The sequence below is a fragment of the Adiantum capillus-veneris genome, chromosome 5 (assembly GCF_014529385.1).
Source record: "Adiantum capillus-veneris isolate H3 chromosome 5, ASM1452938v2, whole genome shotgun sequence".
Taxonomy (NCBI): domain Eukaryota; kingdom Viridiplantae; phylum Streptophyta; class Polypodiopsida; order Polypodiales; family Pteridaceae; genus Adiantum; species Adiantum capillus-veneris.
Window position 1 is genome coordinate 122,305,150 of NC_140935.1, and position 144,179 is coordinate 122,449,328.

General features: G+C 44.1%; 2 protein-coding genes across 2 annotated transcripts; both read left to right on the forward strand.

Annotated features, from left to right (window-relative positions):
- Positions 1 to 18,366: 18,366 nt before the first annotated feature.
- Positions 18,367 to 111,813, forward strand: LOC147458016 (uncharacterized). The gene is made up of 5 exons (XM_086512768.1): positions 18,367 to 18,561; positions 18,640 to 18,958; positions 110,781 to 110,852; positions 110,935 to 110,985; positions 111,410 to 111,813. Exons 1-5 carry the CDS (start codon positions 18,431 to 18,433, stop codon positions 111,473 to 111,475), a joined length of 639 nt encoding a protein of 212 aa, XP_086368894.1. The 5' UTR covers positions 18,367 to 18,430; the 3' UTR covers positions 111,476 to 111,813.
- A 17,289-nt stretch (positions 111,814 to 129,102) lies between these two features.
- Positions 129,103 to 130,206, forward strand: LOC147458017 (uncharacterized). The gene has a single exon (XM_086513388.1). The coding sequence runs from the start codon at positions 129,103 to 129,105 to the stop codon at positions 130,204 to 130,206; it is 1,104 nt and encodes a 367-aa protein (XP_086369514.1).
- The last annotated feature ends 13,973 nt before the right edge of the window (positions 130,207 to 144,179 follow it).

Genomic DNA, 144,179 nt, shown 5'->3' on the forward strand with positions numbered 1-144,179 from the left:
GCCTTCCCTTTAGTCTCCAAGCTAATAACACTCACCGCTTGGTTCACAGCAGGTGGTGGGGGTAGTGGTGGAATGAGAGGTTGGGGTGGTGGTTGCTGTTGTACAGGTGGTCGAAGGATTTGGACCCGTGGGATCGGCCCTGGTTACCTAGGTGGTGGTGGTCTTGCTCTTGGCGGAGAGATCTGATTCTGTCTCCCCCCTCTATTGAAATTCTGTCTCCTTGGGTGTGGCCAGTAGTACATTCCATGGCCGTCTTCCCCGCGTTGTAACAGTGGTACTCTTGGTTCTGCCTTCATTGTCCTCTTCCTTGTTATGGATTCTTGACAGGTGCATGCCCTTGCTACACCAGATGCATAGATAAACTCTCTAGTTGGGTGGTGATGCAACTCAGCAGGTCTTGCTTCTCTTCTGATGCCTCTTGCTGTTGGGTTCTATGATTGGTTGTTGCAGTCACTGGGGTTGGTCGGGCTGAGCTTGTTTCCTCTGACTCGTTTACTCTTGCTTGCATGCGCAGCTTCTTGTCTTTAAGGCAGTCTACTTCGACTGCCAACTCATATGTTGCAGGAAACCTTCCCTTCACCTTCTCTCTAAGCGGCGACCATAGACCAGCAATGAAACGGTCCTTCTTTAGGAAATTAGGCGCTCCTTCGCCTTCCTCCAGTGAGGCAACCCATCTCTCCCATAAGTCCACAAATTTGGACTCGTAGGTGGCATACTCTAACAGACCTCCCTGCTTCAATTCCATCATTAGCTGCCATAGCTTCTCCGAGGTTGTGCCTCCACCAAACCTCTTTACAAAAACAGCTCTTAACACATCCCATGCATTCTTGGTAGCCTGGGGCAATGCATTATACCAGGACTTGGCCTCTACTTTCATCAGTAGAGGAAAAATTCAAAGTCGTGAAGCGTCGTCATCTTTGTTGGAAACGACACAAGCAATGTCGAAATCATCCAAAAAGTCGGTGGTGAGATCCTCTCCCTTCTTTCCACTGAATGTGGGGAAAAAAACACTTGCATGGTAGTGACTCAGGAAATTACAAACCTTTTTCTTTTTTAATATATATATATATTTGCATTAACAACAGTAGCGGCTCATAGCGGCTTTTTACAGGGCTGGGTGGATAGGTTAAAACAGGATAAAGATAGAAACATTAAAGGAATGATGGTAATCCAATATGGGAAGAATAATAGGGTTTGGAAAATTGAGGATTTCTCCTAGTACCGCCGCACCGAATAGGTATACGATCTTCTGTTGGTAGAAGACTTTCCTATCTACATAGATATTCACATGCATATGCTGCAGGAATCTGAACGGGAATGCTGTCGGCCCATTTTCCATCATGCACAGAGGGTGGAATACTTACTTATACTCTTACCGTGCCAGTGTTGATGAGTCGGCACATCCACAGGAGGTCGTCGCCTGTCATGGGCTCTACCTTTCCTTCGTTGCTTAGTACATACGGGGTGATGGCGACGCGTCTGACCACTCCCAGCCTCTTGGCTAGTAGCAATTGCAGGTAATTTCCGTAGTCGGCGTGTTGCATGAATTCTACTCCATTCAGTTGCAATTCGTCCCCAGCCCATTGGGTTTCACCCGTGGTGGAAAGCTTCTTCAGGATAAGTTGTACAGGGAGAGGAGGAAGATCCTCTACCCGTCTTCCAAAACAGCGCGAGCAATAGCCGAACCACTCTTCCTTAGGACATGGGAATCTCCTTACCACTTCTTCTTCAGGATTGTCAAAGTGGATTGGTATCACTCGTATGCATCGTGCAAATCGGTAGGCGACCTTCCGCCGCTTAGCTTCGAATTTCTTCCTCTTTGGCACGCTGGGTACCACCCGGCTTTCTGAGCTTGAAGCACTTGCTTGGCCAAATGCTTCTCCCTTCGGGGTCATGTGTTTTCCAACTGGCTTAGCTTCTCCTTACCTTTGGCTCGAGCAGCCCCTTTAGGCCACTTTGGAGTAAAGGTTATAACTTTGACTGCAGTTTCTTTAGGGAAAAGAGGCCTCATCGTTTTCTTTCCTTCTTTGATGTGAATGACTTCTTCGCGATGAATGTCGATGTAAACGATTTTAGCCCTTTCGCTGCCTTCGTTGCTGGCACTCATTGACAGTGTGTCTTGGTTGACGACAGTAATGGCACTTCACCGACCTCCCACCTGATGCTCTCAATGTGTGGTTAGAACAAGCAACACGAGATGGAGAATTTACCTCTTGAATATTGACGACACTGCAGTCTGGCAGTAGTACTTCAATGAAGGCGGCTAGTGCCTCCTTCCTCTCCTCTTCTTCCGTCCTCCAGTTAGAAAATTCCTTCAGTCATTCGTCCATGATTTATGGCGTGCATTGTTGAGATGTCGAGCTCTACATCTTGAGCTGGCATCCACTACGGGTCTTGGCCGCTTACGGCATTTACTCACTGGCGCGTTAGGTGACCGACATGGAGGATCTCTACCAGTGATTCTACAGCTGGACTACACTTATAGTGCCAGCCTAGTACGCTTCTAGCGAGTTCACACTTAGTGACCGCATGTACATATGTGCTACTTTTCAGCTTTAGCACTTAGTCATTTTGTACTCTCTTTTCTTAGCGAAGAAGAAGAAGAAGCTTTCCATCTCTGTGTGCTTTGTGCTTGTCTTGTGTAGCTCTCTTGCATCCTTATTCTTTACATGCATCACTTTCAGCATTGTAAATTGAAGGGTCTTAGAAAGCCCTCCTCCGTGGGGGCACCAAATGACGGGAGCAAAGCGAACCCCGAGCCCCGACGACCTCTAAAACGCCGGGGACCGAATGGCGCACCTCGAACCTGTCTCACGGTAAAGCGAACAGTGGGCATCACCAAGCTTTGAGCGGCTAGGACGCAAACCACGATGATATGAACACCGCAAACTTACACACAGTGAGAGAGAGAGAGAGAGAGAGAGAGAGAGAGAGAGAGAGACAAAGAATGACAAATGATGAAAACCCTCGGGGGTGTGAGGGAGAATTATTTCTGCCGTATTTACAATGACCTTCCTTCCAGCGAGGCGGCACACCGTGGTGATAGAGAGGTAGGGAGAAAAGATGGTGCAAACTATTTGGTGCGTTCTCTGAGATGACTCAATGATTGTGAAGCTTTCTACCAAGAGCGTGTATACGTGCGTGCATCGACCATTGGAGTCGAGAGGTGGACGTGGCTCCCTTTACATGGTGCAAATCCCAAGGCAAACCATCACACAAGCCCCCTCCCCGTGATGCCAATAGTGCCAACTCCTCCCACTACACTCTACCAAGTGCTAACCTCTCATGAACTGTCCCCCCCGATAGTGACCTCTCAGTGCCAATTTATAGGTGTTGGCTGCTTGGATTATGGTAATCCCGGTGTGATTAGGATAAGCTAATCAGGGAGACAAAGCAAGCGGTGGGCCCGGTGTGGTTGACCCTTGCTTTGTTTTGGGAGGTTATTAAAAGATGAGAATCTCTAGGTGGGCCTTTGTGACCATCACCTAGAGAGAGGGAATTTACAAAAGTGGGAATTTTACAATGGCTTGGGTGAAAACTGAAGAAATGATGAACATAACCTATAAATTACTGAAAATGGCATCATGGTTGCGTGATGCCGATGAATGGTGTGTTGCCGGTGCATCGGTGTAATGTGTACTTCGTTCCGGGGTTCCGGGATCGGCCGGGGCATGCCTTCGACGCATTTCTCCTTTTTGTTGTCGGCGGTGCGTGCTTTGGGTACTCCTTTTTCGTTGTCGTCGTAGTCGTGGAATCCTTTGGTTTTTTTTGTATTTGTGGTGCGTATATGCGTGTGTGTGTGTGTGTGTGTGTGTGTATGTAAGCTAATGTGTGTGCGCGAGCGTGCGTGGAAACGGGGGAATGTATGCAATATATATATTTATTTATTTATTTATTTCTATATTTTTCCCCGATTTCTGGCAGTGCAGACGACGCATAGATGGAGGGGTGAGGATGGTGAAAAAAGGGGGGGGGTGTATGCGCGTGTGGATGAGTGTGTGTGTGTGTGTGTGTGTGTGTGTGGATAGCGTGCGGGTGCGGCAGTGTACAGGGAGCGCGAGCTTGCGGTGGTGTGGAGTCGGGCAGTGAGCGGGCGAGACAGAGCGCGAGAGAGAGTGAGAGTTGGGGGGGGGGGATGGTGAGGGAGGGGAGAGGGGATAGGGGATTGGGAGGGTGTGGTCTATGGCAAGAAACGTGCGCGGCAGGGAGGGGATGAGCGCAAGGCCCGGGGGACGAGGGTAGTGGAAAACGGGTGCAACAAGGAGGGGGGGGGGGAGTTTTAGTCAACCAGAGAGGGAGAGGGAGTAAGTAAGGGGGGGTGGTTCCCACCAAGGGAGGAGAGGGAGAGATAGTGAGAGGGGTTGGGAGGAGATAGGGTAGAGGGAGGATATGGTGGGGGGTGTTAGAGGAGAGAGAGAAGAGAGGGTGAGAAGATGGAGGGAGGGTGAGGTGATACTTGCCCTAAGGCCCGCCGTGGCTACTCCAAGAGAGAGGGGGGGAGAGAGCTAGGTGTAGATGGGGGGGGGGGGGGGGGGGGGGGGGGGGGTGCTTAAGGCCCAAGGGGGGTGTGGATGAGAGGAGGTGGGGGTGCGGCCCACCGTGGCTGGAGTGTGGACAAGTAGAGAGAGAGAGAGAGAGAGAGAGAGAGAGAGAGAGAGAGAGAGAGAGAGAGAGAGAGAGAGAGAGAGAGAGAATATTTGGAAGAGAGAGAGGATATTATCTATGGCGGCCCACCGGGGCTGAAGTGTGGCAGAGATACCAAAGGTGCCTACCGGGCCGGATGATGCAGCGGGTGTGTAGGAGAGAGAGAATATGGGCGGGGCTGGGCAGTAAGAGAGAGAGAGAGAGAGAGAGAGAGAGAGAGAGAGAGAGAGAGAGAGAGAGAGAGATCGTCTTGTGGTGATATTGGAGGGGTGTGGCCAATTTGGCGGCGCCCCACTGGTGGTTAACCTTTGGGGGGGGGGGGGGGGGGGTGTATGGTGAATGGTAAAGGCCTTTTTTTTTTTTTCTTGGTAACAAATCCTCCCCTCTTTAGGGTGTGGTTCTCACGGGCATGGCTTGGAAAGCTGGCTATCACTGTGTGCGAGCCACAAATGGCTCCAAGCACACAACCAAACTAATCTAGCAAGCTCAAGAGAGCAAGGGTGTGTCACTCACCGCTCTACGCTCGCCTTCGTGGAGGATTCCTCCCCGCGAAGAAAAAGGAGCCGCCGTCGCAATGCTCGATTACTCTCTTTCTCTCTCTCTCTCTCTCTCTCTCTCTCTCTCTCTCACACACACACACACACACACACACACACACACACACACACACACACACACACACACACATATAAACACACACACACAAGGAGGTGAAGAAGAAGAAGATGGAGATGGAGATAGAGCAAGAGCACTCTTCTATTGCACAAATGAAAGAATGAATGAATTTTCGATTTAGTTGACTTTTATATGATCTCGCCCCATTCACACTTGGGCGCCCATGCTTAGCCAACTAACCCTTGAATGTTTTAGTTAGAGTGTGCCTCTCATCGGCGATCACTCTACTCTTTTCCTATTGGACCGACAATCCTAATACCTGACTCTACCAAATAAATAATACGGCATCCGTCGTAGGCGATAGAGTGTCCTTGAGCCGTGAGGGTTAACATCGCTTGAATCCCGCTCATAGCCATATGTATTGTGTGAGTGAGCTAGCGTATGTATCATATACACCCTCTTGTGATGAAAAAAAAAACTGCAAACATCTTAGCAAGTTTTCCTAAGTTTGTATGCTCCTAGCATATTCCAAACATGGGAAGTCTCGTCTTTGCATGATACATTTCAGTAGCCTCACTTTGGAAGCTACATCTCCTTTTGCTCACAGACAGATGCCATAGCAAAAGCAAGTTAGCCTGCTCAATATTGTACCATATATACTTGTTGCCAAGTAGATGCGAAAGCTTATCGGATCATGCTTGCCGACAATGGGTGGATCATATCGTTGTCTGAGTGCATCACGGGAAAACAACTTGCTTAACAGCTTCTTGGAACTATAGTTAATGATCGGCCTTGCCGAGTATTTTGATCATACAGTCACGGGTTTACCGTTCAAGCCATATGCCTTGCTTGTACTTGCATGTAACTACTAGACAACCTTGTTTGCACTTATTGTTGGTCATACTTACACCTTGACATTTGTCCGTGACAAACATCCCTTGGAACAAGCTCCCCTTCCACCATAAGCAATGGTCTCGAAGCTTGTGTTCACTAATGCAAAAACTTCTGCAAAATTGAAATGAATAAGAAACATCAATATCAAGTTTATTGTACTTACCAACCATTAGAAACGTCTATATCACCATCTCCATCAGATATGAAGCGATTGTCAGGTCATGGCTCCACAGTGTTGGAGATGGCCGATAACCGAAAGCCTTGCTTCCCTTGAATCCATTATCGGGTTGAAGCTGATAGATCGACAACCTTTTGCATGTCGATGGTTCTCAATGACCCCTTCCTTGTCTTGCATGAATCTTCTGGAAGTGGTTCTCAACGACCCCTTCCATGCCTTGCATGAATCTCGCGGGAGTTCGGTACTCGCCCCAACTTGCCTTGGCTTCACCTAAAGATGCCGATGATCCATGCAGGGATTATTTATAATTATTTGAGTGCATAGTTTGCGTATGTTGTACCATGGTGCCACTTCTTCCATTCAAGAAACCCTTGGCATTGCCTCATCGAAGCGACTCTGCCCTCTAACCCATCGTGGGTTGCTTCCCTTATTAGGGGGTTCCCAAAAGGGTGGGCACCCATTTGAATGAACTTGACCCTGAAAAAAATAAAAATAAAAAGAAACAAAAACATAGGCAGCCATGGCGAAATCGTGCAGGCGACGCAGAGAGAGAGAGAGAGAGAGAGAGAGAGAGAGAGAGATGCTCGCAGCTCTCTCTGCACAACTTGGCTTGCTTCGCCTGTGAAGCGTAAATTGCTCAAGAGAGCAGGGCGACGCGCTTCGGACCCACTTTCGCTACGTTCCCCACATGCATACCTATGGAGCCTTCACTGTCAACTCCATGCCGACATGCATCCATTGAAGACAGGGGCGGCTTCCCGCGTGTTTTGCAGCGCACAACTTTGGGGAGAGAGAGAGAGAGAGAGAGAGAGAGAGAGAGAGAGAGAGAGAGAGAGAGAGAGAGAGAGAGAGAGAGAGAGAGAGAGAGAGAGAGAGAGAGAGAGAGAGAGATACCATGAGACCATGTTGGGATCTGAGGAGCGAGAGAGAGAGAGAGAGAGAGAGAGAGAGAGAGAGAGAGAGAGAGAGAGAGAGAGAGAGAGAGAGAGAGAGAGAGAGAGAGAGAGCATGAGAGCATGCATCCATGCAAAAACTCACACCCTTCTCCTTCCCCCTTCCATAGCTTCCCCTTCCCTGAGCTCTTGTACCAATGTGAGACAGAGGAACTAGAGCATGCTCATCACCACCCAGCCATGCCCTATATAGGCCCTTGGCCTACTAAACATAGCGACCCCCTTGATTGCATGTCCATCCTGGCCCTTGGCCCTACCCGGTCCTACCCTTGGCATGACAAATTGGGTATGTACAAAGCATAATTCGAGATAAATTGCTAAAGCTGACGGATTTGTGAAGACATGCGGGCAAGCAACTAAGCACGAAGTGTTTCTGAAGAGCTTTGAGAGATTTGGTGAATTGGATTAGACATTGGAAAGTTTTGAAGAAGGTTTAGAAGGGCCGTATTCAACATCGTTAAAGTTAAAGAAGGAAAAGAGGAAGCCAACAAGAAGCAATCAAAGCCGACTCAAGATTATAGAGGTTTCACATGCAAAGGAAATCGACCCAAAAGCCAACCAAATTGAGCTTTTTCCATCTCACAACTGCCGTGAGAAGGCCCACCTACACACACACACACACACACAAAACCCTCAAGAAGTGTTTATGTTCGAGTAGCCGTGGGAATCGGACTCTGTTGAAGAAAAAGACCTTTGTCGACCACGGCAAAAACGAGCAAGGGCTGCATCAAACGGGACGCCCTAGGCCCTAGAGTGCTTTTGTTTTCCTGCTCGCAGATCAAAACCATTTGTAGAGGTCACCATCCCCCCTCTCTCTCTCTCTCTCTCTCTCTCTCTCTCTCTCTCTCTCTCTCTCTCTCTCTCTCTCTCTCTCTCTCCCTCGCTCGTCATTTCCGGCATGTGCAGGCTACGCCAGTCAATGCTCCATGCATTCACACTCACTTAAAAGAAGGAGTTTAAAGTACAAAAAAAAGGTATGGCTTAAGTTGCCTTATGTTAGCCGGCCGCCCATGGATTCAAAAAAAAAAACCATCCCCCTCTTAAGAGGGTATTCATCCTACTCAAGCTTTTGGATGGCCTACGACACAATTGGCAGTAGCTAATCCCGAGCCCCTTTTGGCTGCCCAACATCAATTTATTTATTTTTTGGTTCCAAGAGAAAGTCGGTTGCCTATAACTCGCGACCTCCAAATAGATTTACAGTCGTTCGTATTTCAAAGACTTCAAGAATTTATATCAGAAGCTTGAAGCAAGTAGTAATGAATCGGAAACCATCAAAGGGCGAGCACCATTAACGACTACCATCTATGGCGGAAGGGAGCTCGAAAGTAAAATTTTAAAAAAAATAAACAAATTCCCAATTTCTTGCACACGGGCTTGTTCAACTGGAAACCAACTTTCGAATTTGCCATCGTGCTCCACAACTTGGATTGGACGGCGTCAGCAAATCTACAAGCTTATTTTTGTTTATTTCGTTATTTTTAATTCTTAAGTGTTACTCTACATATCATCATATACATATAAATTATATATATATATATATATATATATATATATATATATAAAGCACGCAATCATGGCACACCTTCCACAGGCACCCACAATTCTTGAGCAGCTTGCCAATCTGCAACAATCTCTTACATATGAACGTATGCAAAGGCAAGAGCTTGAAGATAAATTATTGCATTCTGCACGCATAGAATCTGCACCGACATCCAAGAAAAACAAAATTAGCAGAAAAGCCTTCACTTTCAAGGATTTTGATGGCACTAAAGATGCTAGCAAGGTTCTAGCATGGGCGGTTCTAGCATGGGTTAGTCAATTAGATGACTATTTTCATGATGAAGACTTTCCCATTGTGAAATGGTAAAGTGTGCATCATATCATCTCACCAGTAGCGCTGCATTGTGGTGGAACGCCACCAAACAACATGGTAAAAGACCACGTACCTGGCATGCATTCAAAAAGCTCTTTTTACCTCACTTTTTGCCCACACAGTATAAAGCTAAAGCACGATGCCAGTGGGATTTAATTCAATAGGGTTGAAATGAAGATGTACAAAGGCTATACTGATCGTTTTTGGAAATGTTCAATTCAATTGCAAGCTATTGAACATGTCAATCGTAGGAAATTAAAGCGTAAATATATATCTGGCTTAGCACTACAAATTGGTGTTGAGGTAGATATTTTTGAAACGGATTCACTATCTAAGGCTATTAATCTGGCCCTTAATGTGGAGAAGACGAAAGGTGGACAACCCTCTCACACCAAACAAACTGCTAAAACTAACCGTAACAAGAGAGCTTCTTTCTCTCCTAACTTTGACAGGAACAAACATCAAAGTCGTACCTTTTTCAAGAGACGTAGACTTGACAATTCTGCCATGACTTCTCAATCTTATGGTAACAACAACAACAACACGTAGAAGAACAAGGCAACCAAAATTCTTCCAACCAACGTCCTGCTCAAAATTCTAATGGTAATAAAAAGGTGAAGTGTTTCAAATGTTTTCAGTATGGTCACTATGCAGATAAATGCCCAAAAGGTCTTGCTAAGAGCAATGACCAACCCAATGGCCAATCTAATGGAGTCACCCAAAATCCAAGCCAAAAACCCTTCGACAACAACGGCCCCAACGGTGCTATTATTAACTTCATCGGAGATGCTAATCTCGATGACAATGAAGTGGAAGCTAATTACGATGAGGGATATGATCCTGAGTATGATCGTGATGACAAACCATCTTCAGGTACTCCTATATCTCCTCACACTTTGTTTAAAGTGCAAGGCACAATTAAGGGTGAAAGTGCCACCATTCTTTTAGACGATGGCAGTAGCCATGATTTTATTTCGGCACGGTTGGCACAACAACTCTCTCTCTCTCTCAAATTTCTTCACCTCATAAAGTCAAAATTGTTTTTAATAATCAACGTTTTAATTGCAAAACCTAAGTCACTGTTGAAGTTTGCATTGGTGAATTTACACAAGCACGTACATTTATGGTAGCACCATTGCATGGTCTTGATATGATTTTGGGAATGCCATTTCGTCATGAATTTGATCCATTCAGTATTTATAAAACATGTACCATGTCTCTCACTCATAATAATCAAAATTTTCCATCCAAGCAACACTAGCACATCAAACATTTCCACTTCTCTCTCACACTCAAGCCAAAAGAGGAATTCGAAAACAAGGAAAAACATATTTGGTGTTGGTAAATCAAATTTCCGTTGAAATTGAAACCTCACATAACTCTTCACATGATGATTTTCTCTCACAATTTAAGAATTGTTTCATGCACGATCTACCACCTGGAATTCCATCTTCACGCCCAGAAGACCACAAAATAGATATTATATCACGTAATGAACCTCCTTGTAGAGCACCTTATCGTGTTAATCCAATTGCACCACGGGGAGATACAACCTCAAATCACTGACTTGCTTGATCGAGGACTTATAAGACCTAGTAGTTCACCATACAGAGCTCCAATACTTCTTGTTAAGAAGAAACATGGGACTTTTCGTATGTGTATTGATTACATGGCTTTAGACAAGATCACCATCAAGAATAGGTTTTCTATTCCTAGAGTGGATGATATATTAGACAAACTAAAAGGGACAAACATTTTTAGTGAAATTGACCTCAAATCAGGGTATCACCAAGTCAAAATGTTTGATCAAGATGTCTACAAAATTGCTTTCAGAACACAAATGGGACATTATGAATTTCTTGTCATGCCATTTGGTCTAACGAATGCACCAGCCACTTTCACACGCACAATGAACATAATTTTCATTGACCATCAAGATTTTGTGATTGTATTCTTTGATGGCATTCTTGTATTTAGTAAATCAGAACAAGAACATAAAGAGCATTTAACACGTGTATTTGAACTGCTTGCACACAACCACTTGTATCTGAATCCTAAAAAGAGTTAATTTTTCCAATCTGAAATTGAATATTTGGGACACATTGTATCAGGAAAGGGGATACATGTAGACCCTAAGAAAATTGAAGCCATTTAATCATGGCCTAGACCCAAAAATTTGCATGAACTTCGTTCTTTTATCGGTATATGCAATTATTACAGGAAGTTTGTATGTAGCTTTGCTTACAAATCTCATTACCTCACTCTCCTGTTAAAGAAAAATTCTCCTTATGTATGGTTTGATTTGCAAGAAATTTCCTTTAATGCACTCATGAATGCTTTGATAAATGCATCAGTATGGCAATTGCCTGATTTTGATAAACCATTCTTTGTCGTAGTCACTGATGCTAGTGGAAAAGGTATCGGTGCAGTCCTTATGCAAGATAACCATCCACTTGCATTTGAAAGTCGTAAGTTTAAACCATCTAAAGCAAAATTTAGTACATACAACAAAGAGTTGATTGCTGTTGTACATGCTTTGAAATTTTGGAAACACTATTAAATGCTGGTTTAATCATCAAAACTGATCAACAAAGTATCAAGTATTTACTGTTTCAACCCTTAATAGATGATAGACATATTAAGTGGGTTTCCTTCATTCAAAGTTTTCAACCCAACATTCAATACCAACCTAGTAAGGAGAATGTTGTAGCTAACACTTTGAGTCAAAGACCCTCCCTTAATAATCCATCAACCATTACGGGTACTTCATTTGATTCAATGCCTGACACTTATGCACAAGATGATGATTTCAAAACACATGGTTGCATATGATTGAAAATTCTACGCACACATTTTTGGAATACACTATTCAAGAAAACTTTCTTTATTTCAAACAAAAATTGTGTGTAACTAAACCTTTTCGTACATTGATCATCGAAGAGATGCACAAACCACCCTATGTTGGACATAGGATTTGTTGCTACTTTTCAAAACTTATGTCGTGATTTCTATTGGCCTACGATGAAAACTGATGTTAAACAGCATGTTTCAACTTGTTTGATTTGTCAAAAGGTCAAAGCAGCAAACAGGTAAGAAATTGGGACTTTTACATCCTCTCCCAATGGGAACATATTTCAATGGATTTTGTCACTGGATTTCCACTCACTTTTCACAAGCATGATATGATTTGGACTATCATTGACCATTTTTCTAAACAAGCATACTTCATTCCTTGTAAGAAAACACTCACATCACATCAAGCTGCACTTCTATTTCTTAAAGATGTCTTTCCACATCATGGTTTGCCTAAAGTTATAATATTTGATCGAGATTCCAAATTTTATAGTGCTTTTTGGACTATTGTTTTTGAAAATCTTGGAACAACACTTGATTTTACTTTTGCATTCCATCTTGAGTCTAATGGTCAAACCTAAGCCACTAATCGTACTATCATTGACTTGTTAAAAGCTTATGTTTCTTCTCAACACAAGAAATGGGATGATTACCTGCATATTCTACAGTTTTCATATAACAACACCACTCACATTGCCACAGGTAAATCTCCATTTGAAATTGTGTATGGTCATTCTCTGCTTACTCCTGCTTCACGTCTTTCCGATTGTGCTTGTCGCTGACGATTTTACTGCTAATTTTCATGATATTTATGCAAGTGTGCATTCTACCATTAAACACTCACAAGAACTTTACACTAAGCATGCTAACAAGCACCGCAAGGCACGCCAATCCAAAGAAGGTGATTATGTTATGCTTCGCATTGAAAAACGAAGGATCAAAAGTGTTGATACTAATGTTTTTGTTAAACTTGCTCCTCGTTTTTATGGTCCTTTCAAAATTTCTACTGTGATCAATGATGTTTCATTTCGTTTAGACCTACCTTCAATTGGCACATTCACAATGCTTTCCACATTAGTCTTTTAAGACCTTTTAGAGGACCGCTACCTACACATCACATTGGATCCGCCTTCACTTGTGGACCAAGAAGAACAACTCATCCTTGCACAAATAGTTGATCACGAGACCACCACCACACGCACTGGCATGGTTTATAACCTCTACAATTTGACCCTTAAAGGCCACCCTCGAGAGGATGCCAAATGGATGCCCGAATTTTTTTCCTCAACTTCCTAGACCTTCTCCACACTTTCCATCATTCACGGTCCAATTAATTCTTTAGTAAGCAACTGAGGAAAGTTATTATCCCCGGTGGGAGGGATGTTATGAGACTGGGCACCCTCCTGTTGCATGTGGTTAACTGCAATTGGGATAGTTGTCTTAATGGTTAATTATGTGATGTCTATTTGAATTTTACTAACAAGGAGTTCATGATGGTTTGTAGATTGGAATTCTGGGATTTGATGATGAGAGGAGGCGCCAACAAATAATAATTATCTCAGTCATTTTATTCTAGCACAGTATTTTAGATCTTTTATCAATAAAACACTATGGTTGCTTTGTAAATAGGACAATGAGAACTCACCCTAAGACGGTCATGCAATAAGTAGTGTGTACCACTCATAACTAAAGTGGGACTAAAGTGTAAAAGACTGGCCTCCAATTTTGGCACCAATAATAAATCAAATATCAAATATCAAACTCCACAAGAGATGCCATGGAGTTGGAGCTGCAATAGGTCTTTCTTGTGTAGATGCTCAGATTTTCCCCTTTCCTCTCTCTATGCTATGTTATGTTTCTCTGTGTACTCCATGATTATGGCTACATCTCTTACACCCCTCTTACTCTCTCTTACACTCTTCCCTTGTCAATTTGTTCTCTTGTGTGTGTGTGTGTGTGTGTGTGCGTGCGTGCGCGCACACTGTCATAGTCTAGGTGTGTGTGAGTACTTGGTAATTGGAAGGGATGGTGAAAGGGTGACAGGCAGAGGTGCAAGCAAAATTGGGAATTGGAAGCAAGCAATCTTTCTAGCCATTTTCCCTTCCAACATGTGCTCGGAAGAATGATTTGTTCCATGTCAATGTTTTTTTGCACTACGAAGGAAAGTGCAATTGCCTACACTCGCACTTTGAAGGTATGTGGCTTCGCACAAAATGTTGACATGGATAAGAGAATTCACGATAAAAATTATAGTCACGAGCTATTCGAGGAATATGTCGTGCTTGGTGTTGCTTTATATCGATATGTATGCCAAATGTGATGCCCTCACAAAGCACAAAAAGTGGTTGATGGGCATCCTCTCCAAAATGTCATCGCTTGGAATTTGTTGATTGTAGTATATGCTGAGAATTCTTGTGGCAAGGAAGCTTTTGGATGTTTTAACTAGATGAAGTGAAGGATTCTCTCTAAATGTATTTACCTATGCCTGCACCTTGAAGGCATGTGACCTTAGGCAATACCTTCACATGGGTCAGAGGATTCTCGATGACATTGCTAGTCAGTAGAGCTGTTGGCTAATGATGTTGTGTTTGGCAGCGCTTTGATTGATATGTATGCCCGAATGGGTTGGCCTCACGAAAGCACAAAAAGTTTTTTGATGGGCATTCTCTCCGCAGTGTCATCTCTTGGAGTGCATTGATTGCAGGATATGCCCAAGGTGGCCGTGGCAAGGAAGCTTTGAGCTGTTTTTACTAGCTGCAAATGGAAGGCCTTTCTCTAGCTACAATCACGCTGTTGGCGAAACATGGCAATGCTTTGGTCAATATGCATGCCAAATGTGGTGCCCTTATGAAAGCACAAAAAGTTTTGGATGAGCTTTCTATGCAAAATGTCACGTTCTAGAACGCGTTGATTGTAGGATATGAGCGGCATGGCTGTGGAAGGGAAGTCCTTTCTCCAATTGCAATTGCCCATGTTTGCACCTTGAAGGTGTGTGAAAGAGAGATCTTTTGAAATGAAATTGATCATAGGGATACCCTAATGGGAGGAGGCTAGGAAGCATGTCATCAAGCTCAGTGAGAAGGATTGAACTGATAACATTGCATTGGTTACGACCATCTACAAATGAGCGTCAAAATAAAAAGGTACGTAACAGTCTTTCAATTATGCACTTAGTACAAACAATGCATACACACAATGCGGTGAAATGAACACACTGAAATTTTCACATTGTCGTGGGAATGGCATGTTCCCTCGTATTATAAAATTTGGGGAGGACTATGCAAACTCCCCAGTGCAAGGAAACTTGCATGTTTTTTGAAAAAAACATAAAAGGAAACAATATTTATAAAAAATATAAGAGTTGATCCAGAGTGTTAATTTATGTAAACTCTAACCTTTATCACGATTCTTCTTATGCGAGGTATACAAATCAAAATTGGGACATAATATCAAAATTTATGTTAAAATATTATAGTTGATCCAGAGTGTTAATTTATGTAAGCTCTAACCTTTGTCATGATTCTTCTTCTGCAAGGTATACAAATCAAATTTGGGACATCATGATTGCAACGCACAACACCTGGTACCATGTCAAAAACAAGGTAACATACTTTTAATGAAAACAAAGCTATCTCTCTCTCTCTCTCTCTCTCTCTCTTCTTCATCACGAATGTATACTTTTGTTGAACATTGAAATGACAACCATAAATTGCTCTTTTTTATTGCATTTGACTTGACTTGAATTCAACCACATTCTTATACAAATGACAACATAAAAGATTGAGATTGATTAGAGAAATAATAGTATTATCAAGAAGCAATTTTAGACGTGCTCTTTACTTGGACTAATGTGGCTTCACTACAATTCAATACAAATACAAATAAAAAAGCACTCTAGGAAGTGGATGCTAAAAGCAAAACATTCTACTTAATGATTTTTTGGTCACATTTGCTTTTATTATTAAAGAATTTGACACTAGGAAACAAATTTATGCGCTTATTCATCGAAGGTTGTTGAAAAAAAGGTTATGTTGAGTAATATTTTGTTCAATATATATATGAAAATTGTGGGGCCTTTTTATTTTAATGAGTGAAAGATATGCCTTGGGCTTTTCCACGGTGCAATCTGTTGGATTGTATTGATTTCAGAATTTATTCTTGCTAAGAGCAGGATTAACAAGATGCGAGTTCTTCTCTGTGAATCCAAAGAGAGGATTGCCTCCAAATGTAAACACATGCACTAACAATTTCAAGCAAGGTGTAAATAGGCAAGACGCTACTCTAATTAAACTCAAACGCAACTAATGAAGCACTTTAGAAAGGATTTTCTACATTATAAAACTCATATTATATGATTACGATGTGTTGTGCTATTTTCTTTCGTCTCTTACTTCTACAGTGTTTTCTCTTACTTCTTCTCCCTCTAGGGTAAAACCCTAAGGTTAAGGACACTGAGATTAAGTCAGATCGCGTTCACATTGTACTCATCATTTGAGGCGGAACCATGCGGAATAGGGAGTGTATGATCTGCACTATCAAGTGATATTGGCATGGCGGTGCACGATTCTTGACATAGAGAACACGACATGCAATAGTGTTTCACCGTGTAAGAAAATCACACCCCTGTATAAGGACATAACCCCAGGGTTAGAAAAGGACATTGGCAAGCCAATTTCGAACCTCCGACCCTGACAATGGATGAATGGTAGTTCAAACTAACCATCCCAACACTAGCTAGTCGGTACACCAGTAGCGAGAGCTTATTGTACTAAATATTTGTCCTTGTGTGACCGCGTAGTCCCAACACTAGCTAGTCGGTACACCAGTAGCGAGAGCTTATTGTACTAAATATTTGTCCTTGTGTGACCGCGTAGTCCCAACACTAGCTAGTCGATACACCAGCAACGAGAGCTTATTGCACTTAATATTTGTCCTTGTGTGATATATATCTAATGCTACGTTTTGTGTGGCCTACTCACAGGATGACTACCTTTTAAAAAGATTATTTCACCACACAAAAGGTAGCATTAGATATATATCACACAAAATGCCACTGACGTGTCATTTTGAACTGGTCAAAGAGGGGAGACACGTAGGCTCAGTCACTTGGCTCACATGCTACGACGACTGCTGACATCTTATAGCAGCACTCAAAGGGGGTGACACCTCAACCCTGTGCGCGCGCGAGAGAGAGAGAGAGAGAGAGAGAGAGAGAGAGAGAGAGAGAGAGAGAGAGAGAGAGAGAGAGAGAGAGAGAGAGAGAGAGAGAGAGAGAGAGCTTGGCGTTTGCAGAGACACACACACACACACACACACACACACACACACACACACAGAGAGAGAGAGAGAGAGAGAGAGAGAGAGAGAGAGAGAGAGAGAGAGAGAGAGAGAGAGAGCATCCATGCTTGGGCGACTTGGAGGTGTGCCGTGCAGACTGAACACCTTGTGTGTGTGCATGTGTGTGTGTGTGTGTGTGTGTGTGTGAGAGAGAGAGAGAGAGAGAGAGAGAGAGAGAGAGAGAGAGAGAGAGCCTTCGGCACTCAACGATAGAGAGAAGAGTGGGGGAGGGAGGTAGGAGGAGAGAGCGCCTTCGGCACTCAACGCGACAAAGAGAAGAGTGGGGGAGGGAGGTAGGAGGCAGAGGTCGGTTAAATTGTCCACATTGGAAACTTTTTTTTTTTGTTGAAATAGAAAGTTACTCTCCTCTTAATTTGTAAAATCAAATGGAAGGTACGCTTGCTCAACATTTTCTTTGATTTTTTCAAAGAACTTACCTCATGATGTGGTTGCCCTTTACCACTACTACTGGGAGCTTCAATATTATATTCATATATTGCGAAGATTCCTCCCCTATGCCAGGGCTGCAACCATCATGTCCCCTTAACCTTTTAATAGGAACTAGGACGTTTGCTGTAGCCAACCCAGCCGTTGGGAGGTGTTGCCAACACAATGAAACCTCAAAAGAAAAAAAAAACATGGACGACATCCCTTCCGTGCGCACAACACTTCCGTCTTGCACGAGCGCCCTTAGCTCCCTTGCATGAGCTCGCCTTGTTGGTGCTCTTCGTCTGCAGACGTGGACGAGAGAGAGAGAGAGAGAGAGAGAGAGAGAGAGGGAGAGAGAGGTTTTGAGAGTCAAGAAGGTTGTAGAGGGTGGCATGCCGCCCACAGGTCGCGCGGAACGAGTGGGAGACACAGCCACGTGTCAATGCTGCTTTTACGTGCCCCATTGCCTACGGCGCCACCCGTCTCCGACTCCGAGCAGAGCTAGAAAAAAATCGGTGTCGAGTGGCTTGTGCTCCAAATCTGACGCCCCCAAGCACATTCTCCCTTGCCCCCCATTTTCTTAAAACCGTCCAGACATATTGTGGGGGTTTTACCCTACACGTTTAAAGGATTAAACCCCGCGCGCACACCATGGAAGAGCAGGGCGGGATCCTGAGACGCAGCTCCGATCATAGCGCAGCCTTGGCGGAGAAGCTGTTGCAAGGGTGGGCTCTCCTGCAAGAGCACTGCCCACAATGCTTGACGCCGCTTGTTCGCAACAGGTAAATCTATCATCGGCATCCTCTCTTCCTCACAGTTATGCCTTCTTTATTCTTCTTCTTCATGCGATCATCGCACAGGCAGCGGAAAATGTACTGCGTGGCCTGCACCCAATGGGTTGTCTCACAATCCGAAGCAGCTGAACAGCTTGCACGGGAAAGAGTAGAGAGGGATGGCACAGAAAGCAGTGGTGAGCCTACTCCGCCCCCTTTACCTTTGCCAGAACGGACGTCTGTTCCTGTTTCAAGCTCTCACACTGTCAGTGCAAGCGGACAGCAAGAGCAGATTGTTGACCCTGTCGAACCAAGCAGGACATGTACGCATCCTTTGGCTTGCTCGCATGACCACCAGCAGTCCTCTAACGGAGGAAATGCATCCCTCACCCTTGTCATTCCTAAGGTGAGTTTTCAGTCTCCGGCTTACATGCACGTGAAACACCATTATCTAGACTTTATGATGCAATGACGATCCCATGAGAGTGCTCCCAAAGCTTACGAGAGGACCTATGTATCATGTTGTAAAGTGTAAATTATTCTTGCATATTTCACAATTATCAGAGCTAGTTTATTGTTACAACATTTAGTCCAGGTGATGGCAGATGGAGCCAATTTGTAATCTTTTATTTGACGATTCTATGAGTTGCACTTGTAGAGGTGCCGAGAGTCTGATCCCGAATTCCCAATGGATCCTGACTCACCTCTGATAAATAAGACCAGAAGCAACCCATCCACAGTTCAGTGGCTACACTTGAGGCATGTTGTTTGGTTTGCAAAGTGGTTAGAGAGAGACTGCCAATGAGCCAATATCTAGACTTCCTCAGAGAGCCGCCTTACTCATGCCACCTATCTCTCCATTGTGGAGAGGATGTTACAAAGTACAGTTTGAGACATCGGACAAGGCTAGATTAACATTGGCGTAGAGTCCTGTAAGATTCAGTAGAGCTTGTTGTTATTTCTCTACTGATTGTTATTTGGACAGATGGAGGCAGGAGGTGGATCTAGTTAGCCCTCGTATAGGGTCTTGCAGCTACGGGGGGATTTCTAAGTTTGTTGCCAGAGTTCCATCTACTTCCTGCAGAGACTGGCATGAGCCTTGGTGTCGTGTTAGGTGAAGGTGATGCACCGTCCAATGGTGCATGCACCCCCACTCTTATATTGATTTTTCACCCCTCGCGAAAAATCTCCCTTGATTTATTTCTCTTCCTGCTATTGATGGAGGTGACATATAAGAGAGTATTTTTCATTGGTTTACTTGGGTGTTGTTATGTATGTGGTACAGTAGGATGGCAATTGGATGCGTCAGGAGGATAGTGTCCAAACCAGAGACACCAGACATTGTTGTAGGACGGACGAGTATCATGAGGATCTTGGACTTTGGAGATCAAATGCCAAGAGAGACGAGAGGAGAGAAGCAAAGAAAAGGAGAAGACGGAGGCAGAGGCAAACTGAGGTGGCTCTAGTTAGACAACTTTACAAAGGCAGGATCCACCTTAGGATCTATAGGCTCCATCTTCTTTGGCAGAGATACCACCCACACCTCTTGAACCCATTAGGGTTTCGGGGGATTCTACTATGCCTTCATGTAGTGATAGCAGAGGTGATGTTTCTCTTGTTGTGCATGTGACAATACGAGAAGAAATTTTCCTGACTTGGATCACAAAAACATATATACGTTAGGTGTAACTAACTTGGACACCCCAAGTCGGGAATCTGGCACTACACATGAGAAAATACTTAAAACCACTTAATAGAATCTAATCACAATTAAAGAGAGACGACACGGCCCGTCGTAGTTCTGTGCCTAGAGGTATTGGCCCCAAAGTCTGGTGCCCCTTTCGGTATTTATTTTTATGTTAATGCTTGAGCAAAGTACAAATTCAGAGTGTCCTCTCTACTCTGTGCTTCAAGTCAAATTTGAGAGGGAGAGACCCTAGTTACAACTTTATAGGCCCATGGCCTTCTAAAAGTAGTTCATGAAAAGCTTCAAGCTCTGAAAGCATCCTAGGCCCAAAAGCTGGCGCTCTAGGCATCCAATGCAATTATTGGCTCATAAAACAGGCATTCGTAAAGCCTGCAACGTCAACGCGATTTATGAAATTTTGGCCTGCCTGCCACGTCAGTAAGCTGCTCGTTTTTCTTTTAAAAATTCTTGTGTCCCCTTGGGCCCCATCGAACGGGACCCCTTATAAGTTGGGACAATTTATGAAAGGTCATTTTATCCATTAATTGGACGTGCCACATCATCATTTTGTGAGATACCTCTCTCTTGAAAAAATTATAATCGTCCTTGATTACGCTTGCAATATCAACAGAAGACGGAAACTAGTTCAGTAGACATTGACTCTAAGTAGTGACGTACTAGACAACACAAATCCTTGCACAGACGATAGTCACTGAACATTCAAATCACATCCACAACATATCGTACATCGAGATTTCGGATCATGATCTATCGACAACGTGTTTAGCAATCACATCTAGATCTATCTCAGATCTCACAAATGTCTCGATTGACTTATTCTTATTTTTATCATGTCTATCACATCTTGAATCACAAGATTGAAATGCTACAATTATTTCGTCTTTCAAACATGCACTTGGACACTACTCACATGAGAGAGTACACGTAAATCAGATTCATTTTGGGAATTCATTTTGAAGTACTTCTATCATAAAGTCATATAGCAGAATACAATCAGCCCATCAGGAAGCGACGAATTCATGCACCTCTCCTTTAGTTGGGTTGATTTCCAAGACAAGCTCAAGGCGTGGTTTATGCCACCTCAGTATCTCGCACGATTGAAGGACAACTGGCGCGCTCTCAAGCAAAATGGTATGCTGGTTATGTCTTTCTCTAATCGTGTTTTGCAGCTCGGCACTCAATTACGCAAGTCGGATGATGAGCGCAAAGAGGCATTGCTTTACGGATTGGACGAGTATATCAAGTACGATGTCGAGGTACTCGATCCAATCGATCTCAACAAGGCGGTAGCGAATTGCTCTCGCACAGGAGATGAAGCATAACAAGAGAAAGCCTAAGGAGAACAAGACTTCGACAAGTACCTCTCAGACTTCTCAGAACCCTCAGAACGGTAAGAATGGTAAGAACGGTAACTCTTCTAACCAATCTTCCAAAAGTCTCTCAGAAAAGAACTCCTAAGGGTAAGTCTAACACCTCTGCTAAACCTAAGCTCACTCCCGATGAAAAGGTAGCACAAGGAATTATAGGATTGCACAATCTGGTACAAATGGTATTCATGAGACTGATGCAAGTCTAGGCTATGTCAGCGATGACGACGGTGATGACGTCGACGACAATAAGGCTGAAATCTGCAATCTTTCTACTGCTGTCCAAAAACGCTATGGGCTGAAATCTGCGGCTAGTCATAAAACGTTGATTCTGGGACTGTTTCCGTGGGTCTTTGACGCTGAAAATCAGCAGGTTTAGGGCTGAAAACAGAGGTTCTTAAAGGCTGAGTCTGATGGTCTATCCGGGCTGAATGTGCTACCTTCTTTAGGGCTGATCTTGCAGGTTCTTTAATGATGAAAAACGTTGCATGTTGAAAAACGCCAGCCAGAAAGGGAGGTGATCGGTGGTTCTGGAAAACGCTAGGGATGAGGAGGTCTGTCGATGGAGTCTAGATGAAAACGATAGGCTGAGAGGGGCTTGCTGTGAAGGAAAACGCCAGGGCTAAGAAGGGTTGAGATCTCTTGCGGTGAAGCTTGGAGATGGAAACGCTAGCACGGGGATCTTCTTGCTTGGAGGGGAGACCACCAAGTTCTTGTTGAGAAGTTGCCTGTTGAGCTTGGCTCTAGTGCTAACTTGGGTTTGCTTATATATTAACTTACCCAATTTGCCCTACTCAGTTTCCAACAAAAGTCACTTAATAAATAAGTGAAAAATGTTAAAAATAGGGAAAATATGCTAAAATCAATGGAAAATTTTCCTAACTGGTTCTGATGGATTCTGATGGGAATGCTTATGATCATGCTGTGTGCAACTAGAGGATATGCATCTACACTAAGTGAACGGGCATGCACGGTCTACGAATGGACTCACAAAAGTGCCAGATCACTTCTAAATCTAGAATGACGGAACCCTTGTTATGCTGTAGCTTGTCCACGGACACATAGGGTTGGATGTGTCACGTGACATGAACTCAGAAACAAGACTCAGAAGATTGTGTGTTTGATTGATCCAAAGTGTGGTACAAGGGCTCCTTATATAGGAGACGAAGAGACACGAATGAAAAGACACGCCTCGTGGTGAAGAGACATGACTAAAGATACATCCTTTTGGCGAAGAGCTGCAACCGTTGGGCGAAGAGTCGTACCCGTAGGGCGAAGGGGTGTGACCAATCGTCGAAGGAGTGTGGCTTTTGGCGAAGAGGCACGTCTCTTGGGCGAAGGGTCGTGACCATCCAAGTGTACGGGTTTTGCTTGGCATGGCACTTCGCATATCTGCATCAATGAGTAAGTATGTAATGTAACTAAGTCACAAACGTGACAGCTAATAAGTCTAGGGTCGGGACCGAAGATACTTCAAGTAAAATTCCAGTAGCTCTGTCTTCTGTTTGTAGGATCGGTATGCTTTAAATAAAATTACAGTAGCTCTATCTGCTCTTTTGTAGGATCGGTATGCTTTCAGAAAAGCACACGCTTGATGCTCTGATATCACTGTCACAAGACGGACACTACATGCCTATAGAAAAGAATAGTCTGAACAGACTTTTAGCACTTCAATAACAACTGAACTGAAAGAGAGAGAGCACACGCGACACGGAATGGCAGAATTCCACCCCATAGAGTATTGGCCCCAAACCTTGGCAGCTCTTTCGGTATTTCTTTATATTGCTTCAACACAGTACAAGGCAGTACTCCACACTCTGCACCTTCGTTCAGAAGCATGCCAAAGAATGAGCCTATGGCGTCATATTTAAAGGCCTTAGGCCCAAAAGCAGTTTACATGAAAAGCCTTAAACTCAAAAGCAACTGGTAAAAAAGCATCTTGTCCAAAAGCTGCCAGAGCAAATTACGGAAATCCGTAAAGTGCCACGTCAGCACCTGTCAGCGCAAATCACAAAAATCCGTACAATGCCATGTCAGCGATCAACGTGAAACACGAGATTCCGTATAGTCTGCCACGTCAGCAAGCCAACGCGAAATCTGGAGTTCCGTACATTTTGCCACGTCATCTTCTTCTACCGCTTTTGCTTCTTAGGGTTTAGGGCCCCTCGGTTGGTGATTTGCATAGTGGCTCCGTTCTTCAGTGGCTTGACACGTAAGTACCTGCTACTACTTCTGCTTCTTAGGGTTTAGGCCTCTTGACTGGTGATCTGCACAGTGGCTTCGTTCTTCACTGCCTTGACACGTCAACAGTTTGTGACATCCCCCCTTCTTGAAAGAGAGTTATCTCCGCGATTACAACATATCTGCAAAACAACTCAAGTTAGCTAAATTTTTTTTGAGGGTTATTCTGAGGGACAATCCGAGAGGCAATCATTTTGCTCTTTTTGTTTAAGGAGTTGGCTTCTCTTTTTGGCTCTTTTGATCAAGGAATTGGCTTCTCCTTTCGTCCAGATCGGAACTCTTGATATTTCGGTGTAGTAAAATTAACCATCACACCTAGACCGCACTAATCTTCCACGGGTGTTTTGATGCACTAAAATTATATACCCAGGCAATCTTATCCAATTAGGAATATTCAATGGTTGACACATCACAATGCAACACAAATGCTCACATATGCATGTTACAAGACATAGAAACATAGAGTTGCCGATGAACACTCCTCCCGCATAACCTAACAAGGTCCGGGCTGGGAGATATTCAATGACTCCCTCATCACTCCTCCCGCATAACCTAAAAAGGCCTGGGCAGCGAGATATAGAGGCCTTTTACAACCAAACGTCCCCCCCCCCCCCCCTGCCCCGACCGCAACTTGCGTCGTTTGGAGGTGCTGAGAGTAACCATTGCTCAGACTCTTAATACTCCTTTCGCATAACCATCCAGGTTCGGGCCAGGAGTAACAACAACAATTCAAGCATACAACCAAACGCTTCGCAGACTGGATATCCCGTTTGCGTTGTTCGGAGGTTTTCTACAATACAACAAAACGCTCTCCAGACGTCCCGTTTGTGTCGTTCCGAGGTTCAAACAACATTTCTCACTTCTCTACCGAGGAGTAAAATCACCAATCATTGAAACCAGTATTAGAACCAGAGTCGAACATTTCAAATCGGCACCAAGACAAGTTCAAAAGAGACACCATTCATTTCAAACAAGTTTCAAATTTTTTTGAAACAATACTTTCTCCAATAGTGTTTAGAAGTCATGACAGAAACTCAGTACGTTGAACTTTGTGTTGATGTATGCTCATGTGTGTGTGCGTGTGGTGTGTGTTGTGTTGGGGAGCATATGTTAGTACCTAGTTCTACACCCACTATTGGGCTCTGACGATGTTAGTGGGGATGTCATGGTATTTAGTCAATACTATGCATGATGGAGTTGATGGTTATATTGTCTTGTGGGTGACTACCATGGGTCTATACCTTGCACATTCCTTCAAGGGTGAATCTGGGCTTATTCTGGATTCATCTAGGTATATATATATTTAGAAGTATCTAGCTATAAAAAAAAACAACTAGAGAGTTCATTCAAGGTTTTGTTTGGACAACCGAATTTTGAGGACGAATTGCTTGTCCTTCTGCATCACGGTGATGGTTCGGTTCCGAACCTGGAGAGTCCTATCATTCTTGTCGTGTCAGGGCATGCCCAAGAGAACGTCGCAATTGCCCAACTTCATAATGTGGAAATCAGCTTTTCCATGATAATCTTGGATAGTCATTGAAAGAACACCAATGAGCGGTACCACTTTTTGAGTTTGCCCTGTGGCTAGCTCAACTTCAATTTCTGCACTCTTTGCATCATAATCAAAGTGCATCTGCTTTAAGAATTCTGGGTGGATGAAGTTTTTTAGAGCTCCGGGGTCAAAAAAAATATTGGCTTTGAAGTCATTGACTTTGCTATATTCTCGACACAATTCATTTGTACTCTCAAGGCGTATGTCATAGATATCAGGGACTAGGCCAATAGCGAGTCTAGCTCTCTTAGTTGGCGGTGGCGTTAAGGTTCTGTGGATCGTTGGTGTGGGCGTCGGCTTCGCTGGTCTATCAGTGCGATGGGAACAACTAGAATGGTTATGCCCTGTTTGAAAGTATCCAAAGCATCCGCCTTCTTGTAGTGAGGTGTCTCGTTGTTGAGGCATCAAACGAGGCCTTTGCGGTTGATTTTCACGAGACTCTCGAGAATTTGTTCGTTGTTGCCGAGAGTTGTGGTTAGTGGCCGAGGTTCTTCTCTGGTAAACTCTAGCTTTCCCTTCATCAGTTTGTAGCCGACTGCGGCATGGTCCATAAGTTCTTGCATGGTGGAGACTTGCTTGGATAGACAATATTCTTGCAATGGTGATGGTAGTCCAATGGTGTATCGCTCGCATTGGGCCTCCAAGGGAAAGATCCTAAAGAAGGACACCAAAAGGTACATGTCGACAAACCTTTGGGTATAGTCGTCCATGGTTTCGGTGGCAAGCATTTTCAAGTTGCCCCACTCTTGCCAAAATCCGGACTTCAAACATAGAAGTCATGTAACTACGTGCAAAACCTATTTTGAAAGCGCGGTTGTGTCGCGATTGAACTCCACCATTGCATAGCATTAGCTTATGCCCTGTAAGACAGAGCGATAAAGACGGGAGCGCGCCCGATGTGCGATGAAGTAAGGGTGGGAGTCGCTAATAAGTCTCCCATTGATGAGTCTCTCATTAAATGTTATGGTCACACGACGGGGCAGCGTTTTGTCATATTGTTTGACCCAAGTAGTATGCATGATGTGATCAGTGCCTCTCTTGTTGAGAGAGCCCGCCTAGAGGTTAGTCGGAAATCTCCTCTCGAGGTTTCGCTCCCGGTATGGACTCTCTCAAAAGAGTGCCTTGATGTGCTGTTTACAGTTCAACAAGCTGCTTTTTGTAGAAATTTTTTTCTCTCTCCTCTCTGAGGATATGGTATGATTTTGGGCATTCGATGGTTTCGTGAGCATAACCCTCTCATTGATTGGGCGGAAAATACGTTCACTTTCAATGCCAAAAGTGACTCTCCCATTGTCATTCGTGGAGAGCAAGTTGTTCATTCTCCCTCTCTCATTGCTAATGTGCAGGCGAAGATTGAACGGATTTAGGAGGAGGAAACTCTTTCAGTCCCTCCTTCTCCAAAGCATGACACATGATTTGCATGACGATAAGCATGATGATTTGAATGATAATGATGAGCATGATGATTTGAATCACAATGACAAGCATGATGATTTGCATGAAGAAGATGTGATTGTTCACAAGAAGGGTGAGTTAGTGGATGTTTTTTTTAGCGAAGCTAACCTCGTTGCAGATTCGATCAATCACGAAGAATCGATCCTGGCTCTCGAGCCTAGGTCCAAAGAACCCTCACAGGAAGTATTATGTGTTGGCATGATTAGTATGCACGCATTGTTCGAGTGTTTCATTCGTGATTGTTTCCTGTATTTTAGTCAGCGTCTTTATGTGATCCCTTTTCCTAGGCATGACATGGTACGTTGAGCACGTTTCACTCATGAATGAGCACGAATGTATGCGGATTGTTAATGAAAGCTGAAAAGTATGCATTCAAGGAAGTCACATTCCATGTCTCTTCCTTGGCACGACACAGTTGTAGAAAGAGCACATGAAAGTAAGAGCACCAAGCATAGGCATTTCCGTTGTGAATTGCCACAGTTGATTGCTTTAGATCAGAAGAGAAAGATTTGATCTCATTGTTTGTGTGTGTGTAGTGAACGGTTTGGCACTCCGTCTCCTTGTTCATCTACATTGCATGCACAGTCTTTTAGGAAGACACGATTTTTTCCAGTCACTTTACATGGAATAATGTTCATGGTTTTGTGTTGGAAATGCTTTCAGGAATTTTCAGCCATGGAGATTCTTGAAGGAGAAAGAAGCATGACTCTAGACGAAGTTGAAGCATCGAAGGAGCTACAGAAGACTTTGTGTCGCTTTCGGCGTGGCCCAAAGAAGCAAGCGTTGCAGAGATTTATGAAGTTCAAGTACCGCACGACCCACGCATCACAGTGGGCCGGCGAAGAGTCCCTTCCAGGATTCCGGATGCTATTGGCGATCTCCCTCGACGCCATATAGTTTGGTACGAGTACCTCACTTTGAAAAGGAGGGGATGTCACGTGACACATCCAACCCTATGTGTCCGTGGACAAGCTACTTCATAACAAGGGTTTTGTCAGTCCAATGAGTTTAGATTAGCAAGTGTTCTGACACTTTTGTGAGTTTGTTTGCAGATTGTGCATGCCCCGGCACTTAGTGTAGATGCATATCCTCTGGTTGCACACAGCATGATCATAAGCATTCCCATTAGAATCCATCAGAATCCTTCAGGGGAATTTTCCAGTGTATTTGACCTATTTTTTCTATTTTTGACATTTTTCACTTATTATTTTAAGTGACTTTTGTTGGGAACTGAGTAGGGCAAATGGGATAAGATAATATATAAACAAACCAAGGCTAGCACTATTTGGCAGAAGAGGAAGGAGAACACAGGCCACAGGCAGCAGGTTTCCCCCCCCTCTCTCTCAGCAAGATCCTCCCCTTGGTGGCGTTTTCCCTCCAAGCAAGACACCTCAGTTCCTAGCGTTTTTCATCCCAATCTGCTAGCGTTTTCAGTCATAGACTCATCGCCAAGACAACCTCAGCCCTTGCGTTTTTCAGCAACCCAACATCGCCTCCCTTTCCCTAGCGTTTTCAGCATCGCCATAGCATCAGATTCTCAGCCCTTTTGTCAGCCTAAAACAGCGTTTTCAGCTAGCAAGATTTAGCCTAAACCAACGTTTTTGGTTTCGGTAGATTTCAACTCATTGGCGTTTTTGGACAGCAGATAAAAGTGCATCAGTTTCAGCCATAGAGTTGGTCTTGTCATCCCCGTCGTCGACATCGACATAGCCTAGACTTACATCAATCCTTAGTCATCCACTTGCACAAGTTTGTGCAATCAATAGTAGACCACTCTCGCCAACGAGAGTGGGGTCTTCGGAGGAGGGTTTTACAACGTCTCTCGTGTCGTATTTCTCTTCTCTCTCTATATCTCAGTCTCACACTCTCTTATGCACAGTGTCCATTCACTTTGTTAGTGATCATCGCACTCTCATTAAGAACGGAAGGCTCTCCCTTCCCTAAGAACAAAAGGAACCTTGAGCACATTACGGAGTACTCGTCTTAAATAAATCAACTTTATCCAAAAGCTGCCATAAAATTCAGCCAGTGTAAAGCACTTTTCCGTACGCTTTGCCACGTCATCAGCTGCGCAAAAGCAGGGGATCCGTACACTGTGCCACGTCTGCCTGTCTCCGCGTTTTGCGTTGAAAAATCTGGGACTGTCTCGGTAGCACTGTTCCGCGTTTCACGGGCCTGTTGTCAGCCAGTTGGGTGTAATCGGGCATGCCACATCACTGGTTTGTGACATGTACAGTTCCAGGGGTTTTATGCGCGTTTACCAAGGCAAGAGCCTTCTGTACAAGAATCGGATTAGCTAATTGCTAATCCCCTTCAGGTAGGCACAATTCCATCGCGAAGGAATGCAAAAACGGAGAGTTATCTCGCGTGAAAACGAATCCGATTTACAGGGGAATTGTCCCATTGCGTGCGGGAGCTTTTGAGACACGCGTAGGCATGTTTGCTCTGCATTAAAATGATGCGAAACAAGGAATTACAGCGTGTTGTGTTTTTCTGCAGGTTTAGGGGTTCACACCTAAACTGCAAGGTAATGCGAGGGGAGTTTCGAGAAAGCCTTGGGTGCTTGTAAATGACAATTTAGAGAGATTTTATGCAAGGAATCACGTCTAATTCAAAAGGCAAGTGACCCTACAAGTGTGGGAGCTTGAGGGCTACCAACAAGAATGATTGGTATGCGAATCGAGCGCAAAACAGAGAATTATAGCTTGCTGTAAATTTTTGTGGGTTTAGGGTTTTTGCAAGTTTTGATGCTTACAGGTCCCAGGAGCTTCTGGGAAGCTAGGGAATCACCGAACAATTGTTCTGGCGCAAACAAGAAGCCAAAAACAGAGATTTTAGCATGCTGTAATTTCTCACCAAGTTTTGTAAAGTGCTCTAAACTGCATGGGAAGTCATTGTTTACTTGGGATTTTGTATGTGGAGACTTTTATTGTGGTTATGCTACCGAAATTGGGGTAGAGTAGGGGAATTTCAGCTCGATAAAAGTGGAACAGCTTGTAGAAGTTTACAGGTTTTCCTCAAGTGTAATAAGAAAAAAGAAATACGGAAAGGGACGCCAATCTTTGGGGTCAACACGGTGTCACTGTTTGCTTGGAAGCGCTCTAGCTACCAAACCGTGTTTTGTTTTGAAGTGTAGTTTCTAGTCACAGGGTTATTTGTGAAGTTCCTTTGTGTCGTAAAGTTCAAAGTAAATTTGGGCTGAAAGCTAAAGTCTATCGCTCTCTGGGCCGGTTTCATGGTTCCGTCGTCGGGACAAAATCACTATTTTCTCAAAAAGTGAGCCTTGGTTGGTGTCGGCGAAGACACAAAGCACAGGGACTTGGAATTACACTATGGTTGACAGGACAAATGACCATAGTCACAAGGGACGCATTCCGGGACAGGGAACGAGGGATGGGGCTCAAATGGATTTTTAGTGTAAAGAAGAGGGCGGGACGGCAAGTGGGGACGGGAAGCTCGAAAAAGGGCATCCCCTGTTACTATGCAAATGACGCCAGGGAAGAGGGTTTGTTCCTCTTCGAAGTACAGACAGGTTGTACTCCTGTCACAAGACGGGCACCACGTGCCAATAGAAAAGAAGAGACTGAATAGACTTTTAGCACTTCAATAACAACTGAACTGAAAGAGAGAGAGAGCACACGCGACACGGAGTGGGGGAATTCCACCCCAGAGAGTATTGGCCCCAAACCTTGGTGCCCCTATCGGTATTTCTTTATATTGCATCAACACAATACAAGCCAATATTCCACACTCTGCACCTTCTTCTAGAAGCATGCCAAAGAATGAACCCATGGCCTCATATTTAAAGACCCTAGGTCCAAAAGCAGTTTACATGAAAAGCCTTAAACTCAAAAGCATCTGGTAGAAAAGCATCTTGTCCAAAAGCTATCAGCGCAAATTACGAAAATCTGTACAGTGCCACGTCAGCACTTTTCAATGCAAATCATGGAAATCTGTATAGTCTGCCACGTCAGCAGTCAGCGTGAAACGCGAGATTCCGTACAGTCTGCCACGTCAGAGAGCCAGCATGAAATCCAGAGTTTTGTACATTTTGCCACGTCATATTCTTCTATAGCTTTTGCTTCTTAGGGTTTAGGCCCCTCGATTGGTGATTTGCATAGTGGCTCCGTCCTTTAGTGGCTTGACACGTCAGCACCTTCTGCTGCTTCTGCTTCTTAGGGTTTAGGCCTCTTTGTTGGTGAGATGCACAGTGGCTCTGTTCTTCAGTGCCTTGACACGTCAGCAGTTTGTGACATCCCCCCTTCTTGAAAGAGAGTAATCGTGCGCGATTACAACATATCTGCAAAACAACTCAAGTTAGCTAAAAAACTTTCGAGGGTCATTCCGAGGAACAATCTGAGGGGCAACCCGTTTGCTCTTTTTGTTAAGGAGTTGGCTTCTCCTTTCTGCTCTGTTGATCAAGGAGTAGGCTTCTCCTTTCGTCCAGATCGAAACTCTTGATATTTCAGCGTAGTAAAATTAGCCATCACACCCAGACCGCACTGATCTTCCACAAATGTCTTGATGCACTAAAATTACATACCCAGGCAATCTCATCCAATTAGGAATATTCAATGGTTGACACATCACAATACAACACAAATGCTCACATATGCATGTTACTCATAGCTACGTGGAACGAGGAACGGCAACATGCATGAAATGCCATTCCTTGTTTCAGATACTCACGTTTGAAACACGGAACGGAGATCTGGAACGGGAAATTGGGATGGGAACGGGGAACGGGGACTTGAAAATGGCCATTCCTTGTTACTATGATGTTACAAGACAGAAACATAAAGTCGCCAATGAACACTCCTCCCGCATAACCTAACAAGGTCCGGGTTGGGAGATATTCAACGACTGCCTCATCAATCCTCGCGCATAACCTAAAAAGGTCCGTGCCGGGAGATATATATTATAGAGGCCTTTTACAACCAAACGCCCCCCACTCCGCAGTCTGCGTCGTTTGGAGGTGCTGAGAGTAACCATTGCTCAGACTTTCTCAATACTCCTCCCGCATAACCATCCAGGTCCGGGTCAAGAGTAACAACAACAATATTTTTTTCAAGCATACAACCAAACGCTCCGTAGACGAGATATCCCGTCTGTGTTGTTTGGAGGTTTTCTAGCATACAACAAAACACTCCCCAGACATCCCGTTTGCCTCGTTCCGAGGTTCAAACAATACCAAAACGACATTTCTTACTACTCCACCCGCGAGTAAACTCACCAATCATTGAAACGAGTATTAAAATCAAAGTCACAACATTTCAAATTGGCACCAAGACAAGTTCAAAACAGATACCATCCATTTTAAACAAATTTAAAATAAATTTTCAAACAATACTTTCTCAAAGAGTGTTAAAAAGTATCTAGCTATAAAAAAAAACAACTAGAGAGAGTTCATTCAAGGTTTTGTTCGGACAACCGAATTTTGAGGACGATTGTGTTAGGTGCAGTGGAATGATTGTTTGCGCTTTGCTCAAGATGAGTGATCCGTAGTGTGCTCAAGGTTCCTTTTAGTTCTTATGGAAGGGAGAACCTTCCGTTCTTAATGGAGAGTGCTATGATCACAACACAAAGTGAGTGGACACTGTGCGTGCAAGTGTTGAGATTGAGAGAAAGAGAGAAGAGAGATACGACACCCGAGAGTTTGTAAAACCCTCCTCCGAAGGCCCCACTCTCGTCGGCGAGATTGGTCTACTATTGATTGCACAAAGTGGTACAATGACGATGCAATGGACCGATGCAACTCTGGACTATGTCGATGACGACGACGACGACTTGATGGCTGAAATCTGTGGTCTTCTATCTGCTGAAATTTGGGACTGTTTCGGTGGCTGAAAATGACTGTTTTGGCTGCGTTTTTATTGCTGAAAATGGGGGATCTTCTACAACCAATGGGGATGTATCTGCTACCTTGCTATAGGCTGAAAACCTGCGTTTTTAACTGCTGATATGGAGGGCTGAAAACGCTAGGTGTCTGCAGGCTTAGGCTGCGTTTTTATGCACGAAAAACACTACCATCTTGAAGGTACTCCTAGCGTTAGTAAAACGCTGAGGTGGCTGATGTGGTGCTGGCGATGATCTGCAAAATGCTACACAACTGAAGGTGATGGCGATGATGCAAGGTGGAATTGCTGAGGATCTACTGTTGCCGACGGTGACTGCAAGGGGAACGCTGGCTGATGTGTGTATCCAAAAACGCTAGGGGGGTTTGAGGGTATGGCGAGGTTGGGAGCTCCAAAAACGCCAAGTGCTGGGGGTACTGCTGAGAAGTTGCCCGTTGAGCGGGAAGCTCCTGCTGCCTCGTCTGCTGTGGAGTGCTAGCTTTGGGTTGCTTATATATTAACTTACCCAATTTGCCCTACTCAGTTCCCAACAAAAGTCACTTAATAAAATAAGTGAAAATTGTCAAAAATAGGGAAAATGGCCTAAAGTCACTTGAAAAATTCCCAAACTGTCTCTGATGGAATCTGATGTAAATGCTCATGCTTATGCTTGTGTGTAACCAGAGGATATGCATCTACACTAAGTGACTGGGCATGCACGGTCTAGGAATAGACTCACAAAAAGTGCCAGTTCACCTCTAATCTAGACTGACGGAAACCCTGCTATGTTGTAGCTTGTCCACTGACACATAGGGTTGGATGTGTCACGTGACAGATTGGCTTGTCCTTCTGCATCACGGTGATGGTGCGGTTCCGAACCTGGAGATTCCTATCATTCTTGTCGTGCCAGGGCATGCCCAGGTGGCGGTGGTGGTGGTGGCAACGGCGGTTGCACTGGATCACGGTCAGATGGCTGCACCATATTCTTGAAGACTCCCTCGATCGGAACAGATGACTGGGAAGGTTGCCGGTTGGAAGCCCTCGTACTTTTTGGTGTTGGAGGAGGCGGTACCACTTGAGGCATCAGAGGGGGCAACATGTAATTCAAAAATTGTTGAAAACTTTGCAGCATCGGAAGATTCTGCTGAGGATGCCGCAAAAGAATGTCGTGAAGCTTGTCAAGAAGAAACTGCACTTATTGTGCTGAATCCATGAACGCCACGTCTTGGGTTCTTTATGGCTTATGCCTTGTAAGACAGAGCAGTGAGGACGGGAGCGCGCCCGATGCGCGATGAGGTAAGGGTGGGAGTAGTGGGTGCAGGTGATCACAACTTTAATGGAAAGCTTGCCTTCTCCCTTGCTCTATGTAGCGCAATGATTTGCTCTCGCGCATCTCTCCCCCCTTTGCACATATGGTAATGCCCCACTAGTTGGGCTTCTCAGATGACCATGTACAACTCTAGGGGTTTTATGCTCATTTGCCAACGCAAGAGCCTTTTGTACATGAATCGAATTAGCCAATTGCTAGTCCCCTTCAGGTACGCACAGTTCCATCGCGAAGAATGCCAAAACGGAGAGTTTTCTCGTGTCAAAACTTATCCGACTTATAGGGGAACTATTCCATTGCGTGTGGGAGCTTTTGAGACACACGTAGACGTGTTTGCTCTGCTGTGTTTTTCTGTAGGTTTAGGGTTTCACACCTAAACTGCAAGGTAATGCCAGGGGAGCTTTGGGAAAGCCTTGGGTGCTTGTACATGACAATTTAGAGAGATTTCCTGCTAATTCAAAAGGCAAGTGACCCTACATGTGCGGGAGCTCGAGGGCTACCTACAATTGGCACGCAAATCGGAGCGCAAAACAAAGAATTATAGCTTGCTGTAAATTTTTACAGGTTTAGGGTTTTGGCCAGTTTTGATGCCTACAGGTCCCAGGAGCTTCAGAGAAGCTATGGAATCACCGAACAGGTGTTTTGGCACAAATTGGAAGCCAAAAACAGAGATTTCAGCGTGTTCTTGCCAGGTTTTGTAAAGTGCTCTAAAATGCATGGAAAGTCATTGTTTACTTGGGATTTTGTCTCTGGAGACTTCTACTGTGGTTATGCTACTGAAATTGGGGTAGAGTAGTGGAATTTCAGCTTGATAAAAGTGGAACAGCTTGTAGAAGTTTACAAGTTTTCCTCAAGTGTAATCTATATAACTATATTATGGAAGAGGACATTCAGGGCTGCCACGTTGCTCAAGGAGAGGAAAGTGAAGCGAGGTGTTGAGCCGCCAGCCGCCAGGACGAGGACTAGATGCCGGAGTGGGGGAATGCCGCAACGCCTGGAGGAAGCCCAACCGTTAGCCGAGTGGGGAGTGCGCTCTGGATGGAGAGAGAGAGAGAGAGAGAGAGAGAGAGAGAGAGAGAGAGAGAGAGAGAGAGAGAGAGAGAGAGAGAGAGAGAGAGAGAGAGAGAGAGAGAGAGAGAGAGAGAGAGAGAGAGAGAGAAAGAGAGACCATTCCATTTGGCGAGCTCCTGTTGACGAGCCATGAGAGAGAGAGAGAGAGAGAGAGAGAGAGAGAGAGAGAGAGAGAGAGAGAGAGAGAGAGAGAGAGAGAGAGAGAGAGAGAGAGAGAGATCCGTTCCTGCTATTGGCGATTGGGGAGCTGGTGTTCATCAAAGAGAGCGCACCTGCACAGCAGGCTGGGAAGGAGCAGAGCATCGCTAGGTATTTAGTCTCTCTCTCTCTCTCTCTCTCTCTCTCGTAAAGGTACTCAGCTTATCCACTGTTTGCTCAGCCCTCGTTACCGACCCTTCCCGAGGTGTTTATGCGCCATTGGCCACCTGCACTCTTTGTTCAACAGGGAGCTCGATGGTAGAGAGAGAGAGAGAGAGAGAGAGAGAGAGAGAGAGAGAGAGAGAGAGAGAGAGAGAGAGAGAGAGAGAGAGAGAGAGAGAGAGAGAGAGAGAGAGAGAGAGAGAGAGAGAGAGAGAGAGAGAGAGGCCCTGCATGCGAGTGCTTATGTTTGTCTGAGGGTTGAAATTAAAGGCGAAACAGAGAGTGGGAGAGGAGCCGTGGGTTGAGAGAGAGGTCGCTTTGGCGCAACGAGGGTAGCTCCCCATGAAGATATTCAACACGAGCTAATTAGCACGACATCCAGCTTGACATCAAGATGGCAAAGTTCTGCATCATCTGATCAGAGTTGGAGTATTAGGCAGGCGAGAGTGCATTTGTGTGTGTGTGTGTGTGTGTGTGTGTGAGAGAGAGAGAGAGAGAGAGAGAGAGAGAGAGAGAGAGAGAGAGAGAGAGCTAGCAAACGAGAAGATGGCAAAGTTTTGCATCATCTGATCGGAGTTAGTGTATCAGGCAAGCGACGGTGCATTTGTGTGTGTGTGTGAGAGAGAGAGAGAGAGAGAGAGAGAGAGAGAGAGAGAGAGAGAGAGAGAGAGAGAGAGAGAGAGAGAGAGAGAGAGAGAGAGAGAAGCCCTGCATGCAGCGAGGACCTACGTAATTGGTGTATCAGGCAGGCGACGGTTTTTCATTCAGCATAAAATATTAAAGAGAATTAAAGAGACAGAATAAAACCGCTAAGGGAGTAAACCTTGGGTGAATGCAAATTACACATTGGGCAGCGTCAAATAGGCTTTTATACAGTAGGCAGAACCAAGAAGATAAGAGGAAGAACCTGGCAATGTATTGTTGAACGAGATGGGGCTGACAATGCTTGTGGTGTGAAAGGCGGAGGCAGTGAGTGTGGAGCTGGCATTGAATGGCCAACAAAGTATCGACGGATACTTGAGGAAACCTAGACCTAGCACCCTCCATATTGGAAGCTTTCTCGCCATCGCTACTTTCTAGAAACGCATAAACTTCTTCGTACTCGCTAACTTTCATTTGCTTTGCTCTCTCCTGCCCTTCCGATTTCAAATATTTGACCCAGGCTCCCGGCCTCTAAACCTTGCAAGGGACCCCATAGTGATGACACGACAAAAGAGTGATAGTGCTAGCGAAAATGGCAGCAACTAGGGCGGATAGGGGTTGGTCCTTGAGTTTACCAGCTGGAAATTTTCCTTTTCCCCTTGTTCTCAACCGACATTTCTTAAATTGAAACGGTACGATATAAAGCTGAGACACAGTTTTCCCGAACACTGCTGCAAGAGATAGGGACTCGATACATGCATAGGTTGATTAAAAATGCCGAAATGTAGGAAGAGAAGAAGATATTGAATCTTCCTCTCAAACATGTAGAGAGAGAGACCCTGTGTGACTCAATGCATAGGGGTTGATCCTTGAGTTTACCAGTTGGAAATTTTCCTTTTCCCCTTGCCCTCAACCGGCATTTTTTAAATTGAAAACGACACGATATAAAGCTAAGACACATTTTCCCCGAATACTGGTGCAAGAGATAAGGACTCGATACATGCATAGACTGATTAAAAATGCAGAAATGTAGGGAGAGAAGAAGAGTAGAGGGAGATATATTTCTCTCAAAAATGTAGAGAGAGAGACCCTGTGTGACTCAATGCATAGTGCGTTCAGGAAAAACCAATTTTCCAAACATACAAAATTCCTTTCCTTGAGTTTGCCAGTAGGAAATTTCAATAAGTAGGTTTAAAAAAAAGTTTTTGACGCTATTTTTTTCTATTATGGGACAAAATTTATCCTTTTCCCCTTGTCCTTAACCGGCATTTTTAAAATTGAAAACGGCACGTGTATTGGCAACTACATTTTAGGTTCAACCAATGGGGTGAGGGGTGGGGCACTAGATTCATCATTCCCACATCCACAACGTGTGGTATAATGTCACGTGACACATCCAACCCTATGTGTCCGTGGACAAGCTACAACATAGCAAGGGTTCAGTTAGTCCAGTAAGTCTAGATTAGAAGTTATCTGGCACTTTTGTGAGTCTATTCGTAGACCGTGCATGCCCAGTCACTTAGAAGTTAGTGTAGATGCATATCCTCTGGTTGCACACAACATGATCATAAGCATTCCCATCAGAATCCATCAGAACCAGTTAGGGGAATTTTCTAGCGATTTTAGCCTATTTTCCCTTTTTTTTGACATTTTTCACTTAATATTAAGTGACTTTTGTTGGGAACTGAGTAGGGCAAATTGGATAAGTTAATATATAAGCAAACCCAAGTTAGCACTAAATGGCAGAAGAGGCAACAGGAGCCAAGCTTAGCAGGCAACTTCTCAACAAGACCTTGGCGGTTTCCCGCACCAAGCAAGAAGAACTTCAACCCCTAGCGTTTTTCTTCCACAAGCCAAGCCTAGCGTTTGAAGGACCATCATCGCCATACCTCTCAGCCTGGCATTTTTGCATCAGCACATCATCGCTAGCAAGTCCCAAGCATAGCGTTTTTGCATCAGCATCCTCGCCACCGGAACACAACAGATAGTGTTTTTGAAGACCATAGCGTTTTTGCAAAGACATATCAGCCTAGCGTTTTTGAAGATTTCAGCCACAACATGCAGCGATTTCAGCAGTAGGAAAACCAACAAGATTCAGCCTAAAGAGTAGCAGATTCAGCCCGGTAAGAACCTCAGTTTTCAGCCTTAATGAACCTCAGTTTTCAGTCCTAAACCTGCAGATTTTCAGCGACAAAGACCCACAGAAACAGTCCCCAAAATCAGCGTTTTTGGACTAGTCTCAGATTTCAGCCCATAGTGTTTTTGGACAGCAGTAGAAAGATTGCAGATTTCAGCCCTAGTGTCGTCGTCGTCATCACCGTCGTCATCGCCGACATAGCCTAGAAATGCATCAGTCTCATGCATTCAGTTTGTACTAGTTTGTGCAATCATAAGTAGACCACTTAAACACCGACGAGAGTGGGGCCTTCGGAGGAGGGTTTTACAACAATCTCTGGTGTCGTATCTCTCTTCTCTCTCTATCTCTGAGTTTCATTCACTTGCACACACAGTGTCCATTCACTTTGTTTGTATCCATTGCACTCTCTCATTAAGAACGGAAGGCTCTACCTTCCATAAGAAAAGGAACCCTTGAGCACAGTTCGGAGCACTCATCTTGAGCAAAGTTCAACATTCATTCCGTTGCACCTTACATTTAACTTATAGCATGGATTGATACATGCTAGCTAGATGCTACTCATGCTTAGGCTAGGTTAATAAAAAGTGTGATACTTTATGAAGAATTGCATTTGTTCAAACTTAGCATGTATATGTATATTTTTCAGCATTGTGTACCTTGAAAGCTAGAAATGTAGGCTCTTGCAGGTGGAAAGCCAAGAGTTTTGGTTAAGGATGATTTTTTTAGAGCAGATCGTATGGAGATGGAGAGAGAGAGAGAGAGAGAGAGAGAGAGAGAGAGAGAGAGAGAGAGAGAGAGAGAGAGAGAGAGAGAGAGAGAGAGAGAGGACTTGGTGTAGATATAATGGTTTCGAGACCTCATCACTGTGCTCCTTCCTTGCAGTTGTAGCTTTATTTGCTTGGTGGAGCTGTTTAGCAGTTTAACTCAAGTGTTCGTCAGTACGGCAAAGGCCTCCTTTCGTACTTGTAGATTTCAAGTTATGTAGTAGCTCTTGGTATATCTCTAATGAAATTAACAATTATTGTAGGTAAAGTAAATAATTGATAGTTCTTTTGTAACTCTCTCTCTCTCTCCCCCCCCCCCCCCCCCCCCCCCCCTTCCCCTTCCTCAACAAGGACGAAGAAACCTTTAGGTACTTCAAATGAAAAGGAAAAACTGTGTAATTGGAATAATAACCCATTTTGTTTGACATCTCCTCTTGGCAAATTCAAGGAAAGGAATATTGTATGTCTGAGAAAATGATTTTTTGCGAACACTGCTCCATTAGCTTCTATGTAGATATGTAGATGTAGATCCCTCAACGCATGCACGCATTGCACACAATGCGATGTATAGTCGAAGCAAGTACTCCCTTGCACATAGCAACTTTCAAAGGATCATTATTCAAACCTGTGCACATGAGAGAGAGGGAACGAGAGGTCCTGTATGCGAAATGCAATGTGAGTACGTATGTTTCGAGGGTTGGAAACAAGGGCCCAATGAATTGAAGTGGGGGATCTGGGAACCTCGGGTCATGCGCGAGACTCTCTCTCTCTCTCTCTCTCTCTCTCTCTCTCTCTCTCTCTCTCTCTCTCTCTTAACAAGGACCAAGAAACCTTTAGGTACTTCAAAATTGAATAGGTTTTAGAGAGCCCTTTGTCGCAAAATTGTCTCTTTAGAATAGCTCGTGACACATGTATCATGCATGACTTTTTTTTATGAGTCAATGACCTCTTGGTACTTAGGAAGTACGTGAAATACCCTTAAAATTCCAGTTCCTCTCATTGTGGTGAGAAGGAAATAGTGAATAGTAATTATAAACATGAGCATGAATCAAGAAGTGGTGAACAACTTTGAGCATAGAGATGATAGAGACAATGTTTTCTCAATAAATATATGTATTTATTTTCCCCTCTCTTCCATGTGTATCTATGTGCAGTAAAATGGACCTAACTTGCACTACACATATACCTCTTGCATGTGCAACCAATGATGCAAGCTCCTTTCCCATAGAAGTATATACTTCAGTCACTGATGATGAAGCCATTGTGACATCTCTTCCTCTTCGTAATGTGTGTGGTGCAAAGGGGCTAGTCCGGGCATTGGGGTGGGTTGACCAAGAGACAAGTTCTTGAATCTCTTGAAGCAATCAAGTCTTCCTGTGAAGCGGGTAGAGACAACTCAGTTGAGCACTGTGGATATGCTTCGAACACTTAGCTCCAACAATCAGGTTGAGGGTGGAATTGCGAGGAAGTTGCATGATGAAATGAAAGAGACCCAATCAAAGATCTTGGAAAATCAAGTGCACTTATAGGAAGCCATCGCTCAGATTGAGGCGAGTCAACGAACAGGTCTTGGAGTTTCTTGGGAATTTTCGCACAGAGGTCTTGGGAATTCTTGGGGGCCAACACAATGACCAAGGTCGTGTCCCGGGTGAAATTGTCCCCACTTTAAGGAGCATTGTGAACAAACTGGGTGCCTTAACAAAGCTACAGGGTTTTGGGGTTTCAGAGATTCGAGCTGCTTCAAATAAATTAGGCGCTTTAACAAAGCTACAAGGTTTTGGAGTTTCAGAGATTCGAGTCACTTCAAATAAACTAAATGCAATGATCAAACACAATTTGCCAAAGCCAAATAATCGTGTTGGCTGCAATGCACGTGAACGAAGTGCAAACCGCATATGATATATGCACTTAAAAATTTCTTTTCTATGCAGCCAAAAAATGAGAACTTTGTTTTATGTAAGTTTTTAGACTTTTGCAATTTATACACGTCAAAGCACCAAAGCTACGTTATGGTGTATCTTTCTCTACACATGTGATTGCACATGCCATTTAAAGAAATAGCAAGAATAAAGCGAAATGCAAATGGGTTGTGTGTGTGTGTGTGTGTGTGAGAGAGAGAGAGAGAGAGAGAGAGAGAGAGAGAGAGAGAGAGAGAGAGAGAGAGAGAGAGAGAGAGAGAGAGAGAGAGAGAGAGAGAGAGAGATGGACAATTGTGTAGATATATACGGTAGGATAGAACTCATAGCACACGTATATAAACTAGGATTATGATGTATATTCCACTCCCAGGTTAAGAGCTATGGAGTGCTTCCTTTCCCTCTTATGTACAGTGTGGTACTAGGAGTGATGCCCTGCACGCTAGACATTGCTCTCTCTCCCATACGTGCAATTATGTGATGCCCCATAAGAGGGCTCTTCATTTGACTGATGTACAGCTGTGTGGGTTCATGCTTTTGTGCTAAGGCAAGAGCCTCCTTGAGCAGGAACAGGGGTAGCTAGCTGCTACTCCAAAGCAGGCACCGGTGAGGGTCATAACCTCACCGTACAGGTGCAAATTCAGCGCTGTGTATGCGCAGGAAATTGACTGTTTTTCAGTCATACAGACGCCAGAACCCTTGGGAATCGTGCCCCACTGGCAGAGAACAGTTCGGGGACTGTTTAGGGCTGGAAACAGGGCAAAAACCAGTAAATACAGCGATTTGAATTTACTGTTTTTGGGCTGGATTCAGAGGGTTTACGCCAGTGCAAGTGAGATCCAGCAGGGGAATTGATTTCGTGCAAGTTTTGGGGTTGTTATGTTGCCGAAATTTGGCCAAATCAGGTACTATCTAGTGTGATACACGGAAAGGATTCCCAGGTGCAACCGGCCCGTAGGGCGGTAGGTGTTGGCTTTCACCCGAAATTCTTTACTTTAGACACACATACACAGAGCACTTGCAAAGAAGACCTGTAACGGGAATTAACACTTAATGACACACACGGCTCGGAAGCTAGAATGCTCCGAGCAGACGCCGACAACCTGTAGGCCCCAAAATTGGCACCCCTTTCTGTATTTCTTTATTCTTTAGGAGGGTAAATTATAAGGTAAGGTCCTGGGAATCCTTCACGTGTATCCACCTAGATACCATTTGATTTGGCCAAATTTCGGCAGCATAATAGCCCCAAAACTTGCGCGGAACCAATTCCCGTGCTAGAACTCACTTGCACTGGCGTATACCCTCTGATTCCTGTCCAAAAACAGTAAATTCAGCATGCTGTATTTACTGGTTTTTGCCCTGTTTTCAGCCCCAAACAGTCCCCTAACTGTCCTCTGCTTGTGGGGCACGATTCCCAATGGTCCTGGCGTCCGTATGGCTGAAAAACAGCAAAATTACAGCGCATACACAGCGCTGATTTTGCACCGGTATGGTGAGGTTATGACCCTCACCAGTGCCTGCTTTGGAGTAGCAGCTAGCTACCCCTGTTCCTGCTCAAGGAGGCTCTTGCCTCAGCACAAAAGCATGAACCCACACAACTGTACATCAGTCAAATGAATAGCCCTCTTGTGGGGCATCACATAACTGCACGTAGGGGAGAGAGAGCAGTGTGTAGTGTGCAGGGCATCACTCCTAGCACCACACTGTACATGAGAAGGAAAGGAAGCACTCCATAGCTCTAAACCTCTGACAAAAACTGAAATGAGGCCTCTCCCAGCATAAAATTCAGCGCCACTTCTTCTGCAAGAGGAAAGTGCATGAAAATTCGACACTTGGCGCATTTACAAGCATTTGCCCGTTTCGGGTTCGCCGCTTAAAAATCCCAACCGACGCGTCAGTTGACTTCGCGGCAGAGTTATAAAATGTTCCCCTAGTCATACCGGAGGTAATGACGCGAACACATTTCACGGCCCAAAATAGCAGTTCCCTAAATTTTAGGAGATGCTTCCGTTGGGCTCCCACTGGTCTTCTGACCACCTATCCTCATTGGGACCGCATCCAAAAGTGCAATGTGGCCCAACTGTCGGATACTTTTTGTTGGTAGTCCCACCTTGACTTTACGCCTTAATTGAGTTCACTTCCTAGTATCCACCAACTTGCTAAGTGCGACGGGGGGGGGGGGGGGGGGGGGGGGGAGGGACCTATATGATCTTGCTCTGAGCCTAGACATCCTCTTACCATACGAATTCCAATGCCGACCACTTCCCGTCTGCGGGTGAATGTACCGTTCACATTGGCCATACAATGTCCGATCGTTTGCTACTTCAAAAAGAGGGTCTCAAAACAAATAAAATAAACCCCATTAGAAAGAAACCAACAACCAAGGTTAGCAGTTGCCACATCTCTCTGACATGGTTAATAACTGCCACGTCCTTGTGACACCAGGAGCTTACTTTGTACTTTATCCTCTTAAAGAATAAAGAAATACCGAAACGGGCGCCAATTTTGGGGCCTACAGGTTGTCGGCGTCTGCTCGGGGCATTCTAGCTTCGGAGCCGTGTGTATTCAAGTGTTAATTCCCGTTGCAGGTTCTCTTTGCAAAGTGCTCTCTGTGTGTATAAAGTAAAGAATTTCGGGTGAAAGCCAATGCCTACCGCCCTACGGGCCGGTTTCATGGTTCATTGCTGGGATATCAATCACTTTTTCCTCAAAGAGTGAGCCTTGATTGTTTTGGGTAAAGACACAGAGTACAGGAACGCGGGATTACACTATGGGGGACAAAGGGAAGGGCATTCTGGAAGAGGGTTCCTCCTCAAAGGACAGATTGGAAATCCCTATTGTTTTTGAGATCGGAAAGAGCTCACGGCCACGTACCTCCTGTCAATGTGAATGTCTCTCCAGTTGTACAGGGCTTTATGACTGGGCAACTTAAGGATCATGCGTTCAAGACTCAGTTAGTTGCCGCGGTGAATATCTTTTCGTAGCTGGTGCAGAATCCAAGGTTTATGGAGTTCTTGTAAGCGTCACCAGTGCAACAACAAAATGGACAACCTACGCCGCGTACGGAGCTTGTTGAGGCTCAAGCCCAGGTACTTCATGTGGCGCAGGAGGAAAGGGAACACTCGCATGTTGCGGAGTCGGGGGCTCCAAAGCAGGCTCTTCTCGTGCTTCAACAGGTGGCTAGAACGCCTATTCCACAGCTTATGCCAGTTCAACTTGCCACCTTTCAGAGCCAGCATGCTGTCTTGAATGGACATGGAACTGGATACCAAGCTATGCACCCAGTTTTTCCACCACCCACGATACATCCTCGGTATTTCAGGGGTGGATCAGTGTTCCAAAGTATGGCTGGTTATGTGCCTGGAAGTCATCCGTACATGCCAGGAATAGTGTTTGGGGATATGCAAGGCATCATGCCAAACCCCATGTATGGTAGTATCGGCATGCAGCAGGGTTTTGAGTGCAACCAAGGCCAATTTGGGGTGCCATAGGGTCATTTTGGCATGGCTGGTTTTTCTGGACAGCAGCCAGATATCGCACCTCTGACGCAAAATGTGAATGGCCAAGATGTGCCGATCATGCCTACTACAGTGCCCATGTTGCAGACAATTCCTTATGATAACTTGGGGTCACTCGAGAAGCCGGAAGCTTACAAAGAGGGTGGTGCAGCTGTAAAGTTCAGTACTTTCAGTGGCTTTGAAGATAAAGCAAAGGCTCTTACCTTCCTCCAGCAGTTTGATACAACTTATGCACGAGGGAATTTTACAGAGGCCTCGAAGGTCAGGAAAGCTGTCACTTTCTTAAAGGACAATGTGCTTACATGGTGGACGACATTGTTAATGCAAGGACAGGCACCCGCCACTTGGGTTGACTTCAAGCAAATGTTTGCATCTGCTTGGCTGTCAAATGAATTTGAAGCTGATGTCATGACAGAGTGGCACCAACTTACTTCAGCTTCATGCAAGAGCTTGCTGGAGTACAATAGGAGGTTTTGTAAAGCGTTACTCTCAGTGACCTCCTACAGATTTGTGCCATTAACAGAGCAGATAGAGAAGTATTGTTGTGGGCTGCCTAAAGGGCTTCGCGATTGCTGTACAAAGAACAATGGCTACCCTCACCCAGCTTATGGAAGTTACGAACACTGGTCTTGCCTTGTTGAAAGGAGAGGACAGTGTGTTTCCGACCAACGACAAAGGAGGGCAGCAAAAGAAAAATTCAGCGAAGAAGCCCTTTGTGAAAACGGCTCTTGATGCGTCACATGGGTCAAAAAAAGCCACCAAAGACAAGGATTCAGCCGGGATTTATGGAGCGCACGCAAAGAAACAAAAAAGGAAGCCTTTTGTGCGCAAGTCGCTTGAGGAAAAGGTCCTAATGATGCCTTATATGCGAGCAGCCTGGTCACTTCGCTACCAATTGTCCACAAAGGAAAAGACCATTTGACTCAGATGATAAAGAAGACCAGAAAGGCAAGAAGCCTAAACCCACAGAAGGTTTGGTGCCAGACATGGTGGGTGAAAGGCCCAATACAGATGCCAATGAGTTATGCAGGACCTGGGGTAAAGTTAGGGATCAGACGACACTTATCTTCTTTGATCCACGTGCCAAAGCCAACTTTATCTCACCAAAGTCAGCTATGAAGCTTGGCATCAGAGCTGAACAGATGGGGTACATAGCACAGGCAGGGTTGGTATGTCCTGGCTACTCAGAGTGTGTTACTGCGGTTATTGGAAAGCTGTGTCTTGGATGCCTACAACAAAAGGATCACTGTACAACATAGGGGCAAAACTCACATCTTGGATGTAAAGCTTAAAGGAGAGTAAGTCCCTATTGTATCTGCTTTTGCTATCACTTCTGTAATAAAGAATCATCTTCCTGTGTACTTGATTTTTGCACGTGATGTCTCAGATAGTGATCAATGAAATTTATCTGTGTTAGATAAAGAATGGTCAGCATTTTTGCAAAAGTTTAGATTGATTTTCTGATTCATTACCGTCGCAATTGCCGACAGAGACACCTGAGGACCATCGGATAGATTCGTTACCGGGTGTAGCCCACCAAATAGACCTCTCTTCCTAAAAGAGATCCACTTTCTTGGCCACATAGTCTCAAAGGATGGTGTCAGAATGGATCCCGCAAAGGTCGAAGCTATTAAGACATGGCCAGACTTGAAGACTGTGCACTATGTCAGAAGCTTCTTGGGATTGTGTTCCTACTATAGAAGGTTTATTAGAACTTTTGCAGAGATAGCATCGCCTCTTCACGCTTTGCAAAAGAAAGAGGTCACTTTCAGATGGACCCAAAAAGAGATTCAGCTTTTAGTCTCTTAAAGGAAAAGTTGACTTCAGATCCAGTAATTGTTTTGCCAGATCTCAGGAAGTCATTTGTGGTCCAGTGTGACGTGTGTGGCAGTAGCATCGGAGCAGTGCTAATGCAAGACGGACGGGTAGTAGCTTATGAAAGCCAAATTCTGCAAGGGCCAGAGAGGACTATGCAAGTCTATGAGAAAGAGGTCTTGGCCGTGATTCATGCGCTTTCTAGTTGGAAGCACTATCTCTTAGCTGCTGATTTTGTTGTCCAAACAGATTATCAGGCCTTGCGATACTTCTTGACACAGTCAAAGTTATCTGAAAAGCACGATGGGCAAACATTTTTTTCCATGTTCCACTTTCAGATTATGCATGTGGAAGGCAAGAAGAATGTTGTGGCTGATGCGTTATCAAGAAAGCCACAAATTTCAGCCGTGTCAATTCCTTATCATCATGAGCTAGATGACATGAAGGAACAATATGCTACTGATGAAGAGTTTGCAAGGATCTTTGAACAGTTGCAAGAGGGGAAACATTATGAGCACTACCTCCTCAGAGATGGTTTTATGATGATGCATGGCAGACTTTGTCACAAGGCCACTGCGACATAAGGTCATGGAAGAGAGTCGTGTCCGACCGTATGCAGGGCATCGTGGCATTCATGTGACAGTTAAGGCGGTAGAGACATTCTTCTATTGGCCTACCTTGAGGAGAGATGTGGATGCCTTTGTGCGAGCATGCATAGTTTGCCAAAAGGTCAAGTTTGACAGGCCAAAGACATCAGGGTTGTTACAACCACTGTCGATTCCGGATAAGCCATGGGAAAGCATTGCTATGGACTTTATCTTTGATCTTCGAAGAACGCCAACAGGGAATGATGGTATATGGACCATTATCTGCAGGTTCAGTAAGCAGGCCTATTTTATCCCTGTCAGGAAGAAGATAAAAACTGATCAGATGGCATGCTTGTTCATGTACAATGTGTTTAAGTACCATGTTATGCCCCAGTCGATTATCAGTGATCGTGATCCTCGCATGACCAGTTTGTTCTGGAGATGATTGTTTGAGGACATGGGCTCTATGCTCAAGTTCTCGTCTTCGTTTCATCCACAAACTGATGGACATTCAGAAGAGGCTAATTCTAATGTCTTAGACCTGTTGGAATGCTATGTGTCACATAATAAAGGCAAGTGGGAACAGTATTTGCCTATGCCTGAATATGCGTACATTAATACGGTGCATTCGTCGATTGGCAAAGCACCTTTTGAGATTGTTGAAGGCGGCAAAACGGTTCCTCCCATTTTGCATACAAAAGACAAGATCTTTGAGGCAGATCGATATGTTGAGAACATGGATGAGATGTATAAGAAAATTAAAGTTGCCTTGGAGAAGACTCAGGCAAAACAGAAAAAGGCTGCTGATCGTCACCGTCGTGAATTGCTGTTATCACCTGGTGAGTGGGTTCTGTTAAGGTTCGAAAAGGCAAGGTGAAAGAAGATGAAGGGCAAGGAACTGTTGTTTTCTAAGCTCAGCATGCATTATTATGGGCCTTTTAAAGTGCTTGACAAGATCAACGATGTGGCTTACAGGCTGAAATTGCCCGATGCGTGGAAGATTCATAATGCGTTTCACGTGAGTCTTCTAAGACCCTTCGTGGGTGATGTGCCAGAAGATATGCCAGATGAGGATCAACCAGAAGTTGAGGAACTTGATGAGATCCTGGTACCTGAGCAAGTTTTGGCACATAAGGACAGAAAAGTTAAAGGACAAGTTGCAAGATGTTATTTGGTGAAGTTCAAGAACTATCCGCCTATGGATGCAAAGTGGATGGAACAGCATGAACTGTCAAAGTCTCGAAATGTATTGCAGCTTTACCTTGAAGCCTTTGGGTTACGGCCTACTTATGCCCCAACCCAACGTGTGCAAAGGAGGGGTAATGATAGAGCCAATCCATCAAATGTACATATGAATTCAGTGTAATAGATGGAAATGGCAAAAGTATGAAGGTCTCATTAAGTCATTTGCATGTAGGTGTGCGACCTTTCTTGCGGATACATGCGATGATAAAAGAGTGTTAATAACACAAGATCATCAGTGGCGTGTATTTATGGTATGCAGTCCAGGACGTTTGCGATTTGAAGAGGGAGGTATGTCATGGGGACGTGGCAGCTGTTAACTATGTCACGAGGACATGGCAACTGTTAACTTTAGGTGTTGGTTTCTTTCCAAGCCCTCTTCTTGAAGTAGCAAACTGTCGGAGATTGTATGGCCAATGTGAACGGGAGTTTCACCCGTAGATGGGTAGTGGTCGGCACTGGAATTCGTATGGTAAGAGGATGTCTAGGCTCAGAGCAAGATCATGTAGGTCCCCCTGTTGTAGTTAGCAAGTTGGTGGATACTAGGAAGTGAACTCAATAAAGGCCTATAGTCAAGGTGTGACTACCAACAGAAAGTATCCGTCACTTGGGCCTCCTTGTATTTTTGGATGCGGTCCCAATGAGGATGGATGGTCAGATGACCATAGGGAGCCCAACGGAATCATTTCTAAAATTTAGGGAACTGCTAATGTGGGCCGTAAAATGTGTTCGCGTCATTACCTTCGGTATGATTAGGGGAACACTTTACAACTCTGCCGCGAAGTCAACTGGGCGACTAGTATGGATATTTTTAAGCGGCAAACCCGAAACGGGCTGATGCTTGTAAATGCGCCGTGTCGATTTTTCATGGACTTTTCTCATGCAGAAAAAAGGGCGCCGAATTTTAAGCTGGGAGGAGGTTTTATTTGCTTTTTGTCACAGGTTAAGAGCTATGGAGTGCTTCCTTTCCCTCTCATGTACAGTGTGGTGCTAGGAGTGATGCCCTGCACGCTACACACTGCTCTCTCCCCCCTACGTGCAGTTATGTGATGCCCCACAAGAGGGCTCCTCATTTGACTAATGTATAGTTGTGTGGGTTCATACTTTTGTGCTGAGGCATGAGCCTCCTTGAGCAGGAACAGGGGTAGCTAGTTGCTACTCCAAAGCAGGCACCGGTGAGGGTCCTAACCTCACAGCACAGGCGCAAATTCAGCGCTGTGTATGCGCTGTAATTTGACTGTTTTTCAGCCATACGGACGCCATAACCATTGGGAATCGTGCCCCGCTGGCAGAGGACCGCTAGGGGACTGTTTGGGGCTGAAAACAGGGCAAAAACTAGTAAATACAGCGTGCTGAATTTACTGTTTTTGGGCAGGTATGAGAGGGTATATGTCACCAGCATGTGACTACTATCTATCCTTTTTGTTGATTTCTTTCTTATTATCTATTTACTTTCACTTTTTGGAAACCCCTCGGGAAATCTAACTGCCCGGCATTGCATAGCTAGTGTGGAACTGTCCAGAGGGAGTCCAGGCCTGAGGGCAAGAGAGCACTAAGGTTGGACAAGGACTATGGTTAGCCAAGTGGGGTCATTGACTAGCCAAAGTGGAATCCTTTGCTACAGAGGCTACATTTCAGTTCTGGATGTGGCCGCAGTGTACAAAGAGGGTCGGATGACCTAGAAAGATACAATGGCAGCATCTCCTAAACTTTAGGGAACTGCTATTTTGGGACCTGAAAATGTGTTGACGTCATTACCTCCGGAATGACAAGGGGAACATTTTCTTGCTCTGCCGTGAAGTCAACTGGGCAACCGGTTGGGAGATTTTTAGACGGCAACCCCGAAACGGGAAAATGCTTATAAATGTGCCAAGTGGCACCTTCTGGTGCACTTGCCTCATGCAACAAGAAGTGGCGCTGAATTTAGGAGGGGGAGAGCCTCATTTTCAGATTTTGTCACAGGTTAAGAGCTATGGAGTGCTTGCTTTCCCTCTTATGCACAGTGCGGTGCCAGGAGTGATGCCCTGCACGCTACGCACTGTCCTCTCTCTCCCCTTTGGCAGTATGTTATGCCCCTCTAGTGGGCTCTTCATTTGACCAATGTACAATTGTGTGGGTTCATGCGCGATTGCCGAGGCAAGAGCCTCTTGCACAGGTACTGGATTAGCTAGCGGCTAATCCCCCCGCAGGTACAGGTGAATTCGGAGAGGTTTCACGCCAGAAATCTCGTCCGATTCAAAGGGCAAGTAGCCCTACAGGTGCGGGAGCTCGAGGACTTGCTAGGGATGCGACCGGCACGCGAAACGGAGCCCGAAACAGTGAATTATAGCCTGCTGTGTATTTTTGCAGGTTTAGGGTTTTGGCCCTAAACGGACCCTAATACCCTCAGGGGGTTCGGGGACGCAAGGGGACCGCTGTACAGGCGATCTGGCGCATTTTCAGGGCTGAAAACAGAGAATTCAGCGTGCTGCAGATTCTCGCCAGGTTTTGCAAAGTGCCCGTATGCGTCGGGAAAGTCGGTCAATGCGTGGGAATACTGACCGTGAAGGGTTCTAGTATAGTTATGCTGCCGAAATCGGGCTGGAACAGTGGAAATTCAGCCGAGTTTGTGCAGGGCAGCTTGTAGGGAACCACAACGTTTATTCCCTCTATTGAACAATAAAGAAATACCGAAAGGGGCACCTAAGTTAGGGGCCAATCTGGTGTCCGTCTACTCATACAGGTGCAATCTAGCAGCCTGTATCCCTCTCCCCTTTGTTGTGTCTTGAAAGTACAGGTAAAATAGACGACTAATAATGGGTGAAAGCTAAATCAAGGTTTAAAGTAAAGTCTACCGCCCTTTTTGGATTGAACAGGCCGGTTTCAGTATACGCGAGTAGAAGCGAGTTCTAGCTGGGGAATTGGTTTCGTGCATGTTTTGGGGTTGTGATGTTGCCGAAATTTGGCCAAATTAGGTAATATCTTGCGGATACAAGTGAAGGATTCCCGGGACTCTTCTTTGTAAGTTACCCTCCTAAAGAATAAAGAAATACTGAAAGGGGTGCCAATTTTGGGGCCTACAGGTTGTCGGCGTTTGCTCGGGGCATTCTAGCTTCCGAGTTGTGTGTGTACTTAGGTGTTAATCCCCGTTACAGGTTACCTTTGCAAATTGCTCTGTGTGTGTCTAAAGTAAAGAATTTCGGGTGAAAGCCAATGCCTACCGCCCCACGAGCCGGTTTCAGAAATCTAGAGAGTGATTTCAACGATGAGGTGGTCTCCAAAAGGGCTGCTTTTATGGATGAGCTTGCCTCTTGAGTAAGGAGGTTATGTGTTAGCATTAACACAAGTGTCTTGCCAATTGTCTAAAAAGATAAGTTGTCTTTGACAAGTGTCCTTACATGTCTCAAGTGTCTTGCCTTTTGAAAAAAAACTCGTCAACTTGCATGGTGATCCATTGGGCCCTACCTACCACAATAATACCTTTACCCACAATGGCCTGCTGCCATGAGTCTGCAATGGTCGTACATACACCTCCCCAAATGCTGCCAGGCCCAAAAAAAGTCTCATAGTAGCCAGGCAAGATCTTTCCACAACGCCGAATGCTACTCTCACAAAGATGGTGCTCTTGAAGCATAAGAATATCTATCATGCCACCCACAAGACATCTCTGGAGCTCCTATCACAATCAACCACTCGCACGCGAAAACTGGGGTCCTAGACCCTACACATTCCATGAGACAATCCTCATAGGATCAATGAGAGAAGACTGATGTTGTCGCGGCTGCCAACATCGCAATCTTCGAGGCCGGCTTGTATGGGGAGTAATCCGCATCCAAGCGACCCCGAGAGAGGTGTGTCTGAAGTGATTATCCAACCCATGCCCAAGAAGAGCATGCAGTCCATAGGGCTACATCCTTTGTCAAGAATCCTCATGTACAAATACATAACACGGAGCACTGTGAGTGTCTGCAAAAAAGTATACCACAATGTATCTACATCCAACTCCATCAAGAGGCCTCACATTGAACTTGGCTAGTGGCCAAAGTGTCTTAATCAAGTTTGTTACCCCCAGGTCCCTTGTGTGGTGCAAGAACTCAAGAGCTTGGACTTGGAGCCAATCTAGTACTATATGCAAAGTCCTCTGTGTGATCCTGCCAGAGAGTGGGAAGCAGAAACCAATTGTTGTATACAAAGTCTCGACACCCCTGGCGACCTAAAAGAAAACATTTACTCTAAAACAAGTTGACTTGAGGTCAAGAGATGGGTCGCGAACCAAAATGCATACTGTAGGTATGTTCGCAGCCTTGGCAACGACTAAAGCTGCCGTGCACAGATTGCGTTTAGGATGACACTTGGAATGTATGAGTTCTTAGTGATGTCGTAAATCTTTTGGTCTTACAAATGCTCCTGCTACGTTTAGTAGGATGATGGATCGGATCTTCCGTCCGCATCAAAAGTTTGTTCACACATTCTTTGATCACATAATAGTCTACTCAAAGAATGAAGAGGAGCATAGGCGTCAATTGACCACTGTCTTCGAAGAGCTACGCAGTCACAGGTTGTAACTGCTTGTTGATCCTAAGAAAAGTAAGTTCTTCTTGGGGGAGATTCACTTTCTTGGCAACATAGTGTCAAAGGATGGTGTCTGAAAGGATCCTACCGAGGTTGAAGCAATCAAGACATGGCCAGACTTGAACACTGTGCATGATGTCCATAGCTTCTTGAGCTTAAGCTCTTACTACAGAAGGTTTGTCAGAAACTTCGCCGAGATTGCTTCGCCCCTACATGCTTTGCAAAAGAAAGAGGTCACTTTCAAGTGTATACAAAAAGAAATTTCAGCTTTCAATCACAAAGGAAAAGATGACTTCGGGTCCAGTAATTGTTTTACCAGACCTCAGGAAGTCACTTGAGATCCAGTGTGATGCGTGTGGCAACAGTATTGGGGCAGTGTTAATGCAAGATGGTCGGGTAGTAGCTTATGAGAGCAGATTGTTGCAAGGGCCAGAAAAGACTATGTAAATCTATGAGAAAGAGCTACTGGCTGTGATTCATGCGCTTTCTAGTTAGAAGCACAACCTGCTAGGTGTTGATTTTGTCGTCCAAACAGATCGTCAGACCTTGCGATAATTCTTGACACAGTCAAAGTTTTCCGAAAAGCATATGCGACGGGCAAACATTCTCTTCATGTTCCACTTTCAGATTATGCATGTGGAAGGCAAGAAGAATGTTGTGGCTGATGCGTTATCAAGAAAGCCACAAATTTCACCTGTGTCAATTCCTTATCATCATGAGCTTGATGACATGAAGGAACAATATGCTATTGATGAAGATTTTGCAAGGATCTTTGAGCAGTTGCAAGATGGGCAATGCCATGAGCACCACCTCCTCAAGGATGGTTTTATGATGATGCATGGCACACTATGTGTCACTAGGCCATTGTGATATAAGATTAAGGTAGAAAGCCAGTCCCACCGTATGCAGGGCATCGTGGTATAGATGCGACGTGAAAGCGATCGAGACGTTTTTTTATTGGTCTACTTTGAGGAGAGATGTGGATGCCTTTGTGCGAGCATGCGTGATTTGCCAAAAGGTCAAGTTTGACAGGCAAAAGGCACCAAGATTGTTACAACCTCTTGTTACAGCCACTGCATATTCCAGATAGATAAGCCATGGGAAAGTAGTGCTATGGATTTTATCTTTGATCTTCCAAGAACGCCGACAAGGAATGATGGTATATGGACCATTATTTGCAAGTTCAGCAAGCAGGCCCAATTTATTCCTCTCAAGAAGAAGATAAAATCTTATCAGATGGCACGGTTGTTTATGTACAATGTGTTCAAGTACCATGGTATGCCACAATATATTGCCAGTGATCGTGATCCTCGTATGACGAGCTTGTTTTGGAGAGGCTTATTTGAAAACATGGACACCACGCTCAAGTTTTCCTCCTCATTTCATCCACAAATTGATAGACAGTCAAAAGAGGCTAATTCTATTGTCTTAGATCTGCTGAAATGTTATGTGTCAGATAATAAGGGCAAGTGGGAACAATATCTACCTATGCTTAAATATGTATACTGCAGTACACTGCATTCGTCAACAGGCAAGGCACCTTTTAAGATTGTTAAGGATGGCATAAAGGTTCCTCCCGTTTTGCACACAAAGGACAAAATTTTCGTAGTAGATCGATATGTTGAGAATATGGATGAAATGTATAAGAACTCAAGCTTGCCTTGGAGAAGACTCAAGCAAAGCAGAAAACGGTTGTTGATCGTCTCCGTTGTGAATTGTTGTTTTCACCTGGTGATTGGGTACTTTTATGGTTTGGAAAGACATGCGATACTATGGGCCTTTTCAAGCACTTGACAAGCAATGTTGCTTATAGGCTGAAATTGCCTACAACTTAGAAGATTCATAATGCGTTTCACATGAGTCTTCTAAGACCCTTCGTGGGTGATGTTCCAAGATATGCCAAATAAGGATTAACCAAAAGTTGAGGAAATTGATGAAATCTTGGTATTTGAGCAAATCTTGGCACATAAGGAAAGTAAAGTTAAGAGAAAAGTTTGACAACGGTATTTGGTGAAGTTCAAGAACTATCCACCTATGGATGCAAAGTGGATGGAAGAGTGTGAACTGTTAGAATCACGGAATGTATTGCAGCTTTACCTTGACGCCTTTGGGTTACAACCTACGTATGGCCCAACCCAACATGCTCGAAAGAGAGGTAATGATGGAGGCAGCACATCAAATGTACATACAGATTCAGTGCAATAGAAGTGGACACTGCTCTACAAATGCTAAAGGTATCATGCTCAATTGTATCGAAGATGAAATGACAAAAGTACGAAGGTTTCATTAACTCATTTATATCTATGTTTCATGACCTTCCTATGGATACATCTGATGATAAAAGGTGCTAATCACACTAAATCATCTAACTGCATGTATATATGGCATGCAATTGAGGACGTTTGCGATTTCAAGAGGGGGGTATGTCACGAGGCTGTGGCAATCACTAACTTTAGTTGTTGGTTTCTTTCCCTTGATTTTTATTTAATTTTTGGGACCCTCTTTTTGAAGTCACAAATGGCCGGACATTGTGTGGCCAATGTGAAACGGTCGATGGTCGAGAGTTTAAAACCGGCCCGTAGGGCGGTAGACTTTGGCTTTCACCCCATCTTTACTTGAACTTTACGACACAAATGAACTTCACAAATAAGCTTGTGACAGAAAATTACACTTGAAAACAAAACACGGTTTGGTAGTTAGAGCGCTTCCAAGCAGACAGTGACATCGCGTTGGCCCCAAAGATTGGTGCCCCTTTTGGTATTTCTTTATTCTTACGAGCTCACGCGACCCGCCTCCCGGCGGGTCTTGTTCGCTCTTACCAAGCCATCATTCCTTTTAAGTTTGTAAAGCTCACTCATCTGAGTATCTATGTACGTACTCACGTCTCCGATGGATCTTGCTCGCTTTTACGAGTAGGCCAATCCTATATAGTTTTTCTCTATCTTTATATATCTCCCCATGACACACATCACATTCTCTCTTTTTCTCCCTTTCAAGTTGTTGGCATCCCTCACCACACCACCTCTCTCTCTCTCTCTCTCTCTCTCTCTCTCTCTCTCTCTCTCTCTAATTTGTGCAGAGGCCACCACTGAGTGAGAAAGAGACTATGGAAGACCAAAGTAATGAAAGCTCTTTGCTATCATTTAGAGCGGTGGTGTGTATGTGAGAGAGTTTCATTTAGGGCACCTACACAACCGCCCCCCCCTCTCTCTCTCTCTCTCTCTCTCTCTCTAACATGGACATGGTAAATCAAGAGTATATGAAAGCGGCCCGTAGGGCAGTAGGCGTTGACTTTCACCCGAAATTCTTTACTTTATACACACACAGAGCACTTTGCAAAGAGAACCTGCGACGGGAATTAACACTTGAATACACACACGGCTCGGAAGCTTAGAATGCCCCGAGCAGACGCCGACAACTTGTAGGCCCCAAAATTGGCACCCCTTTTGGTATTTCTTTATTCTTTAAGAGGGTAAAGTACAAAGTAAGGTCCTGGGAATCCTTTACCTGTATCACACTAGATAGTACCTGATTTGGCCAAATTTCGGCAGCATAACAGCCCCAAAACTTGCACGAAATCAATTCCCCTATTGGATCTCACCTGCACTGGTAAACCCTCTGATTCCAGCCCAATAACAGTAAATTCAGATCGCTGTATTTACTGGTTTTTGCCATGTTTCCAGCCCTAAACAATCCTCGAATTGTTCTCTGCCAGTGGGGCACGATCCCCAAGGGTTCTGGCGTCCGTATGGCTGAAAAACAGTCAATTTCCTGCGCATACACAGCGCTGAATTTGCACATGTACGGTGAGGTTATGACCCTCACCGGTGCCTGCTTTGGAGTAGCAGCTAGCTACCCCTGTTCCTCCTCAAGGAGGCTCTTGCCTCAACACAAAAGCATGAACCCACACAGCTGTACATCAGTCAAATGAAGAGCCCCCTTGTGGGGCATCACATAATTGCACGTAGGGGAGAGAGAGAGCAGTGTGTAGCGTGCAGGGCATCACTCCTAGCACCACACTGTACATAAGAGGGAAAGGAAGCACTCCATAGCTCTTAAGCTGTGACAAAAACCAAACGAAGGCTCCTCCCAACTTAAAAATCAGCGCCCTTTTTTCTGGAAGAGGAAAGTCCATGAAAAATTGACACTTGGCGTATTTACAAGCATTTGCCCGTTTCGGGTTTGTCGCTTAAAAATATCCCGACTGGTCGCCCAGTTGACTTCGTGGCAGAGTTGTAAAATGTTTCCCTAGTCATACCGAAGGTATGACGCGAACACATTTCACGGCCCAAAATAGCAGTGCCCTAAAGTTTAGGAAATGATTCCGTTGGGCTCCCTATGGTCAGCTGACCATCTATCCTCTTTGGGACCGCATCCAAAAATGCAATGTGGCCCAACTGTCGGATACTTTCTGTTGGTAGTCACACCTTGACTTTAGGCCTTTATTGAGTTCACTTCCTAGTATCCACCAACTTGCTAAGTGCGACGGGGGGACCTATATGATCTTGCTCTGAGCCTAGACATCCTCTTACCATACGAATTTCAGTGCCGACCACTTCCCGTCTGCGGGTCAAACTATAGTTCACATTGTCCATACAATGTCCGACCGTTTGCTACTTCAAAAAGAGGGTCTCAAAAATAAAACAAAACCCATTGGAAAGAAACCAACAACTAAAGTTAGCAGTTGACACGTCCTCGTGACATAGTTAACAGCTGCCACGTCCCCGTGAAAATACCCCCCTCTTGAAATCGCAAACGTCCTCGATTGCATACCATAAATACACGCCACTGATGATCTTGTGCTATTAACACTGTTTTATCATCGCATGTATCCGCAAGAAAGGTCGTAACACATAGATATAAATGACTTAATGAGACCTTCATACTTTTGTCATTTCCATCTATTACACTGAATTCATATGTACATTTGATGTACTAGCTCTATCATTACCCTTCCTTTGCACACGTTGGGTTGGGGCATAAGTAGGCCGTAACCCAAAGGCTTCAAGGTAAAGCTGCAATACATTTGGTGACTCTAACAGTACATGCTCTTCCATCCACTTTGCATCCATAGGCGGATAGTTCTTGAACTTCACCAAATAGCGTCTTGCAACTTGTCATTGAACTTCTCTGTCCTTATGCGCCCAAACTTGCTTAGGTACCAGGATCTCATCAAGTTCCTTAACTCTTGGCTGATCCTCATCTTCTGGCATATCACCCACGAAGGGTCTTCCAGGCATTAGGCAATTTCAGCCTGTAAGCCACATCGCTGATCTTGTCAAGCACTTTAAAAGGCCCATAATAACGCATGCTGAGCTTAGGAAACAACCGTTCCTTGCCCTTCATCTTCTTTAACCTTGCCTTTTCGAACCTTAAGAGAACCCAGTCACCAGGTGATAACAGCAATTCACGACGGTGACGATCAACAGCCTTTTTCTGTTTTGCCTTAGTCTTCTCCAAGGCAACTTTAATTTTCTTATACATCTCATCCATGTTCTCAACATATCGATCTGCCTCAAAGATCTTGTCTTTTGTATGCAAAATGGGAGGAACCTTTTTGCCGCCTTCAACAATCTCAAAAGGTGCTTTGCCAGTAGACGAATGCACCGTATTATTGTACGCATACTCAAGCATAGGCAAATATTGTTCCCACTTGCTCTTATTATCTGACACATAGCATTTTAGCAGATCTAAGACAATAGAATTAGCCTCTTCTGACTGTCCATCAGTTTGTGGATGAAACGAAGACGAGAACTTGAGCGTAGTGCCCATGTTCTCAAACAATCCTCTCCAGAACAAACTGGTCATGCGAGGATCACGATCATTGATAATCGATTGTGGCATACCATGGTACTTAAACACATTGTGGCATACCATGGTACTTAAACACATTGTACATGAACAAGCGTGCCATCTGATCAGATTTTATCTTCTTCCTGACAGGGATAAAATGGGCGTGCTTGCTGAACCTGCAGATAATGGTCCATATACCATCATTCTAGGTACAAGGCATTGCTAGTAGAAAAGTCAGCCTTGAACTTTGACTTCTTATGGCTAAAAAATAAGAATGTAGATGTAGACAAAGGAAGAAAGAGATTCACTAGGATTGTAGATGACATTGACATCATATCTTGGTTAGATTTTCTTTTGGACAATATATATATAACCATCGGCGACTCTCTTTTCAAGCAAACAATTGATATCCCTATGGGCACCAATTGTGCTGTTTTTGTTGCTAATTTCTATCTTTTTACTTATGAGTTTGATTTTATGGAGCGTATTGTCCTTGCTAACACTTGCCCAATATTTTTGCAGAAGTTATGCAATGTAAGACGCTTTGTTGATGATCTTTTTGTCCCTGATGTTCCATCTTTTCAAGATTTTATGTACTTGAATTCGAGTTATGTAGGCGGAGGAATTTATCCCAAGGAGTTTTGTGAACTTAACTGTACCACAAAGAGTGATTGTTGTGCCTTTTTAGATCTTAAGGTTTTTCAGACTCCCTTGGGATTAGAAGTAGATATCTATGATAAGCGCCTTGAACCAGAATATGCCAATCTAAAAATCAATCGTATGCCTCACATTTCTTCGAACATTTCTCTTTTAGCTAAGTATGCTATCATTTGCTCTCAACTATTTAGATTTTCTTGTCTTTGTTCTAGTAAATCTACTTTTGTTGTTCAATCTTGCCATCTTATTTCTTTACTAGTTAAAAAAGGATACTCATTCAAAAGAATCATGAAAAACGTTCGTTCATTTTTGCATCGTAGTAAGTTTATTTTTAATGTTTCTTCCTTTGGAATGTTCAAGATAATCAATGGTAAATTCAATAGAAGTGGGGAGCTAGAAAGCCCACTTATTGTTTGACTTAATAACACCTTATGTTGTTGTTTTGATCTCTAGCGCGTCTAGTATTTTTACTATAGCTTGACAAATGCTAGCCTTTATCATGGCTGAGTATGCCCATCACCTCCAGAGGGTGATAGAAACTCAGCTCGTTGGTTTTGTAGAGTATGTTCAAAGCATGAATGATCTCTATATAAACCTGCACCTACTCTTGGGCACTGACGACGTGAGTAGGGATGTCATAGCTGTTGTCCAAGCTATGCATGATAAAGGTGATAATCTTATTCTTCCTGTTTGGACAAGCAACGAAGTTGAGATCACATATTGTGAAGTTTGGTTCTTTGCTCTTCGTAGGTTTGTAGTAGTATTCATTTTTCGATTTTGTATTTAGCTTACCTGAGGACTTAAGAATGTGTTTTGTTAGAAGTTGTTGTGTGAAGTTTGATTTCTAGGATTAAGTTTTTAAGATGTCTTATCCTTTTTTTGCTTAAAGTTGAGTATTTGTTAAGCAAAGTAAGCTGTGTCAACTTATTTTACACATGCCTTTTCTAAAAACATTTTTAAGTTAATAATGTTTTGTTTTATCTAGTTTTGTTTCATAGCAAACAAAGTGATTTAGTTTGTTTGTTTGTTTTTGTTTTTCTTTTCTTTTCTTGTGTCCCTTGCGTTTATAGTTTTATGAGTGCTTTATTCCCTCTTATAATGCGTGAGTTCATACTATTCTGAGCTTATGAAGGTATATTCTCCATAGCAATGCTTTCCCATGGTTTATTCGGAATTGGGAGTGGTTGTAACAACCTTGGTGCCTTTTGCCTGTCAAATTTGACCTTTTAAAAAACTATGCATGCTTGCACAAAGGCATCCACATCTCTCCTCAAGGTAGGCCAATAGAAGAATGTCTACCGCTTTAATTGTCGCATCAATGCCACGATGCCCTACATATGGTGGGACATGACTCTGTTCCATGACCTTATGTCGCAGTGGCCTTGTGACACAAAGTCTGCCATGCATCATCATAAAGCCATCTTTGAGGAGGTAGTGCTCGTGATGTTGCCCCTGTTGTAACTGTTCAAAGATCCTTGGAAACTCTTCATCAGTAGAATATTGTTCCTTCATGTCATCTAGCTCATGATGATAAGGAATTGACACAGCTGAAATTTGTGGCTTTCTTGATAACGCATCAGCCACAACATTCTTCTTGCCTTCCACATGCATAATCTCAAAGTGGAACATGCAAAGAATGTTTGCCCATCGCATATACTTTTCAGATAACTTTGACTGTGTCAAGAAGTATCGCAAGGTCTGATGATTTGTTTGGACAACAAAATCATTACCTAAAAGGTACTGCTGCCAGATGGAAAGCGCATGAATCACGGCCAAGAGCTCTTTCTCCTAGACTTGCATAGTCCTCTCTGGCCCTTGCAAAATTCGGCTTTCATAAGCTACTACCCGTCCGTCTTGCATTAGCACTGCTGCGATGCTACTGCCACATGCGTCACATTGGACCACAAATGACTTCCTGAGAGCTGGCAAAACAATTATTGGATCCGAAGTCAACTTTTCCTTTAAGAGACTAAAAGCTGAAATGTCTTTTTGGGTCCATCTGAAAGTGACCTCTTTCTTTTGCAAAGCGTGAAGAGGCGATGCTATCTCTGTAAAATTTCTAATAAACCTTCTATAGTAGGAACACAATCCTAAGAAGCTTCTGACATCGTGTACAGTCTTCAAGTCTGGCCATGTCTTAATAGCTTCGACCTTTGCGGGATCCATTTTGACACCATCCTTTGAGACTATGTGGCCAATAAAGTGGATCTCTTCCAGGAAGAATTCACTTTTCTTAGGATCGACAAGTAACGTGTGACTGCGCAGCTCTTCGAACACAATGGTCAAGTGACTCCTATGCTCCTCTTCATTCTTCGAATACACTATCATGTCAACGAAGAATGTCCCAACAAACTGCTGATGCGAGGGGAAAATCTGGTCTATCATTCTGTTGAACGTGGCAGGAGCATTTGTTAGCCCAAACGGCATCACTAGAAACTCAGAAAGACCAAATGCCGTTCTAAACGCAGTCTTGTGTACATCCTCTGGCCTTATACGAATTTGATGGTACCCACTCTTACGGTCTATCCTGCAGAAAATTGCAGCACCCTCTAAACGATCAAGAATATCATCAATTCGAGGAATAGGAAACCTATTCTTGATGATATTCTTATTTAACGCACGGTAATCAATACACATGCGCCATGAGCCATCCTTCTGCGGGGAGCAAAAGGGTGAACTAGGCTGAATCAGCCCCTTCTCTAATAACTCCTCAATTTGGCCCATAATCTCTTTTTGCTTCGCCGCACTAACCTTGTAGGGAGGTCTATTTGGTGGGCTATACTCTGGCACCAAATCTATCCGATGGTCCTCGGGTCTCTTTGGCGGCAATTGCGACATTAATGAATCAGAAAAACAGTCACGAAACTTTTGCAAAAATGCTGGCCTTTCTTTATCTAACACAGATAAATTTGATTGATTACTGTCTGAGACATCACGTGCAAAAATCAAGTACACAGAAAGATGATTCTTTATTACAGAAGTGATAGCAAAAGTAGATACAATAGGGACTGACTCTCCTTTAAGCTTTACATCCTAGATATGAGTTTTGCCCCTATGCTGTACAGTGATCCTTTTGTTGTAGGCATCCAAGACTCCATGCACTCGGAACATCCATGGGATCCCCAACAAGGCGTCACAACCTTCCAGCGGTATGATATAGAACTCTTCTGTGTCCACATACGACTGAATATGCAGACGCAGCTTTCCAATAATGGGTGTAACATACTCTGAGTAGCCAGGACATGCCAACCTTGCCTGTGTTGTGTACCCCATCTCTTTAGCTCTGATGCCAAGCTTCATAGCTAACTCTGGTGAGATAAAGTTGGATTTGGCACCTGGATCAAAGAAGATAAGTGCCGTCTGATCCCTAACTTTACCCCAAGTCCTGCATAACTCACTGGCATCTGTACTGGGCCTATCACCCACCATGTCTGGCACCAAACCTGTTGTGAGTTTAGGCTTCTTGCCTTTCTGGTCTTCTTTATCATCTGAGTCAACTGGTCTTTTCCTTTGTGGACAATTGGTAGCAAAGTGACCAGGCTGCGCGCATATAAAGCATTTGTTTTCAGCCATTGGGACCTACTTTTCCTCGAGCGACTTGCGCACAAAAGGCTATCTTTTCTGTTTCTTTGCGTGCGCTCCAGAAGTCCCGGCTGAATCCTTGTCTTTGGTGGCCTTTTTTGACCCTTGTGACGCATCAGGAGCCGTTTTCACAAAGGGCTTCTTCACTGAATTTTTCTTTTGCTGCCCTCTGTAACAGACTTGGACACTCCAAGTCAATAATCAACCGCGACCGCACCAAATAGCCACTGCAAAACAATTCACAGATCACAATAGATTTGCACTGGCCCGGCGGAGTTCCGTGCCTAGAGATATTGGCCCCAAAGACTGGCGCCCCTTTCGGTATTTCTTTTTGTATTAATCAATCATCAAAGTACAAGAGAGCGGTTAGGGTTTGACTCTCAGACTCTGCGTCCAGATGCTCTAAGAAGTGAGGCCCTCACCACTAATTTAAAGATTACAAGGGATACCCAAAAGCAGAGCCCCAAAAGCTTTTAAAATAAAAAGCATCAGTTCTCTCTCTCTCTTAGAGAGTCTTTTTTGTTTTTTTATAAAAAAAAGCAAAATTCACGTCGCTCATCATTTTCCAAAAAAAATAAAAAATAAAAATAAATAAATAAATTATATATATATATATATATATATATATATTTTCAGTCTCCGCGATTTTTGGAAATTAGGGTTTCTGCTGTCCGCCACGTCATCACTTTGTGACATACCCCCCTCTTCAAAGCATTGTAATCGACTGCGATTACGCCTGCAAAACCGACAACCCATAAACCGTCTTAGCAGACACTGACTGTTAGTACCTACGTACTAGGAACACACATCTAGCACATGTACAAAATCGAGTCACATCACACGACATGACAAGACATCACCAGACATCAGAGGACATTCAACATTCATTCGGATCTTAGACCATGATTTATCGGCAATGTAGCTAGCAATCACATCTAGGTCCAATCGGGACCTCATCGATGTTTGATTGACTAACCCCTATTGCAACCATGTCTATTCGAGATCAATCAAACCAAAATGCGGCAGTCATTTCGGCTATCAGTTCCTGCACTCACAAGAAGTCAAGAACAAATCAGTATCATTATCACGAATTCCATTTCATAAAGTCATCCAGCAAAATATTGTCAGCTATCAGTATCCCTGAAGCTCAAAGAGACATCAGTGACTTTAGTATCAAAATCGAGGCATCTGTTGACAAGGGAGCGGAGTGACTCCCCTCTTGTGCATCCCACTGCACCAGATCTCCGGCTAAGCTGAATTCTGGGTTCCGTTTGGAGTAGACCATGCTAAACCAAAACATCGAGGTAAAGTTTCACAATCCGAGGAGTATCTGCTAGGTCCTCCTCCTCCATCCACTTCGCATCAAATGCAGGAAAGTTCTTGAACTTAACCAAGAACCGCCTTTGGACTTTACCTTTCTTCGTATCGTTATGTGCCAAAATCTGTTCAGGAACAAGGATCTCCTCGTTTTCTTCCACTTCGTGTTGCTCATCAGGCTCCCCATCATCAGGCACATCACCCTTAACAGGGTTCAAGAGACTCACATGCAATGCATTGTGAATCCTCCAAGTATCTGGCAATTTCAATTGGAAGGAGCATTCATTTATCTTGTCAGTGATCTGGAAAGGTCTGTAGTATCGCATACTAAGCTTTGGAAAAAGCCTCTCCTTTCCCTTTTTCTTACGTAGGCGTGCCTTCTCAAAACGTAAGAGCACCCAATCGTCCTTCTATTTGAAGTCGCGACTATGGCGATCCGCTGCCTTTTTCTGTCGTTCTGGAGACTCTTGCAAAGTCTCGCGAACCTTGGCAAAAGCCATATCCAAATCTCGCGAATATTCATCCGCTTCAAATATCTAATCTTTCGTGCTCATGAAGCATGGAACCTTTGCAACACTTTCAACAATCTCACATGGCGTCTTCCTCGTCGAAGAGTGTATCGTGTTATTGTAGGCAAATTCCACCAAAGGTAAGTTCTTTTCCCATTGAGTCTTCTGATCTGAGATATAAGACTTCAATAAATCTAAAATCACTTAATTGGCAATCTCAAATTTCCCGTCAATCTGCAAGTGGAACGATGACGAGAACTGCGACCGCGTGCCAATGTTCTCCCAAATTGCCTTCCAAAACAAACTCATAAATCTAGGGTCTTTGTCAGAGACAATCGTCTCAGACGTGCCATGTAATCGGAAAATCATCGTGATCATTCTGTGTTCTCGAGAGATAAAAAATGAAATCCATTTCAATATTTTTCGCGGGGGCGGGTGGGTATGGGTAAAAGGGTGTAACAATCCCTGTGCCTTATGCCTGTTAAACTTGACCTTCTGGCATATTGCGCACAACTCTTCCACGTCCTTTTTGAGTCACGGCGAAAAGAAGTATCTCTCTACCCCTTTCATGGTGGTAGCAATGCCGTGGTGACCCGTAAAAGGTGGACAGTGGCATTTAGTCATAACCTTTTTCCTCAACGGCTGTGTAACGCACAACATAGTCTTTTTCATCAAGTAGCCTTCTCGAAGCGAGCATCCAGCTACTGTCTCCCTATCCCGTATCCGTGTGAAAATATCTGCAAAATCTGTATCTGTGGCATACTGATCGACCATATCCTCGAAGCTCCTATGATGTATCGCGGAAATAGCCAGAACCAACGGTTTCTGAGACAAAGCATCTACCACCACATTCTTCTGTCCCTGTACATGGACAATTTGGAAGTGGAACTGTGACAAGATGTTCGCCCACCGCATCTACTTTTCCGAAAGCTGCTTCTGTGACAAGAAGTAGCGCAAAGTCTGATGGTCTGTAAAGACAGTAAAATCCGCTCCGAGTAGGTAATGCCGCCACTGAGTAAGAGCATGGATAACCGCCAAAAGCTCTTTCTCATAGATCCGTGCTGTCGTCTCCGGCCTAGAGAACAAACGGCTGTCGTAAGCTATGACATGGTCTTCTTGCATCAAGACCACACCCAGACTACGACCACAAGCATCACAATATACTTCAAATAACTTCTGCAAGTCCGGCAAAGTCAAAATAGGTCCCGTAGTCAGATTCTCCTTCAATGTCCGAAAGGCAGTGACCTCTGTGGGTCCCCACGAAAAAGGTACTCCTTTCTTTGTCAAGGTATGCAAAGGGGAAGCAACCTTTGCAAACTTTCGTATGAACCGCCTATAGTACGAACACAGTCCCAAGAAGCTTCTAACTTCATGGACATTCCTCAAATCGGGCCAATCACGGATAGTCTCTATCTTGGCCGGGTCCATTTTCACTCCTGTTGTGCTGACACAATGTGTCCGAAAAAGTGCATGTCTGGTAGGAAAAAATTCACTTTTCTTTGCATTAATCACTAACGTGTGATATCGTAATGCTTGAAAGACTTGAAGGAGATGATCTCTGTGTCCTGCCTCATTCATGGAGAAAACAATGATGTCGTCAAAGAAAGTGGCAACAAATACCCTGTACTCTCGAAAAATCCTGTCCATCATCCGGTTAAATGTCGCAGGAGCATTGGTTAAGCCAAAAGGCATCACCAAAAACTCAAATAACCCAAAAGTCGTCCGAAAAGCTGTCTTGTAGACATCTCTCGGTACTATCCTGATTTGATGATATCCACTCTTCAAGTCAATCCTGCTAAAGCACGAGGATCCTTGTAAACTGTCGAGTATATCATCGATCCTAGGAATCGGAAATCTGTTCTTGATGGTGATTTCGTTGAGAGTGCTATAATCGATGCACATTCTCCAAGATCCGTCTTTCTGCAAAACCAACAACACTGGAGAGCAATACGGTGAAGTACTAGGCTGGACAAGACCCTTTTCCAAGAGGTCTTTCATTGGGCTCATAATCTTTTCATTTTGTACTTGGCTCACACGGTAAGGTGGCCGATTCGGTGGCGTGCTTCCAGGTATCAGATCAATGGTTTGATCTTCAGGCCCTCTGAAAAGCAATCGGCATGAGTGTGGAGAAAAATTTTGGCGTTCTTTTGATCACGTCAAAACATAGTCAAACTTTATCCAGCATTCGGTTCTCTCGCAAAAGAATGAGTAAGAAATTGAAGTTCATCAAGTACAATCTCTAAGCCCTTCATTTATCAAAGTCGCTTTCTCGGCCGGGTAGTCAACCACGGCGTAGTTCTTGTGGTACCAAGGGATCCTGAGTAGAACGTCACTCGCGTGCCCTGAACACTCTTGTCATTGCAAACGAAGTTTGCCAATGCTCGGTGTAATGGCAACATCCCATCCGGGTGCCAATCGAACTACCTCCGCCTGTGGCGTCAGTCTCTCGGGCGTAATTCCAAATCGAGCCGCGAATTCCAAGTGAAAAGAAGTTGGCCTTGGCTCCTTCAAAAGAGCTTCCTGATCCTTCACTTTGTCCCAAAAGCGGCAAAGTTTGTACTTTCATTCATTAGATTCGATGCAGGTCCCACTCCATGTGGTACTAGTTCTGCTTTTCTATCTGCCTTTTCTGCCACATTCCTCAGCTGCTCTCAAACTGTCAGACCTGTCATCGTCTTTATCATTCTGTTCTTTCTGTGTCTTATTAGGGCACTTCGCGGAGATATGTCCCGGTTCCCTGTATCCAAGGCACTTCCCTTGTGTGATGAAGCGAGCTCTCTCCTCGGGAGTAAGCTTGGGTCGTGCATCCTTTTTCTCTGGGTTGCTCTTTTTCTTTCTACTTTCATTCCCAGAAGTCTGTTCGGCTCGTTGTGTCATGGCCTCATCTGTGGGGTAGTTCAGATTGCCAGAGTGAATGGCAAAGCCCCGCTTCGCATGACTCATCAACTCCTGAATAGAAGCTGACTTCTGTTCCAAGCAGTGATCTCGGATCTCTGTAGGTAGACCCAAGGTAAACCGCTCAATCTGTTCTCTAAACGAGATCTTCTTGAATGAAGAGGCGGGTTGAAAAGAGCTCCAAAATCTTTCACAATAAGCATTGATTGTGTCTTTCTTGGTCATCCGAAGATGGTTCCAAGCAGCTCGTATATCTCGTTCATATTCTTGCGTCAACCAAGAAGAAATAAAAAGCTTCTTAAATTTCAGCCATTTAACTGGCGCAGTCTTGTTTAAAAAGAAGAGTGGACCACCAAGTACGAGCATTAGGTAGCTCTCCGAATCTTGGAGTGCTCTGAAAAGTGTTCTCCCGCGAAAGCGATGTCAAACTGCTGTATAAAAGACAAAGTCTTCGAAGCATCTGAGTATCCTGAAGAAGTATCAAACTTGATCGAGTGGCCACCTTCCTTAAACTCTCGGACTTTCTTGCTTTCATCTTCGAGAAAGTCATACTGGTTGGCTTTGTAAAAAAATTCTTCTTGTTCGCATAAAAGTTTCCATGATCAGAATCTGAGCTGTCTATAGACAAGTCCTCAATAGAACTGTCAGTCTCTGGGCGAGATGTAGCCTTCTTCTTGCCCTTTCCGAAGCTTTGTTTCTTGCTTCGCTTTTTACCTTTTCTGTCTTCTTCGCTCGAATCTGAAGAGCTAGAAGAACTGTCAGAAGAAGAAGAAGAAGAAGAACTGGGTACTCCTTAAAATCGAACACGCTTCTTCAGTTTCTTTGCCTTGTCGAATGTCGACCGACGACCCAAATATCTTGGGAAGTCAGTGCCTTTCTTCTGCTTTTTGCCGTGCTTTTTGTCCTTTTGCACGTCGAAAAGCTGAGCAATCCGTGCATCAACCACGTTCTCCAGTTCCTTCTCCGTATATTTCTTGGAGGCAGAAGATTTCTTGAGAGCGGGTTTCGGGAGTGGTGTTGTGGTTCTCTGCCACTCTGTCTGTACCTCTTCCAAAGAGGTCTGGTTCATATATTTTGCCATCTTCGGGTCCTTGGCAAAATTGAGCATCATCTTTGTTGCATCGCGAATCAATTGACGACGCTCCATCTCTCTTTGCTCTGTTGGAGTAGGCCGAGGCGGGCCATACTCTCTGTCTAAATCTTCATTGTGATCCCAGCCTGCATCTCCAGATGTAGAGGGAGTCGACAGATCATTGCCTGAAGCCATAGGTGCCGCGGAAAAAAATTCGGGGATCGGATTTCCCGTAGAAGAGAAATCGGCCGTGCTCTTATACCGCTGTAACAGACTTGGACTCTCCAAGTCAAGAATCAACCGCGACAGCACCAAATAACCACTTCAAAACAATTCACAGATCAAAATAGATTTGCACTGGCCCGGCGGAGTTCTGTGCCTAGAGATATTGGCCCCAAAGACTGGCGCCCCTTTCGGTATTTCTTTTTGTATTAATCAATCATCAAAGTACAAGAGAGCGGTTAGGGTTTCACTCTCAGACTCTGCGTCCAGATGCTCTGAGAAGTGAGGCCCTCACCACTAATTTAAAGATTACAAGGGATGCCCAAAAGCAGAGCCCCAAAAGCTTTTAAAATAAAAAGCATCAGTTCTCTCTCTCTCTTAGAGAGTCATTTCTCTTTTTTTATAAAAAAAAAGCAAAATTCGCGTCGCTCATCGTTGTCCAAAAAAAAAAAAAAATTTGTTTTTTTTTTAGCCTTCGCGATTTTCGGAAATTAGGGCTTCTGCTGTCCGCCATGTCATCACTTTGTGACACACTCCTTTGTCGTTGGTCGGAAACCCACTGTCCTCTCCTTTCAACAAGGCAAGACCAATGTTCGTAACTTCCATAAGCTGAGTGAGGGTAGCCACTGTTCTTTGTACAGTAATCGCGAAGCCCTTTAGGCAGCCCACAACAATACTTCTCTATCTGCTCTGTCAATAGCACAAATGTGTAGGAGGTCATTGAGAGTAACTCTTTACAAAACCTCCTATTGTACTCCAGCAAGCTCTTGCATGAAGCTGAAGTAAGTTGGTGCCAATCTGTCATGACGTCGGCTTCAAATTCATTTGACAGCCAAGCAGATGCAAACATTTGCTTGAAGTAAACCCAAGTGGCGGGTGCCTGTCCTTGCATTAACAATGTCGTCCACCATGTAAGCGCATGGTCCTTTAAGAAAGTTGCAGCTTTCGTGACCTTCGAGGCCTCTGTAAAATTTCCTCTTGCATAAGCTGTATCAAATTGCTGGAGGAAGGTAAGAGCCTTTGCTTTATCTTCAAAGCCACGGAAAGTAATGAACTTTACAGCTGCACCACCTTCTTTGTAAGGTTTCGGCTTCTCGAGTGCCCCCAAGTTGTCATAACGAATGGTCTGCAACATGGGCATAGTAGTAGGCATGATCGGCACATCTTGGCCATTCACATTTTGCGATAGAGGTGCGATATCTAGCTGTTGTCCAGAAAAACCATCCATGCCAAAATGATCTTGTGGCACCCCATATTGGCCCTGGTTGCACTGAAAACCCTGCTGCATGCCAATACTACCATACATGGGGTTTGGCATGATGCCTTGCATATCGCCAAACACTGTTCATGGCACGTACGGTTGACTTCCAGGCGCATAACCAGCCATACTTTGGAACATTGATCCACCCCGGAAATACCTAGGATGTGCCGTGGGTGGTGGAAAAACTGGGTGCATAGCCTGGTATCCAGTTCCCTGTCCATTCAAGATAGCATGCTGGCTCTGAAAGGTGGCGGGCTGAACTGGCATGACGTGTGGAATAGGCGTTCTAGCCACCTGTTCAAGCACGGGAGGAACCTGTTTTGGAGCCGTTGAATCCGCAACATGCGAGTGTTCCCTTTCCTCCTGAGCCGCATGAAGTAGTGGGTCTTGGGCTTCAACAAGCTGCGTACGCGGTGTAGGTTGCCTATTTTGCTGGTGCACTGGTGGCGCTTGCAAGAACTCCATAAACCTTGGATTTTGCACCAGCTGCGAAAAGAGATTCACCGCGGCAAGTAATCGAGTCTTGAACTCATCATCCTCAAGTTGCCGAGTCATGAAGCCCTGTACTACTGGAGGGACATTCACATTGACAGGAGGTACAGACTGACGTGGCTGTGAGCTCTCGCCAATCTCGAAAACCATAGGGATCTCCTGCTTGTCCTTTGAAGAGGAACCCTCTTCCATAATGCCCTTCCCCTTGTCGGCCATCGTATAATCCCGCGTTCCCGCACTTTGTGTCGTTCCCGCACTTTGTGTCTTTTGTTGGGTTAAAGGCGTAAATAACCCACATTTTTATACTTTGTCCAGGTTCATATTGAAGTTGGACACATTTTTTAAAGGTCACTTATAATAAAAGTGGGAAAACCAAAACTCACTTATTGAGTTTTCCCAAAAAATGTGAGCCCTCTCTCTATCCCTCATCGTTCTGCTAGCGCTTCCTCTCCTGCTGGCTTTCTCCACTCCTCTCTGCACACACACTGCACTTCCTCGCATGCTCTTTCACTTGCACACACCACCGCGCGCTCAACAACTGGTATCAGAGCCAGATTAGGGTTTCAGAAGCTTTGCGCAGGTGGCTGGACAGCAGGCGAAAGGCTTCTCTCGCGTCAAATTTCCGCTTTCATCGCGAAGCCCCTTGCTTCCGGTGTCACCTAGGTTGATTAGAGTTTCCAAAACAGCCTACAACAGGCTGAAATTACGTCAAAACAGGTAAAAACCAGAAAATTACAGGTCAAAACAGCAAAACGCAGGTGTTCTAAATCGATTCCCGTGAATGCCCCTTGCTTTTCCCACTCAAAAGAGGTCCATTTGATGCAAATTGATGCGTGTCACAAAGTGATGATGTGGCTACGGATAGCTGAAACCCTAATTTGAGGTTGAAACCCTAAAATCCCTGTAAACCCTAAAAATTGCCAAAAACCCTAACTTTTGCCGGGGTGCCACGTGGCAGCAGGAGCACTTCTGGATTTTGCGCCGCAAAACACGCTGACAGCTTTTGGCTTGCTTTTTCGGCTCCATGCCAAGAGAGAGAGAGAGAGAGAGAGAGAGAGAGAGAGAGAGAGAGAGAGAGAGAGAGAGAGAGAGAGAGAGAGAGAGAGAGAGAGAGAGAGAGAGAGAGAGAGAGAGAGAGAGAGAGAGAGAGAACTTGCTTTTTTTTGGTTTAAAAAAAAGATACTCTCTAAAGAGAGAGAGAGAGAGAACTGCTGCTTTGGATTTTAAAAGCTTTTGGGGCTCTGCTTTTGGGCATCCCTTGTACCTTTAAATATGTGGAGAGGGCTTCACTTCTCAGAGCATCTGGACGCAGAGTCTGAGAGAGAAACCCTAGCCACTCTCTTGTACTTTGATCTGATTAATATAAAAAAAAATACCGAAAGGGGCGCCAGTCTTTGGGGCCAATATCTCTAGGCACGGAACTCCGTCGTGCCAGTGCAAATCTATTGTGATCTGTGAATTGTTTTGAAGTGGTTATTTGGTGCTGTCGCGATTGATTCTTGACTTGGAGCGTCCAAGTCTGTTACAGTGGTATCAGAGCACGGCCGATTTCTCTTCTACGGGAAATCCGATTTCTGAATTTTTTTTCGCGGCACCTATGGCTTCAGGCAATGATCAGTTGACTCCCTCTGCATCTGGAGATGCGGGCAGGGATCACAACGAAGATTCCGGCAGAGAGTATGGCCCGCCTTGGCCTACTTAGGCGGAGCGGCGAGAGATGGAGCGTCGCCAGTTGATCAGTGATGCAACAAAGATGATGCTCAATTTTGCCAAGGACCCAAAGATGGCAAAATATATGAACCAGACCTCTTTGGAAGAGGTACGGACGGAGTGGCAGAGAACCACAACACCACTTCCGAAACCCGCTCTCAAGAAACCTTCTGCCTCGAAGAAATATACGGAGAAGGAAGTGGAGAACGTGGTTGATGCACGAATTTCTCAGCATTTCGACGTGCAAAAGAAGGACAAAAAGCACGGCAAAAAGCATAAGAAAGGCATCGACTTCCCGGGATATTTGGGTCGTCGGTCGACATTCAACAGGGCGAAGAAACTGAAGAAGCGCGTCAAGTTTGAAGGCCTACCCAGTTCTTCTTCTTCTTCTTCTTCTGACACAGACCTCTTTGGAAGAGGTACGGACGGAGTGGCAGAGAACCACAACACTACTCCTGAAACCCGCTCTCAAGAAACCTTCTGCCTCGAAGAAATATACGGAGAAGGAAGTGGAGAACGTGGTTGATGCACGAATTTCTCAGCATTTCGACGTGCAAAAGAAGGACAAAAAGCACGGCAAAAAGCATAAGAAAGGCATCGACTTCCCGGGATATTTGGGTCGTCGGTCGACATTCGACAGGGCGAAGAAACTGAAGAAGCGCGTCAAGTTTGAAGGCCTACCCAGTTCTTCTTCTTCTTCTTCTTCTTCTTCTGACACAGACCTCTTTGGAAGAGGTACGGACGGAGTGGCAGAGAACCACAACACCACTCCCGAAACCCGCTCTCAAGAAACCTTCTGCCTCGAAGAAATATACGGAGAAGGAAGTGGAGAACGTGGTTGATGCACGAATTTCTCAGCATTTCGACGTGCAAAAGAAGGACAAAAAGCACGGCAAAAAGCATAAGAAAGGCATCGACTTCCCGGGATATTTGGGTCGTCGGTCGACATTCGACAGGGCGAAGAAACTGAAGAAGCGCGTCAAGTTTGAAGGCCTACCCAGTTCTTCTTCTTCTTCTTCTTCTTCTTCTGACGGTTCTTCTAGCTCTTCAGACTCGAGCGAAGAAGACAGGAAAAGCAAAAAGCGAAGCAAGACACAACACTTCGGAAAGGGAAAGAAAAAGGCAAGGAAGTCTAAGTCTCGCCTAGTGAGTGACACTTCTACGGAGGACTCGTCTATGGACAGTTCAGACTATGACAATGGGAACTTTTTTGCGAACAAGAAGAATCTTTACAAAGCCAACCAGTATGACTTTCTTGAAGATAAAAGCAAGAAAGTCCGAGAGTTTAACGAAGGTGGCCACTCGATGAAGTTTGATACTTTTCAGGATACTCAGATGCTTCGAAGGCTTTGTCTTTTATATAGCAGTTTGACATCGCTTTCGCGGGAGGACGCTATTCAGAGCACTCCAAGATTCGGAGAGCTACCTCTTACCTTAAGGGGAATACTCGTACTTAGTGGTCCACTCTTCTTTTAACAAGAGTGCGCCAGTTAAATGGCTGAAATTTACAGAGATCCGAGACCACTCCTTGGAACAGAAGTCAGCTTCTATTCAGGAGTTGATGAGTCATGCGAAGCGGGGCTTTGCAATTCACTCTGGCAGTCTGACCTACCCCACAGATGAGGTTAGCGACACAACGAACTGGACAGACTTCTGTGAATGAAAGTAGAAAAAGAAAGAGCAACCTAGAGAAAAAGTATGCACGACCCAGACTTACTCCTCAGGAGCGGACTCGCTACATCAGGGAGGGGAAGTGCTTTGGATGCGGGGAAACTGGACATATCTCCGCGAAGTTCCCTAAAAAGGCACAGAAAGGACAGAATGACAAGGACGACGAAAGGCCTAAGAGTTCGAGAGCAGCTGAGGACCGTGTACGAAAAGGCAAGATGAGAAAAGGACTGGTTCCAGATTGTGTGGGTAGTGATCCCGACACCATGGATAAGAGTACAGAACTTTGCCGAGCTTGGGGCAAAGTGAAAGATCAAGAGGCCCTGATTTTCTTTGATGGAGGAGCCAAGGCCAACTTCATTTCATCGGAATTGGCGGCGCGGCTCGAGATTACTCCCGATCGGATGGGACCACTTACTGAGGCAGTTCTAGCGGCACCCGACAGGGACGTAGCCATTACACCTGTCATTGGCAAACTTCGGTTGCATTGTCAGGGGTATTTGGGCCTTGAGGACTTGTTCATAATGCCTTTGGAGGGTTGTGATGTTCTCTTAGGGATTCCCTGGTACCACAAGAACAACGCCGTGGTCGATTATCAGGCGAGAAAAGCGACTTTGACTACAGAAAAGGGTAGAACAATTGTACTTGATATTAAACTGAAGGGCGAGTCTGTCCCTATTGTATTGGCTTCGGCCATTTCAAAATTAATGAAATCTAGTCTGTTTGTTTACTCTATCTTTATGAAAGAGTTGAGTGATCATGATGGGACAAATATGTCTAAACTTGATAAAGAATGCCAAGATTTTCTACACTCTCACGTCGATTGCTTCTCAGAAGGTCTGCCAGGAGATTTACCACGTGCTCGTCCTGAAGATCATACCATTGATTTGATACCTGGTAGTACACCACCGAATCGACCACCCTACCGTGTGAGGCGAGCACAGAATGAAGAGATTATGAACCAAGTGAAAGACCTCTTGGAAAAGGGTCTTGTCCAGCCTAGTGCTTCACCGTATTGCTCTCCAGTGTTGTTGGTTTTGAAGAAAGATGGATCTTGGAGAATGTTCATCGATTATAGAGCTCTCAACAAAATCACAATCAAGAACAGATTTTCGATTTCTAGGATCGATGATATACTCGACAGGTTACAGGGATCCTCGTGCTTTAGCAGGATTGACTTGAAGAGTGGATATCATCAGATCAGGATAGCGTCGGGAGACGTCTACAACATAGTTACCCGGAACGCGGAACGGGAACGGCAACGGGATCCTCGCGGAACGGGGGAACGGCTAGGGGTCCGGAACGGGAATGTCGCGGAACGAGAGGTATAAAAAACACCCAAATAGTGCAATTTTTAGCTCCTTGTGTTTAAATACAAGGAGTATTAGAGTGCTTTGACTCTAATACTCACAAAAAACTCGTTTTGAAGACCATTCAACCTTGCTATGACTAGATGATGTGAGAGAGAGAGAGAGAGAGATTTGAGAGAGTGGGAGGGAGAGGAAGAGAGCTTGAAGGCTTGAAGCCTTGAGCCTTGAGAGAGTGAGTCTTGAGAGGGGGAGATCTTGAGAGTGAGAGGGAGAGCTTGAGCCTTGAGGATTAGCTTGTGAAGAGAAAGGGGAAGGGGGGTGCATTTTATGAGTCCTTGAGGCCTTGCACACTTTCAAAAGAAGCCCAAACATTTACTTCAATTTTTTCAATTTTTGCCAAATTTGTTTGTAGCCGTTGGCCGTTCCAGGGGCATTCCGGAACGGTCCGGGGGCGTTTCGGAACGTTCCGGAACGGCCATTCCGGTTTGTATTGGCCACCCGGAATGTCAGACATTCCGGGACGTTATGGAACGTTCGAGAAGAGAAATGCCCCCCGGAACGCCGGAACGGGGGCTAGGGGGCGTTCCCCGGTAACTATGGTCTACAAGACAGCTTTTCGGACGACTTTTGGGTTATTTGAGTTTTTGGTGATGCCTTTTGGCTTAACCAATGCTCTTGCGACATTTAACCGGATGATGGATAGGATTTTTCGAGAGTACAGGCTATTTGTTCGCACTTTCTTTGACGAAATCATTGTTTTCTCCAAGAATGAGGCAGAACACAGAGATCATCTGCTTCAGGTCTTTCAAGCATTACGAGATTACAAGTTAGTGATTAATGCAAAGAAAAGTGAATTTTTCCTACTAGAGATACACTTTTTGGGACACATTGTGTCAGCAGAGCAGGAGTGCAAATGGATCCGGCCAAGATAGAGAATATCCGTGATTGGCCCGACTTGAAGAATGTCCATGAAGTTAGAAGCTTCTTGGGACTGTGTTCGTACTACAGGCGGTTCATACGAATGTTTGGAGAGGTTGCTTCCCCTTCGCATATCTTGACACAGAAAGGAGTACCTTTTTCGTGGGGAGCCACAGAGGTGAGTGCCTTTCAGACATTGAAAGAGAAATTGACTACGGGACTTGTTTTGACTTAGCCGGACTTGCAGAAGTCATTCGAAGTATATTGTGATGCTTGTGGTCGTAGTCTGGGTGCGGTCTTGATGCAAGAAGGCCATGTCATAGCTTACGAGAGCCGTTTGTTCTCTAGGCCGGAGATGACAACACAGATTTATGAGAAAGTGTTTTTGGCGGTTATCCATGCTCTTACTCAGTGGGGGCATTACCTACTCGGAGCGGATTTCACTGTCTTTACAGAGCATCAAAGTTTGCGCTACTTCTTGTCACAGAAGCAGCTTTTGGAAAAGCAGATGCGGTGGGCGAACATCTTGTCACAGTTCCGCTTCCAGATTGTCCATGCGCAGGGACAGAAGAATGTGGTGGCAGATGCCTTGTCTCGGAAACCGTTGGTTCTGGCTATTTTCGCGATACATCATAGGAGCTTCGAGGATATGGTCGATAAGTATGCCAGAGATACAGATTTTGCTGATATTTTCACACGGCTACGGGATGTGGAGACATTAGCTGGATACTCCCTTCGGGAAGGCTACTTGATGAAAAAGACTATGTTGTGCGTTACACAGCCGTTGGGGGAGAAGGTTGTGATTGAATGCCACTGTCCACCTTTTACGGGTCACCGCGGCATTGCTACCACCATGAAAGGGGTAGAGAGATGTTTCTATTGGCCGAGACTCAAGAAAGATGTGGAAGAGTTTGTGCGCAGTTGCTTGGTATGACAGAAGGTCAAGTTTGACAGGCATAAAGCACAGGGATTGTTACAGCCTTTACCCATACCCATCCGCCCCTGGGGAAGTATAGCGATGGATTTCATTTTTGATCTCCCGAGAACACAGAGTGGTCACGATGGTATCTAGACTGTTATTGACAGATTTAGCAAACAGGCTCATTTCATTCCAGTGAAGAAAACAGTCAAGCCGGATCACTTAGTGAGATTGTTTGTGGCCCAGATTTTCAGATTACATGGCATGCCAGAGACAATTGTCTCCGACAGAGACCCCAGATTTGCGAGTTTGTTTTGGAAGGCAGATTGGGAGAACATTGGCACGCGGTTGCAGTTCTCCTGATCGTTCCATCCGCAGACTGACGGGCAATCCGAGATTGCCAATTCAGTGGTTCTAGATTTATTGAAGTCTTATATCTCAAATCACAAGACTCAATGGGAAAGATATTTACCTTTGGTGGAATTTGCCTACAATAACACGATACACTCGTTGACTGCGAAGGCGCCATTTGAGATTGTTGAAGGTGCTGCGAAGGTTCCACCCTTCCTGAGCACGAAAGATAAGATCTTTGAAGCGGATGAATATATGCGAGATCTGGATACAGCTTTTGCCAAGGTTCGCGAGACTTTGTAGAAGTCTCAAGAACGACAGAAAAAGGCAGCGGATCGCCATCGTCGTGACATGAAATTGAAGGAGGATGATTGGGTGCTCTTACGTTTTGAGAAGGCACGCCTACGAAAGAAAAAGGGAAAGGAGAGGCTTTTTCCAAAGCTTAGTATGCGATACTACGGCCCTTCCATATTACTGAAAAGATAAATAAAGTCTCCTTCCGACTGAAACTGCTAGATACTTGGAGGATTCACAATGCATTTCATGTGAGTCTCTTGAAACCTTTTAAAGGTGATGTGCCTGATGATGGGGAGCCTGATGAGCAAACCGAAGTGGAAGAAAACAAGGAGATCCTTGTTCCTGAACAGATTTTGGCACATAAGGATACGAAGAATAAGGGTAAAGTTCGAAGGCGGTTCTTGGTTAAGTTCAAGAATTATCCTGCACTCGATGCGAAGTGGATGGAGGAGGAGGACCTAGCAGATACTCTTGAGATTGTGAAACTTTACCTCGATGCTTTTGGTTTAGCATAGTCTACTCCAAATGGAACCCAGAATTCAGCTTGGCCGGAGATCTGGTGCAGTGGGATTCACAAGAGGGGAGTCACTCCACTCCTTTGTCAACAGATGCCTTGATTTAGATACTAGAGTCACTGATTTCTCTTTGAGCTTCAGGGATACTGAGAGCTGACAATATTCTGTTGTATGACTTTATGAAATGGAATTCCTTATAATGATACTGATTTGTTCTTGACTTCTTGTGAGTGTAGGAACTGATAGCGGAAATGACTGCAGCATTTTGGTCTGATTGATCTCGAATAGACATGGTTGCAATAGGGGTTAGTCAATCGGACATCGATGAGGTCCCGATTGGACCTAGATGTGATTGCTAGCTAACTTGCCGATAAATCATGGTGTAAGATCCGAATGAATGTTGAATGTCATGTGATGTCCTGTGATGTCTGGTGATGTCCTGTGATGTCGTGTGATATGACTGTCGATTTTTGTCGATTTTGTACATGTGCTAGATGTGTGTTCCTAGTACGTAGGTACTAACAGTCAGTGTCTGCTAAGACGGTTTATGGCTTTTGTCGGTTTTGCAGGCGTAATCGCGGTCGATTACAATGCTTTCAACAGGGGGGTATGTCACAAAGTGATGACGTGGCTACGGATAGCTGAAACCCTAATTTGAGGCTGAAACCCTAAAATCCCTGCAAACCCTGAAAACTGCCAAAAACCCTAATTTTTGTAGAAACCCTAATTTTTTCTTGGGTGCCACGTGGCAGCTTCCAGATTTTGCGCCGCAAGACGCGTTGACAGCTTTTGGCTTGCTTTTTGGGCTCCATGCCAAGAGGGAGAGAGAGAGAGAGAACTTGCTTTTTTTTTGGTTTAAAAGAAAGATACTCTCTGAAGATAGAGAGAGAACTGCTGCTTTGGATTTTAAAAGCTTTTGGGGCTCTGCTTTTGGGCATCCCTTGTATGTTTAAATATGTGGAGAGGGCTTCACCTTATAGAGCATCTGGACCCAGAGGCTGAGAGTGAAACCGTAGCTACTCTTTTGTACTTTGATCTGATTAATATAAAAAGAAATACCGAAAGGGGCACCAGTCTTTGGGGCCAATATCTCTAGGCACGGAACTCCGTCGGGCCAGTGCAAATCTATTGTGATCTGTGAATTGTTTTGAAGTGGTTATTTGGTGCTGTCGCGATTGATTCTTGACTTGGAGTGTCCAAGTCTATTACAATGAGCCAAAACAGTAAATGTGCAGAAAATTCAGAATTGGACTGTTTTTATGTACACAAATTGAGGTTTATGTACGCCTTTTGTGGGTTTATGCAAGTACGCATTGGGGATACTTGTTAATTGCTGAAATTTTCAGCACATTGTATGCAACGTGCGGTACATTGTGATGACTGGAAATTTTCAGATTTTGTGTAGACACTTTTTGTTGCTTTTTTTATCCGTGCAAATGGCCTCTACTTCCTCGTCGTCTGATGCCAAGAGCTTGATGGAAATCAAGCGATTTGACGGTACAGGTTTCGACGTATGGAAGGATAGGATGCAGGGGATTTCCTTCCTCAAGGATTGTGAGGACGCCCTTTTGGCTGTAAAGCTTGAGGATATGCCGGATGAGGATTGGGCCAAGCTCAACAAGAGGGCAAAGGCCTATATCAAAATGGCTGTGACCGATGACATTCTGGTGGACATAAAGGGCTTGGACAGTGCACATGCAATTTGGCATAAGTTGAAGGCCACTTATGAGAATGCCACCCCTGTGAATCAGGTGCATTTGATGCGCAAACTGGTGAACATGATACTTGACGAAGCTAAGTCGGCTTGTGAGCACTTAAGTGCTTTCACCAGTGTTATGAGTCAGCTACAGAATACTGGGCTTCAACCTTTTGATGACAAGTTGAAAGCCATATTTTTGTTGATGACTTTTCCAGACTCTTGGGAAACGCTTGTGGTTTCTTTGAGTAATAGCCCCAACCTCACATATGATGGAGTGCGAGGCTCCATCTTAAATGAGGAAATTAGACGCAAGTCTAGTGGTGGGGAAGGTGGCAGTTCTGCTTACAATGCGAGAGGCGGAAGTCAGAAGCAAAATACAGGTACCAAGACTCAAAACAGGAGCAAAAGCAAGTCTAGGGATAAGGATGTGACTTGTTACTAGTGTGGCAGAAAAGGCCATAAGAAGCCAGATTGCAGGTATTTCAAGAAAGAGCAGGAAAGAAAGAAGGAATCATAGGAGAAGAAGAAGACAGAGGATAAGAAAGGGGAAAAATCAGGAGGTACCTCCTCCAAAGATTCGGAGACTGTTAATGTATCCTCTAGTGTGGTTATCACAGAGTTATCTGACAGTGAGGAGATCTTGGTTGTAGCTTCATGCCCCTCAGATTTTGTTGTAGCAAATGCAAAAGACATGCTTATCTCACGTAGAGATGTCATTGATGCATTGCTAAGTGCAAATGATGGCCTTACACAGTCTTGGATAGTAGATTCGGGTGCCTTATTTGATGTGACTCCATCTGTGGAGTGTTTTGCTTCTTATCATGCAGGCAAGTATGGCAAGGTTTACCTTGGGGATAACCATGCTTGTGACATTGAAGGAATGGACACTGTGCGCTTGGCATTAAACAATGGCCAAGAGTTTATGCTTAAAGATGTAAGGTATGTACGAGGCATCAAGAAGAGTCTATTGTGTGTTGGCCAGATGGATGCACAGGGTTATACAACCATTTTTGCGGGGGGTTCATGGAAGTTGCTTAAGGGATCAATGCTCATTGTCAAGGGATGCAAGAGTGGTACATTGTACTATTTACATGGCAAAGCTTTGCTTGGGAAGTTTCTTGCAGTGGCCGAAGTTGCTTCTCATTTGGAGTTGTGGCACAAAAGCCTTGGCCATATGAGCCAGAAGGGACTTGATGTGCTGGTCCCAACGGGAAGCCGCCTCTACGTGGCGGGACTGGACGTCGACTAAGTGCTTCCTAAAAACTCAATGGGGGGACCACGTACGGTTGAAAAACCCTCTCCGTGTGTAGGAGTAAAATCCCAAAGGGGAGGGGGGAGGACATTAGTGATCATAATGCCTTAAAGACGAGTATGAGCTGCAAAGCTAGATCGGGGTGGGTTGGGACTGGGAGAATATGGAAGGCAAGAAGGATGGTCGGACCTAGGGAAAGCCCTGTAAAAATCATCCGAGGATGTCGAACGAACCTATCCAGGGAAAGTTCTGTTAAAATCATACAAGGATGTCGAGCGGACTCAAGGGGGGAACACCCTGAACTCCCAGATACTTTCCGTCGGTTTCCAACCAACCCCCCTAGGTTTAGAGGCTCGGCTTCTCATATTTGAATGCAAGGGGAGAAAGAATGTACCTCATGACACAACTGGTGGCAGCCAAGAGGGACACAATCCTTGGAGGACCGCTTGGGGGGAGAGGCTTTTGGCCGTAATTCCGCACCAACGGTATGAAACACTTACCCAGTGGAAGGGGGGACGGTGACGGCCTGAGACCAGAACCTAGACTGGTGGACTGTGAAACGAGGGACGGGTGAGGTGAGGCGACGAGTTCCCCTGACCCACTTCATTTCACGATCCACCAGCGGATGGGTGTTTCATACAGCTGAGGTTGGTGGGTTGAAAGCGCTCCTTGTGTAACCTTTCCGCTGGTCCCCCCCTTGACTCACGGAGAGAGTAAACTCCAAACTAAAGGGGTGGCGGTGACGTCCTGAGACGGACTAGTGGGTTGTGAAACGGGGGACGGGTGAGGTGAGGCGACGAGTTCCCCTGACCCACTTCATTTCACGATCCACCCTCCCTCGGGGCGGTGCCAATGTCACCCTCCACGGAACAGTCAACGCTTGTGGAAGGGTGGGTGCGCCGTGAAACGGGAGACGGGTGAGGTGAGGCGCCGATTTCCCCTGACCGATCCCATCTCACGGAACACCCTCTACTTCGAGCCAAAATCATGGACCCTCGGGCTTGGTGATCCACCCGCAAGTGTACCAACTACGTGATGAGTTACAGTAGGGTGTGGATTCTAAAGTCTTGCTAAACACGGGACCGTTATGGACCACACCCAGATCAAGGACCCGCTTGTCCCTCGGCTTCGCCCACCGATTGAGAAGCAAAACGTTGTGCGGATTGTATCGATACTACATGTGAATCCACGAGTTTAGAGGATGGAGTTGATTCGTCAACACGTTGGCAGTTGTGACCATGAAATCTTACATGCAGGATAACCATAGTCCGGAAAGTGGGTTGTCGATCCCCCGGGAACGACATACCTAACCCGGACCCCTCCAAACTAAAGGTGAGCAACCTGTTCATTAAGTATAGTCGTGCATTTTCTATGAATTCACAACCATATTATATAAACGATCCAAGAGCACCAGTTAAGGGTACCTGGGCTGACGTGGAAGAGGGCTGCTACCAGGTACCCTCGGGGAGGCGGGCGCTGGGAGCTTCCCCGAGTACTGCGAGCGACAGCACCCCAGAAAATGGGGAGCGGGGCCCCGCTGGTCGCTGCTACGGTGAACCCGAACTCACAGAAACCGGGAAGGACGGGATGAACCAGTGCGTAGCGGGGCAGCAAAACTCACTAGCTATGGCTGAGACTGGACGCCTCACAGTTAACTCGGAAGGGCAACCATCTGAGGAGCTGAAGGGCGGGGGCATAGACCAAGATGGAACGAACTCAACAAGGGAAGTACGGTACATTGAGGTCATGAATGCCGATCAACTTCAAAACAACAGGCTAAGATCCTTGTCGATACCCGAGATTGACCCGGTCGCCGCCCCAAGCAGACCGGCTAGAGAGGAACGGGTAATGATGAGAGGCAGGCTTGGGAGGGGTGTTTCAGAAGGGACGGTTGGCAAGCTGTGCATTTGGGGCGCTAATGAACACACCGAAGTGTCATTCAGCAAGGCCTTGAGACGCGCACTAAGATCAACCTCCCTGTTTGCAAGTATTGAGCTTTTGGATCGATTCCTTAACAATCGGATTGGGAGCACCCGCTTTGATGTTTTCACTTCTAGTAAACAAGCAGCCCTTGATGTCCTCCAGGTCATCCAAGCGGAGAGTAGGCTTAGGTGGTTTGCTAAGATCTCGCTTCCTTTCGCTAGGAGAGATAGGAACCGTTTGAGGCCAGCGATGGAAGTGTTGAAATCGCCGATCTTTGCCACGCTTAACATTAATGGACTCCGGTCGAAGCGGGGGGAGTTGGAGTACGTAATGTTACAAAAGACTTGGAATGTGGTGGGTCTCCAAGAGACTCGACTATTTCAGGGTGCATGGCCCCTTAGAATGGCGGGGTATTCGACATTCCAAGTGCTAGGCTCTGATAAGCCAGGGGCTAGGGGACTTGTGACCTTGGTCTCCCAGGAACTCAGAGCCTTTGAGTTGGGAATGTCGGACGTAAACTCCTTGTTTGTTCAACTCTTTCCTTTAAATATGAAGGATGGTTGGATTTATGGAAATGTTTATGTCCCGCAGAGGCAGTTAGTGGATGAACGAGCAGACGTTTTAAGCGCGTTAGCTTCGAAGCTTCGTAGGTTGGGCAGAAAGGGCCTTCCTCTCCTGATCGGAGGGGATTGGAATCTTAGACGGCGCCCGATGAAGAGATGGCTGGGGAGTGAAGACCTTGATTTTAAGATTGTCCAAACGAGAGGCTCTGGACTCTCGTATCACTCTTCCCGTGGTAAAGGGCGATCAGACATCGACTTCTTTTTGGCCAATGATCTGGCCCTTCAGTTCCTCGGCCATGCCAGTGTCCAGAGATCGGTGGATGTTTCGGACCATTGGCCTGTTAAGGTGAAGTTGGTGTGTGATGCGGTGTGTGCGGAGCCTCCCCCACCTCCCCCCCCTCCATTGATGGGACTAGAATTAAACCAGCGGCTCAACTCTTTTTACACCACAACTTCTCGGATTCCCTACCAGAAGCAACGGAGGAGGGGGAAATCACGCAGGCGGCGGTGAACCGTCAGTCGAAGAGCTTTGAGGAGGCAGCTGAAAGAGTCTCTCGAGATGTTGGTGCGTTCTCCGTAAGGCCCCCCAAGAGGCCTAATAGAGACTTTAGGCTAGACCCGAGAGCCCGGAGATCCATCAACCGAAGACGGGAAGCTTGGAAGTCTCTGCGGGATGCAGAGAGTGATTCCTCTAGTGAAGATAGGGCGTGGAGGAAGTTTGTTGAATGCCGAAAAGAGGCGCGAGCTGAAACGAAGAGGAGCGAGAGGGAGGCTCTCAAACGATTCATGCTCAAGAGCGTCGAATTGGCAAGACGCAAGGAATGGTATGCTTGGTGGAAGCATATGAAAGCCGTTCTAGGGGGGAGCAGAAAAGGAGGGCCCGCTCAACCCCTAAGAGACCAGAACGGCGAGCTGCAGGCGGACGAAGAGAAGATCCGAGACATTTGGAAGGATCATGCTTCTCGCGTCTTCGCCGATCCCTCCGGGCACAGCAAGGACCCAGAACACTGGCAAAACCATGCTGTGCGACTTTGGCCTAGAATAGAGGACATCAATGACTCTATTAGATGGACTGAAGTTCGAGAGATATGTCGCAAGATCAAGCGGTATAAAGCAGCTGGGATAGATGGCATTCCCCCTGAATTTTTCAAGATCCTTATGCAAGACAAGGGAACTAGATCGGATCGATTTAAACCAAATACAGACATGGGAAGAGCAGTTTTCAAACTGCTATGTACTTGATTTGATTCAGGGAAGTTGCCGGAGGCATCATCTACCTTGGTAGTGGTGTATATCCCGAAGAAGGGTGATCTTTCTAATCCGGACAACTACAGAGGGATTTCTCTTATTCCAATCTCTCTGAAGCTCTTGACCTCACTCGTGATCAATAGGATCTTAGTGAAACTTGAGGAAAGAAACTTCTTCTTGCGTGGTCAAGCCGGATTTCGGACTCAGGAGGAATGTGTGGCACAAGTGATTGCCTTGAAAGAGATTGTGCTCAGACGAAAGGTTGTTAAGAAACCGACGTTTGCGGCATATATTGACTTTGAAAAGGCGTACGATACAGTGCCACACGAGGCGCTCTTTTTAAAGATGGAAGCCATAGGGATTGGAGGTCGTTGCTTGAATTTCTTTCGAGCCTTGTACCAATCTTCCAAGGTTAGAGTGCGGGTGGGAGCGAAGTTGAGTGAGGAGGTCCAAATTGCCCGTGGCGTGCGTCAAGGGTGTCCCGCGTCGCCTACTCTCTTTAATATATTCATTAATGACATCTTGGATGAGAGTGCGACTGACCTTGGGGTGGCTATTCCAGGCCTACTCCTGAAGATCCAGGGCCTGCTTTTTACAGATGATTTAGTTTTATTTGCGGAGTCTAAGGAGGAGTTGCAGGCTAGTTTAGATAGATTGCATAGTTGGGCGGAGAAGTGGGGGATGAAGTTCGGCATAAAGAAATGCCAGGCGACCGTGTTCAACGGGGACCTTGAGGAACTTATTGCCTTCAAACCCCACATCGGACCTGAGGAGATTCAGGTAGCTTCGGAGTATAGGTACTTGGGCATCTTAATAGACAGCGAAGTCTCGATCGATACTATCCTTAAGGATAGGATTGAAAGTGCACGTAAGTCTTTGTATGCCCATAAACATCTTCTATGCTCTAAAAAAATTCCGATGTGGTCAAGGTTGGCCTTTCTCAAGGCGTGCGTCTTCCCAGTGGCGACTTATGGAGCGGAGATTATGGGCTCACATGACATGAGGAAGTTGAACCCATTAGAGACTCTTATAGCAACTGGAATGAGGTGGGTAGTCGGTAAGGCCGCGAAGTCGAGTTCTGTGGCAGCAACAACTCTTCACCGGGAGTTAGGGCTTCCCCCCGTACCAGCTTACTGTGCAGGACAGAGGGTACGAGCTTTTACCAAGTACGCAGGTCTAAAGACTTGGATTGCAGATTTGGTTAACAATATACTAGAATGGAACCAATTCAAGAAGTGGACTTGGTGTAAAAGGACAAAGTTTTGGGGACAGAGGTATATCAACGGCGCTTCTGGCGCTTCTGTTGAAACCGCAAGACAGGAGAGCTGGAAGCTTTGGGAACACTCACATCAATGTGTCTCCCTTGATCCTTATATCGAGAGGAAGTATGAGGACACGCGTGGATACCTCTATAGGCAGAGCATTGGGAAGAACCCCGGTGGGATGGAGGAGAAAGTCTTGTTACTAGCAAGAGTGGATGGCTTAAGGCTTAAGGATAAGATTGAACGGGCGCAGTCGAGGACTTGCCCGTTATGCGGAATGGAAGAAGGTTCAAGGTCACTTACGCACCTGTTGGTACAGTGCCCTGAACTGGACAATCTCAGAAGCTCAATACGACCTTGTTTGGAACATGCTAGACGGCTGTTAAACAATCCGAGCGGTGAAGATACCGAAGTGTTACTCCTGGGAGGGGAGATTAGCGGAAAGCGATTACTAGGTTGGGTTGTCCCCCGTGGGGCCCATAATGGTCGTCGTGGACCGCAGCTGAGGAGTGCCTATGCGGATAACGTTGCAGCATTCCTCTGCGGGGCCGTACCGCGATACTACAATGCTCTGGCCCGTGAGGGTGTTTGAAGCTCGTAGGGCTTGTAGTTATTGCGTACGGTGCGGTCTCGCCTAACATGGTCCTGGGGCTTTCCGAGCGGGCCTTGGTGACCATGGTTGGCCGGATCGGGATGCCTCCTTTGAGCCGACGCCCACCTTGGGTATGGCAGTCCTACCGGACATCCGCTGGACGGGGGCCTTTTTCTACCAGGCGAAAATCCTGGAGTACCTGGGCAAGATTCAGTACGGTCTGTGAGTTACAAGGTTTTGTCCCTCTCTCTCAGCCTTGGTCCTTAAATGCATCACTGAATTCGTTTGGTGATTTCCCGACGTTACCCTCGGGTGGCGTGACTAACAAGGGAACATGGACTGACGAACATGGCATGAAAAGACTTTTTACTCCCCCGAGGGGGAAACTTGCTTCCATTCCCCGTTGACATGCCACGATACGGCATGGAGGCGCTTTTCCCTTTGTCGGCAAGTCCGCAAGGTAATCTGTCTTTGACTCGTTTGCGTGCACGCGAAGCAAAGGCAGTTCCTTGCTGGCTTGCCGGCTCTAGCCCAAAAAAGTAAAAAGTAAAAAGACTTGATGTGCTCTCCTCTTTGAAGAGGGTTGATGTAAAGGGCACCAAGTTAGATTTTTGTAATGACTGTTTGTATGGTAAGCAAAAGAAGTCTTCTTATTATTCTGGTGTCTCGCGCAAAGCTAATGCTCTTGATTTAATTCACTCCGATGTATGTTCAATGCCTGTTAAGTCTTTTGGTGGTGCATCATACTTTGTTACATTCATTGATGATTGCACTAGGAAAGGCTGGGCATATTTGTTAAAGAATAAGAGTGAGATATTTAATGCATTTAAGAGGTTTCATGCTTTTGTGACCACGTAAAAGGGTAGTAAGCTTAAATGTCTGAGATCTGACAATGGGGGGGAGTACACGTCTGCTGAATTTCAGCGTTATTGCGAAGAATATGGGATTAAAAGGGAGTTGACAGTCCCTTATAATCCATCTTCTAATGGTGTAGCTGAGAGGTATAACTGTACTTTATGTGAGTGCGTTGCATGTTGTCCACGACTAATCTCTCTCATGGGTTTTGGAGAGAGGATTTGAAAACTGCAGTTCATGTATGCAATCGCTCTCCTAACAGTACGCTAAAAACTGACATTCCAGAGGAGGTTTAGTCTGGCAAACCTGCCTCTTATGATCATTTGAGAGTGTTTGCTTGCGAGGCTTTTGTCCATGTTTGTAATGACTTGAGGACAAAGCTAGATGCCAAGTCAATCCAAGGACTCTTCCAAGGTTATGGGGAAGAGGGTGAAATGGGCTACAGGATATGGTTGCCTCAGTTTAAGAGGGTAGTACGCAGCCGAGATGTAGTGTTCAATGAGGCTAAATTGCTGAAAAATGCTACATCTTCTGAAATTGACAAGAAATTGATCAAATTTCAATCTCTCTTGCCACCTATTGATGTTGAAAAAGAGCCTCAGGATGTATTACCGCAAGCTGAAATTGATAATCAGCCGGTTTGTCACAAAGTGATGACGTGGCGGACAACAGAAACCCTAATTTCTGCCAGAAACCCTAAAATTCTTGCAAACTCTAATTTATGCCAAAAACCCTAATTTCCGGAAATTGCGGAGGCTTTTTTTTTGGAAAATGATGAGCGACGCAAATTTTGCTTTTTTCTCTACAATATGAGAAAGAGAGAGAGAGAATGCTTTTGCTTTCAAGTTTTGACTCTCTGTGAGAGAGAGAGAGCAATGGCTTTTGATTTGAAGCTTTGGGGCTCTGCTTTTGGACATCCCTTGTATCTTTCAATAAGTGGTGAGGGCTTCACTTCTCAGAGCATCTGGACGCAGAGTCTGCGAGTGAAATCCTAACCGCTCTCTTGTACTTTGATGATTGATTAATATAAAAAGAAATACCGAAAGGGGCGTCAGTCTTTGGGGCCAATATCACTAGGCACGGAACTCCGCCGGACCAGTGCAAATCTATTGTGATCTGTGAACTGTTTTGAAGTGGTTATTTGGTGCTGTCGCGATTGATTCTTGACTTAGAGTGTCCAAGTCTGTTACAGTGGTATAAGAGCACGGCCGATTTCTCTTCTATGGGAAATCCGATCCCTGAATTTTTTTTCCCGCGACACCTATGGCTTCAGGCAATGATCAGTAGACTCCCTCTACATCTGGAGATGCGGGCAGGGATCACAACGAAGATTCCGATAGAGAGTATGGCCCGCCTTGACCTACTTAGGCGGAGCGGCGAGAGATGGAGCGTCGCTAGTTGATCGGCGATGCAACAAAGATGATGCTCAATTTTGCCAAGGACCCGAAGATGGCAAAATATATGAACCAGACCTCTTTGGAAGAGGTACAGACAGAGTGGCAGAGAACCACAACACCACTCCCGAAACCCGCTCTCAAGAAATCTTCTGCCTCCAATAAATATACGGAGAAGGAACTGGAGAACGTGGTTGATGCACGGATTGCTCAGCTTTTCGACGTGCAAAAGAAGGACAAAAAGCACGGCAAAAAGCAGAAGAAAGGCACTGACTTCCAGGGATATTTGGGTCGTCGGTCGACATTCGACAAGGCAAAGAAACTGAAGAAGCGCGTCAAGTTTAAAGGCCTACCCAGTTCTTCTTCTTCTTCTTTTGACAGCTCTTCTAGCTCTTCAGACTCGAGCGAAGAAGACAGGAAAAGCAAAAAGCGAAGCAAGAAACAACGCTTCGGAAAGGGCAAGAAAAAGGCAAGGAAGGTTACTTCTCGCCCAGAGACTGACAGTTCTATAGAGGACTCGTCTACGGATAGTTCAGACTGTGAGAACGGGAACTTTTATGCGAACAAGAAGAATTTTTACAAAGCCAACCAGTATGACTTTCTCGAAGATAAAAGCAAGAAAGTCCGAGAGTTTAAGGAAGGTGGCCACTCGATCAAGTTTGATACTTTCTCAGGATACTCAAATGCTTCGAAAGCTTTGTCTTTTATACAACAGTTTGACATCGCTTTCGCGGGAGGATGCTATTCAGGGCACTCCAAGATTCGGAGAGCTTCCTCTTATTTTATGGGGAATGCTCGCACTTGGTGGTCCACGCTTCTATTAAGCAAGACTGTGCCAGGTACATGGCTGAAATTCAAGAGGCTTTTTATTTCTTCTTGGTTGACTCAAGAGTTTGAGCGAGATATACGAGCTGCTTGGAACCATCTCCGGATGGCCAAGAGCGATACAATGAATTCTTACTGTGAAAGATTCTGGAACTCTTTTCTACCTGCCTCTTCATTCAAGAAGATCTCGGTCAGAGAACAGATTGAGCGGTTTACATTGGGTCTACCTACAGAGATCCGAGACCACTGCTTGGAACAGAAGTCAGCTTCTATTCAGGAGTTGATGAGTCATGCGAAGGGGGCTTTGTAATTCACTCTGGCAGTCTGACCCACCCCACAGATGAGGTCACGACACAACGAATCGGACAGACTTCTGGGAATGAAAGTAGAAAAAGAAAGAGCAACCCAGAGAAAAAGGATGTATGACCCAGACTTACTCCTCAGGAGCGGACTCGCTACATCAGGGAGGGGGAGTGCTTTGGATGCAGGGAAACTGGACATATCTCCGCGAAGTGCCCTAAAAGGGCACAGAAAGAACAGAATGACAAGGACGACGAAAGGCCTGAGAGTTCGAGAGTAGCTGAGGACCGTGTACGAAAAGGCAAGATGAAAACAGGACTGGTTCCAGATTGTGTGGATACTGATCTTGACACCATGGATGAGAGTACAGAACTTTGTCGAGCTTGGGGCAAAGTGAAAGATCAAGAGCCCCTAATTTTCTTTGATGGAGGAGCCAAGGCCAACTTCATTTCATCGGAATTGGCGGCGCGGCTCGAGATTACTCCCGATCGGATGGGACCACTTGCGGAGGCAGTTCTACCGGCACCCGGTAGGGATATAGCCATTACACCTATCATTGGCAAACTTCGGTTGCATGGTCAGGGGCATTTGGGGCATGAGGACTTGCTCATAATGCCTTTGGAGGGTTGTGATATTCTCTTAGGGATTCCCTGGTACCACAAGAACAACGCCGTGGTCGATTATCAGGCGAGAAAAACGACTTTGACTACAGAAAAGGACAGAACAATTGTACTTGATATTAAACTGAAGGGCGAGTCTGTCCCTATTGTATCGGCTTCGGCCATTTCAAAATTAATGAAATCCAATCTGTTTGTTTACTCGATCTTTATGAAAGAGTTGAGTGATGATGATAGGACAAATATGTCTAAACTTGATAAAGAACACCAAGATTTTCTACACTCTCACGCCGATTGCTTCTCAGAAGGCCTGCCAGGAGAGTTACCACCTGCTCGTCCTGAAGATCAAACCATTGATTTGATGCCTGGAAGCACGCCACCGAATCGGCCACCTTACCTTGTGAGCCGAGTACAGAATGAAAAGATTATGAACCTAGTGAAAGACCTCTTGGAAAAGGGTCTTGTTCAGCCTAGTACTTCACCGTATTGCTCTGCAGTGTTGTTGGTTTTGAAGAAAGACGGATCTTGGAGAATGTGCATCGATTATAGCACTCTCAACGAAATCACCATCAAGAACAAATTTCCGATTCCTAGGATCGATGATATACTCGACAAGTTACAGGGATCCTCGTGCTTTAGAAGGATTGACTTGAAGAGTGGATATCATCAGATTAGGATAGCGCCAGGAGATGTCCACAAGACAGTTTTTCGGACGACTTTTGGGTTATTTGAGTTTTTGGTGATGCGTTGTGGCTTAACCAATGCTCCTGCGACATTTAACCGGATGATGGACAGGATTTTTCGAGAGTACAGGGTATTTAATGGAACTTTCTTTGACGACATCATTGTTTTCTCCAAGAATGTGGTAGAACACAGAGATCATTTGCTTCAAGTCTTTCAGGCATTACGAGATCACACATTAGTGATTAATGCAAAGAAAAGTGATTTTTTTCTACCAGAGATACACTTTTGCGACACATTGTGTCAGCAGGAGGAGTGCAAATGGATCCAGCCAAGATAGAGACTATCCGTGATTGGCCCGACTTGAAGAATGTCCATGAAGTTAGAAGCTTCTTGGGACTGTGTTCGTACTATAGGTGGTTCATACGAAAGTTTACAGAGGTTGCTTCTTCTTTGCATATCTTGACACAGAAAGGAGTACCTTTTCGTGGGGACCCAGAGGGGTGACTGCCTTTCAGACATTGAAAGAGAAATTGACTACGGGGCCTATTTTGACTTTGCCGGACTTGCAGAAGTCATTCGAAGTATATTGTGATGCTTGTGGTCGTAGTTTGGGTGCGGTCTTGATGCAAGAAGACCATGTCATAGCTTACAAGAGCCGTTTGTTCTCTAGGCCGGAGATGACAGCACAGATTTATGAGAAAGAGCTTTTGGCGGTTATCCATGCTCTTACTCAGTGGCGGCATTACCTACTCGGAGCGGATTTCACTGTCTTTACAGAGCATCAGAGTTTGCGCTACTTCTTGTCACAGAAGCAGCTTTCGGAAAAGCAGATGTGGTGGGTTAACATCTTGTCACAGTTCCACGTCCAGATTGTCCATGTGCAGGGACAGAAGAATGTGGTGGCAGATGCCTAACAAATGGGTTTACAAGGTCAAATGTGTTGATGGAAAGCCCAAGTATAAAGCAAGGTTAGTTGCCAAAGGGTATGCGCAGAAAGAGGGGATTGACTTTCAAGAGATCTTTTCTCCTGTTGTAAAGCTTACGACATTGCGTGTCCTTTTTGCTCTCGCTGCAGTGCTTGACTATAATTGTATCAAATGGATGTAAAAACAGCTTTTCTTGATGGTGACATTGATGAAGATATATACATGAAGCAACCTGAGGGTTTTGTAGTTCCTGATAGAAAGGAACTTGTATGCAAACTAAGAAGGGCACTGTATGGTTTGAGGCAGTCATCACGTCAGTGGTATAAAAAGTTTGATACTTTTATGCTGTCTCAAGGCTTTAAACGCAGCCATTCAGACCATTGTTTGTATACAAAGAAGGATAATGATGGAAGTCCTATAATCCTTGTGGTATATGCAGATGATATGTTGATTGCTGGGAAGCATAAGTCTACCATTGATTCTCTTAAATGTCACCTGAATTCAGATTTAGGTGATGCTGAGCACATCTTGGGCATGAGAATCAAGAGCGATAGAAAGCTGAAATTGCTCTTCTTATCTCAAGAAAAGTACATTGCTAAAGTACTTGACAGGTTTAACATGGCTGAAGCTAAGTCACTTGGAGTACCTTTACCTCCACACACAAAACTTAGCAAAGCCGATTGCCCAAGGGATGACGTGGCAATGAATGCTATCAAGGGAATCCTTTATGCATCAGTTTGTGGTTCTCTTATGTATGGTATGGTTGCCACTCGTCCTGACATTGCCCATGCGGTGGGAGTTGTTTGTAGATACATGTCCAATCCCGACAAAGCACATAAGGAAGCTGTGAAATGCATTCTGAGATACTTGTCAGGTACACAATCTAGGTGTATATGCTATGGCAAAAGCCACCTGAAGTTGCAGGGGTATTGTGATGCAGATAGTGGCTATGTGTTTGCTATTGCTGGTGGTGCTGTCTCTTGGTGTTCACGACTACAGAAAATTGTGGCATTGAGTACTACTTAGGCTGAATATATTTCAGCCACTGAGGCTTCTAAAGAGGCCATATGGTTGGGCAGACTTGTCAAAGAGCTTGGTATGCTTGCTAGTACTCCCGTCTTGGGATGTGATAGGCAAAGTGCTGTCTATTTGGCCAAGAATGCCATGTTTCATGCGTGGACAAAGCACATTGATGTGCGATACCACTTCATACGATAGGTATTGGAGGATGGTCTAGTCACCGAGACTAAGATTCACACACAGGATAACCCTGCAGATGTTCTCACCAAGAGTCTTGCTAAGTCTCAACATGAGCATTGCATACAGCTGGTGGGAGTTGGTTAACTTAAAGGCGTCATTTATGCCTTTAAGTGGGAGGTTTTGGGGTTAAAGACCTAAATAACCCTTTTTTGTACATTTTTATACTTTGTCCAGGTTCGAACCTGAACACATTTTTCAAAGGTCACTTATAATAAAAGTGGGAAAACCCACAACTCACTTATTGAGTTTCCCCAAAAACGTGAGCCCTCTCTCTCTCCCTCATCGTTTTGCTAGCGCTTCCTCTCCTGCTGGCTTTCGCCACCCCTCTCTACACACACACTGCACTTCCTCGCATGCTCTTTCACTTGCACACACCGCCGCGCGCTCAACATCTTTACCCAAAACAATCCAGGCTCAGTCTTTGAGGAAAAAGTGATTCATGTCTCGGCAACGGAACCATGAAACCGGCCGGTGGGGCAGTAGGCGTTGGCTTTCACCCGAAATTCTTTACTTTACACACACATAGAGCACTTTGCAAAGGTAACCTGTAACGGGGATCAACACCTAAGTACACACACGGCTCGGAAGCTAGAATGCCCCGAGCAAACGTCGACAACTTTTAGCCCCCAAAATTGGCGCCCCTTTCGGTATTTCTTTATTCTCTAAGAGGGTAAATTACATAGAAGAGTCCCGGAATCCTTCACCTGTATGCCGCAAGATACTACCTGATTTGGCCAAATTTTGGCAGCATAACAGCCCCAAAACTTGCACGAAACCAATTCCCCTGCTAGAACTCGCTCCTACTGGCGTATACCCTCTGATTCCTGCCCAAAAACAGTGAATTCAGCACGCTGTATTTACTGGTTTTTGCCCTGTTTTCAGCCCCAAACAGTCCCCTAGCTGTCCTCTACTAGTGGGGCACGATTCCCAATGGTTTTGGCGTCCGTATGGCTGAAAAACAGTCAAATTACAGCGCATACACAGTGCTGAATTTGCACCTGTACGGTGAGGTTATGACCCTCACCGGTGCCTGCTTTGGAGTAGCAGCTAGCTACCTCTGTTCCTGCTCAAGGAGGCTCTTGCCTCAACACAAAAGCTTGAACCCACACAGCTTTACATCAGTCAAATGAGGAGCCGTCTTGTGGGGCATCACATAATTGCACGTAGGGGGGAGAGAGAGCAGTGTGTAGCGTGCTGGGCATCACTCCTAGCACCACACTGTACATGAGAGGGAAAAGGAAGCACTCCATAGCTCTTAACCTGTGACAAAATCCAAATGAAGCCTCCTCCCAGCTTAAAATTCAGCGCCCTTTTTTCTGCACGAGGAAAGTCCATGAAAAATCGACACTTGGCGCATTTACAAGCATTTGCCCGTTTCGGGTTTGCCGCTTAAAAATATCCCGAGTGGTCGTCCAGTTGACTTCGCGGCAGAGTTGTAAATTGTTCCCCTAATCATACCGAAGGTAATGACGCGAACACATTTTACGGCCCAAAATAGCAGTTCCCTAAATTTTAGGAAATGATTCCGTTGGGCTCCCTGTGGTCATCTGACCATCTATCCTCTTTGGGACCGCATTCAAAAATGCAATGTGGCCCAACTGTCGAATACTTTTTGTTGGTAGTCACACCTTGACTTTAGGCCTTTATTGAGTTCACTTCCTAGTATTCACCAACTTGCTAAGTGCGACTGGGGGACCTACATGATCTTGCTTTGAGCCTAGACATCCTCTTACCATACGAATTCCAATGCTGACCACTTTCGATCTGCGGGTGAAAGTACCGTTCACATTGGCCATACAATGTCCGACCGTTTGCTACTTTAAGAAGAGGGCCTCAAATAAAACAAAACCCATTGGAAAGAAACCAACAACTAAAGTTAGTAGTTGCCACGTCCTTGTGACATAGTTAACAGCTGCCACGTCCCCGTGACAATTTCAGCCCAAGAAGCCTGAACACTACCACTTGCCCGCTACATGCTACTTCTCTTTCCCTTATGTTGTACATGTTACTTCTCTCTCCTATAAGCCCTACATGCTACCTCTCTCTCTCTCTCTCATTCAAGCTTATGTAAGGAAGGAAGACATTGGAGGAAGGAAGACATTAGAAGAGGTGTTGCTGAAGTGATTGCATGAAGGAGAACCCACGGTGATTCCATGTTGAATTTTCAACCTATGCGCTTGTATTTTTTTGGAGGAATAAATAAATTCCTATGAAGGGGCCCGGCCGTTCCATGTCAGCGGTGTCACTCTCAATCTTCTCTCACTATCTAATCTGTTTTTCTCTGTCTTTCAAGCTATCCATATCTCTACACATTTATCATGCTATCTCTTTACATATATATATTTCCCTATCTCTCTCAAGCTTTAACCGAAGATTGGTATTTATTCTATCTGCAAAGTGTTAATTGGCAGTCATAAGCTTGTGGTGTATCATGGGCGAGTTTCAATCATTATGATCACGATTCATGCCTGAGATCTTGACAGGGTGGAACCGGCGCGTAGGGCGGTAGACTTTAGCTCTCACCCGAGTCTTTACTTTATAAACTTTACGCGAACTTTACGTCAGAGAGAAACTTCATGAATAAACTTGAGACTAGAATTAACTCTCCAAACAAAGCACTGCTTGCCAACTAGAGTGCTTCCAAGCAAACAACGACACCTTGTAGGTCCCAAAGAATGACGCCCCTTTCGGTGTTTCTTTAATCTTACTAAACTTGGGAAAAACCTGCAAGTTCCTACGAGCTGTCCCGCTTTTACCGGATTGAAAATGGCCTACTCTAGCTCTATTTCATCAACATAATCGTAGTAGGAGGCTTCACAGACAAAATCCGCGTGCAAAAGGTGACTTTCTTGGCGCATTCAAGCACTTTCCCAAACCTGGCGAGAATCTACAGGCTGAATTCTCTGTTTTTTGCCCTGAAAATGCCTGTACAATGATCCCCTAGTGTTAGGTGCAGCGGAATGAATGTTGAACTTTGCTCAAGATGAGTGTTCCGTAATGTGTTCAAGGTTCCTTTTATTCTTATGGAAGGGAGAGCCTTCCGTTCTTAATGAGAGAGTGCTATGATCACAAACAAGTGGATGGACAATGTGCGTGAAAGTGTATGAGACTGAGAGATAGAGAGAGAAGAGAAATACGACACCGTAGACGTTGTAAAACCCTCCTCCGAAGGCCCCACTCTCGTCGGCAAGAGTGGTCTACTATTGATTGCACGAACTGGTACAAACTGAATGCATGTGACTGATGCAATTCTAGGCTAGGCCGATGGCGAGACCGACGCTATGGCTGAAATCTGCTACTCTTTATCTGCTGTCCAAAAACGCTGATGGCTGAATTCTGATGCGGCTGAAAACGCAAGTGAAAATGCTGCCGTTGCTGGTTTTTATGGCTGAAAATCTGCGGGTACTTGGGCTGAAAACTGCATGTCTTTAGGGCTGAAAACTGATGGTCTTCATCTGCTGAAAATCCAAAGGCTGAAATCTGTGTCTGCTCTTGCGTGGTCAAAAATGCTAGGCATAGGGATCTGCTGGCGATGACAGCTGTTGCAAAAACGCTAGGTTGTGGGACTGTCCTTGCTGTGGAAGCTTGCAGAAAACGCCAAGGGCTAAGGTTGATGAAAAACGCTAGGCTAGGGGATAATCTTGCTTGATGGAAGGGGTTCTTGCCGAGAAGTTGCCTGTTGCGCTTGGGCTCCTGCTGCCTCTTCTGCCGTTTAGTGCTAGCTTTGGTTTCCTTTTATATTATCTTACCCAATTTTCCCTACTCAGTTCTCAACAAAAGTCACTTAAATTAGTAAGTGAAAAATGTCAAAAATAGGGAAAATAAGCTAAAATCATTGGAAAATTCCCCTGACTGATTTTGAAGGGAATGCCTATGATCATGTTGTGTGCAACCAGAGGATATGCATCTACACTAAGTGACTGGTCATGCACGGTCTGCGAACAGACTCACAAAAGTGCCAGATCACTTCCTATTCTAGATTGACCGACTGACGGAACCCTTGTTATGCTGTAGCTTGTCCACGGACACATAGGGTTGGATGTGTCACGTGACATCCTCTCCTTTTCAAAGTGAGGTACTCGTACCAAACTGTATGGCGTCGAGGGAGATCACCAATAACATCCGGAATCCTGGAAGGGCCTCTTCGCCGGCCCACTCTGATGTGTGGGTCATGCGGTGCTTGAGCCGCGCCGAAAGCGACGGAAAGTATGTTGTGGCCGCTTCGATGCTTCATCTTAGTCAAGAGTCATGCGTCTTCCCTCTTCAAGAATCTCCATGGTTGAAAATTTTTTAAACCACTTCCAACACAAAAACGTGAACATACCCATTCTATGTAAAGTGAGTGGAAAAAATCTTGCCTTCCTAAAAGACTGTGCATGTGATGTAGATGAACAAAGAGACGGAGTGCCAAACCGTACATCATATACACGCAAACAATGAGATCGAATCTTTCTCTTTTGATCTAAAGCAATCAATTGTGGCAATTCACAACGGAAATGCCCATGCTTGGTGCTCACACTTTCCTGTGCTCTTTCTACGACTGTGTCATGCCAAGGAAGAGACATGGAATGTGACTCCCTTGAATGACTACTTTTCAGCTTTTCATGAATAATCCGCATACATCTGTGCTCATTCATGAGTGAAACGTGCTCAATGTACAATATTTCATGCCTAGGAAAAGGGATCACATAAAGACGTTGACTAAAATACAGGAAAAGATCACGAATGAATACTCGATCACTGCGTGCGAACTAATCATGCGAACACATAACACTTCCTGTAAGGGTTCTTGAGACCTAGGCTCGAGAGCCAAGATTGGTTCTTCTTGAATGGTCGAATCTTCCTGTGTGGGTTCTTTGGACCTTGACTCGAGAGCCAAGATCGATTCTTCGTGATTGATCGAATCTGCAACGAGGTTACTTTCGGTAGAAAAAGCATCAACTAACACATTATCTTGCTTGTGAACAATCACATCTTCTTCATGCAAATCATCATGCTTGTCATTGTCATCCAAGTCATCATGCTCATCATTATCATTCAAATCATCATGCAAATCTTGTGTATCATGCTTAGGAGAAGACGAGACTAAGAGAGTCTGTAACAAACTGCTGACGTGTCAAAAGCCTAAAGAATGGAGTCAACTTATAGATGTTGCCGAGGGGCCTTAACCCTAATTTCTGTTAGAAACCCTAACTGTTGAAACCCTAAGTTTGGAAACCCTAATTGTCACGGGGACGTCGCAACTGTTAACTATGTCACGAGGACTTGGCAATTGCTAACTTTAGTTGTTGGTTTCCTTCCAAAGGGTTTTGTTTTATTTTTGAGACCCTCTTCTTGAAGTAGCAAACGGTCGGACATTGCATGGCCAATGTGAACGGTAGTTTCACCCGCAGATGGGTAGTGGTCAGCACTGGAATTCGTATGGTAAGAGGATGTCTAGGCTCAGAGCAAGATCATATAGGTCCCCCTGTCGCACTTAGCAAGTTGGTGAATACTAGGAAGTGAACTCAATTAAGGCGTAAAGTCAAGGTGGGACTACCAACAAAAAATATCCGACAGTTGGGCCACATTGCACTTTTGGATGCGGTCCCAATGAGGACAGATGGTCAGAAGACCAGTGGGAGCCCAACGGAAGCATCTCCTAAAATTTAGGGAACTGCTATTTTGGGCGTGAAATGTGTTCGTGTCAGTACCTCCGGTATGACTAGGGGAACATTTTACAACTCTGCCGCGAAGTCAACTGGGCAACCGGTTAGAATATTTTTAAGCGGCGAACCTGAAATGGGCAACTGCTTGTAAATGCGCCAAGTGTCGATTTTTCATGAACTTTCCCCTTGCAGAAAAATGGGCTCTGATTTTTAAGCTGGGAGAGGCCTCATTTCAGCTTTTGTCATAGGTTAAGAGCTATGGAGTGCTTCCTTTCCCTCTCATGTACAGTGTGGTGCTAGGAGTGATGCCCTGCAGACTACACATTGCTCTCTCTCCCCCCTACGTGCAGTTATGTGATGCCCCACAAGAGGGCTCCTCATTTGACTGTTGTATAATTGTGTGGGTTCATGCTTTTGTGCTGAGGCAAGAGCCTCCTTGAGCAGGAGCAGGGGTAGCTAGCTGCTACTCCAAAGTAGGCACTGGTGAGGGTCATAACCTCACCATACAGGTGCAAAATCAGCGCCGTGTATACGCTGTAATTTTACTGTTTTTTAGCCATACGGACGACAGAACCTTTGGGAATCGTGCCCCACTGGCGGAGGACAGTTAGGGGACTGTTTGGGGCTGAAAACAGGGCAAAAACCAGTAAATACAGCGTGCTGAATTTACTGTTTTTGGGCAGAAATCAGAGGGTATATGCCAGGAGAAGTGAGTTTCAACAGGGGAATTGGTTTCGCCCAAGTTTAGGTGTTGTTATGTTGCCGAAATTTGGCCAAAACAGGCGGTATCTAGTGGGATACAGTCAAAGGATTCCCAGGACTCTTCTTTGTACTTTACCCTCCTAAAGAATAAAGAAATACCAAAAGGGGCGCCAATTTTGGGGCCTACAGGTTGCCGGCGTTTGCTCGGAGCAGTCTTGCTTCCGAGCCGTGTGTGTGATTAAGTGTTAATTCCCGTTACAGGTCTTCTTTGCAAGTGCTCTGTGTGTGTGTGTCTAAAGTAAAGAATTTCGGGTGAAAGCCAACGCCTACCGCCCTACGGGCCGGTTTCACTAATCCTAAAACTCCAGAAACCCTAACCCTAACCCTAAGGGCAACAGACAAATTTCCGCGTTTTGCGCTGGCTGATGATTTGGCAGCTGTACGGATTTCCGTGATTTACGTGGACAGCTTTTTGGCTTTTCGGACCAGAGCTTTTGAGTTTTAAAGGCTTTTTACTGTAACTGCTTTTCAGGCCAAGGGCCTTTAAATATGAGGCTAGAGCTCATTCTTTGGCATGCTTCCTAGCGAAGGTGTAGAGTCTCGAGTACCGGCTTGTACTGTGTTGATGCAATATAAAGAAATACGAAAGGGGCGGCATGGTTTGGGCCAATACTCTCTGGGGTGGAATTCGGCCACTTCGTGTCACGTGTCGTCTCTCTTTCAGTTCAGTTGTTAGTGAAGTGCTAAAAGTCTGTTAAGTCTGCTCTTTTCTATTGGCACGTGGTTCCCGTCTTGTGACAGTGGTATCAGAGCATCAGGCGTGTGCTTTTTTGAAAGCATACCGGTCTTACAAAAGAGCAGACAGAGCTTTATGGAAATTTATTTGAGGTATCTTGGCCCTCCAACCCGGACTTATTAGCCACTCCCACCCTTACTTCATCGCGCATAGGGCGCGCTCCCGTCTTCACCGCTCATGTCTTACAGGGCATAAGCCAATTAAAATCACTTGCAAGAGAAGGATCCAGATTTGTTTCAAGTCACTGTTTTTTTCTCCGAAGCAGTGCCATGCAGATGGTGATGTCTACAGCTACCAAGCAACATACTCCAAGTACTTTGCAAGCTTTGGAGAAAATTTTTGCCCGAAGTTGTATGGTTTCTGACATCTTCCTTGGAGTGCAACTTCTGGCAGAGTCGGGTATCGTGAAATGCTTGCCATGGAAACCCTAGCAGGTTATAACTTGAAATTTCTCGACATCTCTCAGTAGATGTCTCTTCTGAAGTTGATAACCTTGGAGGTTCGATGTGATTGCTATCTCTTGGGACTACCATCGCCGCCAAAGAAACAGTCTATCCAAGAGCTGATGGACCATGCTGTGCTTGGCTACGACCTCATGGAAAGAACCTAACCCTATTTTTTGGTGCATGTTTAAAGATGGAAAGTCAGTTGACTTTTTGAGCTCGATTGATGTCGAGATTGCTTTTTAAGTTTGAGTTCTGTTTGATCTTGTTTGGTGATCCTGTTTGGAATTTGTTTGAAATGGATGGTATCTGTTTTGAACCTGTCTTGGTGCGGATTTGAATTGTTTGACTCAGGTTTGATACTAGTTTCAATGATTGGTGATTTTACTCCCGGGTGGAGAAGTGAGAAATACTGTTTTGGTATTGTTTGAACCTCGGAACGACGCAGGCCGATGCTTGGGGAGCGTTTGTTTGCATGCTTGTAAAATAATTGTTGTTGTGACTCTCGGCCCGGACCTGGATGGTTATGTGAGAGGAGTATTACTCTCAGCACCTCCAAACGACGCAGGTTGCGGTCTGGGGGGCGTTTGGTTGTAAAAAGTCTCTATATCTCCCGGCCCGGACCTTTTTAGGCTATGCGGGAGGAGTGATGAGAGAGTCGTTGAATATCTCCCGGCCCGAACCTTGTTAGGTTATGCGGGAGGAGTGTTCATCTGTGGCTTTATGTTTCTATGTCTTGTAACCTGCATATGTGAGCATTTGTGTTGCATTGTGATGTGCCAACCACTGAATATTCCTAATTGGATGAGATTGCTTGGGTATGTAATTTTAGTGCATCAAGACACCCATGGAAGATCATTAGAGTCTCGGTGTGATGGGTAATTTTACTACGCTGGAATATCAAGAGTTCCGATCTGGACGAAAGGAGAAGTTAACTCCTTGATCAAAAGAGCAGAAAGGAGAATCTAACTCCTTGAACAAAACAGCCGAAAGGAGAAGCTAACTCCTTGATCAAAAGAGCAGAAAGGAGAAGCTAACTCCTTAATAAAAAGAGCAAACTGATTGTCGCTCGAAAATTTTTGAGCTAACTTGAATTGTTTTGCAGATATGCTGTAATCGTGGACGATTACTCTCTTTCAAGAAGGGGAGATGTAACAAACTGCTAACGTATCAAAGCCTAAAGAATGGAGTCAACTTACAGATGTGGCCAAGGGGCCTAAACCCTAATTTTTACCAGAAACCCTAAGTGTTGAAACCCTAATTCTAGAAACCATAACCCTAAAACTTGTAAACCCTAATTTTGGAAAACCTAACCCTAAAATTGCAAAAACCCTAACCCTAACCCTAACCCTAACCCTAACCCTAAGGGCAGCAAACAGATTTTCGCGTTTTGCGCTGGTTGATGACGTGGTAGCTGTACGGATTTCCGTGATTTACGCTTGCAGCTTTTTGGCTTTGCTTTTGGACCAGAAGCTTTTGAGTTTTAAAGGCTTTTTACTTTAACTGCTGGTCAGGCCAAGGGCCTTTAAATATGAGGCTAGGACTCATTCTCTGGCATGCTTCCTGGCGAAGTTGCAGAGTCTCGAGTATCGGCTTGTACTGTGTTGATGCAATATAAAGAAATACCTAAAGGGGCGCCAAGGTTTGGGGCCAATACTCTGTGGGGTGGAATTCCGCCACTCTGTGTCGCGTGTCGTCTCTTCTTTCAGTTGAGTTGTTAATGAAGTGCTAAAAGTCTGTTAAGTCTGCTCCTTTCTATTGGCACGTGGTGCCCGTCTTGTGACAGAGTCTCCTTCTCCTGAATCTCTTGCATCTGTGCCTGCACTTGAGAAAAGAGTCGCAAGAACTCTTTCATGTGTTGGTCGCTCTTCTCTTTTCTTGCTTTGGTCTCGCGATCAAATCCTGCTTGTCTTTCCAAGCATGCTTGCTCGTGCTTACGCTCTATGGTTGCCAATCTTTCTTCGTATTCACGATCTATGGCTGCCCTTCTTTTTGCGGATTCACGATTTATGGTTGCCATTCTTTCTGCGTTTCTTGCTTTGCGTTCTAACTTCCTGTCCATCATCCTCTTGTCGAAAGCCTCCATAGGAGTAAGTGCAATTCTTGTCGTAGATGGGGAAGGGGGAGGGTCGGAAAAACCTCTTGGTGGGGAAAATTCTTCTTGGCCTCTCTCATGCTCATCACCTCCAAGCGAAGTATCCATTCCGCTTCGAGTGATGACCATCCACTGAAGTCTTGGGTTCTTGTGGTCTTGGGGTGTTAAGTTCACGAGGAACTTGGGTTCTTGGGGGTCTTGGTTCTTGGGATTCTTCAGGTCTTGAAGTTCTTGAGGTTCTTCTTTCGCTTGCAATCTGTGTTCGAGAAGGATCTTCTCTTCACCCGAGTTCTTCTCTTTTCCGCGGGCGCACCCCTTGGTGGCCTTGCGTTTACACCAAGGTTGCTTTTTCCCACCTCACGTCGATCGGCCGACCGCTAAGTGCACGGTCCGCTCTCAATGAGTGAAAAGAGGCATAAGGGGAGGCTGGACAAGCCCTTCTTTCTTGGGATTCCTGTCACTCTTCAAAAACACGATTAGGAATCGACGAGGCCAAGCGAACTTGGGTTCGTGCGACCTCAACAAGCAAAAAAAAATTATGTGGTTCTTTGCTTGAGTGATACAGAACACTGCCAAAGCTCTGATACCAATGTTAGGTGCAACGGAATGAATGTTGAACTTTGCTCAAGATGAGTGTTCCGTAATGTGCTCAAGGTTCCTTTTATTCTTATGGAAGGGAGAGCCTTCCATTCTTAATGAGAGAGTGCGACGATCACTAACAAAGTGAATGGACACTGTGCATAAGAGTGTGTGAGACTGAGAGATAGAGAGAGAAGAGAAATACGACACCAGAGACGTTGTAAAACCCTCCTCCGAAGGCCCCACTCTTGTCGGTGAGAGTGGTCTACTATTGATTGCACGAACTGGAGTTCACCTCTCGTGAAATCTCTCGGAGTTCACCTGTACTTGTAGGGGATTAGCAATTAGTTGATCCAATACGTGTGCAAGAGGCTCTTGCCTTGGCAAATGCGCATGAACCCACACAACCGTACATACAAATAAAAAGCCCTCGAGCAGGGTATCACGTTTCTGTATTCAAAGGGGGAGAGAGGTGCCAGAGAGTGGAATCATCGTGCTACATAAGACAAGGAAGAAGGCAAGCTTTCCATTAAAATTGTAAGACTTGCACCCACTACTCACACACACTGTGTAGTTCACAATGAAGAAGAAAGAGAACTCCCTCTCTCAAAATGGGCTGAGTTGTCAAGTAGAAAGGCTTTGGAGCTGCCAAGTGTGCACTTTGCCTCTTTTGAGTGTTGCGTGGGGCCTAAGTGACTTTGAACTGAGCCTAGATACCCTTTTTTTGCTCGGATTTCGGTGTCGATTGGCCCGACCATCTCGTGGCAACCTGCCCTTCATTGTTGCGGGTGAAACTCTTGGCCGTCGACCGTTTCACACTGGCCATACAATGATAGACCATTTGTGACTTCAAAAAGAGGGTCCCAAAAATTAAAGAAAAATCAAGGGAAAGAAACCAACAACTTAGGTTAGTGGTTGCCACAACCTCGTGACATACCCCCCTCTTGAAATCGCAAACGTCCTTGATTGCATGCCAGATATACATGCCATAGATGATTTAGTGTGATTAGCACTCTTTTATCATCAAATGTATCCATAGGAAAGGTCATGAAACATAGATACAAATGACTTAATGAAACCTTCATGTCATTTTATCTACGATAGAAGTGAGCATAATACCTTAACATTTGTAGAATAATGTACACGTCTATTGCACTGAATCCGTATGTACATTTGATGTGCTAGCTCCATTATGACCCCTCTTATGAGCACGTTGATTTGGGGCATATGTAGGTTGTAACCCAAAGGCCTCAAGGTAAAGCTGTAATATGTTAGGCAATTTCAGCCTATAAGCAACATCGCTGATCTTGTCAAGTGCTTAAAAAGGCCCATAGTAACGCATGTTGAGCTTGGGAAATAACCTTTCCTTGTCCTTCATCTTTGTTAACCTTGCCGTTTCAAACCGTAAGAGTACCCAATCACCAGGTAAAAAACAACAATTCAGGTCGGTGACGATCAACGGCCCTTTTTTGCTTTGCCCAAGTCTTCTCCAAGGCAAGCTTATTTTTCTTACAAGGCACCTTTTGAGATTGTTGAGGGCAGCAAAAAGGTTCCTCCCATTTTACACACAAAGTACCTATGCCTGAGTATACATACATATTACAACAGTACAGTGCATTTGTCAACAGGCAAGATATTGTTCCCACTTGCCCTTATTATCTGACACATAACATTTCAGCAGATCTAAGACAACACAATCAGCCTCTTTTGATTGTCCATCAGTTTGTGGTTGAAATGAGGAGGAAAACTTGAGCGAGGTGTCCATGTTTTCAAATAAGCCTCTCCAAAACAGGCTCGTCATACGAGGATCACGATCACTGACAATATATTGTGGCATACCATGGTACTTGAATACATTGTACATAAATAACCGTGCCATCTACTTAGATTTTATCTTCTTCTTGATAGGAATAAAATGAGCCTGCTTGCTGAACCTACAAATAATGGTCCATATACCATCATTCCCTGTCGGCGTTCTTGGAAGATCAAAGATAAAATCCATAGCAATACTTTCCCATGGCTTATCTATCTAGAATAGGCAGTGGCTGTAACAAGTGGTTGTAACAATCCTGGTGCCTTTTGCTTGTCAAACTTCACCTTTTTGCAAATCACGCATGCTCGCACAAAGGCATCCACATCTCTCCTCAAAGTAGGCCAATAAAAGAACGTCTCGACCGCTATCATGTCTCATCTATACCACGATGCTCTGCATACGATGGGACTGGCTTTCTACCTTAATCTTATGTCGCAATGGCCTAGTGACACATAGTCTGCCATGCATCATCATAAAACCATCCTTGAGGAGGTAGTGCTCATGGCGTTGCCCATCTTGCAACTGCTCAAAGATCCTTGCAAAATCTTCATCAATAGCATATTGTTCCTTCATGTCATCAAGCTCAGGATGATAAGGAATTGACACATGTGAAATTTGTGGCTTTCTTGATAACGCATCAGCCACAACATTCTTCTTGCCTTCCACATGCATAATATGAAAGTGGAACATAAAGAGAACGTTTGCCCATCGCATATGCTTTTCGGATAACTTTGACTGTGTCAAGAAGTATCGCAAGGTCTGACGATCTGTTTGCAACAAAATCAGCACCCTAGCAGGTTGTGCTTCCAACTAGAAAGCCATGAATCACAGCCAATAGCTCTTTCTCATAGATTTACATAGTATTTTCTGGCCCTTGCAAGAATCTGCTCTCATAAGCTACTACCTGACCATCTTGCATTAACACTGCCCCAATATTGTTGCCACATGCATCACACCGGATCTCAAGTGACTTCTTGAGATTTGGTAAACAATTCCTGGATTCGAAGTCATCGTTTACTTTAAGTGATTGAAAGCTGAAGTCTCTTTTTGTGTCCACTTGAAAGTGACCTCTTTCTTTTGCAACGCATGTAGGGGTGAAGCAATCTTGGCAAAATTTCCGACAAACCTTCTGTAGTAAGAGCTTAAGCTCAAGAAGCTACGTATATCATGCACGGTGTTCAAGTCTGGCTATGTCTTGATTACTTCAACCTCGGCAGGATCCGTTCGGACACCATCCTTTGACACTATGTGGCCAAGAAAGTGGTAGCAGGAGCATTTGTAAGACCGAATGGCATCACTAAGAACAAATACAGACCAAATGTCGTTGTAAACGCAGACTTGTGCACATCATCTGGCCTGATACAAATCTGATGGTACCCACTCTTAAGATCTATCGTGATGAAAATTGCAGCACCCTCTAATCCATCCAAGCGACTCGGGTTCAAATCTCGGCAACGGAACCGTGGAACGGATGCGTAGGGCGGTAGATTGAAGCTCTCACTCGAATCTTTACTTGATAAACTTTACGTCACAAAGAAACTTCACTAATAAACCTGTGACTGGAAGTAACACTCCAAACAAAGCATGGCTTGGCAGCCAAAATGCTTCCAAGCAGACATCGACACCCTGTATGCCCCAAAGACTTGTGCCCCTTTCGGTATTTCTTTAATCTTATTAAACTTGGGAGAAAACCTGCAAGTTCCTAAGTGTTGTCCGGCTTTTACCGGGCTGAAAATGGCCTACTCTAGCCCGATTTCGGCAACATAAGCGCAATAGGAGGCTTCATAGACAAAATCCCCGTGCGAAGGGTGACTTTCTCGGCGCATTCAAGCACTTTCTCAAACCTGGCGAGAATTTGCAGCACGCTGAATTCTCTGTGTTCTGCCCCGAAAATGCACCAAAACACCTGTTCAGTGTGTCCCTTAGCTTCCCGAGAGCTCCTAGGGGTATTACGGATCAATTAGGGTCAAAACCCTAAAACTGCAAAAATACACAGCAGGTTGTAATTTACCGTTTTGGGCTTCGTTTCGCGTGCCGGTCGCATCCATTGCAAGCCCTCGAGCTCTTGCACGTGTAGGGCTGCTTGCCCTTTGAAGTGGACGAGATCTCTCGCACCTGTACCTGCGGGAGATTAGCAGTTAACTAATCTAGTACTTGTGCAAGAGGCTCTTGCCTCAGCAAATGTGCATGAACCCACACAACCGTACATATAGATGAAAAGCCCTCGAGCGGGGCATCACGTTTCTGTATTCAAAGGGGGAGGTGTGTGCACGAGAACAGAATCATCATGCTACATAAGAGTCAAGACAAGAAGGCAAGCTTTCCATTAAAGCTGTAAGACCGGCACCCACTACTCACACACACTGTTTAGTTCACAATGAAGAAGAAAGGCAGCCCCCTCTCTCAAAATGGGCGCCGCTCCCCCAGCTGAGTTGAAAGGCTTCAGAGTTGCCACGTGTCCACTTTGCCTCTTTTGAGTTAATTTCCTAGTACCCACCAACTTAGAAGTGTCGCGTAGGGCCTAAATGATTTTGAACTGAGCCTAGACACCCTTTTATTGGCCTACTCCTGGCTCGACGTCCTTTTATTAGCTAGAATCTTACAAGATTCCTCCAGCCATTCTATATGCATCATCCTAAATTGCAGGCTCAGAACAGAGGCTCGAGCCCGCGCACGCAAGATTCGTCGTGACGTGCACCCATGCCCTCCTCCCCTCTGTCTTCCCACCATCCAGATTGCAGGGTTGGCCACCTCGCCCCGCGCCCTTCACCCCACCTTGCTCGTGCACGCATCCTGTGCGTTGCTCTTGCTCCTGTTTCTGAACCCTCGTAATGTTACACTATCTTTCCCCTCGTGCTTCGCTCGTTGTTGACGTAATGCCGTCCTTTTCGCTCTTGAACTCGATTTTCCCTTTGAAATCAAGGAATCTGTTTCCATACCTCTCATGCAAGCTCCCTAGCCCCCAACCCGGGTTATGTTCTGAACGATGTGCCCTGGCTTCCTTGACTCTAGTGCCTGCAACACGATGAACGAATATCCTGCACGCCCCTGTTCCCCCCTTGTGGTCGTTATATGTACGAGTTGATTACCGCCCCTGCCCCCCCCCAAATGTACCTGCATTATTCTACCTTGCTACTCTATCTGGCACCTCCCACCCATACTGCTATGGATATCAACCTCATCACTATTAATTTGCATGATTTTGTTTCTTCTTTTGCTACACAACAACTAAATTAATCATAAATATGTCTTCCCGATCAATATATCCTCCCGATCCATTGCCATTGTGCCGCCCACACACCCCCACAATTCTTGGCTTGCAACTGCGCACGACACATGCCCTGGAGACACACGCACTGAATCTCCTTTGCTTTCTGCAGGGCGCACAGAGAGAGAGAGAGAGAGAGAGAGAGAGAGAGAGAGAGAGAGAGAGAGAGAGAGAGAGAGAGAGAGAGAGAGAGAGAGAGAGAGAGAGAGAGAGAGAGAGCATCTCCATTGCTGGCAGTAGGGCGCGCACACACACACACACACACACACACACACACACACACACACACACACATATATATATATATATATATATATATATATATATATATATATATAGAGAGAGAGAGAGAGAGAGAGAGAGAGAGAGAGAGAGAGAGAGAGAGAGAGAGAGAGAGAGAGAGAGAGAGAGAGAGATCTTCATCTCTTTTTGCAACGGGCCAAGGTAGGATCCGTACGTACGTACGGATCCGTACGCCCGTATAGTACGGTACGGTACCGTACGGATCCGTACTTTACCCAAAAAAAAAGAAGAATTTCCCCTTCGTGTTTTCGGATTTAATTTCGCCTCTGTTTTGGGGGTTTGGCTGCCTGGTTATTGAGACAGAGCGAGTTTGGACGCCCGTTTATTGCAAACTATTGACTACAGAGTACTACAGAGAGAGTTTGGGCGCTTGTTTATTGCAGACAGAGCTCTGCAAACTCACCTGCAGAGCAACCTTGTGCGCGGTAAAGGTAAGTGCTCGTCCTCGCGAGTCTCTCCCGTCTCCCTCGCGCATACCTTGTGTGTTTCTCGCGATAGCATCAATGTTTTTGTTCACCAATGTGTAGGTACATCATGCCTCGCAAACCCAACCCAGTCTGGAGCGCACACACCACTGTCATTGCGGTGGTAAATACAGGAGGGCAAGCAGGATTGTCTATTTATGACAGCCTTGGATAGTAGAACAGTGAGCTAGTATCCTAGAAGTGATACTTACGAATTTATTATTAAGTACGGACCGTATTGTAGGTTTTTGATGTTTTCGAAAAAAACCTTACGAATTTAACGTACCTTACCACTCAATCCATTCGGTACTACGTACAGTACGTACCGAACACGTACCGTACCTTTCCACCTTGCAACGGGCAACCCCTCTTCTTCACGCGCAGCTCCTTTGAGCCCAAAGCAAAAAAAAAACACACACCCACCACCCATGCGGTCTCGTGCTTGCAGCAGAGAGACACAGAGAGACACTCGTCGGTCGTTTCACACTGACCATACAATGTCTGGCCATTTGTGACTTCAAAAGAGGGTCCCAAAAATTAAAGAAAAATCAAGGGAAAGAAACCAACAACTAAGGTTAGTGGTTGACACAGCCTTGTGACATACCCCCCTCTTGAAATCGCAAACGTCCTCGATTGCATGCCAGATATACATGCCATAGATGATTTAGTGGACCCATCGTTCTGGGAGATTCTCTGCCGGTGGGGTTGTTGGCATTGACTTCTGCAGTGTTTCCTCTGCCTGCTTTAGAGTGTCTTGCCCGCAGCTGGTGGCCATGCACAACTTCTTATCACTCATCATCTACATTGGATGCTCGGTGGTACCTTTATTGTCTTCGGATAGGTTCTGGGCTTCTTCGACAGCCTTTCTACCAGCTGCTTTGGGCTTCTTGTGGTGGTGCCGATCTCTCTAAGTTGTATATTGGTCCTCTCTCCTTCCATGTAGGAATTAGGGCATTTTTAACTCTCTTTAGGAGAGGTTAGTCCCCCTGGTATTTTTTTCAGCTTTTCCAGTTGGCCATGTGCGTAGTTGTATCACAGATTTTGCCTACAGACGGCTGTTTTGTGGTTGTACTCTCTTGGAGATTTGAAGTAATAGAAAAATATGAGAGAGAGAGAGAGAGAGAGATTTATTTGGTGCACAGCTGGATTATCGCCCGAAGACTCTCGAACAAGTTCTACCGAACATGTCTTCTGTCCTAATCCATAAGCTTGAGGTATTCTCCCTCTGTCAATTTATCAACTTCCTTTTCGACCTTAATATCAAGAATCTGTCTGATTTTCTGATCATGAATGCAGGAGATTGGAAATGCTCTCAGAGCATCACAAGAAATTGATGAAATAAGAAGGGTATGCATGTACTTGCAACTAGTATGGTTTGTCTTTCTAGTCTCAAAGCTTATGCATCGTGAGTGCACTTGTGCGCTCTCTCTCTCTCACAGGTGTGCGTGCGTGTGTTGGAGAGCGCACGCACACCTGAGAGAGAGAGAGAGAGAGAGAGAGAGAGAGAGAGAGAGAGAGAGGCTTATGCCTCGTGAGTGCACTCGTGTATGTTAAGGCAGAAGCCTCTCTTTCTCTCTCTCACACACACACAACACATGGGCACGCATGTGAGAGAGAGAGAGAGAGAGAGAGAGAGAGAGAGAGAGAGAAGAGTGCCCGTGTGTGTGTGTGTGTGTCTGTGTGAGAGAGAGAGAGAGAGAGAGAGAGAGAGAGAGAGGGCCTTTCTTTTGTTTCCGATTATCTGAATACGTTATGGTGCTTTGCTGAACAGTTGATGAATACAATGCGGGAGTGTTTGCTAACTGTGGAAGCTGTAAAATCGCTTCAAGCTGGCTGAACAAGCAATAAGAAGATGAAGCCTCATTTGGGGTAAAAGAGTATTGATGTACAGGAGGTTGGAAGTAGAAATCCAACAACAATTGTATCCCTTTCGTCTGCAAAGATATATGTTCCATGTGCATGGACAGCATCTCTCTCTCTCTCTATTCGTAGGATAGATCTTACGACGTTAAAATACTACTCTTCTTCTCGCTCAATCTCAATTTCTTTTTCAATAACATGTCTCGAGTTCAAGACTGGTCGAATACATCTTTCCGGCCTCTTGGGATTGAACCATGTGTAATCTTTTACTGTCCATGCATTTATCTAAAAGTCAATTGGAGTCTCTTTAACGTTTTTCTTTTTTCTACCTTTGGAGTCACATTAACTTTTGTCTCCCTCTTTTGGATTGGTGCCTATTTGTTATAAAAGGAGCTAAGTGAATTCACTCTTGTTGTCACAATGCATGCATGCGAGGCCACCTCTTCATATCTAGAGTTGGAAGTCTTTTGACTTTCCATTGTCATGAGGCTTTTCATTTCTTTCCTTGGCGCCCCCCCCCCCCCCCCCCCCCCCCCCCAAAAAAAACAAAAAAAAACCCAAAACCCCAACCCAACCCAACAACCCCCCCACCACAACCAAAAACTCACAATTTGAGTGAATTGTATTGAGCACAACAAAAAATTACAGAATAGCCTTAAGCTCAAGCCGAGCCTTGAGGTGTTGAAGAGTACAACATGGATGTCTACTGCCTCACTAAGGCATAATAGGCAAACTATAGGTCTAGACTTTTACTTGTCTCAAGTTGACAACATGGCATGGGTAGCCTTAGACCAATCTCTGGAGTTTTGCTTGCTTCTAAGAGTATAGATCATCACTCTGCTTTCTTGTATAATCTCTGAGAAGTTGGCCACATCAAGGTCTCCCTCAAACACACAACGGTTCGTCGCTTGCCATATATGGTGAAAGAAGTATCTTATAGTTTGAGTGCAAATAAGAAGAGCATGGCTATCCATCTTCTTGCCACCGAGGAACAGATCAGTCTTGAAGAATTTGATCTGCCATGTCCTTTGGATCCACTTGCATATTTTCCTTGTCAGGCCTTTGATCGCCTTGCATTACATGGAAAGGTGGGCTAGATCTTCACTAGCTATCTTGCACCCCAAGCAATGATAGGACCCAAGTCCTCTTTCGTGGATTTTAACACCCGTCGGTAGAGCATCTCACGTCACCTTCCACAAAAGTATCTTCATAAACTGCAGCCACTTTGACTTCCAAATATTCTCCATGATTGCTTCGCATTGATTTTTTGGCCAATGTCTCTTTCATATTTGGTAGAGGGGGCTAGACCACTTTCGTTCATTAATGCATGATAGATGCCTTTAGAATGGGGTTTCCAGAAGAGACTACTTTCGGGCCATCTCCAGGCGTTCCACTCAAATCTAGATTCACAAATCGGCATTACAACCTTGTCTAGCTCTTTTGACACTGTTGACTAACAATATCTCATAGCCATTTAGTTGATATTGGGTTGCCAGCCAGTCAATGTTTTTTCAGCTCTTACTGTTATCGTCCCATAAGTGAACAAGTCTATTCAGATCCTTAATATTCACTTTTCTTGCAATTTCTATCCAATAGGGGTTTTGTGGTGGTTCTAAAACTTTAGTGAGCCAAGGAGACCACTGCAAGATGGAGTTCTTGAAGTATCTGGTTTCTTCCTTCCACTCCAACACCCCTGTTACTCTTTTGTAGTTCATTCGAGATGCCATATAGACTTAGGCTAGACCACATCGGGGCTAAAAGTTTGTTGTGAAAGTCTACCCCTTTCCACCTTTCAACCCAAGTTTAGCTACATCTGACATATCCTTAGCCATGATAGCCCAAGCTTGGTCCTCCTTAGCCAAGGAGATCATAAATTTGGTGCACAGGCCTCGGCATGCCTTAGGACTAAGTGACATGGGCATGGGAGGGTGGGATCTACGGCCGGGGAATTGTGGGCTGTAGGTCTGGAATGCGGGTACCCTAGATTGCTTTTGTAAAAAGTAAACTAGGGTACCCAAGTTTTGAAAGTAAACTAGGGTACCCACGTGGGTTTTGAACCCATGACCTCATCCATGAGAGGCGCACACCCTAACCACTACGCCATGCGCGCGTTGTGAAATGTGAGGATCCTAATTTACTTATAACATGTATGCACAAGGGCGACAGCCGAAAGTAATCTAGGGTACCTTAGTTTACTTTTTAATTATAAAAAGTAAACTAAGGTACCCTAAATTACTTTCGACGCCGCCACTGGGATCTACGGTCCACAATCCCTCGGCCGTAGATCCCACCCTCCCATGCCCGTGCCACTTAGTCCTGAGGCTCAGCATGGGCAATTGGGGTAAGAATCTCGAAACCTCCTTGGTATAGTAGGCGTGCCCAATTTTGCAAAAGCGAGAAAATACCACTTCAATTTCACAAGTTTGGAAAAAAAGTAAAGTTTGGGAAAAAAGTAAAGCTAGTTTGAATAGGAAAGTCAAAAGAGGGAACGCTCTATGCAGATGGCACGTGGAGAGAGAGAGAGAGAGAGAGAGAGAGAGAGAGAGAGAGAGAGAATCTGAGAGATGATGTGTCGCACAAATCGAGGGATTGAGATTTTTTTGGTGTGTGTGCTTTGCGCAGTGCCACAGAGCAGCGCATGGAGGATATTTTTTTTGAGGAGATTTTAGCCTCCTTGTCTTTTAGACAAAGCAGGTTCGCAAGGGTGCAAGATGTGGAATGTGTATATGCTTAGGAAAATGTGAACTCGACGTGAACACGGTGTGAACTGGGGAGGGCCTGCACACCACACCAAATTTGGTGTGAACTCAGTGCGAACTCGGTGCGAACTAGGTGTAAACTTGTCCGCGACGCCGTGATCTATAAACTTATCCCACACACACCTTTCAACGAGCGCGCGTTAGCCTAGTGGTCAGAGTCAATCCTGTGGGGAAGAGGGTAGTGGGTTCAAGTCCCGGATCCGAGAAAGTGGGAATCTTTTGCATTCTGTAGGCAATCCAACGGTCACGATCAACTGGTGATCGTGAGCCATTGATCCCACCTCCAAATGGAGGTGTGAATTAGTGACGAGGGCAGGCAACGTGGGGGTGTCAAATTTGGTAGCACAAGCCAATCGGTTAAAATACACTGGACCCCAATTTTTCTCCAGATCTGTCGGGCGGCGTTGCAGGCTATGGGGCAAGTAAAAGCGGCATCGATGCTTGGATATGTCTCCCGCTCGCTCCGCACGACATGTGGGCGGCATGCCTCCCTCTACAGCCTTCTCGAGTCTCACCTGGCGAAACCGACCTCCCTCTCTCTCTCTCTCATGCCCTCGATGCAGGGTGTCAATCGAACATCTCTCCCATAAGAGGCTCCGTTCGTCGATTTTTGAAGGGGGGTGGAGGGAGGAGGTGCAAACGGAGGGAATAGCAGAGGCACTCTTTCTCTATCTCTCTCTCTCTCTCTCTCTCTCTCTCTCTCTCTCTCTCTCTCCTCTTGCTCAAGCTCCCGCAAAGACACTAGCATGCAGGCTATAGGTGCAAGGATACGAAGGTATGTCTATGTGTGTGTGTTGGGTGCACGCGATGTAGTGCTGCCAGCGGTTGAGGCGGGAGCAGGTTGCAGGAGTGGGTGTGCGAAATGGAGGGGAGAGTTGGCGCACCGAGGGGGGGGGGGGGGTGTATATTCGTAGGGGTTCTCTATCTCTCGCTCTCTTGCTCGTGATAGGTCGTAGAGAGAGAGAGGGGGTTGACCTCTATTCCCTTTGGGGGAGGGGGGTGGAGAGAGAATATCCATCAACATATGATAAAGAAACTTATGCCAGTATGAGTATGAGTGAGTAGATTAGGTCTCCCCAATCTCGAAAAAATAAAAATTCTCTCAAAACATTTCAAATGCATAAGTGAAGGGTGCGAATAGAAAACGAAAAGTCATGGGAAGTGAAAAGTCAAAAGACGTTTCATCTCGATGTAAACAAGATGGTATAAAAGAGATGGTGGAGTGCACATCATATACATTTGTGTTTTCCTTTCCTTGTTGGCCAAGAAGGCCATAGGGAAGTGGTAGAGCAAAACGTGTAATTCTTTCACCATCAAATGGTCACCCTCACATTAACTTTTCTAGGTGACATTTCAAGTCATTTCATGCCTTACTATATTCATTTGAATATTTTCATTATGAAAATGAGCATGTGTGTGTGTACACGTGCATCTCTCTCTCTCTCTCTCTCTCTCTAATCTCTCTCCATTAAAGTGTTCGAAAAATATCATTTTTTAAGACATATAAAACTCTTTTTCTTGAATTTACTAAGAGAAATTTTTAAAAAATTAAATATATTTTTTGGATTTTTATATTATTTTTCTCTATTTTGGGGCAAAAATTCTCATTTTCCCCTTACAATTCTTTCACTATCAAATGGTCACTCTCACATTAACTTTTCTAGGTGACATTTCAAGTCATTTCATGCTTTATTATATTCATTTGAATATTTTTATTATGAAAATGAGCATGTGTGCGTGTAAACGTGCATCTCTCTCTCTCTCTCTCTCTCTCTCTCTCTCTCTCTAATCTCTAATCTCTCTCCATTAAAGTGTTCGAGAAATATCATTTTTTCAGACATATAAAACTCCTTTTCTTGAATTTACTAAGAGGAATTTTTTAAAAATTAGATTTATTTTTTGAGTTTTTATATTATTTTTCTCTATTTTGGGGCAAAAATTTGCCTTTTTTCCTTTACTCTCAATTGACATTTTTGAAATTGAAAATGACAGAATATTAAGCTGGGACACATTTTTCATGAACACAAGGTCCATTAACATGTCAAATGTGTTCTAATAATCATTTATTAGAGGAAAAAATGATGCCTTCTTGAGGCCATCGTGAATTCTTCACCTTGTTTTTACTTTTAGCATTTTCTTAGTGTCATTGCATTGGATAATCTTTTCTTAGTGTCCTTGCACTACTTATATATTGAATATTGTTGTTTTGAAGCCATTAGAGTGTGTGGCCGATTTTGAACAAATGGTTAAAATGTGGAATCTAAACGTTATGCCTCCATGTGGCTGCAAGGGAAGTAGGAAAGAAGAGCCTAGAGGTTGTCGAACGCTCTCTCAGAAACTTGGTGGAGGGCTATCTATTTTGTCTCTCTATGTCTCAAACTAGTGTGGAGACGGATGGCTATTTATCGCCTGACCTCTCTATAAAAGAGGAGTGCACCAAAAGGGTGGCCCATGTGTGTTGTCAGCTTGGGGGAGGTTGGAATAGGCACTTCTCTCTCTCTCTCTCTCTCTCTCTCTCTCTCTCTCTCTTTGTGCTAAGCAGAGAGACCTCAAGTGGTGTCCGAATGAGCAAGTAGGAGACGCATATGGGCGAGGCGAGGGAGGTGGAGGGGGGAGGCAAATTCGCATGGCACTAGCCAAGCAACAGACCCCACGTCCCTTGGAGCCCTCTCTCTCTCTCTCTCTCTCTTTGATGTAGACCAAGGTGACGTGCAAACGGGGGGGGGGGGGGGGAGAGGGGAGGGTAGAGCAAAGCAATGCAACGAGGGACGAGGGGTCGAGCATGGGCGAGCGAAGTGGGAGGAGCGAACTTGACAATGATAGGTATGACAGGAAGCGGCAACAGTCAACGCGGTTTTTTTGTTTGGGGGGGGGGGGGTTTTTGGAAAGTATCTTGAAACAAACTTCATTTTCTTAATACTGTGCGAGTCAGCTTAAATCTTTGCAAGAATCAGTGTTGGGAAAGGTTTGCCTCAGCTTAGTCTTGAGCTAGTTTTCAAGATTAGCTGGTTGCAAACCAAGGTAAAGGGAAGAAAATCGATAAAATATACAAGAAAATAGTTAAAAAATCCTACAAATTTCAAAATTTCTATGATGTTGCCGGTTTGCATCTTGGCAAGGAGGAACCGTAGCCATTTAGGGAGAAAGACTTTCCCGAACACTAGTGCCAAGAATGTAACTTCACTTCATATTGACATCAGTTGCACAATTGGCTTTCTAAAAGAAGCCATTCTTCGAGGAGAAGAGAGTTAGGTCTACATTTGAAATTTTATTATTTCCTTCAATGATTGGACCTACCTTTTCATCTATATCTATACTATAAATGAAGCAGCTTAAAATTTTCAAAGAAGGAGAGGGACTCCATGTGTCACTCCCTGTTCATTTCAAAAAACACCTTACAAAACATCTAATCCAAAATGCAAAAGTGAAGGGTAAGATTGTAAGAAATGAAAGCACATTGTAAGAAATGAAAGCCTATGATGTCACAACTGAGAAATCTTTTCAAATCTAAAGTCAAAAGACTTTCTATTCTACATAAAATAAATGTTCAAGTATGATTGCACATAACAAACAAGTGAAAGGGTCACAGGGGCTTTCTAAAACAATAAGAAAGTGATAAAATCATTACGTTGAGTTTAACTAGAATTAAATAAGGTGGAGCATTGTTCATGAATGTCTCTTTTATTAAGCGATAGAGTTTCCTTCTTGCAAAGAAGCGAACGGAAAATACTAGCACAAATATTAAAATTTGTGGATTTTTGAACTAAGTTCTCACATATTTCATCGGTTTTCTTTCCTTTATCATGGTTCGCTCATACACACACACACACACACACACACACACATATATATATATATATATATATAAAGAACTCATTAATCTTTATATATGTGTGTGTATATATATAAATATAAATATATATCTATGTGTGTGTATGTATATGTATGTAAAGAATTTACTAGAATCATGCAAGGTCTTAAAAGCCCCACTTTAGCATTCTAAAAGAATAGAATGGAAGAGAACTCAAGCCATGTGAGGATGTGAAATGAAAGGTGAAATAAAAAGATCCATTTAATGTTTTAAAATCGAAATAACATTTAAGGTAAGTCTCAATCATGAATTTAAAATTCTTGAAAGTAACTACCGCATCTTTGAGAACACCATTATAACAGCTAAATTCGAAGAGATAATCCAAGAAAGCAAGGGAGCGATCATCGCAATTGAGAAGCAAACGAATTCTGGTGAATGGAAGAAGACCTTGACTAACATACCTGGGTGAAGAGGCAGACTCCTTCCTTTCCTTGGGGTGGCTCTCCTATCAACCGATATTGTTATGTCCGGTATAGTTGTCATGGCTCATCTCGAGCATGATAAAAAATTATAATTTTGGTTGTGTTAATATAAACCTCACTTGGACCTCCTCTAAGGCTTCTTTTAGAAAGCCAAAATAACATTGAAAAGGACCATAAGAGTCTCGTAAATGAAAGGATCCATTTACAAACTAAATACCAAAGAAGATTTCAATTGTTCAATGCTTTACATGCAAATGTCAAACATATTCTGGCCCCCTTTCATTGTCTGAAAAAAACATTTTGTTGGGCTTGTTTGTTAAGAAAAACTAACGTAAAAGCTAAGATTTGCCAAAACTTAAGGTATTTATCAAAATTTAGAACTAAAATGCTCAATTTTTACCTTGAAAATCAAGGTTTGAAAAAATCATAATAAAAAAATTACCACTACAAACTCAGTTGTGTCATCCCCTCCCTTCTTTGCCAAGGCTAGTCTTACTACTTAGACAGCTAGAAAGTGGATGAAATTTTGGGAGATAGATCTCAAAGTCAAAGTCAAGAACCCACCCTTTGTTAAAGAACCCACCCTTTTAACAAGGTGACCGTTCATGAATCTTGTTGGCATTACAAAACAATCAAATCCAAAGTAAGTCGAGTTATGTAAAAGCTATAAAATCAATACGTAGTCATGTCGTGAAGGCTATGAGACTAAATCCAAAGAAAATTTCAATGCTTCACATCATATCATATATATATATAGCATGAAAAGATACAATCTATATCTATACTAATAGATAAAGGGGGAGGGGATTCCCCCCCTCCCCCCCCACGTGGCGATTTCTCAAGAGTCAAGCGTATTCAGCGACTCCATGGGTGGGCTATTTTGAATAAATATAAATAAATCGCCACCAGCCGTCTACTCAAGATGGCGTGCTTGGCGATGCCAAATCGATCAAAGCGAGCGAGAGAGAGAGAGAGAGAGAGAGAGAGAGAGAGAGAGAGAGGTCCTCAAGGAATCGCCACGCTGCTCTGCAGCTACTCACCGGCTGCTCTGCCACGCTTTTATCGTCATCCTCAAGAGAGAGAGAGAGAGGTCCTCAAGGAGTCGCCACACTACTCCTCCACGCTGCTGCAGCTGACCTGCGGCTACTCACCTCGGGCTACTGTGGTGACCTGCAGGTAGCGCTCTCTCTCTCTCTCTCTCTCTCTCTCTCTCTCTCTCTCTCTGGTGACTGTGCCCCTGTGGGCATTTCACTGCAGGTAGCTCTCTCTCTCTCTCTCTCTCTCTCTCTCTCTCTCTCTCTCCGGCGACTGCGCCCCTGTGGGCATGAAATGAGAGAAATGAAATCAAATGTTATATTGAGAGAACCCCCGCCGACTGCGCCCCTGTGGGCATTTCACTGCAGGTAGAGCTCTCTCTCTCTCTCTCTCTCTCTCTCTCCGGCGACTGCGCCCCTGTGGGCATGAAATGAGAGAAATGAAATGAAATGTTATATTCAGAGAAATGAAATGAAATGTTATATCGATATAGTGTGGGCATGAAATGAGAGAAATGAAATGAAATGTTTTATTGATATATATTGAACGTGTGTGTGTGTGTGTTAGAGAGAGAGAGAGAGAGATGAAATGACGGAAAATATTTTGCCCTTCAAATTTCCAAAATCCCCAGGTTACATGATTCCAGAGATGAAATGAGATGAAGTGCAGTGTTCCGAAAAATTTCGACCCTCTAATTTCATACCCCCAATATTTTGCCCTTCAAATTTTCAGTGGTTACATGATTCCAGAGATGCAAAAAAAAATTGTAGCTTTCCATAAGAAGGGCCCTGATCGTCTATCAATACAATATGCTAAAACTAGAATTTGTGTTGGTTATGTAGGCTTTGGAGATGAATTGCTTCATTATTTTAAGACATGATTGCCCTTTTTTTTATAGATAATTTGTGACAAATTACGTGATTCCAGAGATGCAAAAAAAAATTGTAGCTTTCCATAAGAAGGCTGATCGTCTATCAATACAATATGCTAAAACTAGAATTTGTGTTGGTTATGTAGGCTTTGGAGATGAATTGCTTCATTATTTTAAGACATGATTTTCTTTTTTTTTTATAGATAATTTGTGACAAATTACATGCTAAGCACTAAAAAACGGATCTTAATTGTCACAAAAGAATAAAGATTAGAAAATCTTGAACAGTCCAATCAAAATAGATACAAGGGTACTTTCGGGAATTTTGAAATTTAAGGGGTATTTTGGGAATTTCCACAAATTAGATGGTATCTTGATAATTGAAAGAAAACGGTGTGCTCGGCATTGCCTTGGTTGACATGCATTATCAAGAAGCTATGGGCTATTTTTAGCATATGCGAAGAGAGGGCATCTCTCCAAATGAACAACACGATGATATGGTTAGTCAAGGGGTTGATGAAAGAAAACGTCGTGCTTGGCTTTGCCTAGCTGGACATGTATGCCAGAGGTGGTGCACTTCCTTTCTGAGAGAGAGAGAGAGAGAGAGAGAGAGAGAGAGAGAGAGCTGTGGGCTGTTTTTTGTTGCGATCGACCCTCGCAAGGGTGCATTGATCGTAAGATATGTCCAATAGCAGGGTCAGGAAACTTTGAGCTATTTTGACCAGATGCAAAGTGAGGACACCTGTCCAAATGAAATGATGTGGGCAAAATATGATATTGATAGTCTTGCATTGTAAGAGGGGTCATTTATAGACCTTGGCCCTTCGAAGACGTTTAATATAACATTTCATTTCGTTTCATTTCATCTCCCTCCTCTCCATGTGAGATTGAGTCTGTGAGTCAGTGTTCATGAAAAATGTGTTTCAGCTTAATATCGTGTTGTTTTCAATTTCCAAAATGCCGCTTGAGCGCAAGGAGAAAAGGAGAAATTCCGCCCCGAAATAGAGAAAATTTTAGAAAATTAGGCTATCATTTGAGTTTTAAACTGGATCAGAGCCCTATGTGAGTAGGGCTAAGTGATGCACAACAAGCCAAATAAATTAAAGTGTACCTTGCTCGTCGCAGATTGGAATAGCTACCACCGGACACTAGGTGACACTCTTAGGACAATAGGATACTCTTAACAGTTGACTACCAATAGCAGGGTCAGGAAGCTTTGAGCTATTTTGAGCAGATGCAAAGTGAGGACACCTCTCCAAATGAAATGGTGTGGGCAAAAGATGATATTGGTAGTCTTTCATTGTAAGAGGGGTCATGAAATAGCCCTGGCTGTGAGATTAAATATCTCCAAAGATAAAGAGATTGGCAGGTTTTGCAGCAGCGCACGCGGGCTCGACATCCTCCTCCCGGCTACTGCAGCAGCGCCATCGCCATCTCTGCGGGCTCTCGTAGACTTTGGCCCTTTGAAGACGTTTAATATAACATTTCATTTCGTTTCATTTCATCTCCCTCCTCTCCACGTGAGATTGAGTCTGTGAGTCAGTGTTCAGGAAAAATGTGTTTCAGCTTAATATCGTGCTGTTTTCAATTTCCAAAATTCCGCTTGAGCGCAACGGGAAAAGGAGAAATTCCGCCCCGAAATAGAGAAAATTTTAAAAAATTTGGCTATCATTTGAGTTTGAAACTGGACCAGAGCTCTATCTGAGTAGGGCTAAGCACTGCACAACAAGCCAAATGAATTAAAGTGTACCTCACTCTCGCAGATTGGAACAGCTACCACCAGACACTAGGTGACACTCTTAGGACAATAGGATACTCTTAACAGTTGACTACCAATAGCAGGGTCAGGAAGCTTTGAGCTATTTTGAGCAGATGCAAAGTGAGGACACCTCTTCAAATGAAATGATGTGTGCAAAAGATGATATTGGTAGTCTTGCATTGTAAGAGGGGTCCTGAAAGCCCTGGCTGTGAGATTAAATATCTCCAAAGATAAAGAGATTGGCAGGTTTTGATAAGAAGCTTGATTGTCTATCAATTCGTGTGTGTGTGAAAGAGAGAGATATGAAATGAAATGTTATATTAAACGTCTTCGGAAGGCCAAAATTGATACAATCTACAATGTTTGGATGCATCGTCATCTACTAAAATGTAGTCGTCAATGCCCGAGGATGTTCGGCATGAAGCGGTGACCACAAAACCTCATGCCCCCGCACCTGTCCCTCACAGCTCAGCATGGCGCAGTGTTGACCATCGACTCTCACGCAGGCTCGCCGTTGCAGCCTTGCTTCCTCCTCCCGGCTACTGCAGCAGCACACACGGGCTGTCATCACTACTCATTGCCATCGTCGTTTATAGACCTTGGCCCTTCGAAGACGTTTAATATAACATTTCATTTCATCTCCCTCCTCTCCACGTGAGATTGAGACTGTGAGTTATCGTCATCAATGCCCGAGGATGTTCGGCATGCAGTGGTGACCATAGAACCTCATGCCCCCGCACGCGCCCCTCACAGCTCTCAGCATGGCGCAGTGTTGACCACCGACTCTCACGCAGTCTCGCCATTGCAGCCTTCCTTCATTCCTCCTGGCTATTGCAGCAACGCACGCCATCCTCCTCCCGGCTACTGTAGCAGCGCACGCGGGCTGTCATCGCTCCTCATCGCCATCGTCGTTTCTGTGGGCTCATCCCCATCTGAGCCGGCTACTGTAGCAGGTATGTGACTAGGGCTAAGCACTGCAAAACAAGCCAAATAAATTAAAGTGTACCTCACTTGCAGATTGGAACAACTACCATCGGACACTAGGTGACACTCTTAGGACAATAGGATACTCTTAACAGTTGAGGGTTTGAGAGAAGCGCTGATAACATCTTGAGCGCACTGTGTACCACCGGACACTAGGTGACACTCTTAGAACAATAGGACACTCTTAACAGTTGAGGGTTTGAGATATGGCAGCGGATATCACCCTGAAAGACCTCTTGGTGGTGTGAGCTACACTTTTTGAAACGCTAAAAGTTTAGGTTGGAATTTTGTTCATTTGGTGCTTGGTTTTCCAAAGTCTACGAACAGTTACAAAAAATAGGTCTTCAAAAGTAATGCTTGGTCTCATAGACCTTGGCCCTTTGAAGACGTTTAATATAACATTTCATTTTGTTTCATTTCATACCCCTCCTCTCCACGTAAAATTGAGACTGTGAGTCAGTGTTCGGGAAAAATGTGTTTAAGCTTAATATCGTGCTGTTTTCAATTTCCAAAATGTGTCTTGAGCGCAAGGGGAAAAGGAGAAATTCCACCTTTGAATTCTAGCATTGCCTTGGTCAACATGTATGCCAAATTCCATGCACTTCATAAAGCACAAAAGGTGTTTTCAATGAGCTTAATCTATGGGATGTCGTCTCTTGGAGTGCACTCATTGTGGGATATGCCTACACATGAGTAGAGAGAGAGAGAGAGAGAGAGAGAGAGAGAGAGAGAGAGAGAGAGAGAGAGAGAGAGGGATGGAGCTGATGGACAAGAAGCATTAGGTGGGGTAGCCGCTCTTTTGGCCCTAACCAAGTTAGGCATATCCCACAATCAGTGCATTCCAAGAGACGACATCCTACACACAGGCTTCGGCTATTGCTCTCTCTATGACCACCTTACGCCATAGAGAGGGAGGTATAGAGAGGTGGATAGGGGAAACATAGAGAGAGAAATAGATAGAGAGAAAAATATGTATAACCCGGTTCTACATATATATCTTATTCTTTCTTACAGTAATGGAGCACGTGCTTACCTCTGGAGGAGATTCTTAGGAGGTGATATTTTCTACCCCAAAAAGAGACCCAGGCAACAATTTACGAAATTCCAAGCGCGTTGCCCGAGGTGGGGATGGACCTGCAAAGAAGCAAATTGTAGATGGACTAGGTATCATCCACACAGTATGCTCCAAAATTCAAGCCTCATGTGAGAGAGCGGAGGCATCACATGTTTCCTATAGAGAGAGCATTCACTGGTTGAGCCATTCACAATATGAGCAAGGGGTTGATCTTCATCGTCTAGAGGAGCGGATGCAGCTACTATACATCAATGGTATTTTGTAGCAGTAGAGCTCAGTGCAAGGACAACTTTCTAGCATAGAAAGCAACCAGGCAAAAATCATGAGTCTCTTGGAGAGGTCCCTTCTTGACAAGGATAGCATGGATTTCAAAAGCATTGTGCCTGAATTACGAAGCACTAGCAACAAATTGACCGCCGTAGTAGTACAACATACTACAAGTGTCTCTGGAGTTGAATCTATCTCAAACAAGCTCCATGCATTGGTAACGACCCATTGGCCCAAGAAGGGGATTAATGCCGTTGGAGATGTTCCATCCAGTTCAAAGAAGTGCAACCCTTGCAAGAAGTGAATTATGTAATCGATAGTAATACTCACTTCTTTCTCATTTATAGGCTTAGCGGATCTATATTTTGGTGGCTTTGGGGATATTGACTACATTTTGGGGGAGGCTTATGTATGTAGTGGATACCAATTTGCTCACGACTCTTGGTTGTCTTCTTTGGATACTACATTCTCAGAGGATCTCCAAAATACATACTCACTTCTTTCCCATTCATAGGCTTAGCGGATCTATATTTTGGTGGCTTTGGGGATATTGACTACATTTTGGTGGAGGCTTATGTATGTAGTGGATACCAATTTGCTCACGACTCTTGGTTGTCTTCTTTGGATACTACATTCTCAGAGGATCTCCATAATTGTAGTATTTTTGTTGCCAATGTGTCTTTTGAGTCACACCTCCCGTTCCCCGCCCCCCCTCGCCCTCTCTCTCTCTCTCTCTTTCTCTCAAGTTATGTTGCAGTGAAACTCTCTCTCTCTCACCCTCTCTCTCTCTCAAGTTATGTTGCAGTGAATCTCTCTCTCTCTCTCCCTCTCTCTCTCTCTCTCTCTCTCTCTCTCTCTCTCAAGTTATGTAGCAGTGAATCTCTCTCTCTCTCTCTCTCTCTCTCACTCACACACACACACACACACACACACACACACACACACACACACACACACACACACACACACACACACACACACACACACACACACACACACACACACACAAAGTATTCTAGGCGTGTGCAATGTCTGACTTCTTTCTAGGTATGACAAATGTGAAGCACTTCATAAAGCACAAAAAGTGGGAGAGAGCTTCCTATATAGGATGCCGTCTCTTTGAATGCATTGATTGATACATTCTCAGAGGATCTCCATAATTGTAGTATTTTTGTTTCCACTGTGTGTTTTGAGTCACACCTCCTGTTCCCCGCCCCCCCCCCCTCGCCCTCTCTCTCTCTCTCTCTCTCTCTCTCAAGTTATGTTGCAGTGAAACTCTCTCTCTCTCCCTCTCCCTCCCTCTCTCTCTCTCTCTCTCAAGTTATGTTGCAGTGAATCTCTCTCTCTCTCAAGTTATGTTGCAGTGACTCTCTCTCTCTCTCTCTCTCTCTCTCTCTCACACACACACACACACACACACACACACACACACACACACACACACACACACACACACACACACACACACACACACACACACACACACACACACACATACACTCACACACACAAAGTATTCTAGGTGTGTGCAATGTGTGACTTCTTTCTAGGTATGACAAATGTGAAGCACTTCATAAAGCACAAAAAGTGGGAGAGAGCTTCCTATATAGGATGTCGTCTCTTTGAATGCATTGATTGCCAGATATGCCCAATTTGGGTAGGGTCAAGAAGCTCTGGGCTATTTTTGGTAGATGCAAAGCAAGAGTGTCTCTCCCAATGTAATCACATGCACACCATTGCCGATGTGGTATTTGCTTTTGATTGCGTAAACGGAATGTACACAACAATCCAAGCCTCAATGCAACTCTACCAACTTAAATGGGGACCTGTCACCATGGTAACTCTTCATAATGAATCACTTTGGGGCTGATTTGGATGCACCTTTGAATCTGTCTTGAGCAAAGGTTGCCAATGGTCAATAATGGATTAACTTGGCACATGTGCATCAACTGCGAGAATCCGGCTGACCTGCAAACTAGCGCGTTGTAACTGCAATGGAAAATTTCCAGCTGAAACTCAGGTCTTAACCGACAATCGTCAATGGGCTAATCGGATGGACTCGCTCCCCCAACTATATCCTTAGTAGTAGTTAGATGAGATATAGAGAGACAGATATAGAAGTATATAGACATTTACCATGTGGGTTGGCAAGCCTCCTCTCACTGACTCCCTCAAAGAAAGATAGACATAGTTGGTAAATCCTTTCTTCTCCATATTCTCTTCTTAATTCTCTAGACACTAACCTGTATATATCTGTGAGTACTTATAAGAGTTCTGTTTTGGACAAATGGCTATTGGTCCAAAGGTGTTGTCTCCTGGACATGCAAGGCGTAGTAGGAAATGTCAAGCCTCTTGAGCTACGCGACGTGCAGCAGCGCGAGATAGAGTTCGACGTTCTCTGGGTGAGATTGATGTGCCTCGCTTGGAAGATTGCTAGCATTTGATAAACGTGAATAGATGCAATGAATTTCCTCAGGGAAGGATTGCATTGGATGTAGATAACGAGTCAATTCTCTCGCAAAGTTATGTAGGGATTGAAGTGGAAGACAATTTGGAAGCCAATAATGGAGATGTTCCTGAGGAGCCTGTAATTGTCTCCAGAGAGGGAGATTACTCCAAAGTTGAAACACTTTGCTTATCTATCACCTACTTATATTTTGAGACCACTTCCTTGATGCATATCTCTATGTTGTCTCTTTCTCATGAAAAGTGTATTCTTCACAACATAGGCAACTTGGATTTTACATGTTCCTTTTGTGGTGCTTTAGCTTGGAAAACAGAATCAAAGACCATTTCGCACATTTGTGGGGAAGAGTTGTTGCAACTGAGGAAATGTTTCTTTGCCGCCATTAAGTGAACCTCCTTTAGAATTAAGGGAATTGATGCACGGGGGTAGTACTAGAAGTAGAAAATTCTTGAAACATATCAGAGCATACAATAGTGTGTTGGCATTTGCTTCTTTGGGAGCTCATATAGATGGATCTCTCTGCCAAAGAAAAGGAATCTATACCTTCAAGGTGCATGGATCTATTTATCATAACATTGGTCCATTGATGCCAGAAGAGTGATCACGTCAAATCCCTCGCTTTGCTCAGTTGTATTTTTTTGACACTGAGAATGAGTTGCAAAACAGGATGAGTCACGTTTCTAAACTCAAACCAGTTGTTTTGGAAAGCTTGCAATCGATGATGCATCGAGTAAATCCGTATGTTCAAGATTTTAGGGGGTTTGCTACAATGGTCCAAACTTCCAATATTCCGGAGATTAGGATGGTCATTACTTAGAAGCGTACAAATGGCTGACAATATGTTGCTCCAACAAGTGTGGAAGTTGCTGCAATCATGTCTGGTTAGGGTGAAGAGAGCAACATTGGCCATCGTGATATTGTGTTGAATCTTTTGGGTGGTGGTCTAAAAAGAATCTCAAATTGCCATAGGTCAGACATGCCTCTATTATATGTGTTGCTATTTCCAAATGGTGAAAAAGGTTGGAATCCTTACATACCCCAAGTGAACAGAGCGGAAGTAAGCAGAGAGCGAGTAAATGGAACTACAAAGTATATTTCTACAATGGATTTCTACAAGTATAGATTGCAAATTAGAGATGAAACGACACAATGTCTTTTACGTGGTGGTAGGCTACTGCAACAATATATTGTTGATGCATATATTTGTATGGAGGAGTTGAGGCTTTTGTGGGTTTGTAATCATCAAAGTGAACTTTGCAGTGAGGTGTATCAAGACTTGATAGATATGGTTGGAGCAAGAGATGGAACAAGGCATGATAGAGAACTGTTATTGGGTGCTAATGTTGGAAGAAGGGTTGTATTACCTTCTTCGTATGTTGGTGGCCCTCGCTATATGCACCAGTTGTACCAGGATGCCATGGCAATTGTATGCAAGAGAGGAAAAACTGATCTCTTCATTACATTCACATGCAATCTTGGATGGAAGGAGATACAGGATGCATTACTGCCTGGACAGACATCCAATGATCGTCCTGATCTTGCTGCCCGTGTTTTCTACCATAAGTTCAAGGATTTGATGGGCTTGCTGATTAAGAGAGCTATTTTTTGGTAAGGTCATTGGACACATTTCTGTGATTGAGTTCCAAAAGAGAGGCCTTCCTCGTGCTCACATTCTATTGATACTTGCATTTGGGCATAAGCCAATAGAGACATTGCATTATGATAAGATTGTGTGTGCGGAGCTTCTTGATAAAGTAATGTTTCCACAGTTGTATGATGTTATCAGTTGGTGTAATGTGCATGGTCCGTGTGGAAACTTGAATAAGAATGCTCCATGTATGAAAGATGGAAAGTGCAGGTTTAAATATCCTCGAAGCTTCAGTGCATCGACTATTGTGGCTAGGGATGGATACCCAACGTACATGAGGAGGGATGATGGAAATTACACTGTTCGTAATAAAGTGCAAATGAGTAATAAATGGATTTTCCCATACAATCCATTTTTGTCAATAAGGTACAATGCACATATCAATGTGGAGGTTTGCTCCAGTATATCCACTGTGAAATATCTCTACAAGTATGTGTATAAGGGACATGACAGAGCCACTGTTGCTCTACAAGATAGTGAAGGGCTATCTTAATGCTCGATATGTATCAACATCTGAGGCTATCTGGCGTATACTTGGGTTTTACATGCATCAAGAGAAACCTGACATACAACGGCTCCAAGTTCACTTGCCTCATCAAAATCAAGTCATCTTTAGCGACAGAGCGACTGTACAGAGTGTGGTGGAGGGAGAGGTCAGCAAAAAGACAACGCTCATTGAGTGGTTTGTTGCAAATCAACAATATCCAGAGGCCAATGATTTGTTGTATATAGACTTTCCAACAAAGTGGGTTTGGAAGCCAGCAAGTAGAACATGGACTCAAAGACAGATTGGTGACATGATTGGAAGAATGTACCACATTGTTCCCAATGCTGGAGATTTGTACTATTTGCGTATGTTACTCAACATGTGCAAAGGATGTAAGTCTTTTGAGGATATTAGAACCTTCAATGGACGAGTATATGACACATTTAAAGAAACATGTAATGGACGAGGATTACTGCAAGTTGATGATGAATGGTTTCTTTCTTTGGAAGAAGCTTCTTTTCAACAAACAGGGCAACAATTGCGCCTACTGTTTGTAGTCATTTTGGTTTTTTGTGATCCAATACATCCTGGTGCATTGTGGAATCGCTTCTGTAAGGAACTTTCTGAGGACCATGTATATCATACGAGGGTTCGCACAAATGATGTGAATATCTGTGAACACATGGCACAAAACCAAGCTTTGTCAAACTTAGAGACAATGCTTCAACACTATGGAAAGAGGCTCTCGGATTATTCTGGAATGCCCGAGGTGGATCACACATTGAAAATTATGAGTGAGCATGGAGTGCTTGCTGAAGAGTTCATGTATAACAGAGAGGAACAAAGAGTATTGTCTGCTCGAATGGAATCATCTTTCAATGTTGGGCAAAGGGAAGCTTACAATTGGGTTTTACAAGCAGTTGGCATGAGCATAGGGACTGTTTTTTTCTTGGATGGGCCAGGTGGAACGGGAAAGACTTATCTCTACAATGCATTGCTCTCTCGGATACGTGGAGAGTCCAAAGTTGCTTTGGCATGTGCATCGTCCGGGATTGCAGCATAGCTTCTCGACAAATGGAAGGACTGCACACTCTAGATTCAAGATCCCTATTGATATAACTTCTGAGTCCACATGTAACATTAAAGTAAACAGCCAACTTGCTGAGCTGTTGCGAATGAGTTCACTGATCATATGGGATGAAGCCCCCATGGCTCATAGACACACTTTTGAGGCTCTTGATAAGACACTAAGAGATGTCATGAAAAATGACATGTTGTTTGGTGGAAAGGTTCTCCTCCTTGGTGGTGATTTCAGACAGATATTACCTATTGTGCGTAAAGGGGGAAGAGAAGACATTGTTAATGCATCTTTGTGCCACTCATACATTTGGCAACGTACAGAAATCATGCATCTAACACAGAATATGCGAGTGGTCAATTGTTTAAGTAATGTTATTGAAAGAGAGTTTGTGCAATGGACACTTGATATTGGTAATGGCGATGTTTGTGATGGGGACATTCTTGATAATGTGGCCCTGCCGGCCTGCATGATGCTTACCACAAAATAATTTGCAAGCATTGGTTGCTTGCATATATAGACACCTTGAAAAACAGACTTTCCATGCAACCTTTTTCAAGGATAGAGCAATTTTGGCTCCACGGAACAAGGAGGTGGATGGTATAAACAATTTGGTCTTGCAGCAATTTCCTGGTACTTATAAGAAATATATCAGTGCGAACTTAGTGTGTGAATCAAATTGTGATAGCATTTTATTCACAAGTGAGTTTGTAAATAGTTTAGATCTTGGGGGAGGTTTTCCACCGCATGTTTTACAATTGAAACAGAATGCTCCAGTTATGTTGCTTCGCAATTTGGATCCAAGAAGTGGTCTTTGTAATGGAACACACTTGATTTGTAAGCAATTCCACAACAAAGTGATTGAAGCAGAAATCATTACAGGGTCACATGCAGGAAATGCAGTGTTCATTCCAAGGATTGATTTTCTCATGGGATCTAGAGAAGGTCTCCCTTTTGATTTGAGACGCATCCAATTTTCCCTACGTTGTGCTTTTGGGATGACAATCAACAAGGCGCAAGGCCAAACATTGGGAGTTCTTGGATTGTATCTCCCAACACCTATTTTCACCCATGGTCAAATGTATGTGGCAATGTCTCGCGTGAGATCCTCTTCTGCCATCAAGGTTGTGGTTGGTGATAGTCACTTAACAAGCATTAGTAGACATAGGGATCAAAGAACATACACTTCTAACATTGTCTACAAAGAGGTGTTGCAATTGACGTGCCCCCTGCCACCCCCTTGCCATGGGGTTTAACGTGGTTGGATATGTTTCATCCAATAAAAAAGCACTATTTCTTTGTCATTTATAAGCTTAGTATCTTTTTATGAAACATGGTGTAGCCTCAAGCAAGGTATATTCGCTGAAACAATTGAATAAGATTTATTAGTGCTGAGAGATTTATGATTCATGTGCTTTTTGATGAATTTCTAATCCTTTATGTATATGTATATGTATGAATGAAGATGGATCCTAACGCCTCTGTGACTTACACACTAGGGAGACGACCTCGACGCGTCCGAGGTAAAATATTGTATATGTGTGTTTGTGACATTTTGATACTTTAAAGAATTTAAATCTCACAGTCAACGATTATGTATTAGATCCACCATTATGGAGGGGTCCAATCACAGCCATGCAGGTGATTCATCTACTCGAGGACTTGGATGTAGCAAGGTAACAATGTTGATGTTGGTATAGTAAAGTAATAGCTTTTGTGTATCAAAATATCTATCTATATTAATAGCTTTTTGTTTGGCTATAGATCACAATATTACCCATAATTCTTGATGGTGGGTATATATCATGCTTCATATGATCCGAGCTTGGTGTGCTACATTCAAGTTGCTATTCAGAGAGGATTCAGAGCACGTGTCACCATTGCAGAGTTAGGCAAAACCCGTCCAATTAATGCTATGTTTGCTCAGAATCTTAGTCTCGGTGCTTGGTTCCTACGTGTTTTTGTGTCAGGATCTCTTCCTCCAATGATTGGTAGATGTGCTTTACATCGTTGGCCATGGGTGGTTCGATACCGCAGCAGGGCATGTTGTAGGCTACGCTTTTGAGCGTATAAACCTTAATTCTCTACGCATGTTATATTATTTGACATGGGAAATATCACTTACTCTATATATGTTAGTGCAAAGTTAGTTTGAAAATATGTTGTGATGACTTTTGTTTCGGTTGCTGCATAAAGGTTTTCATGTTGTCCATCTTATAAATTTCAAACACATACAGTACCGCTCTCTCTCTCTCTCTCTTATCAAGCATGAGAGAGAGAGAGAGAGAGCTCTGTCTCTCTCTCTCTCTCTAGCTAGAGAAAGAGAGAGAGCCCAATACATTGACAACAAAGAGAGAGAGAGAGAGAGAGAGAGAGAGAGAGAGAGAGAGAGAGAGAGAGAGAGAGAGAGAGAGAGAGAGAGAGAGAGAGAATCCACCCAGTATGTAGACAAAGGAAAATGCTCGAAAAACACCAAGGTTTAGTGTAATCCCAACTACAAAATTTGAGATTTACCTCTACATTTTAAATTTGAAGGAGGACTGATGAAAGAGTGCCCTAGAGGGCGGCTATACTAGATTTCAACTCCTTCGGCGGTGTAGAGAGAGAGAGAGAGAGAGAGAGAGAGAGAGAGAGAGAGAGAGAGAGAGAGAGTGCAAAGAGATTGAGGGTAATAGAGGCCATGCCGCCGCCGAAGGCGGCGCCGTTTTACTAGTTCTTTATATAGAAGAGCTTGAGAAAACGAGGAGATTTTCCTCCACATGTCACACATTAGCTCCCTTCAGCCAAAGAAAATAAAATAAAATCTTAACATTTAAGGTAAGTTTCCATCATGGCACTGAAAACAATGAAAGTCTGCCTAACCAACACAACACTAAGGCTTCTTTTAGAAACCCAAAAAGGGATAACTTTTTTTTATATTATTTATTATTTATTTAGCAAAACTCACAATTGTGAGTGCATTATATTGAACAGCCCAAAAAATTACACGGTTTTGTCATACTCATGTGAAGACATGACAACATCCAGGGATCATAATTACATCGGCTATCAGGGCACCCACCCCTAACAACCCGCTGCAACTAGCTCCATTTCGGATTTTTTCACTGCCGCTAGCATCTGTGAAAATTTGACAATGTCCTCGCTTACGGCTAGAAGGTCGAGTTCCATTAGCAAGCGTCGCGGATTTACACCACTTGGTTAAGCTGAAGATCTTTTTTCTTTTTCCACCACTTGGTTAAGCTGAAGATTTTAAGGGCACAAAGGCTCTTAAGTTAATAATCGTTTGAGTTAATAACCGTTTGGAGCTCCTTGGTGATAATCGTGAAAGGAAGAGACGTAGGCTAAAGTAAATAAGCGCGAGCGAGCACACATATGCAAGAGATAATAATCGCGCTATGCAGCCGAGCCTAGGTAGCCACATTCGATTATTAACTGGGTGGATATTTGCTTATCGCGCGCAATAGAGTAGACCTCGGGGCGAAGCTGAAAGGGGACCTTGCTAAGAACAAGGACTAAACAAGGGCAAGGGGAGGAGCGTGGCACCAGGAGAGGAAACTGCTCACAACGCCGCTTTCAATAAGCCATCAGATTGATTTGGTGGAGAGCAATGAGACCTGCATTGTTTGCATTAAGCCATCCGACCTACGTCTTGCCATCGTTGAGCATCTTACCACTTTAGGGTTCGTTACCTTCTAAAACCTGTTTGCGTCGTTCCAGCCCAAAAAGGGATAACTTTAGTGGAGGTTTTGTTTTGTTAGTTAATGCGAATTTACTTTTTGAAGATAAAAAAAAAGAAAGAGTTTTAGTGAATTTTTTATATATAGAAATTGTAATTTTTGAAGATATATCTCGCTTTATCTTTTCAAGGGGTTTTTTTGAAGACCAATATTGATATGTTTTAGAAAATTTTGGAAGTATGTATTTCTTTAAAGAGCTCGATAAAAAGAAAAAAAAAAGCCTAATGTCGACTTGGGGCTATCTCGCTTTGAGGACATGCATGACATGCAAATGCAGGGGTCGTTATCCACATTATTGAGAGAGAGAGAGAGAGAGAGAGAGAGAGAGAGAGAGAGAGAGAGAGAGAGAGAGAGAGAGAGAGAGAGAGAGAGACCATCACATTGCGTGTGTGTACGTACACATGTATATGCATGAAGGGGAGAGACAGAGAGAGAAAGATTTTACCGTTGAGCTCACGCACCCTTCAAATTTTCAAGATATCATTTTTTGGCATTAGTGTATTTTTAAAAGGATAGCTAAAGTTTTTCATCTGTAGAGAATGGATTGAATGCCCGATAAAGATCAACCCTCACATTAGGACCCCAAATAGGTAGAGAGATTGCCCAATTGATGGAACTTTTACCAATTCTTGGATATTTTGTTCTTTTTCTTTTGAAGAGTTAACTTGTGGGCCATGCTTAAAAACTATAAATTCCTTAAATTTTGGCAGGCAATGGTGCCAATAGAAAAACAGAGAGAGAGAGAGAGAGAGAGAGAGAGAGAGAGAGAGAGAGAGGACAAATTTTTAGTGCTGTATTTAATGTCTTGAAATGCAAAGTCCAAAAAATAACGTAGGAGGAGAGAGGAAAAGAGAACAAAATGTTCGGGTGTAGGAACAATCTAAATAGACTTTAAAAGTTACAAGACAAGTCTTCAACAAAAGTGAATATCTATGGGGAGGAGGAGGAGTAGGGGGGAGAGAGAGAGAGAGAAGAGAGAGAAGAAGAAAGTTTCTAATGCCATCGGAATAATCCCAAAAGATATATCTGACAGAATAGGTGAGAATAAAGTTATTTTTGTTTCATCTTCTCTCTCTCTCTCTCTCACACTCACTCACACACACACACACACACACACAGTGGGACTTAAGAGCTCCTAGCTTAATTCTTTATTAACTCCTAAAAGCTTCACTTCATTAAGGTCCACACTATGGGACTTGGCCCATCTATAATACTGGCAAATACGGATTTTTTTCTTTTAAGTTGTTTACTACCCTATAATCCAAAACCTGCCGTGAAGGCGCTAGGGTTTTCTCTCTGCAAACGAAGGCGGCCTCGCTGTCTCAGAAGGGAGTCGTTCCACTCATGCCGATTCTGCTCATTGCTAGGTTTTAGCGGCCCACCTCCCTCCTCTATATAAGGAGGTGAAGGCACTTCTCTACCCCTCACTTAGCTTTGTTTGTTGTTCTGCTTAGAAAGATTTGCGTTTTGTTTTACATTGAAGCATGGAGCTTGCTACAACTGTTACTCAGGTCGACCACTCTTCCCATACATATTTCTTTACAGTTTTTTTAAATAAAAAAGGGGCATTTTTTACTTTGATAATACTGCTGAAGATTGTGTTTGATATTGTGCATGAGGTTTTCGCTATGAATCTGGTTATGATCCTCCATGGACGGTGAGTATATATAATAAATGGGTTTATGACATGGTTTTTTCCTCCCACTGGGTCTCAGGTGACTGTTGTACTTCGTGGTTACTGTAAGAGATAAAGGTGTTTTGAGTACCAATAGCTGCCATTCTTATTCACTGTTTTCTAATGGCATGAGGTTTACAGTGGCTTCTGAAAGTGGTTTTTTGCTGCCGCTCTACTGAGCCTGACTTTACTTTGTGGAGAGTAACCATGCCTACCTTGGTGGCTTAATGGGCATCAGAAATGTTGCATGGGTTAATTAAAATTGTGCCTTTTTTCACTTAGCTATTGGTCTCAAGCATTTTACGATGTTCCGGGTATGGTTTACCAACTGTCAGCTGTTTGTTAATTTTCTGTAAACACTGGTTTGATTGGGTGACTACTGCCAAAGATTGTATTACTTACTACAGTAAGTAAATGTAACCTCACTATACATTTTTGGAAATATTGCAGACTCTTGATCTCTCACAAGGATTGGAATTGACCTATGAGCCCCTCTCATTGGCCACGTCTCTTGTCCTCAGATGTATTAATAGCTCGGATGCCTCTCAACTAATATATGACTTGTACCTCAGACAAGAAAATGTCCATCTTGCATATGCTGTCTTTAATGATTGGGTTAAAGTTTTGGCTACCCTGGGCAAGGACTCCAAGGAAGGGGTAAATTTGATTGCCCGATACATAACCCAACTTCCCATACTTTCTTCACAATACCAACAAGAGCTTTCCCTTTTCTATTCCTCTGGTGTTGATCTGCTTCACTTTTTAAGGAAGTTGTGTGGCCTCAATCCATCTTTTGCTTATACACTGGCTACCCCGACTATCCCTCAAACTGGTGGTATCTTTTGTAACGATAGCGCAACTCTTGAAGCCGTCATATAATTTCAGAGCAATCTTGCTCCCTCAATGACTCTAACCTCTTGGAAATGGTGCCAAAAATCTCTAAAGTTTTTCCTGTCTTACATGCTAGACATATTGAAATTGAACCTTTTGGGGTTGACCATCAGATCTGGGTCCTACCCAACAAGGCGTTCTTAGCACCCATTCTGAGTGAAACCTAGGTATAACCTCCCTGCCTCTACTGTGGAAGACTGTAGACTCAAGATCTTAAAAGGTGGACAATTCCTTGACAAAGGGGAGCTCATCAAAGTACCCTTCAACCTCAATCTCATCGACCATTCTAAATGCCTTTCCAATACTGGCCTCTACATCCGTACTAAAGGAAACATGGAATTTGCTAAAAGTAACCCAGATTTCTACACAAAATCCATCTAGAATGTTTTTTGGCCTTATGTGAAATGTGCTTGCAGATTTCTTGACCCTAAAGCCTCTTGCGAATCCAGTATCATGTCATTTGATCATTCCATTTGGTTCATTCTCAACCATCTTGACCTACTCTTCCCAGAAAAACCAATGGATTTTCACCTCTCTCTTATTTGCTCTTGGTTGGGTGGCCAAGCTAAACAGATAGTAATTGTTCAGATTGCCTTTAACATCTTTTATGGATTAATGATGGATATCTTAAAAGAATTAAAATTTGATGAGCCAGGGATCTACCTAACTACTTATGCTAACTACAAAGGCGTTAAGATCATCACTAGCTTACTCAAACCATGTATTGATGAGGATGATTCCTCTGCTATGAAAAGACCCAACTCTCTTACTACCTCCAACTCCTTTACTTCTTTTTCAACTCCTAGCTCTTCCTCTAACCGAGGGAAGGCTCGTCACTACACCAAGGGAAGAGGCGGAAACTCCCCCATCAGGAATTTCCTTGAATTGTAATTCTTGGTGATATTGCAGGTTACTACAAGCCCTTGCGATCGAAGAACTCTCAGCAAGGTTGCTCCGAACCAAGGTTATATCTACATACACTGTCTCTTCCAGAATGTACTTCTCGATTGGATACAACCTAAAACCCTTTTTGTGAGTCCCTTGACCTTCTTTTTGGCAATCACAAATTACTCGATAATCTACTCATTGGATGGAAGTATCAACAACCAGTAAAAAACTTGGTTTATAGTAATGATTTCCTTCTGCATGAATCTGTTCCCGAATGTACATGCTATCAATTTACCACATTCTATTCCTTCTGCATGAATCTGTTCCCGAATGTACATGCTATCAATTTACCGAATGTACATGCTATCAATTTACCACATTTCCTTCTGCATGAATCTGTTCCCGAATGTACATGCTATCAATTTACCACATTCTGCAAGAACTTTGATACATATGGTAGGCACGTTTGTACTTGTGATATCAACATTATTGAAAATATTAAAGTACGTAGAATCTTGGCCAATGGACACAATCACATACCTAACTCTCCCAAAACCCATACCTTGCTCTATCAGCTGTACTAAGTTGCCTCACGCTCTTCGACTGGAGATGACAGTCCTACCGGACTTAACTAAAGTAGAGAAAGAATGTTTCTTTCAAAAAATATCACAAATTCCTAGAAAATGGTTATCCACTGATGACTCCTGGCTTACATCAAAACTTGCTCTTGAGTTTCAAACTATTTCTAATAAATGGTTCAAGTCGGGCTTGAAAAAAGCTCTAAGTGTCCCACTCTTATTTGCAAAAATCTAGTTTGGAATGCTGCCCACGATCGGGTGTCTGGAAAAGAATTCAGTAGAATTAACTCTTCATTACAAATAGTTACCAATAACATCTCTAAACACTTAGGGAATCTAGGCTATTTTGTACTGAACACTAAACTACCAGTATTGTTTCCCACCTATAAAGTACATAAGCATAGGTTCAGATGGATATATGATGCTTCCAATGGTATCTTTACTGGTATCACCAAGGATATCACTCTTTGCCTTGACCTAATACTAGCTCAGTTAGAACTTATTTGTGCCACTAAACAGAAAATCTGCTTAGACTTCCTACAAGTACAATACAATCCCTTCTGGCTAACAAAAAACTCTATGGAGGTCTCACCTAACCTCCCTCAGCAAATCTTCCACATTTTTACAGCAGATATCACACAATGCTATGAAAACATCCCCCTTGATGGGGATCTTGGCCTTAAGAATGTTCTAGCCAAGGTGATTAAGATGGCTTTCTCCAATGCAAGAAAGAAGTATCTTTTCTACATTTCTCTTTCCAAAAAACCTAGGTGGATAAAAAAGACTTACTCCGTGCACCTTTTACACTTCAATGAAGAGAAGTTTTGTCTCTACATCTCATGGTTGCTTAATAAATGTACTATAGTTTCCGGTGGACTCTGTTTCAACTAATGCCTAGGCATCCCCATGGGATTCTCATGTTCTCCGCTTATGTGTAATATTTACCTGGTCTTCTTTGAATACAAATGGTTTCTCCAAGCCATGGAATATAGGAAGGAGAAACTCTCACTGTTCAGACATACTTACTGATATATGGACGACATACTAAGCATAAAAAATAAAGCGTTTCTCAAGGAAATCAGCCTAATTTATCCTCATTGTCTTAAGATTGAACCTACTTCTTTACACGATTTTATAACACCCAACGGGCCTTTTTGCACTTCGGTACAATTCCTTAACCTATCTATCTCCCTTCATATTCCTTCTATTGGAGGATACGACCTTAGATATGTGTGGAAAAGAGATCTCCTTAAACTGCCACCTTTGGAGTTCATTAAGAGGAAAAGTAATATGCCTCACAAAGCAATGATCAACACTTCAATCAGCCTACTATTTAATCATCTACTCCTCTTCCAACTATCTCCTTGCCTGGGCAGATATAAAATTACTAATAGCAAAATATTTCCATAACGGATTTAATCAAAAGCAAATAGTCAACTTAGTTTTACAAACTCTTACTTAGCATGACTTGCCTGGGTTACACTTTAAACAAGATAATCTCATTTCTCTAATAAGGTAGTAGACCCATTCACAATGGGCCTACTAGCGACTCATTGTGTTTGGTGCCTGGGATAGGGCGGACACACACACACACACACACACACACACACACACACACACACACACACACACACACACACACACACACACACACACACACACACACACACACACACACTGGTACTTAAGAGATCCTAACTTATTTATTTATTAACTCCTAAAAGCTTCACTTCATTAAGGTCCACACCATGGGACTTGGCCGATCTATCATGCTGGCAAATACAAATTTTTTTCTTAAGTGGTTTACTACCCTATAAGCCAAAACCTGTCGTAAAAGCACTAGGCGGCCTCGTTGTCTCAGAAGGGAGTCGTTCCACTCATGCCAATTTTGCTCATTGCTAGGATTTGGCGGCCCACCTCCCTCCTCGATATAAAGAGGTGAGGGCGCTTCTCTGCCCCTTACTTAGCTTTGTTTGTTGTTCTGCTAAGAAAGGTTTGCATTTTGTTTTACACTGAAGCATGGAGCTTGCTACAACTGTTACTCAGGTCGGCCACTCTGTCCATACATATTTCTTTATAGTTTTTTAAAATAAAGGGTCATCTTTTACTTTGATAATACTGTTGTAGATTGTGTTTGATATTGTGCATGAGGTTTTTGCTCTGAATCTAGTTATGATCCTCCATGGACGGTGAGTATATATGATAAATGGGGTTATGAAATGGTTTTTTCCTCCCACTGGGTCTCGGGTGACTGTTATACTTCATGGTTACTGTAAGAGATAAAGGTGTTTTAGGTACCAATAGTTGCCATTCTTATTCACTCTTTTCTAATGGCATGAGGTTTACACTGGCTTTTGAAAGCGGGTTTTTTTGCTGCCGCTCTAATGAGCCTGACTTTACTTTGTGGAGAGTAACCACGCCTACCTTGGTGGCTTAATGGGCATCAAAAATGCTGCGTGGGTTAATTAAAATTGTGGCTTTTTTCACTTAGTTACTGGTCTCAAGCATTTTACGATGTTCCAGGTATGGTTTACCAACTGCTAGCCATTTGTTAATTTTTTGTAAACACTGGTTTGATTGGGTAATTACTCTACATCAACAATGTTTTGTTTTGGGGTTTGTTGCTGTGTTACTTTGCTTGGCAAATCTTTTTCAATGGTTTTTTGACACATTAGGGGGGCTTATAAACACTTTTTAGTACATAGATTTTGTAGCCCTGTTGGGTATATGTATATACTTGAGGGGGTGGTGTTTTCTATCCTACTATGCACTGGTTCTTAGAGGGGATTGAGCCCGGTTGTACTTACCACTTGACTGACTGGGATAGGCTATACATTGCATTGCCTATCAACACATAGGCGGTTGGCTGGTGGTGATGTTCTCTAACCAAATGCGCAATAATTTTGAATGATTAGAAGTGTTGGAACCTATTGGATACCATTGCAGTACTTGGTCTGTACTCTATTCAGTTAGGATGTATTCACTTGGATGGATGGTATTCCTTTCATAAGCTTTGAGTGCTGAGGTGAAACTAACACGGTAAAGCATGACATATATTTTTTCATAAACTTCATGGTTCGGCTCATAAACCTAGTGTTTTATCTGGGTTCCTTGTTACTTGGTTGGCTAAAAAGAGAAATATGATTAAGTGATAGTGGATGATTCAGAGTCCATTCTACCATAATGGGCGTCTGACCTCGAAATTTTTTCTGAGCTTGTTATTCTATGAGAACTTTAAATTGAATTTTTGAGAAAAACTTCTCATATTAACTTCATTTGATTGGCTTTTTAGGAATTGATATAACTGATGAATTTCTTTAAAAAAAGGGGGGGGGGGGGAGGTGGATTCAGACACTTGGATTAGAAGGGATGATGGCCTTCTAATCAAAATGATATTCTTTTTACTTTAAACTCTTGGATTTTTTAAGAAAAAAGAAAAGTGATAACATCTTTTCTTAAAATCTATGGACTAAGCTTATAAAGGTTTTAAATTTTTTTTGTAAGATGGACATGGATAACAACTGGTGTAGTCCATTGATACCTGTAAATTACATCCAAGGATAACTGAATTGTTGTCTTGTTTGGATGGATGCAGATAAGCACTCTATCTTATCTTGGAAGGTTTTTTTGGCTTTGGCAAGCTGTCCTACACTGGATTACACACTCACTTACTATTTGGGAAGTTTATCTGTTATTTTTAGTGGAATGAGATCTCATTCTTACAAACATTGTATAAAAATAATTCTAAGAATGAGTTGTTTCTGTACTTACCTTTTTGTTTTTTCTAAAGCCAGCTGTCTTTTGAATGTAAAAAGTTCAATTATGTCTTATTATTTATGGTAAAACAGCTACACACACATGCGCGCGCACACACACACACCTCTTGATAAAAGGAGAATTTAAAATGTTGTAGGAATATCCAATGAGATCTCAAATCTATCCGATGGGGGGGGAGAGAGAGACACAGAGACAGAGAGAGAGAGAGAGAGAGAGAGAGAGAGAGAGAGAGAGAGAGAGAGAGAGAGAGAGAGAGAGAGAGAGAGAGAGAGAGAGAGAGAGAGAGAGAGAGAGAGCAATCATAGCCATCTATAATTTTCTTTATAAAAAAAAAAAGAGAAAAATGAGTTCTCTTCTCCTTTTTAAATGTCCACCTAGGATCATCACTTCAACTAGAGGGTTTTCGGGTGGGGGTGACGGTGACGGGGGACGAGGGGAGCATAGAAATTTTGAATCTTATATTTACTATATTGGAATAATAGTAAGATGCCTCAAGACCTATGTGGAATATCTTTCCTTCAAGATTTATATGTGTGTGTGTACACACACACACACACACACACACACATACCCCCATATATACATGTGTGTTTGTGTGTGTATGTATGTATATATATACACACATAATACATATACATACATATATATATATATATATATATATATATATATATATGGGGGTATGTGTGTGTGTATGTATATATATTCATACATACATACATATATATATATATATATATATATATATATCTACATCTATGTATATGTATATGTGTCTCTCTCTCTCTACACACATGCACACACACACACACACACACACACACACACACACACACACACACACACACACACACACACACACACACACACACACACACACACACACACACACACGCACACACAAAGCTTAACTTATGTGAGTCATTTTTGTATCATTTCAATTTATCAGATGCTTCAAATCTTTGAAATAATTTGAGACTTTTTTTATGATGTCAGAATGTTCTATAAGCTATTTAATGACATGAAAATTACTCTTGACTTCTCCACACGTAACCCTCCCTCTCTTCCCTTGCATAGTGTTGACGAGAGAGATGCTCACAGCCCACTGTATCACTAAAGCGGTGGACTCATGTGTGTCTCCCTTGACTAGGCAATGTCCCCCCCCCCCAAGCCCTCGAGAAACTTTTGGCACCTTCCCTTTTGTAGCCAAAATGGACTTCATTTTGTTGATGTATCTACAATTCACATCTCCTTTCCATTAAGATGCACACCAAAAGTACTAATAATCTCTAAAATTTACAATTTTAGAGCATTTTTGACTATTTTTACCCTTTTTTTTTCTATTAACACGGTTCGAGACCGGTTAATCTAGAGTCTCAACCCCTAAGCTTAGGCAAACCTTCTACAAACATTGCTTGCAACAAGAAGTGGTCATGTTGCACAACTTAAATAAGAAACACACACACACGCACGTACACACAATGTTCAATATCACCAAAATAAATAATCGAGTGACAAATACTATCAAATGAGTTCAAACAGGGAGAGAGATGACAGAGAGAAAGAGAGAGAAGAAGGAGAAGATAAGAGACCTAAAAAATATCGCCAAAGAGTCTTGATTCTTGAACGCAAGTGCTTACATGCTCGCATATTTTCTCAAGGAAGGAGAGGGAGTGGGATTTTTAGTATTGTAAAAAAAATCACAATGACCTCAAAATTTGGGCATGGAGAGAGAGAGAGAGAGAGAGAGAGAGAGAGAGAGAGAGAGAGAGAGAGAGAGAGAGAGAGAGAGAGAGAGAGAGAGAGAGAGAGAGATAGATAGATAGATAGATAGTTCTATTATCGTCCTGGGAGGTCAAATATGACCTATGGGACCAAATGAACATGTCACGTGGTGTGAGTGGAGTTCATAAGTGACTCTCGATGCTCAAAAATGGCTGAAATGAGCGTCGCAATAGAGAGTCCACATCGTGGTTGGGAGAGGAAGGTATGTAGGGAGAGCTCATGGCTGAATATATGGGGAAAAGAGGACCTAATGTGGTCAAAAGCTGAGCACTCAAGTAGTGTGTGGTACTCACTCTCTCGCACTTGACGAGGGCATAGGGTGCAAAGTCGATGACACTCCTCGCCAGTGCCCCAACGTCCTGTCTTGCAGCGTAGAGAATGGGAGCTAAGACGAATGGAGGCAATGGTGCGGATCGCACTCAACGGGATGGGCTCAAGGATGTAGGAAGGGGTTCGGTTACCTCGTTCCGAGAAGAAGAGAGATTTGTAGTTTGGGGCAACGTGTGTGGTGTAATGGCTGAAGCGAGAACCTCCAGATTTCTCCCAAGCCATGATACATTGGCGTTGTAAGAAGGCCTCATTAACTTGGGAGTCGATCGACGCATCCTTGACCAAGTGAAATGCATC

Coding starts and splice junctions, on each gene's coding strand:
- LOC147458017 (XM_086513388.1), top strand. CDS start 129,103: ATGACAGAGCCACTGTTGCTCTACAAGATAGTGAAGGGCTATCTTAAT.
- LOC147458016 (XM_086512768.1), top strand. CDS start 18,431: ATGGAAGAGCAGGGCGGGATCCTGAGACGCAGCTCCGATCATAGCGCA. Junction 18,562..18,639: donor ACGCCGCTTGTTCGCAACAG/GTAAATCTATCA, acceptor ATCATCGCACAG/GCAGCGGAAAATGTACTGCG. Junction 110,986..111,409: donor AAATTGATGAAATAAGAAGG/GTATGCATGTAC, acceptor TTTGCTGAACAG/TTGATGAATACAATGCGGGA.